Source organism: Salvia splendens, chromosome 5, assembly GCF_004379255.2.
Source record: "Salvia splendens isolate huo1 chromosome 5, SspV2, whole genome shotgun sequence".
NCBI lineage: Eukaryota > Viridiplantae > Streptophyta > Magnoliopsida > Lamiales > Lamiaceae > Salvia > Salvia splendens.
Window position 1 is genome coordinate 41,627,388 of NC_056036.1, and position 127,105 is coordinate 41,754,492.

General features: G+C 37.1%; 14 protein-coding genes and 2 long non-coding RNA genes across 21 annotated transcripts in view; 10 read left to right on the forward strand and 6 right to left on the reverse strand.

The window, feature by feature from the left end:
- Positions 1 to 499, reverse strand: part of LOC121803338 — a 1,793-nt gene extending 1,294 nt beyond the window's left edge. The window contains exon 1 of the mRNA XM_042203017.1: positions 1 to 499. This exon is cut by the window's left edge and continues 307 nt beyond it. Coding sequence (XP_042058951.1) covers positions 1 to 272 — 272 coding nt within the window. The 5' untranslated portion in view covers positions 273 to 499.
- A 2,539-nt stretch (positions 500 to 3,038) lies between these two features.
- On the forward strand, positions 3,039 to 5,393 carry LOC121802847. Its single transcript, XM_042202541.1, has 3 exons — positions 3,039 to 3,721; positions 4,231 to 4,471; positions 4,898 to 5,393. Exons 1-3 carry the CDS (start codon positions 3,177 to 3,179, stop codon positions 5,105 to 5,107), a joined length of 996 nt encoding a protein of 331 aa, XP_042058475.1. The 5' UTR covers positions 3,039 to 3,176; the 3' UTR covers positions 5,108 to 5,393.
- An 8,029-nt stretch (positions 5,394 to 13,422) lies between these two features.
- LOC121804310 (golgin subfamily A member 6-like protein 22) lies at positions 13,423 to 14,934 on the forward strand. Its single transcript, XM_042203803.1, has one exon. It carries the CDS (start codon positions 13,423 to 13,425, stop codon positions 14,932 to 14,934), a length of 1,512 nt encoding a protein of 503 aa, XP_042059737.1.
- Positions 14,935 to 24,807: 9,873 nt separating this feature from the next.
- LOC121801886 (glucose-6-phosphate 1-dehydrogenase, chloroplastic-like) lies at positions 24,808 to 28,156 on the forward strand. 2 transcript variants are annotated; one of them, XM_042201339.1, is made up of 10 exons: positions 24,808 to 25,224; positions 25,433 to 25,692; positions 25,825 to 25,919; positions 25,996 to 26,110; positions 26,425 to 26,630; positions 26,727 to 26,876; positions 26,956 to 27,076; positions 27,140 to 27,369; positions 27,437 to 27,637; positions 27,720 to 28,156. In XM_042201339.1, the coding sequence occupies exons 1-10, from the start codon at positions 25,026 to 25,028 to the stop codon at positions 27,967 to 27,969; spliced, it is 1,827 nt and encodes a 608-aa protein (XP_042057273.1). In that variant the 5' UTR covers positions 24,808 to 25,025; the 3' UTR covers positions 27,970 to 28,156. The 2 variants fall into 2 exon arrangements, with proteins under 2 accessions (XP_042057273.1, XP_042057274.1); XM_042201340.1 differs by having other exon boundaries at positions 25,460 to 25,692.
- A 1,857-nt stretch (positions 28,157 to 30,013) lies between these two features.
- LOC121801887 (ACT domain-containing protein ACR4-like) lies at positions 30,014 to 32,539 on the forward strand. Its single transcript, XM_042201342.1, has 7 exons — positions 30,014 to 30,260; positions 30,414 to 30,459; positions 30,566 to 30,680; positions 30,773 to 30,840; positions 31,189 to 31,785; positions 31,869 to 31,973; positions 32,041 to 32,539. Exons 1-7 carry the CDS (start codon positions 30,187 to 30,189, stop codon positions 32,383 to 32,385), a joined length of 1,350 nt encoding a protein of 449 aa, XP_042057276.1. The 5' UTR covers positions 30,014 to 30,186; the 3' UTR covers positions 32,386 to 32,539.
- A 1,364-nt stretch (positions 32,540 to 33,903) lies between these two features.
- On the reverse strand, positions 33,904 to 37,228 carry LOC121801890 (peptidyl-prolyl cis-trans isomerase A1-like). Its single transcript, XM_042201346.1, has 7 exons — positions 37,075 to 37,228; positions 36,763 to 36,969; positions 35,931 to 36,081; positions 35,757 to 35,845; positions 35,158 to 35,212; positions 34,977 to 35,062; positions 33,904 to 34,209 (listed from the first exon to the last, which is right to left on the reverse strand). Exons 1-7 carry the CDS (start codon positions 37,096 to 37,098, stop codon positions 34,057 to 34,059), a joined length of 765 nt encoding a protein of 254 aa, XP_042057280.1. The 5' UTR covers positions 37,099 to 37,228; the 3' UTR covers positions 33,904 to 34,056.
- A 497-nt stretch (positions 37,229 to 37,725) lies between these two features.
- LOC121801889 (4-sulfomuconolactone hydrolase-like) lies at positions 37,726 to 40,173 on the forward strand. Its single transcript, XM_042201345.1, has 10 exons — positions 37,726 to 37,922; positions 38,033 to 38,104; positions 38,280 to 38,359; positions 38,492 to 38,591; positions 38,674 to 38,727; positions 38,806 to 38,883; positions 39,025 to 39,122; positions 39,213 to 39,270; positions 39,661 to 39,782; positions 39,852 to 40,173. Exons 1-10 carry the CDS (start codon positions 37,845 to 37,847, stop codon positions 40,006 to 40,008), a joined length of 897 nt encoding a protein of 298 aa, XP_042057279.1. The 5' UTR covers positions 37,726 to 37,844; the 3' UTR covers positions 40,009 to 40,173.
- Positions 40,174 to 40,276: 103 nt separating this feature from the next.
- LOC121801888 lies at positions 40,277 to 47,643 on the reverse strand. 2 transcript variants are annotated; one of them, XM_042201344.1, is made up of 13 exons: positions 47,282 to 47,643; positions 46,899 to 46,955; positions 46,722 to 46,789; positions 45,298 to 46,122; positions 45,110 to 45,203; positions 44,795 to 44,956; positions 44,617 to 44,718; positions 43,948 to 44,481; positions 41,905 to 43,859; positions 41,686 to 41,806; positions 41,516 to 41,576; positions 40,882 to 41,030; positions 40,277 to 40,770 (listed from the first exon to the last, which is right to left on the reverse strand). In XM_042201344.1, the coding sequence occupies exons 1-13, from the start codon at positions 47,355 to 47,357 to the stop codon at positions 40,445 to 40,447; spliced, it is 4,530 nt and encodes a 1,509-aa protein (XP_042057278.1). In that variant the 5' UTR covers positions 47,358 to 47,643; the 3' UTR covers positions 40,277 to 40,444. The 2 variants fall into 2 exon arrangements, with proteins under 2 accessions (XP_042057278.1, XP_042057277.1); XM_042201343.1 differs by having other exon boundaries at positions 43,948 to 44,718.
- Positions 47,644 to 55,789: 8,146 nt separating this feature from the next.
- LOC121802889 lies at positions 55,790 to 63,044 on the forward strand. Its single transcript, XM_042202577.1, has 2 exons — positions 55,790 to 56,359; positions 62,555 to 63,044. The coding sequence occupies exons 1-2, from the start codon at positions 55,901 to 55,903 to the stop codon at positions 62,963 to 62,965; spliced, it is 870 nt and encodes a 289-aa protein (XP_042058511.1). The 5' UTR covers positions 55,790 to 55,900; the 3' UTR covers positions 62,966 to 63,044.
- A 5,024-nt stretch (positions 63,045 to 68,068) lies between these two features.
- LOC121804312 (BAG family molecular chaperone regulator 5, mitochondrial-like) lies at positions 68,069 to 68,563 on the forward strand. The gene has a single exon (XM_042203804.1). It carries the CDS (start codon positions 68,069 to 68,071, stop codon positions 68,561 to 68,563), a length of 495 nt encoding a protein of 164 aa, XP_042059738.1.
- A 711-nt stretch (positions 68,564 to 69,274) lies between these two features.
- Positions 69,275 to 69,613, reverse strand: LOC121804313 (auxin-induced protein 15A-like). Its single transcript, XM_042203805.1, has one exon. It carries the CDS (start codon positions 69,611 to 69,613, stop codon positions 69,275 to 69,277), a length of 339 nt encoding a protein of 112 aa, XP_042059739.1.
- Positions 69,614 to 75,599: 5,986 nt separating this feature from the next.
- On the forward strand, positions 75,600 to 80,592 carry LOC121803131 (protein MICRORCHIDIA 7-like). Its single transcript, XM_042202833.1, has 17 exons — positions 75,600 to 75,968; positions 77,074 to 77,148; positions 77,229 to 77,263; positions 77,339 to 77,510; positions 77,651 to 77,735; positions 77,818 to 77,893; positions 78,109 to 78,237; positions 78,314 to 78,412; positions 78,493 to 78,594; positions 78,670 to 78,834; positions 78,926 to 79,073; positions 79,155 to 79,266; positions 79,351 to 79,648; positions 79,731 to 79,852; positions 79,932 to 79,995; positions 80,101 to 80,223; positions 80,387 to 80,592. Exons 1-17 carry the CDS (start codon positions 75,647 to 75,649, stop codon positions 80,450 to 80,452), a joined length of 2,193 nt encoding a protein of 730 aa, XP_042058767.1. The 5' UTR covers positions 75,600 to 75,646; the 3' UTR covers positions 80,453 to 80,592.
- A 7,743-nt stretch (positions 80,593 to 88,335) lies between these two features.
- Positions 88,336 to 90,664, reverse strand: LOC121803203 (exocyst complex component EXO70B1-like). The gene has a single exon (XM_042202900.1). The coding sequence runs from the start codon at positions 90,507 to 90,509 to the stop codon at positions 88,554 to 88,556; it is 1,956 nt and encodes a 651-aa protein (XP_042058834.1). The 5' UTR covers positions 90,510 to 90,664; the 3' UTR covers positions 88,336 to 88,553.
- An 8,297-nt stretch (positions 90,665 to 98,961) lies between these two features.
- On the reverse strand, positions 98,962 to 99,469 carry LOC121803479. Its single transcript, XR_006051019.1, has 3 exons — positions 99,450 to 99,469; positions 99,282 to 99,369; positions 98,962 to 99,201 (listed from the first exon to the last, which is right to left on the reverse strand). It is a non-coding gene; the product is annotated as an uncharacterized LOC121803479 (long non-coding RNA).
- A 1,437-nt stretch (positions 99,470 to 100,906) lies between these two features.
- On the forward strand, positions 100,907 to 104,359 carry LOC121801895 (serine/threonine-protein kinase PBS1-like). The gene is made up of 5 exons (XM_042201355.1): positions 100,907 to 101,444; positions 102,061 to 102,263; positions 102,860 to 103,049; positions 103,216 to 103,607; positions 103,697 to 104,359. Exons 1-5 carry the CDS (start codon positions 101,324 to 101,326, stop codon positions 104,141 to 104,143), a joined length of 1,353 nt encoding a protein of 450 aa, XP_042057289.1. The 5' UTR covers positions 100,907 to 101,323; the 3' UTR covers positions 104,144 to 104,359.
- Positions 104,360 to 113,995: 9,636 nt separating this feature from the next.
- LOC121803502 lies at positions 113,996 to 117,903 on the forward strand. Of its 4 annotated transcripts, none has more exons than XR_006051032.1 (6): positions 113,996 to 114,082; positions 114,217 to 114,282; positions 115,326 to 115,399; positions 115,768 to 115,842; positions 115,962 to 116,014; positions 116,499 to 117,903. It is a non-coding gene; the product is annotated as an uncharacterized LOC121803502 (long non-coding RNA). The 4 variants fall into 4 exon arrangements; XR_006051031.1 differs by lacking the exon at positions 113,996 to 114,082 and having other exon boundaries at positions 114,103 to 114,282; positions 116,499 to 117,301; positions 117,719 to 117,903; XR_006051030.1 differs by lacking the exon at positions 113,996 to 114,082 and having other exon boundaries at positions 114,119 to 114,282; positions 116,499 to 116,669; positions 117,087 to 117,903.
- Positions 117,904 to 127,105: the final 9,202 nt, after the last annotated feature.

The following is a 127,105-nucleotide window of genomic DNA, read 5'->3' on the forward strand; positions in this document are numbered from 1 at the left end:
TGGAAGATCTCGGGCGACTTCCCGGGCGGCGCCGCGGAGGCGGGGAAGACGAGGCGCGAGAGCACGACGAAGTAGGCCGAGGCCAGCGCCGGGAAGGCGAGGTCGAGGAGGGGGACGAGACCGCTCGCGGAGAAGATCATGATGAACGCCACCAGCTGGAGCTCAATCACGCGGAGGGACCCCATCACCCCTCCTCCCGAAGATGCCGTCGGCGGCGGCGAAACCTTCGCCGCCGGCGATGCCGGAGATACGCCCACGGACACGCCGGACATTGCTACTGATTAAATTATTAGAATTGTACGATGCGAAATTGATTGAATCAATTAGATGAATTGGTGGAGAAGAGAAACAATTGAAAGGGAGAAGATGATGCCGAGGAAGGAGATGAGATCTTGAGAAAATGAACCGAAATGAGAGATCGTTGGAGAGTTCATATGTTGCCACGTGTCGGCCGACTAATACGTGTCACCAATTTGTCATAGAGAGGTCTAGTCATATTAGTAATTGTCAATTTATTGTTATATTTTCGTCTTCGCGTACGATTTTATCAGCTTTCGAAATTAATCCAATATGTTACTACAACATTGTTTTACCAAAAATAATTCTCTGTGACGAAAAATTATGTGTAAGTCTTCAATTAATAATTTAAAACTGCCATCCACCGAAAATAAATTGAATTTTTCCTAACTAAATACAAGTCACTTACCCATGTTTTTTTTTAGAATTGGTTATTTAACCCGTGTAAAATATTCATACTTCTTAGTATTTACTTAAAATAAACGGATTACTTATATTGATTTACAGGACCTTAAATTTTTGTGGGCCTATCTATTAATGGATTGGGCTTTGTTTGAATCTATATAAGTAGGCTTTGTTTGCAAGCTATGGATTGGACCACGAAAGTTTCAATAATTTTTGTGACTTGGTAAGTGAGACGTTTTTCACTAGAAAAATAGTAGTACGAGTACCATTTAACAAATTAAATGGAAAGAAAAATAATGTACTCCGATCCCTAGTCCCTCGTTATAGAAATAACTTTCTTACTTATTTCTATTTCTATCCGTACCACAAAATTTGTAACATTTTAATTTTATTATTTTATATAGTGGACTCACATTAAATTAATTCATGCTCATATTTTATTATAAAACTAATAGTACTGTATAAAAGTAAAACCTAAATTCTACTGGCTTTATAAACTAATTTTTTATTATATTTTTTAAAACCCGTGTCGTGTCAAAACATGTCAAATTTTGTAGAACAGAGAGAGAAAGTAATTAAAAGTATTAATTTTTGCACCCATAAAATGAAGCAATTACTTTAGGATGTCTAGAAAGGAAATATAAGTTACATAAAAAAGTATTACCCCGTCCCACAATAAGTGTCGCATTTTGTCATTTTGGTATGTCCCACAATAAGAGTCATAGTCTACTTTGACCGTACATGGTAAGTAGACCCCACATTCTACCAACCAATTCTACTCACATTTTATTACTCACTCCGTCCCGGATAATTTATCCCATTTTTCCATTTCGGTCTGTCCCATATAATTTGTCTCATTTCACTTTTTACCATTTTTGGTAGTGGATCTCATATTCCACTAACTCATTCCTACTCACATTTTATTATAAAACTAATATATAAAAGTAGGACTCACATTCCACTAACTTTTTCAACTCACTTTTCATTACATTTCTTAAAAGTCGTGCCCGGTCAAAGTGAGACGAATTATCCGGGACGGAGGGAGTATAAAACTAACTAATATATATAAGTAAAACTCATAATCCACTAACTTATTCAACTCACTTTTTTTATATTTTTTAAAATTCGTGTTGATATTAAATGTGATAATTAATGTGAGACGGAGGTAGTAATAGAGAGTATTTTTATACTATGACATTTAGATCGAATCCTAAGACAAACTGACACTATAAGGAATAAGGACTAAGGAGTATGCGGATTTTCATTTTTACTTTTACACATTATATAGCACCTTTTACTTTTTACTTTTACTTTTACACATTATATAGCAATTACCTTTTGTTTGATTTTGTAATTCTGAAAATTGATATTAATTTTTGAAGGCACAAAGCTCACATTTGGCACAAATGTTAATGTTTATTTTCTGCAAATGGAATTAATTGCAATCTTATCTATAAACAGTGTTTGATTACTAAATTCAATTATAACGCGTTTGATATTTCAATTATAACGTTCAAAATATGAAACATAGTCATCCGTAAATTACTAAATTTAGAAATTAATTCGAAAGTATGACCAAATACTTACACATTTCTCATCCGCAATTAAGACACATGGGTGTTTTTAAAATGACAATAAATATTGCACTAATTGTTAATTACCATATCAATGCAATAAAAAATTTTTCCCCTAAAAATGCACAGAAAGAAAATAAAATAAAATAAAAAAAGGCCTTAGAGAAATTATTTGAGTTTTGTCAACTTATTCTCACAGCTTTAAAATAAGTAGGAAAAAAAATTGAAATTTGAATATAATCATTTATCCGGGAACAAAAATTTAAGGAGAAATTGTATACGATATGGAGATGAATCATATGTAGGTATCATCATTAGTGAGTTAAATGATATTGTGCATTCATAAATGAAATGATATCGTTTGACTAAAAAACACTATCAATATATTTACACTTAACATTTCATTTTATATTTAATATACACCTATGTTAACAGATATCCAATAATTATCTGAATTATTATATGATAAGTGGTCATGACAATTGAACGATACATTTATTCATGTTCGATTTTAAACATATATCCAAAAATTATCACAATTATACATTATACAAATATTCCACAAAAATTCTAGAACTTTTCCTATCATTTTTCAACGAAACTACAAAAAATTTGTAATACGCGGTAGAGTTTTCGGGTTCCCGCCGTAAGCGATACCAACTGGTCAACTATTTCCTCGAAAGCCACACAAACTAATCACATCGGGCCACGTGTCGGAATATACCTCCCTCACACGCTTAAATACCCGCTTCGATTCCCACACGTGTGTCATAATCTATCCGTTAACCCTAATTTCCCTCTCCTACCCCCTCTCTCTCTCTCCCCAACGTCTCTTTTCCAAGGAAAAAAAAGAAAACGTAAAAAAAAGAAAAAAATAAATTAAAAAAAAAACTCGAAAAAATGGGAAAGCTAATCTGCGACTCAACGGCGTCGTCTCCGGTGATCCCATGGCGCGATCCGACCACCACCCCTTCCTCCGAAATCGCCGATCAGGCGTCGGTGCCTCCGCCGGAGATCGCGTGGGAGAGCGTGCCGGGGCTGGAGGACCAGCAGAAGAGGCACCTCACGCGCCTCTACACCAAGGGCGTCCTGTGGAAGCACCCGGAGGACAAGAGCCTCAACATTGTGTTCCGCCTCGTGCACGGCGGAGAGGTCGAGGCCGACGGGAACTGCCTCTTCACGGCGGCGCGTAAGTCCATGGGGATCGATTGCGCGGCGCGTGATCTGCGGCTGAGGACGGTCAAGCGATTCGTCGAGGATCTTGGATCGGTGGACGAGGAGACGAGGAGGTTCATCGAATCCGCGATTAGGAACATGTACGCGCCGGATCTGAAGTCGGGGTGGGGGATCCATGTGGTCCAGGAGGTTAAGATGCTGGCGAAGAAGGAAGATCGGGAGAAATTGGATTCCGCCATTGATGAGCTGGTTCAGCTAGGTATGCAGAGGTATGTATACCGATTTGTTTTCCGATCTGGTCAATTTCTTAGATCTGGTTTTGTATGAAGACGAAATGTGATTCATTACCCTAATTTTTCTCTCCTTAGTCTTGAATTTCATAAATGCGGATTAAATCTGATGCAATTTTTCTGTTTTTCTTTTTCTTTTTCTTTTTTTTATGTATTAAGTTGATTTGACTGTTTGGAAAATGCCTCTTGTGGTTGTTGGAAAGAATACTCAAAATTAGGGAATATAAAATTTAAATACATTTGGATATTTTTGGATTAACGAATTTTGTGTTTGAGCGAGATTCAGAGATTAATTTAATTTTTTCTTAATCTCTACGAGTCTCTCAGATTTATAGATTCATTTTCGATATATTGAAATACATTGGCCATTTCTGGAGATCTCTCAGCAGCTTTAGGAGAAAAAGACTTCTCAAAATCTTAGTATAATGTTGCATATTCATATGGGCATTGTGGTATTCTGATTGATGGTTATATGGAAATGATTGAAGAGAAATGGCTGCTGAGTCAATTTACAAAGAAAGATGTGTAGCTGTGGATGATGGGCTGAGTTGGGCCAAGTACATGTCAATATCAGGATCTGGTGAGGACGAATACCATATCATCAATCTGCAGTACACGGAGGAGGGTCTGTTGACGGTTGATGAGAACAGAGATGGCCATTCCGCGGCTTTTGGTGATGACATAGCCATAGAGTGCCTCGCTACTGAGTTCAAAAGAGAAATCTTTGTGGTAAGAATGCCTTCTTTTTGTTCTGCAGTGTGCACCCCATTGATATGGATACGGTGTAGGGTGATTGATTTGGTGCTCGGTTTTAGTGATTTTTGGACCTACTATCTATATCTATCAAACTCTTACCTTAGCCACATTACAACCTAGATTTGAAGACCTTGTTTGATGAATCTTACTCGATTATGTGAAGATGTTTGATTTTAAATTCATGAATTTGCTAAATGATCGTTGTTTGATGAATCGATGATGAGTTTGAGTTGTGAAAGATGATGCTTGGCCGTATTGCGTGGTGCACAATGTAGGGTGGTTTAATTTTGTGCTTGATTATGTGAAGATGTTTGATTATTTTATAGAGGATCACTGTTTGTTGAATCAATGATGATGGTTTGAGTTGTCTTGGCCTTATTGAGTTATGTATGTATGCAGCTTCAAGCGCACGGATCCGATGCAATGGTGGAAGAAGACAACTGTGTGTTCTTCTTGCCTCACCGGCCGAGAAGTGAGATTTGTGAGGCGCCATTGTTTCTGTTCATGAAAGGGACGGGATGGTGTGGAGCCGGAGCAGATCATTATGAGCCTTTGGTGGCGCATCGGTCAGTGCTGAGCTCGATGGAGAAAGTAGCCTTGGTGCTCTAGAGGGTTTGGTTTAACCATTTTTGTAGGCTATTGTTGGGAAGATAAGATTGGGATCGATTCTTTTCTAATTTTATTCAAGTTTTGGTTGACAAGATTTGTGATTTTTTTTGTTTTTTGGCATGGGAAGTTGTAGTTTTTAGAGCGGCCTTTTGTTTTTGTAGTTTATTGTGAGGGTAGTTTAGAACTGAAACTCCATCTTCTGTTGTAATGTGGGAATGAGCTTTCTCTTCATTCTATTCAACTTGACTTTTTTTCATTTTATATAATATTGTGAAATCAGGTTTTATGTCTGTTTCGCCATCATATTGCAAGTTTGATTTTAGCTTTGAATTATAATTATTGTTCGATTAGTAGTTATTTAAATCACTAACTTCAATCAAATTTTGATGCCTATACCATTTGAAAATGAAATACAGTATTATACTGAGAACCAAATTTTTTGGAGGTGGCTTATTTCTGCATAAATGATGTACTTTGGTAATGTTCAAAATAATATCGTTTCATTAAAATAAAATAAAAAACTAAGAAAAATAAAAAAAGTATAAATATACTTCACTTTTTTTTAATCAATTTTTTCAATTTAAATGACTAATGTTATGAGAACTTAGTTTTGTTTTTAACTGTTTATTGTTTTTAAGAGAAATTTAGGATGTATTGTTCTAATTATCAGACTTTAAGAGCTTAATATTGTATATTGTCATTATCTTATTTATCTTTGTTGTATTAGGATTGCTTGATTTAAGGTAGCTATTATTTTGCTTAAACTCTAATTTCGACGACATATATTAGCTTTTTGTGACGGAATATTATACACGCGGTGTTTATACTTAAAAGTTAGAGATATTTAATGGATAACAATTCAAAATATTATTTAAGATAAACTAAACGTTGAGGACAAATCTTATTACAATTAAATAAGAGGGGCACAATATTTTTTTGGTAAGAATATGGTAATAATTCTTAAAATAAAAGGATGAACTTAATAGACTTAATGATAGTAGATAATTAATCCCAGAGACGGGCATCTCGTAAATTGAATTTTAGGTCCAATGAGACTCTGTTTGGATTAGGATTTGTGTTCATCAATTTTTTTTGCCTATTAATCTACTCCCCCATTATATTAGAGCATCTCCATGTTGGAGATATAAATAGAAGAGGTATATCATTTATTTATCTTCTTAAAAAGTGAAATATATCCTTTTAAAAAGTAAAACAATTCAAAGGAAAAAGGTATATAGAAAGGTAAATGATTTTTTTAAAATAAAATAATACTACAAAATGCTTTAAAAAATATAAAGCGTAATACCTTCTCAAATACCTTCTTCCTTGGAGAATAATTTTTCATGAAAAGAAAGTAAATATGGTAGTTATAAGATTTTACCTCTTCATTGATGGAGGGGTAAAAATACTTCTTCAAAATGGGAAAATGTATAATACCTTCTCAAATACCTCTCCCTTTGAAGAATGATTTTTTTATGCAAAAAAAATAAATATGAAAATTATCTAATTTAACCTCTCCATTTATCTCTCCCCTTAGAGATGGTCTAAGTATTGAGTTTCTAAATGCTTTTTAGATATAATTAGTGTTCATCATTTTTTTTGCCTATTCATCTACTCCCCCATTATATAAGTATCCAGTTTCTTATTGCTTTTAGAATAATAACACACTACGAACAAAAATTTATTAAAGATATTTTTAATATTATTAAAGACGCTAATTTGCGTTTCTAAATATACCATCAATACTTCAAAAAAGTTCTTATTGTTTATGTCTCAACTAAAATTAGAGGACGTAAATAGAAGCATCTTAAAAACAAGTTATTAAGTTAATTTTGTTCTTAATTCAGGAACGTTTTTCTAAATCGTTGTTATTTTTCAAAAAATTTCAACGAAAATAATTGCATCTCAATTTTATGTCCTTAAAAGATATAGTACTATGTTTTTAAAAAAAAATTACTTATGTTTCACTTTTTGTATTCGTGGTATTATGTATATTTATTTTGTATACATTCTTTAACATTAAAGTGTTTTTGAATAAATAAATTTAGGACTCGAATATGTTATTAATCTCTCTATGACACCAATTCACACACACTAATTTAAGAGCATCTCCAATGGCGGCGTCGTCACCGGCACACCTATTTTTCGCGGACGCCGGTGCTGACGCCGAACCATTGCGAGTGGCGTCGGCGAAATCGGCGTGCCCACGCCGATTCTTGGGCTGACGCCGATTCTCACGTCGATCCTCACGGCGCCATTGTAGGCTCCGGATCGGCGTCAGACCGGCGTCAGATTTTTAATTTTTTTTATTTTTCGAAACACTATACATACGCGCTTTGTCTCGTAAATTAATGTACTTTTTAAAATTTTAATAGTATTATTTAATTTTCCTGTATTTGTCTCGTAAATTAAATTCCGTATGTTGCTACGATTGTAAATTAAATTATATAATTGTTATTAGTGATGTGGATAGGCTATGGGAGGACTATTGCATGTCTAGTTGCTTGTTCAGTTGCATGTCCAGATGATGTGGTAGGAGGATTTTAGTGCTGATGATGTGGCAGTGGCAAGGCTATGGGAGGGCTATTGCATGTCCAGAACCACGGGATATACTCTATTTACAAATTATGGGAACCATTCAATATGCAAGCTGTATCCAGCGCAGCTGTACAAAAGATCCAACGCAGCTATACAATTGCGGCCAAAGCCCAGAATAAATTTTTTGTCACACTGCCTTCTGCCTTGTCGTATACTATTATTATTACACGCCATTCGGTGCACCCCATTACTATAGTGGTGTCCAATATTTATTTGTAAACTTCACATTTTTTTAATCTTTTTTGTTATATTACATTTTTATTAATCCTGGTATATTAATTTAAAAGACGGTTCATTGTGTTTTTATCTCATAATTTAGGATAAAAGATATGGAAAATGAGGGAAATTGGCATTTACTATATACATCTTAGTAGGGGAGTAGGAGTTTTTATTTCATATTTTAGGATAAAAGATATGGAAAATGAGAGGAATGATGAACACTAGCAAACCAATATATATATGATAAGTCGTATTCTAGGCCTTGGTTACTAGTTAGTATACGTGCATAATTGGATTATATCTGCAAAATAGTTGCTAAAGTGTGCAGGGAAATGGTTCCAGTCAGTAAGAAGGGTGTCGGATAACTCAGGTGAAAAGAGCGCCAGAAGGGTGCAATACTGATCAGGATGCATGCCAGAAAAGGCTCGAGATGGAGAAGAAGGATTGCTGGGAAGGATCAAACACAAACGAGGGCAAAAGAGTCATTTCACGAAGAGAGTCTACCATAAAAATCAAGGGCAGACCTCCCTATAAAAGGAAGCCACTTGGAGAGAGAAAGGGAGATCTACACACTCCACTCATAGTTAAAATATTTTCTCTCGGTAGATCAGTTTCCTTCAGCATTGTCCTACATCTTCTCGTTTCTCGCCACAACCATGGTCACCTGAAGTTCCATCAGTTCGCCGGAGATTCGTCTTCCATCGTTCCAGCCTGTCTATCTCGTAGTCGTAACAGTTTCATCGCCCGGAGTGGCAAAACAATCTTTATTCGCTTTCTTAGTTAACCCTCACTAGTTTTCTTTCGTTGGATCTGCTGCATTTTCAGTACTTATCATCTTATGAAGTGTTTTGTTTAGATCCAAACGTTTTTATGCAATGAAGTTGTTTTTATGCATCTCTTTCGGTTCGAATCTGTTTAATTCTGCCTAGGTAGCTTAGATCTAGTTGCTGCGTTATTTTCAAAGTATTGAAAGTATGATTTCATTTGGAGTTGTTCGATCTGAGTTGTTAGTTAAGTTTGTTGTTTAGATTTAATTCCCGAAGTGTTTAAGTGTGAGATCCGAGTTACGTTATTCTACCACTTTGCATGTCATCCAGTATGAGTAGTTCTTGATTTCGTTCGTTTGATCTTTGAGATTTAGAGCGCTAATTTGTGGATCTGAGTTGTGAAGCTGTTAATATGAAAAATGTTGTTCATGGAATCTGAGTTTGTTTGATTTCTGCATTCTTATTGAAGAAGATAACATCCACATCCAAGTTTGGGACCACTTTACTTTTTAGTTACTTCTTCCTTTTGTCATTTGCTTTTTATGTTGGTACCCTACAGATCTGACAGAGTGGCCACCTAACTGCCTCTTATTCTCTGATATTCCGTTTAGCCTTTTATAGTAACCATCTACTTTCCACATGTCCCTGAAACACCTTGTCCTCCACTCTCACGTACACAGCCACATGTCGTTCACTTTCACACCACCCAGTCAGTAGAGTACACCCTTTAATTCCTGTCTAGGTAGAATCTCAATCCAAGCGTGGTAGCTAACCAAACCCTTCCAGAATATCACCACAATTACCCAAACGCATCATCTCTGTGGGATTCGACCCTTACCTCTACTATACTAATCAGTAGAAGTGGGTTGAGGAATTTCTTTGATAGCCAGGTTCAGACTTAGCTGGGGTTTCTATCCTGATCAGTAGGATACACCCTTGCTTTACACGACACCTACACCTGTACGCCTGCATGCTCATCAATATATACCAATGAAAAGAATGAGAAAGAGAGAGAGGCTGCTCATGACAAATTATCTATATTCTATTCTACTAAAATATGTGAAAATAATTGTACTAATAAACAGTAGGCATATTATGTATCAACAATTCTCTAAAATAGAAAAACACATCCCAAAAGTTGGTATCGAGAGTGCTCAAATATCAGGTACATATGAATTGGATCCCCTGCTGTGGCTCCAAGCACATCAGGGGCTGCTGTTTCACATAGTCCATTTTTTAATAACAAATTATAATATTAAAATAATATATAAAATATTAATTTTTTTTATTTTAAAAAAATTGCTGTGGAAACAGCAGCCCGTGCTGTGCTTGGAGCCACATGGGATCCAATTCCCAGGTACATATGCCTAATATTCCTAGTAGTACTACCTTAGTACCTAAGCTAACGTCATATTTGCGCCTTTTCTTTTTGGAAAATCCATCAATTTCTTGAAAAGCAAACCTTTACAATTAATTCCTATCAAGTTTCAAACAAGTACTACTAGTATCAAGGAATCAAGTAGAGTAGCTTACCAAAATATAGAGATGTGACCTAATAATAAAGTTGGAAACGGAACTGATAAAAATAAACTTGGAAAATGTAACCAAATATGCCTAAATTAGAGACAAGTTTAAGGTTTCAACTTGCCTAAATTAAGATAGTTGGATATATGGAGTATAGTTTATACCACATGTATTTTTGGTCTCATTATACGTACTTCCATTGTAGTTTCTTGATTGAGATAATTTATACATATACCACATATAAATATAAAAGTATAATCCCATTTATATGCAATGCAATGTCTTAATTGGTACCTACCTTATGTAATTTTGGACTCATCTACCTGTATGGTGGTGCCTTAAGTTATACTTGCCCTAATAGACTTAAATTTGATAAAAAAAAAATCATGAATTTTCAAATAAGTTGCCCTAATAAAAACGATATGTAAAAATATAAATGAGTATTTGAACCTGAATCATGAATCATACGTGTGTGGTTTGTCTAATGCCTAATCTCCTCTTTGATTCCTTCCTCGAAGCTTAATGTAAGAATATTCATTTCCAACTTTTACTAATCTATGCTTACTTTTTTTTCTTTACCACCAATTAAAAGCATTAATCTATTTGACTCAATGGGCATTCAAAGCATTCGTCTATTTAACTCTGTGGGCATAAATGAACTTCGAGGTTTTGTTAGAATATGGAAAAAACTCAATTTGTTGAAGACAATATTATTGCATCGCTTAATCGTGCAAACAAACTGCTGCAATTGGTAAGATACAATGGTTAAGGTGGACTCGAGGCGAAGCACGAAACAGACTCAATATAATGTTGCGATGAATCTACTCGATACTCGGAACTGAGTACTAGTCCTACGACTCGTCTATATCTTGTATGAATGAATGCTTCAAATCTAGGTTCGAATTGATTTTTGAATGAAATGAGTACTAAATGTAAAAATTATGTGTTAAAATGAACATTTTTTGAGGATAATAATCATTTTGCATCACCAAGTGTAAAAATTATGTGTTAAAAATACTTATGTTAATAAAAATATATAATTCCGAGCATCACTAGAAGGCGCCATTTTGCATATCGAATGACACATTTGTAATTTTATTGATATTTCATTATAATTAAATTCGAATTATGACAATAGATCACGCAGGCATCATATATTTCTCTATTTCCATTTAGATAAACTTGAAGATAATTAAAGTAAGAGTCCTATCTCCTAAGTTATGAAGGTGAAGTACATATGATAAATCAAAATGAGTAAAGTTTATTTATGGAAAAGACGTGAAAAGGATGGACCTAGTTAATAAAGTTTTAAATTTTACAATCATCTTTGTTTGGCCAATATTCAAAGCACTTCAATTATTTGGAGTAAAGCCAAACGAAATCAACAGGAAACACACATCTTCAACTCTTTCCATATTTTTTTGCACCACCAATTAAAGTGGGTTATTTCCTCTTTTTTACTTTCTACATATAAAAAATTCTAGTGTTTGTCATTGTTAGAAGTCATCTTCGTTTAGAATTATTTAATAGTACTATAAATTTTATCTTTTCTTCACAATTGTTGTCTTGTAGGACTCTAGCTAGATATACTTGCAAAGAAGATCAAACATGATCTTCTAATGGACGGAAGCAATGGCGGATCCGGCCCGACCTACCCCATCACGGATCCATGAACATTCCATTAAATTTTCGACGACAACTACTACACTACATCTGCTTTTGTTTTATGTCAACGACGCTTACTTTACTGTAATTGATCCCACGAGTTCTATTTACTGGTCAATGCCGATGAGCATCCTCATATCAGCAACTCCTTTCACATAATTTTTTTTCGTTAAGCAAAAGGCTCTATCTAAATAATGGTGAGCAAGCAATCCAAAACTACTTAGCTCAAAAAAACTCAACCCAACTCCAAGTAGCAGATGAGGGCACATATTCCTTCAAAGAAGCACACAAAATATGCAAAAACCCATACAACAAGCAAGACCGGGGAACAAAAGGGCTAAACAACAAACCGAAAGAAAGAAGGTCGCTTCTTTAATAATATTTGATTGCATTCTTGGTCCTAAGCTTGTTATCTGACCATCTTCTAATCCTGGCCAACTCTTTGTATATTTGCCCTGATAGGAAAGGAAACTTTGGACACCGCCCTTTTATCCATGAACCTAGCCTCCAAAATAGTAGCCTTTTTTCATCTCTCAATTTGGATCCATCTTCTAAAAGATAATTTTATTCTTGAGCCACCAAATCGACCATGCTATCAAATATAAGAGGAAGGTTCATAACTTTCTATCAAACTTGAGGACAAGTGCTATGAAAGAACGGGACCGGGTCTTTGAGCAAGCAGAAGAATAAACTCGAACATATTTTCATATGTATTTCATAATATTTTCTTAATTACTTATATCTTTTTGCAGCCTTCCATGACTAGGGTTCGCTCCAATATATGAATCCATTTGTTATTCACAAATTTATATGGTGGATTCTTTCATGATGGCCATATTACTAAATACATCCACCCTTTGAGTTATATCTCAGTGACTAGTGAATGACAACTTATAGTCTAACACACGCACCCAAAATTATTCGAATTATGATCTATTCATTAGAGGGAAAACATGGATATTATCAATTAAACTGTGCTACATCGATCGTCACACTTGCCTCGAATAAAACTTCGTTAGCTTTATAATAATTAAGATAAATTCGAAGATTCGATAGTGTGTTTGTCTTTGTCTACTTGTTGATTTCGTTGTTTTATTGTTACTGTTTTTGTTCTGAACTGCTTTTATACTACTACTCTGTTCGTCATATCCACGGCTTGAGCATTTAATAAGAAAACTAATTGCAAAATCACATGGCAAGGTTTAAAAACCAAAGAACTTAAAAGTCATACAATGCACTGTACATGGATGGTAACAATGTTATGAAGTGCTTTTCAAAAAATTAAAGTAGTCTTTTTACACACCAACTTTTATTAAAATAATTCATGCAAAAGAAGCATGTGTTGTGTCTAGATTTTGAATATATCTCTCTCCCCCACAAAATCCTAGTATATAAATACCCCTTTCCTTTCTTCACATCTTTCAAACAAGTGGAATAAGCTAGGGATTCAAATTTCTCTCTCCACAAACCTAAAATCCACTCGTTCTTCCTCTCATAATCAAAATGGATCCTTGTTCAATCAAGCACCAAAAAACCCAAGCCATGAGAACCTACAAGAAGATGGCTATGATTGTTTACAATCTTGTTCTCTACACACTCACATCTATCATCACTTGCTTCTTCTTCTCCTCTCCCTTTTGGTTCCCTTCCATCTCCGGCCACTTTGTCTTTTCCTCTCTCTCGGACAAAGTTTCACTTTGTTTCAATGCCAAATGCTTCTTCGTCGTGGGAAATCTCATCGTCTTGATCCTCGTTGGGGAGTCCAAGCTAAAGCGATCTTCTACTCCACCAGATATCTATGATGAATATGTTGCGAGGAGTCGAAGCACCAGCATCCATAAGGAGAAACGTGTAGTTGTTGGTGAAAGTGGGATGGTGAAACCTAGGGTTAAAAAAGAGGAGAGGATTAAGTTGGGAATGAGGAGTAGCAAAAGTGCGGTTTGGGGTGAAAGTGGGATGGTAGAAGGTGAAAATAGAATCAAGGTTAAAAGAGATGAGGGGCTTCACGGCGGTGAAAAGATAAAAGTGGGGTCGATGAGGAGTAGCAAAAGTGCGATTTGGGATGAAAGTGGGATGGTGAAAAGTGAAAATATTATCAAGGGTAAAAACGAGGGGTTTCACAACGGTGAAAAGATGAAAGTGGGGTCGATGAGAAGTAGCAAAAGCGTTGTTTGGGGTGAAAGTGGGATGGTGAAAAGTGAAAATATTATCAAGGCAAAAAAGGAAGGGTTTCAAGATGGTGAAATGATAAAAGTGAGGTCCATGAGGAGTAGCAAAAGCGCGATTTGGGGTGAAGGTGGGATGGTGAAAAGTGAAAAAATTGTCGAGGGTGAAAATAAGGAGGGATTTCATAGCGGTGAAAAGATGAAAGTGGGATCGATGAGATGTAGCAAAAGCGCAGTTTGGGGTGAAAATGGGATGGTGAAAAGTGAAAATATTATCGAGGGTGAAAATAAGGAGGGGTTTCATGGCTGTGAAAAGATGAAAGTGGGATCGATGAGAAGTAGCAAAAGCGCGATTTGGGGTGAAAGTGGGATGGTTAAAAGTGAAAATATTGCCGAGGGTGAAAATAAGGAGGGGATTCACGACGGTGAAAAGATTAAAATGGGATCGATGAGGAGTAGCAAAAGCGCGATTTGGGGTGAAAGTGGGATGGTGAAAAGTGAAAATGTTATCAAGGACAAAAAGAAGGAAGGGATTCACGACGGTGGAAAGATGAAAGTGGGATCGATGAGGAGTAGCAAAAGCGCGGTATGGGGTGAAAGTGGGATGGTGAAAACGGAGAAAGCTAAGGGTGAAGAAGAAGAAGAAATGGGAATGGTTTTGTTTGATGGCGAGACTGTTGAGAAGGAAACAGCTAGGGTTAAAAAAGAGGAATTCACCAAGAAAAATGAAGAGAAGAAAATGGGGATGAGGAGTTGCAGAAGTGAAACTGAGATTGTAAGATTGGGAAAAACAGTAGCCAAAGAAGAAGAGGAGGAACAGCTTAAAATGTTGAACAAAAGGGTTGAAGATTTCATTGCAAGAGTTAATAAGCAAAGATTAATTGTTTGAAGCTAATGTAGTTTGATCATACTGGATGTTGATCAAATGCTGCTTTTTCCTTCCTTTTTTTTTTTCGATTTAGAGATAGATTACTATTGTTATGTACAACCTTGAGTCCTTCCCTAGTTTAAAACAATTCCGAGACCCTAGTGATCGGAAACTACTAGCAGGGCTTCCCGGGTATTTTCGATGTTTCCGACTTTTAGCATGGTGCTCAGAAACTGCTCGGTATTTTCTAAAGATATGGTGTGCTCGGCTACGGGTGCTCGGTAAAACCCTTTTTTTTTTGTAATGTGAGTACTTATAGGAAAAAAAATGCATATTCCAAGTATCAATATATAAATAAATATGTATTGTTGAGATATTTACATATGAGTTGTAGACATCGAAAATCTAAATTAAAAAGATAGTATCAATTTAAGTATTTACTCAGTCTAGTAACAGTTAATATTAGGATAAAATCGCCCTAGAATTTAGTTGGTGAGTCACTACCAAATTTAATATCAACTGATTTTGCTTTTTTTCAAAACTGGCTAAAATTACTTTTTCATCTTTAATCACATTAATGACGTATTAATCTCACTACAAAAATAAAGTGGAATCAAACGTGAGAATATATGAACGATATGGCGTCAGTAAAAGGCTATATAATATTGCAAATCTGATTTGGATTCCACTTATTTGCATGACAAAAGAAAGCATGCACTTCATTTCTAATTAATTAAATAATTAATTTTAAAATATAATAATTTAATTAATAAAATATGTATGTTCTACAAAGACATATCTGTATTAATATATGTAATGATAATCAACGACCATTTTATTACTTCATCAAGATTTTCAAAACAATATTTATGAAAATTAGTAAACAATAACACAAAATCTGTCCTTTTTTGAAGAAACATAGGATAGTGGGTTTTAGCTTTACGTTTTTCATGTTGGAGTTAGATTTTTGAATAGTTGAATGGACCAATCATGTGCAAGATATATATATACAATTAAATAATATTTGTTGAAAAAAAAATCTTTGCTTAGCAACGAAGAGATGCACATTGATTTTTCTCCAGAGACATATCACATTCCAAGACCTAATTGAAAGTGAATTCTTTTACCTACTCTTAGAAAGGAAAATATGTAAGTAAGGAAAATAGGTAAGCAAGGAAAAAAAATTAATTAGGGAATGAATATTATGGCAAATCTTGCTAATTTTATGTAACCCTTGGCCTATTTAAAGGAGGCGTACCCATTGTAATTCTATGAACAAGTTGAATGAATAATACTCATATCTTTCAACATGGTACCAGAGCAAAGGCTCAGAACAAAATCATCATAGCCTAATACCTTTCCCGACCAAGAAGGCGGTTATTCCCAACCTGCAACATGTCAGACGATGAAGAGAAACCAAATATGGAGGAGACACGATTAAAGATGAGTAAGAATGTTACTCTAGCCGTTAAACTCAACGGGATGAATTATCCCTTATGGAAACGGCTGATGAGAGTAGCCATCGTGGGAAGACGAGCAAACAGGTATATCACCGGTACACCGCAGCTGCCGGAACCTGGAATGAAGGGGTACACAGAATGGGAGGAAGCCGATATGACAGTGTTCTCATGGATAATTGACAACGTCGAAACAGAAATTGTTGTCGACTTTGCACATCACCAAACCGCGCAAGCTCTATGGGAGAGCCTACAAACTACATTCGAAAGTACTGCAGATCCATATCTGTTGTACGATCTAGAGGAAAAGGCAGGCCGAATCGTGCAAGGGGAACATGGGCTAGAAACATATTGGCGACATCTCCACGGAATCTGGGTCGAAATTGACCGATGCCAACATCAACCTGTGGATTGCTGCGACAAGGGGATTAGCCAACTTCGAACGTATGTAGCAACAAGACGGCTGTTCAAATTCCTAACAGGCTTGAATGCAAGATATGACAGGATCCGAAGGGATATTCTCAAGGAAACTCCGTTGCCCTCAGCCGAGACCGCATACGGTCTGGTAAAACGAGAAGCTACGCGGTTGAAAATCATGCCAGCAGCAGACATCGATCCCCAGACCGGCGCAATCAACGATGGATCATCATCGGGCCAAGTCGGACACGGGTTCACCGTCAGAAACCAGCCATCACCGCGACCAAAACAGCCACCACCACGAACCGCCGCGCAACAGCCCAATCGCCAAGGCGGTTTCAAACCCGACAAATCAAAATTATGGTGCTCTCATTGCGAAAAACAAAGACATACTCGAGATACCTGTTTCCTCCTCGTTGGATTTCCGGAATGGTGGGATGAAACTCAAAAGGCTAAAGCTCGATTATCCATCGAAGTCGAAGATGGAGGCGGATTATTTCCGCAAGGAGCAGGGAATAGGGAGATGACTAACACCCGTGGGAGAGCAGGAGATACCGGTCCTCAACCGGGTGGAGGCGGCAAGCCCGGCGAGGCAGCCTTCGCGGAGAAGAAAGGAGGCGGGTCATATGGAGGTAACGGATTGGGGTTGAGAAACCCCGATCCCCAATTTGTTTTTTAGAATAAACCCCAAAGCATGAGTAATTTAATTTCTGGTCCTTATAGTTCAGAATATATGCAATATGACCCGGGAAAATTACAGTTAGGACCCCAGAAAGACTATATTCCACGTTTGACCCCAAAACTGTCTGGAAATTCCGTCTTAAGCCCAAATCGTTTTGCACCCTTGGAAAATATACCTATTGCATGCATTGCCCAAAGTAAAATTGACCCTAAGGAGAGTGAGTGGATTTTTGATTGTGGGGCAACTGATACTATGACCTACGATATGAAAGATTTTTCTGAATTTAATGGGGCAACTAAAAGCTAAATTCAAACTGCCGATGGAGAGTTGACCGCTGTGGGTGGGAGTGGAACCATTGAAATATCCCCAACCCTAAAGCTTACAAATTGTCTCTATGTGCCCAAATTATCTCATAAACTTATGTCTATCAGCCACGTAACGAAAGAATTAAACTGTACGTTACGAATGCATCCAAATTTATGTGTATTACAGGATATCAGGACGAGGAGGATAATTGGGCGTGGCACTGAGCGTCAAGGTCTTTATTACATGGATGAGATTACTCAACAAGGTGGCACCGCGATGCTTGCTCACGGATCTGCAAATCGGGAAGCTTGGTTGTGGCACCGCAGATTGGGGCATCCATCCTCGGGTTATTTAAAAATGCTTTTTCCAAAGTTTTCCCATTTTAAGGATATTACTTGTGAATCTTGTGTTTTGGCAAAAAACCACAGACAACCCTTTAGATCAAGTGATACTCGCGTTAAGACTATTTTTTCTCTAGTGCATGCCGATGTTTGGGGTCCAGCTCCTATTGTTTTTTTTTTTTGTTTTTTTTCAGGCTCAATCTTATGAACCAAACAGGTCCAGCTCCTATTGTTGGTGATCATGGTTTTAAATATTTTCTCATTTTTGTGGATGACTGCACTAGATTGACTTGGGTATATTTTTTGAAGCATAAATCTGACGTTTTTGAAAAAAATTTACCCGTTTCTTTACAATGATCCAGACACAATTCCAAACCACGATCAAAATTCTTAGATCCGATAATGGTAGGGAATTTGTTAACAAAGACATGACCGATTTTTTTAAAGAAAAGGGGTTAGTTCATCAAACTACTTGTCCTTACACTCCTGAACAAAATGGTGTAGCTGAACGAAAGAATAGGATAATCCTAGAGGTCACGAGAGCCCTGTTTTTTTACTCAAATGTTCCTAAATTTTTATGGCCCGAAGCTGTTGCCACTGCTGTCTACCTGATTAATCGTTTGCCTACAAAAATTTTGGGTATGAAAACTCCTTTGCAGACTCTCGCATCCCTTACTGATATTCCCCCACCTCTCACACTTCCGCTCAAAATCTTTGGTTGTTCCGTTTATGTGCATGTACCGAAACACGAAAGAGGAAAATTTTCTGCATGTGCAATAAAATGTGTTTATTTGGGGTATGGGATAAATCAGAAGGGTTATCGATGCTATCACCCGGGGTCTAGGAAGGTTATAACAACCATGAATTGTAATTTTCTAGAAAGTGAATACTTTTATCACACCCAACCTCGGGGTCAGGGGGAGAGTGCTGTTCAGGGGGAGTGTGATAAAATTGGACCCCTCAGTTCGCCGATGCCACATCCAAGTATCTCGATCGTGGAACCAACAGAACAAGCTAGTGTCACTGCCGAGTCAGTCACATCTGCTGTAGAGCCTCCTCAACCGCCCACGCCTGAATCGAGTCCTCCTCCAGTGATATCTGAGGTAATTCCTGAAACTAGCTCAGATAATACAGTTATTACCCCTGACACTTTTGGTGTAGACGAGAATGAGAATGCAGCAATTGATGGTGATACCGGCCGCTATATACTCCCCAACAGAACTACTCGTGGGGTCCCGGCTAAGAGATACATTCCTGAGAGGATTAGTAGAAGCCGATATTCTATGGCGAATCTGGCTAAAGCAAATCTAACAGAGATGGCTAGGGCGTTTGAACCAGCACTTTACGAAGAAGAAGAAATCCCATATACGGACGAGGAGGCTATGGAAATTGCTCACTGGCGAGAAGCAATGCTAGTAGAAATGCGGGCCCTGATGAAGAACAATACATGGGAAGTATGTCTTAAACCTGATGGAGTTCGAACTGTGGGATGCAGATGGGTCTTCACTATCAAACGGAGGCCAGATGGGTCGATTGAAATGTATAAGACGAGACTTGTGGCCAAAGGATACACTCAGACTTATGGAATTGATTATGCTGAAACATTCTCACCGGTAGCAAAGATGGGTACTATTCGAGTGCTCTTCTCAATAGCGGCAGTCAGGGAATGGCCACTACATCAGTTCGACGTGACAAACGCATTCTTACATGGGGAACTGAAGAAGCCCATTTATATGGAGCCACCACCTGGATTTGTTGGAGATTTCGAAGGAGGGAAGATTTGCAAACTAAAACGAACACTATATGGGCTAAAGCAGTCACCTACAGCTTGGTTTGGGAGATTCTCTGAGGCAATGAAGAAGTATGGGTATGAACAAAACAACTCTGATCATACATTATTCTTGAAGAAAAGAGAAGGAAAGATCACATGCCTCATCATCTATGTAGATGACATGATTCTCACGGGAGATGATGAAGAGGAAATAAGCAAGCTAAGGAAGAATTTGTTTGCAGAGTTTGAAATGAAGGACTTGGGATTACTAAAGTACTTTTTGGGTATAGAAGTGCTAAGGTCAAAGAAGGGGATCTTCATCAGTCAGAGGAAATATGTACTTGACTTGTTAACCGAGACAGGACTACTGGACTGTAAGCCAGCAGATACTCCTATGGTTCAGAATCATGGTCTGCGGATAGTTGAAGGAGCTGAAGCCACTCACCGCACGAGATATCAACGTTTAGTTGGGAAATTGATATACCTATCCCACACTAGACCCGACATAGCTTATGCAGTTGGAGTAGTTAGTCAGTTTATGCATGCACCTCAAGTAGCTCACTGGGAAGCAGCATTGAGGATTGTCCGATATCTGAAAGGGACAGCGAACCATGGGATTCTATTCGAGAATCATGGACATTTAGAGATTCATGGGTTCACGGATGCTGATTGGGCAGGGAACCCAAATGACAGAAAATCAACTGCTGGATATTTTACCTTTGTGGGAGGAAATCTTGTCACGTGGAGAAGCAAAAAACTGAAAGTGGTAGCCTTGTCAAGTGCAGAAGCTGAATTTCGAGGGGTTAAGAGTGGGTTGACTGAGATTCTGTGGCTGAGGAAATTGATGACCGAGTTGAACTTAAACTCACAGAAGTCATGTAAGTTGTTCTGTGATAATAAGTCGGCAATCAGTATATCTGAAAATCCAGTTCAGCATGATCGGACAAAACATGTCGAGGTGGATCGACATTTCATCAAGGACAATATAGAGGCCAAGACGGTAGAACTTCCTTTTGTGAGATCTGAAGATCAGTTGGCGGATATACTCACGAAAGAGGTCGATGCAAGAAGCTTCCATGAGGTATTGGTCAAGTTAAGTATCGGTAATCCCATTACTTAACTTGAGGGGGAGTGTTAGAAAGGAAAATATGTAAGTAAGGAAAATAGGTAAGCAAGGAAAAAAAATTAATTATGGAATGAATATTATGGCAAATCTTGCCAATTTTATGTAACCCTTGGCCTATTTAAAGGAGGCGTACCCATTGTAATTCTATGAACAAGTTGAATGAATAATACTCATATCTTTCAACACCTACTTTGTAGTTATTTCACATTTAACTTTATGAAAGATAATTTATACATGCTTAAATGAATAAATCATTTGAGTTGCTCGTTGTGACAATGCTTCGATCTTAGACATAATTACGATAAATTGACTCAATCTTCTTCGCTTGTAAATTATCAAATAGTTACACACTGACTAACGCATCATATGATGTATTTACATTCCGGAAAACTGTCAATAACGTAGTTTAGGAGATTGGTTTAACCGTGTGCATTAGCTCATGTCATTATATATGTTTTGCTTATGTTTTTCTTTCTTTCTTTTTATAGGCATGAATATAAATTTAAAGGTCGCGTTATATTTTCTTGTGTAGCTGAGTTTGTCTATTGATTTTATTATGTAGTGTTTTTGGATAAAGCGTTTGATTTTGTTATTTTTATTAATGTTCTATGATGAGTTGCTTATGTGTTATTGTTAGTCAAATTTGAGCTCTAATTATTTCTTTTGTGCATAAAATGAATAAAATCAACAAAGGGCTTCGATATAATAAAATAAACTTTATCTGATAAGCCCCCCCTCAATTGATGAATATGAAATGGGTTAGCAATAGAAGCAACCTTTTCATTCCTTGTAGTGATGATAATATGCCATTCCCCATAATAGAAGTAACTCCAGACATGGAATTTATAAAATCATCCCACTTTGGAACATCTTCATTCCAGACATCATCAAGAACAAGAAAATAAGTTTTTTCCTTGAGAGCTTCTTTAAGCTTTATCAGGATAACTTCCCTACTATCAACTCCATCACCAATATATGAAGTCAATGCCAGTTTCCTTCTCTCAACTCCATCACCTTCAACTCTATCACCAGTATTTGAAGTCAAAAGTTTGACAAACATGAACCCAAATAAGTGATCCGAATCTAGCCTTCACGCTTTCATGATTGAAGATATTCCTAGTCAACGTAGTCTTGCCCATACCCCCCCATTCCGACAAGAGCAGCGATGGAGAAGGTCCGATCTTTGGGGATATGTGTCAGCATGTCAACTAGTTTAGGCACATCATCATCTCTTCCAATAAAGATTGGAAGTATGAGTAGCAGCAGCAGCAGCAGCAGGTGCATTCAGAATTATGGTTTGAAGACCAAGATCTATTGCCCTTTTGTTCATAGACTCAAAAATCCGCATTGATTTTTTTAATTGTATGAGCCATATTATGCGGAGCTGAAATACAATTAAAGGAAGAGAAGCATGATAGTACCCTATCCCCGCGACCCTTCATTTTTCTTCACCTTTTTGTGGAGAAGATGATAGTTGAGTTCGTCCAAGACATTATCAGCATCGAAAGCCAGAGCTTCAAGCTTCCTCAACCAGAATTTGACAGCATCTTGGGTGATGAATTTCTTCTCAGCATCAGTCAAGTAGGCTTGAATCATGCCCAAAGTTGTCTGAAGCTGCTAAGCATCTTCGTTGAGACCTTGGAGTACAAAATATTCTTCCTTCAAAACATTGATCAGGTTTTGGACAACAACTTCTATTGCAGCAGCACCTCCATCCATGGTTTCATACAGAAAGATCTAAAGTGAGAAGTAAAATGCTTTTAAACTTTTTGTCTCCATGATGAATGCTTGTAATTGCAAATAAAAAGATTCATTTTTATGCATTTTTCTTATCCAGAAAAAACAACAGCTCCTTTGAATTCTATGTTTTTTTGTCATCACTTAAAATAATGAAACTACTATAGGAATAGATCAAATTGGCAATGTAGAATCATAAGTCAACTTTACTCTAATTGGCTTAATGTACAATATTATCAAGCAATGCCTTCTAATATAGGAACAATACTCTACTAAAAGAATTGATATGCAATGAATTTTTAATAAAGCTAAGTTAATACAATGTAGTCCTATGTTTTTTCAGGTCCAATTGTGCATCTTTTGTTCTTGAGGTCCAGGTTTTGATCATTCTCAGGGCATTTTTTGGCTATTTATCTTTGTATACCTTTGTTTCGTGTTTTTTCTGTCATTTTTTCTATTTTACAATTTTCTTATTTACTGATTTTTCTTATATTTCTTCTATTTTTCTTTCAAGTTTTTCTAGTTTTCTCTTTATGTTTATCTCTTTTTTTTGTTTTTTTTAAAATTCTTTTGTTATATTTTTTGTTTTTCTTCTATTTGTGTCTATCATTTTTTTGTTTTGTTTTGTGTTCTTTTATGTTCTTTTTACTTTTATTTTGTTGTATTTTTGTTGTACTATTATTATTCATTAAACTCACTAATTAATTTTAAATACTAGTCATTATTTGTAATAATTCATTTGTCCCATAAAAATAAACTTTAGGAGCGTCATGAAATTTAATACAGTATAAAATTTAAAGTAAGAGAAAGATAGAAAGAAAAAGTAATTCAAGTATTATAATTAGCCCTTATAAGAGAGAAAAATTTGTCCAATAATGTATGTTATGCAGTTAAACACAGCAGAAAGAGAACTTACTTATCCTATAGATATCTATGAAAATAATAGAGCAGAATTACAGAGCTGATTTGCCCAACAATAATGTATGTTGTTAGGCATATAAAACACTATACAATCAAATGATCTGCCCAACCCACAACATATGGTCTTTAATTTGAGCCTACAATATATATGGGCTGAAACTTAATGAATATATATGGACGCAGTTGATTTTTTATAAAAATATTTCGTTTTCATAGAAACTAGGGTTTCTCTTAATTTCTTCTCCGCTAAGCCAGTTTCTCCTTACGTTTTGCATCAATATTGATCATCTACTCGAAGAGGTTTTGCAAGAAATATTATTACAGCTCTAAGGACAATATGTACATAGTGGTAGACGATTTGGCCAGATTGCCACATGTTCTTCAACTCGATCGCACGAACTTGCCATCTACCGGTCCTGTCCATTCACGAAGTAAAATATACTACCTCCGTATTTTAAAAATAGCAACTCTTTTCATTTTAGTCCGTCTCTTAAAAATATAAACTTTCAAACTTTCTATTTTAGGAAATCTTTAAACCTCTATACATCAATTTATTTATCACTTATACCGCTACAATAAAGTGGACCCCACAATTCACTAAAATTAATTCCATTACTTTTTCTCTTTATCTCTTACTTTACCAATTTTTCTCTTACTCTCTCTTACTTTACCAATTTTTTTCTTCTTCTCCTCTCTTACTTTACTAATTGTGCATTAAAACCCGTGTCGTTTCAAATATTTCTATTTTTAAAATACGGAGGTAGTATAGCCTACCTGCATCGTTTCATTGGATTGAATATGAACCACCAAAAGCAATAGAATAATATATTACCACAATTTATTTTTGAATAAACACCTTGCGACATCTCAGGAAGATTACTTTTCTATTCCTAATTAAGATGTTGTTGCCCAATCCAAAATATTACTCACTCAATCATCCAATATGCATCTCACTTTGATCCAGTATAAATTTTAAAAATATAAAAGAAATGTAAATTGGAAAAATTAATAAAATATGAGACTTAGTAGTATCTGCAGAGCCATAAGCCCATAATAGATTCTTGGGCCCATACATTCAAGTTTATTTATATAAAAGTAGTGAAATTAAATTGGAAAAAGAATCAAAAACAAAAATAGAATCAGCATCTTCTTGATATTCCAATGGCGAAGCCCAAATAGCATATACTCCGTACAACAGAGATACAGGAGAAAACAAAGCAGCCTTTCGGAGCTGTCAAGAGTTTAACCCTTTCGGCATTTCCTAAGCTTCATTGCCCTTTTCTCCCTTTTCAATTATCACAAAAATCCATTGCTGTTCAACGATTGAAGAAAACACACAACCAAAGCTTATCAAATGACTGCTCTCCCTTCACCAAATCACTGCTGCTCCTCTTCATCATCCGCTTATTCTCTCAATTCCTCTATTGGGTTTCGCCAGATTCAGAGAAACATCCCTTTCTCGCTGATTCCTCAGAACAAATTTGGGTTAAAAAACGTTTCTTTCCGATCCAAATGCACCCCTTCTCTGCCTGATGCCGTTCTCATGCAAGATGGTCAGTTCTTGCTTGAATTCAATCGCAATGCTCTTGTAAAAATTTGATCTTTTCAATTCTTGGATGCTGATTTTTGATGATGCTCTAATTTGGGATATTTAGGTTTCATCTTTATTGAATGTATTGAGTCTTGAAATGGAAAAAAAGGCTGCATTTTGTTATGCTGAATTCTGTGAAATATTGAGATTTAGTACTCACATTTTTACAGTTGTATCTAAAATTTTGAGCTGTTTAGGTGCTTTGGCAACAAAATTGGTTGCCACCGATGAAGCTTCTTCTACTAAGGAATTGAAGGAGGGGTTGTTGACAGTTAATCCTCCGGAAGAAGATGAAAACACCGTTGATTCGGATGTGAAGGGTGATGATTCGACTGTCTGTATTACTATTGTAGGGGCCTCTGGGGACCTTGCCAAGAAGAAGATATTTCCTGCTCTTTTTGCACTTTACTATGAGGATTGTCTTCCTGAGGTGTGCCTGTTATCCATGCCGTTGTGTCGAGTCATACTTTTTTGATGCGTATTCATTGCAAAATCGAAGATTTGAGTATGAAAGTTTTGGCATGTGTTGCTTGATATTGATATGTTTTTTGGTTGATTTCAGCACTTTACTATCTTTGGTTATGCCCGTAGTAAGATGACTGATGCGGAATTGAGAGATATGGTTAGCAGGACGCTCACTTGCAGGATCGACAAGAGGTAATTCCTGCTAGTAATTCGTCCACGTTAGGAGTAGTGCTGGTTAAATGATTCTTATGGTTCATGTTTTTTGTAGGGAAAATTGTGGTGAAAAGATGGATCAGTTCTTGAAGAGGTGTTTCTACCACTCTGGTAACTATGACTCTGAGGAAAATTTTACGCAGCTTGATGGGAAGCTCAAGGAGCATGAGGTAGTACACTCAACATAGCTTTTAGAAATTGGACTCTTCTAATAGAGTTGTGCTTATTATGGTTGTTGTCCAGATTCTGGTTGGTTTTTATGTGTTTAGATGATTCTTCACGCTTCATATTTGTGTGTATTTTATATTACTTAGAGCTATTCCATACACCGAGTCTTTAGTGATAAATGAGGAAATGGTAAACAAGCCCGGTTCATTTTCTTGCTGTTCTATTGTGTGTCCTTGTTGCCTTCTCGGCGTTTCCTATTTGTTCGGGTTGGAGAATACGTCCCTTTTGTTAATATTGTAATGATTTTTTTCTCTAGGCTGGAAGGATTTCAAATCGACTTTTCTACTTATCAATCCCACCAAACATATTCGTAGATGCTGTAAAATGTGCCAGTCGTTCCGCCTCTTCAGCTAATGGATGGACCAGGGTCATTTTCGAGAAACCTTTTGGTCGAGACTCTGATTCCTCCGCTGCATTGACTAGATCTCTCAAACAATATTTAGAGGAGGACCAAATTTTTAGGTAACGTACGTTGCTGCATAGGTTGCATAGTAACTGTACACGAGTGAGTTTCTAGTTTTCGACATGTGCGTTTCTATGTCTCGTTTACACCTGCAGGATAGATCATTATCTCGGAAAGGAGCTAGTGGAGAACCTTTCCGTCCTACGCTTCTCCAACCTTATTTTCGAGCCGTTATGGTCAAGAAAGTATATAAGGAATGTTCAGCTGATATTCTCGGAGGACTTTGGGACCGAAGGAAGAGGAGGGTAAATATGAAACGTCGAACTGGCACCAAACTTCCCTCCGAGCTTTCGCCCACTTAACTGTTTCTTGTGTTTGTTTCAGTTACTTCGATCACTACGGAATCATCAGAGATATAATGCAGAACCATCTCCTCCAAATACTAGCGTTGTTCGCCATGGAGACGCCAGTGAGCTTGGATGCCGAAGATATCAGAAACGAAAAGGTATTTCCGTTCATCCTAAATGTGCGAATGAAGTTGATTCGCAACTAATTTTTGATCGGACAGGTTAAAGTCTTGCGGTCCATGAGGCCTATACACGTAGATGATGTTGTCGTAGGACAATACAAGGGTCACACGAGAGGAGGGCAGTCGTATCCCGGATATACAGATGACAAAACGGTGCCTGAGGATAGCTTAACCCCGACTTTTGCAGCTGCAGCGCTATTCATAGATAATGCTCGATGGGATGGCGTACCTTTCCTAATGAAGGCCGGGAAAGCCTTGCACGATAGGAGGTTAGAAAAGCTCGTATCTTTATCGAGCCAACTTTTTTCGTTGTATCTCACTTTTTTCGCCTCACAGGGCTGAGATACGAGTTCAGTTTAGACACGTTCCCGGCAATTTATACAACCGGAACTCTGGCACTGATGCTGACCGGGCGACAAATGAGCTCGTAATCCGTGTCCAGCCCGATGAAGCCATATATCTGAAGATCAATAACAAGGTTCCGGGGCTGGGAATGCGATTGGACCGAAGTAATCTCAATCTTCTGTATAAAGCAAGGTATATCGAAAACATCTTTGCAACTGTTGAAAAGATTTTCCTTCGAAATTCTTGACTAATGTGTCGTTGTTATGGTCGATAGATACGCCAAGGAGATACCGGATGCGTACGAGAGGCTCGTTCTGGATGCCATCGAAGGCGAACGGAGGCTCTTCATCAGGAGCGACGAGCTAGATGCTGCTTGGTCGCTCTTCACGCCAGTGTTGAAGGAGATCGAGGAGAAGAAGGTGATCCCGGAGTACTATCCGTACGGGAGCCGAGGCCCGGTCGGGGCACATTACCTTGCGGCTAGGCACAACGTTAAATGGGGAGATGTTGGCGTTGATGAATGAAATCTTGATCATTTTTTTCTAGCTTACAAATGAGGAATTCTTGGTTTAGGTATTTTTTTGAGTTCATTATTGACTTCACCTTTTGTTGATTAGAGTTAGCAAAAGATTATGTTGAATAATTATTGCACTCGTAGGTATTTGTAGTCTCAGTAAGTGGATTGATTTTGTTCATATTATATTTTCCTAAGTACACTATTTTGCATTATAATTTCATTTTAATAAAATAAATAGTACTAAATAAATTGGGTTTAAAATTAATAATATGTGATTAAGATTTAAGTTAATTAATTGTTTGAAATAAAAAAAAATACTAATAGCAAAGTTGAAGGAAGTGATAATATAAAATTAAAATTACTTCAACACACAAAATTGAATTTAAATACGAAACAAAATACACAACATTAAAAAAGTACAAACTGAAATATAGTGGTTTTTAATTAAAAATAAAAATGCAACCTACTATATATAAAAAAAATTAACAAAAATGGTAAAAAAAGGAAAATTGAGAACGAAACTAGAATTTGATTAAATTTTATGATTTTCCCAGCGACCAATTGGGAAATCAGAAATATATGTACATGAAGATAAGATTAGATAAGATAATAGTACTATAAAAGAAGAATAAGAAAGAATAAATTAACTATAATTATGTGATATGGTGCCTCAACTTTAATTTCTTTGTCTCTTTTGCAAAATTATTAAATAATTAGCTACATTCCCAATTTATTGTCCGATAATATTATGGATTAACTGTGTTATCTATGCAGAATCCATCACCCAGGATCTTCTTTGGACCATATCACCCAAAAAATTAATTTTATATAGTACAATAATTTACAAGAACAATTGCAAATCATTTTCAAATAAAAAGATTTATCGTTAATAAGGTTTATTTACCAATTGCTTGCCCACACACAATACACTTGAAGTTGGAATCCAAATTAGATTTAGTGTCACATAATCACATAATTGTACATTCAACACCTCAATATAATATTTAAGATGAATAATTAAATTTCTTATTATTGCACTAAAGTACATTGTTTACAAACTTGATAAGAAATCGACAAACAAGATTCTCATTAAAACATTGTAATATAAGTGACACTATTTTCTTTCTACATATACAAAATGATTCACAATTATGCATGTGAAAATGGGCAATCAAAATTAATAGGAAATCAATAAAATGTGTGTGAAACATATCTCTAATTCCTCTATTAGTCAAAGATGGGATTGGATGAATGTACATTTCATCATTAAATTCACACATGATTTGCAGTTTGTTTTGTAGATAATTATGGAGGTATAGATAATATTTTCCTTTATTATACTGGAGAATATATATGTAATATACATTAATTCATTTCAGATTCATTAATATGATCCCATTATGGAGGCACACATATATTGTCTCACAGTCAACTTTACCTACGCAAATTGTGATTATGTGATGCAATTCAAAATTAAAAATATGATCCCATATGGCCAATTAAATTACGTTTTATTAGCTAAACTATTTCACAAGAACGAGATTATAAAGGAAATTTATTTGCTTGATATCACCTTAAGCCCCACACTTTTTCTATTTATGTCCGCAAATGCATGACAGGTCCGTGAACTCGGTGGCGTGAGCCCGCCCTATTGCAAAGGGGAGCGATGGCCGTGTGACTACCCGTTGTTGCAGGTCACTCTTCTCACGTGTATTATGCACTAAAATTCATTCAAAACACCTAAAAATCGCTCAATATGTTAATTTTAGAAAATGAAATTTATTCGCTTTATAGCGGCTTAAGCCCTTCATCGGCTAATTGGAAGGGGGAGCACCGGCCCCCGGCACGGCACACTTCTCGTGTAACGTCCCAAATCGCGTGCCTCAGCCAATCACGTGACGCGCACCGTCATTTTATTTTTATAAAAAATCTCACACACACACACATTTATTAAACATGTGCGTTTATGGAGTACTTGTGTGGATACATATTCAAGAAATGTGTCCCTCCAAAAAAAAATAAGAAAATAGTAAATTAAAGAGTCCCTCCAAAATCTCACTGGCCCATTTCTCAACCAAACGCCCTTCTCAATATTTGAGAGACCCTCTTTCCTTTTTCTCCTCACAATTCAGCAAGATTCAATTTTTCAGTCGTTTTTAGCCTCTGAATTCTGACCCCAGATAATTCTTTTGATTCTTTTCCATAAAAGTTCTTTTTCCGAGAAATGTATTGCTCGTCTTCATCAGTCAGTGTCGATGACGAGTTCGAGAAGCTTGTTTCTAGAATGAATCCACCGAGGTAGCAATTCATTTCTTCTACTCTTCTTCAATCTTTCCCAGAATTTCTGTTATTTTTTCTAAACTCGCAAATATGCATGCTGGAAATTACATTCTGTGTTTTTGTTTTATGAAAATTCGATTCAATCTTTGTCTTGATTTGGGGATTGTGTAGGGTAACTATTGACAACGCATTTGATGAGAAGGCAACGCTGATTAAGGTATCAGAATTATGCTGTTTTGCTTCGAACTTGGAATATTCTGTCACTGTTTGATTGAAAAGGAATTAGATTAATTAGGGTGTGATTTTTGGGGGAAAAATTGTAGGTTGACAGTGCTAATAAGAGGGGAAGTCTGTTGGAGGTGGTGCAAGTTCTTACTGATCTGAATCTGCAAATCAAGAGGGCTTACATTTTCTCGGATGGGGGATGGTTTATGGATGGTGAATTTTGCTGAATTTTTTTGTATTGATTGGGAATATGATGAATTTCTTTGTGCTGAAAGGGGACTTGTTTTTTTGGTGTCGAAATGCAGTTTTTCATGTCACGGATGAGTTCGGGAATAAGGTTTATGATGATAACATTTCGGAGAAAGTTCAGCGGGTATACTCATACAACTCTTTTTGTCTGGAAAAAATCGTTGGTTTTTATAGATTATATGGATTGTTAACTGTTAAGTTTGGGATAATTCATGAATGCTGATGTTTACGTTGTCAAGTCCCCTTGTTGGCTTTCCTGTTGGGTGAATGTGTTTTTTTCTCTCGTTAATTGTGGCGATTAGTATTATATGCAATGCAGTTTATAACAAGAAATTTTGGTGAAGAACTGGAGGATGATTTCACAAGAAAAAGAATGCATCACGAATCATATCTACGTCTAAATGTCATAGGTCCTGATTTCTATTGTATGATTGTCAAGATAAAAAAAAAGCACTCTTTTACTATATTACAGTCGCTGGGACCAGGAGGGTGCAGCTTCCGAGCGTTGGAGAGATCCGTTGGGGTGCAGTCTGCTGGAGAGCATACGATGATTGAGCTTTCTGGTCCTGACAGGCCAGGATTGCTCTCGGAGATCTTTGCCATTCTTGCTGACCATAAGTGCAATGTAGTTGCCGCAGAAGTATGGACCCACAACTCAAGAATGGCCTCCGTGGTTTACATCACTGATGAAGTGAATGGCTTGCCAATAGATGAAACTGATCGGCTCGATAACATCAAGCAGCTTCTTCTCTATGTTTTAAAGGGCACCAGAAAATGGCGAAGCGTCAATACATCTGTCTCCGTTGGTTCCACTCAAACTCAGAGAAGGCTGCATCAAATGTTGTATGCTGACCGTGATTATGACAATCAAGATGTTGGTAGTGTGGCAGATGAACGGATCAAGCCCCTCGTGACTGTCGAAAACTGTGTGGAAAAAGGGTACACGGTGGTGCACATGAGCTGCCCCGATCGGCCTAAGCTCCTCTTTGATACAGTATGCACCATAACCGATATGCAATACGCGATCTTCCATGGAACTGTAAATGGCGAAGGGCCTGAGGCTCAACAGGTAACATTTTACCGTATATTCAGAGCAGTCTAAAACTTTATCTGGTTCTTGTCTGTCTTACTGTCACTCTCTATCGTCGTTAGGAATATTTCATCCGACATAGGGACGGATGCCCCATTAGTTCAGAAGCGGAAAGACAGCGCCTAATTCATTGCCTCGAAGCAGCAATTAAGAGGAGATCATCTGAGGTAAAATTGGAAAAAGACTATTTTTTTACTAAGGGATCCCACATGACTTTGCATATTTGTAATGCAGGGGATAAAATTGGAACTATGCAGTGATGACCGAGCTGGCCTTTTGTCGGATTGCACCCGTATATTCAGGGAAAATGGCCTTTCAGTCACCCGAGCTGAGGTCACAACGAGGGGCACGCAGGCAGTGAACATTTTCTACGTGACTGATGCATCGGGAAGCACTGTCAAAAGTGAGACCATCGAGGCAGTGAGGAAAGAAATCGGGATGACCATACTACGCGTGAAGGAGGACGCCTACTCAACCTCACCGCCTGAGCAGAGTGGCGGATTCTCTCTAGGTAGCATCTTTCTCTCGAGATCCGAAAAATTCCTTTACAGTCTAGGCCTTATAAGATCATGCTCATGAAAAAAAGTTAGCTCTTGGTGTAAATATTAGTTGCAAAATCAGTTTGGTTAGGGGCTGTAAAGCCTATTGTTACTGCATATTTCAGTGTTTTTGGGCTTCATTTGTTTGTAATTACATTAATATTCTCATGGTAATGTTATGTTAGTCCCATTAATTTTGGAGTGAAAATTAATGAATGTAGATTTTGATCCATAAATAAAGAAACAAGAGGCATTTAATTTGGATGAATTTTTGTTGGTGAGGTTGTTTTCCAGCCACAGGTAATGTGATGCAAATAGGCCAACCATGATGAAAATGATGACTTGTAAAATAAAGATGGAATAAAAATAGATACTCCCTATTTATTATTGGCATATATTATGTGTGTATTGTTAAATATGGGGCCTTATTGTTTGTCATGTGGCTGTTGTGTGGGTGGGAAAAATGTTATGATTAGTGTTTGAATTATTTTCTTGGCATTGGGGAATTAATTGTCAAATGTGTCGTCTACTTGTGCTGGTCCCACAGACAAAAATTCAATAATAAAATTATTTAGGTTTACATCTGCTAGTATTAACTTATGGGTACTAGATTTATTAGTATTTCTTTTTAACATTAATGTATACTCCGTTTAACTATGTTAGTTGTGTTTTTTGACCAAGGTCTCATATTTCAGCCACGGAATTTAACGGTAAATTATTAAACTCTAATTCAACAAATGAAATTTAGTACTATAGTATGATATTTTATTCGTTGCCTAAAACGTGGCATTATTTTAGTTGACGTCCAATAGTGTTAGTCATCAAATTATGTCAGTGTTGAAATCTTTGGTTGCAAAATCAGAACAAATCAATAGTTTAATTGTTAAATTACAAAACAATAGGTCGTGTAATTTATAGGCAGATTTCAAAACTTGTAGTATATGAAGCCAAAATCTTATGAAAGTTTAGGAAATTATACGGAATTTCCAATTTCAGATTGAAATCGTGCACGGGCATACAGTGAACTAGTTGTACGGATGAATATAGAAATGATTATGCTAATTGGTTTTTTTGTTAACGTCAATAATCAAAAGCAGAAGACAAATAACAATGATCTTGATTTGACATTAAATCATTGAAAATGTCCCACGTAAATGATTGTCATTACATGACTCTATTATTTGCACTATAAATAAACTAATATCAAGTAATATGATGGCTAATCGTCGTCGGTATGTGATTTCAACTATCAATTAAAAAAAATATCGAACAAGAAAATGATTAAATTGTTTTAATTGTTGATTTGTTTATTGCAAAATCACAGGCCACCATATGATATGAGAATGTCCATAAAATAGACTATTTAAGAATATGATTAATGAATGTTTTTAGCCATTTGTCTGCCTTTATGAGTTACCTATTCATAGGAATTTACCATACCAATATGATCTGAAAGTAACGTTATGGAAGATTATGTTATCTCTACAAACATCGTGTAATACATCTCTTCCATCCAATAGGTCAGGAGTTCAAATCACCGCAATTTATATTTTCAATGTGAGACAATTAATTTCATTTATTATCGAAAAGTTAACATGACGAGTACAATTCCCTCAGCATAGAGAAATAGTTTTTGACAAAGCCTCAACTGTCCTCTTAGGATTAATTATCCCATCACAAAAAAACCTCATTCATTGGCCCTAAATCACCCTTAAGCCACTGGAAGTTCACCGCAATCGCTTATCACAACCCTGAGCCTCGGACAATCGCCTCTATCGGTTTCTTGTGATTCAATAGTCCTAACAACATCCATACCCTCCAGAACTTGTCCAAATACGACGTGCTTCTGGTCCAGCCATGCTGTCTGTAATGAAATTTAAAAACAAAGTGTCAAAAGCACATTTAATGAAAAACTGCATCATGTTTTGTCTAGACTGTACATTTTGACCTCTGCTTTTCTTTTTGTGGCCAAAAGAATTGTTTACAACCATCAGTTTAGTTGAGATTGTGATGAACTGAGCTAGTGTGCCAATTTTTATTACAGAACATACAGATCTACTATGAGATACGAAGTTGTTAAAGGGGAATTTTCTACTCAAAGTGAAAGGAATATAAACAGCTAAGTAGAGCTACCATGTTTAAGAAGAAAGGTGAAAGGGAAAGAATTTAGTCAGAAATATGAGTACACGATTTCTCTCACAAAGCCGCTGAGAGGCTTCTGTTTCAGGTAGGTAGGTTGCATATCATCTAAAAAGTTGATGAAAAGCACTATTGTGCTCGAGGAAGTAGAGAAAGAATTCCCAGCTTCCTCAGCAGAGACATGCTAAATGTTCAACAAATCTCAGACTAAAAAAACTAGAAAACCTTATTAAGTAAAGAGCCATTCCTGTCCACAAAAGACTAAACAAACTATGAAATCTTATTAAGCAACGAGCTATTCCTATCCACAATTATTAGTGTCTTCCATTTAAGACATTTAAGAAAGAATTGGAGAAGTAGCAGGTCCAAGAGCAAGTTGTAGTTTGTCCTTCGGAGAACAATAACTGACCAGATGTATAGTCATCTATGTTTAGTAGTTTGATACTATGTTAAGGTTTAATGAAAGTAAGTCGGAACCAGAATGCAGCATACCTTGACAGTACAAATGAAGAATTGGCTGCCATTGGTATTGGGGCCAGCATTTGCCATGCTAAGAACTCCAGGTCCAGAATGAACCACTGCAGAAATAGAAGAGGCTTATTAATCAACATAAAAAATGGGGAAAAAAATAAAATTCAGTAAACTGGTTGTTAGAAGGAAAGTTTAAACTCACGGTTAAAGTTCTCATCTTTAAAGGTACGTCCGTAGATGCTTTTTCCACCAGTGCCCTGAAAACGTAGATATCCAAATAATATAGTCATTATCATTAACAATGCAACACTACAAAACCTTACATCTTATAAATTTCGTTAGCATAAAAGCAGAAACAAAATAAACACTAAAAACATAGCCAAAGCTAGCAGGACATCGAGGAAGAAACCAAGCTAGTTTCGATTAAATTGGGAAAAGCTGGAGGCAGAGGATTAAGAATAGCATTATGTTTGATGAATTCGGGCTGTTATATAATCAGTGAAGTCAAGACATTAGAACCTATCCTACAGGTTAGGACATAAAGTTCCTTATGTATTGCTAGTCTAACAAAGTTCACAGGTTTGGATCCAAAATCTCAACAGGTGCATGCAATGCTTCTGACATTTAATATGAGATAAGTCATGCTCGCTAACTATTACCTTGTTGGCTTATTGCAACCACTTCAAATACAAGATATGTGTTTAAACTTTTCTTTCAATCACAAATATACGGTAAAAGCATTCCAAATCAATAGTTCCAGCATTAGAAAGGGAAAATGTGCCAGAAAAAATAACAGCTTACATTTCCTTTGTCAAAATCTCCTCCTTGAATCATGAAATCCTTGATAACACGGTGGAATGCCGAATCCTTGTAACCAAATCCCTTCTCACCTATTCAATCAAATATTCGAACATAAAGCAACAATCAATTTAGTTAGATAATAAAATGTCCTAAACTGTGAGTCACTATAGGTACCTGTGCATAGAGCACGGAAATTTTCTGCAGTTTGTGGCACGTCATCACCGTACAAGCCAATTACAATTCTTCCCACAGACTTTCCTACTGGGTTTCCAATGCTTATATCGAGGAAAACTTTGTTGGTCACTTTTGCTTGCAATGCAGCTTCCTGAATGAAGAATGAAAACAGCTATGATGTAAACTTCAGATGTATAAGACAATAGATGTTATCAGCATAAAGGATAGGAAGTTTTTGCATATTGCTTGCAAAAAATGTAGCACATATCTTTTGAAAATTGACTGAAACATAACATAATTTCTCCCTGGTAGGATTATGTGTATTGTTCCTCATCATTGTTCAACTCAAATCTCTGAAGTAGATTGGAACTTTTCTGGAGATATCCCCAATAGCCAAATTTAAACTTCTAGCTGATTGATTGATAATATAAAATACTTAGAAACATAATGGATACAAAGAAACAGCCTACACATGAAAGATATAGTTGATCTATTAACTTATAAAAGCCAAATGCAATTACACTAGATACATTCCGGATTCCTCAAAATGCGATTGGTGGCTAACTTCAACATTATTAAGAACAGACACTGTGCAACTATCTCGAAAAATGCAAACCTCACAATCAGAGTATTCACACAGATAACAAACATAGCACATCCCAAAAGTTCACAAAGGATATCACAATTTCTAGTGTGCTCTAACTTTCGGGAAAAACAGAAGTTACAACTCAACAAATACAATCCATAACTACAAAAGGCTAGAGCACATGAATCTATAAGCTTATATAGAATATCAAGCCAAATCCGTAAAATCATCGAGAAACAGGCAAACCTCAGCCACAGCTCGGACTCTGAAAGGCATGGAGGCGCTTCTGCTCCTAATGGCACAACGCGGCAACGTCAGACCGGAGAGAGAGCTGGATGATGACAGCGAAGAAAATGCACAATTCGGAGGCTTGACAGAGGCGAAGGAGCAAACGGAGCTCGAAATTTTGACTGGCGACACGCTTCGTGGAGTTGAAACCGAGCTGATGTTCGACTTAAAGCAAAACGAGGATACAATTTCAACGCATAGAAAGGAGAAACGTGCGAGCATCGTGAATTTAGAAATGGAGAAATTAGGGTTTTGAGGATGTAGACATACCAGAGATGCACATGACGCCGCCATTGTCGGTTCTTCTCTCTGCTGAAGTGACTGTGTTTGCGTAGAGAGAGAGAGGGGAGAGAGGAGGATAAGGATTAGGAGGGTTTTGCAATGGCTAGCTGTAGTCGAATTGAGAAATTTCGGAATAAGGGTTTAAAAAGCACATAAATAAGCTAAAATATCAGAAATCCCTTATTATGAAAAATACGCATGCCTCGATCCCAAATTATGAAAGGTCAGCAAATTGAATCCCTACCTACGAAAGATCAGCCAATTTAAACCCTTATTTCGAAATTTGTAGTTGAATTTGAGAGGTAAAGAGTGACGGAGATTTCAAATTACAACAAGGGTGTTGTATCTTTTGATATTGACAGGTTAGTCCTTTCAGAATATCCACTCTCAAATTCCACACCCTTGGAATATTTTACTCTTGCCTAGCTCATAAATATCTGTCAAATTTATGAGTTACAAATAAATTTAAAAAATATTAACGAAAATAATTGAATAATGTATAAATGCCATTCATATTTTTTTTGTAGGTGAGGATTATATCATTTTGATATGAAATGAATTTTATAAATAAATAAAAAATTTGAAAAAAAATATTAGTATTGAATAAAAAATGTTAGTATCTCATCCAATGAAGAAAAAATAGAAAAAAAATATGGCAGCTCTCACTCACAGCTGAATCCTGTTCCACTCATTTTGGGTTTGGCTGCTTCAGAAGAAATCGAGTCTCTGTCGTTTCTACTTCACGCCGCCGATCCCAAATGGCCGCCGCCACCGCTTCCTCCGATCATCCTAAAATCATCGATTCTCATTTGCACGTCTGGGCCTCGCCCCAACAGGTGCGTATCTCCCTCATTCTCAATTCCTAACTCAATCCAAATATCAAAATTTCTACTTTTCCTTCTTTCATTTTTTTCAATTTCCCTCTTTTTTTGTGTTTGATGTTTAGGCTGCAGAAAAGTATCCATATTTTCCGGGTCAGGAGCCTACATTGCCGGGTCATGTTGAATTTCTGCTTGAGGTATGTGCTTAGCTTCGAATTTTGCTGTAATCGATTGTTATTTAACCTAATTTGGCATAACAAGTTGAGCCCCAATTGGAGCTCAAACCGAATTTCTAGTGAGATTGGTTTTTTCAAGAACAGTCTGAAAAGATAGTCACAATCTTGAATTTTTAACTGAACATGTTGAAATCAGTGCATGGGGCAAGCTGGAGTGGATGGTGCGCTTATAGTGCAGCCCATTAATCATAAGTTTGATCACTCATATGTCACGAGGTTAGTTTCTCCTGTGATGCTCTCGGAATTCGGTTTTGAAGTAGCATTTTACGAGTACTGTTAGTTTGAAGCTGAGATCTTTTTATGTTGTTCAATAGCTTTCTTTACATGGGGTTAGTTGCTCTTGGGCAGTGTCTTGAAAAAATATCCATCAAAATTCTTCGGTTGCTGTCTTGCGAATCCGGCTGAAGATGGAACCGGTGTCAAACAGCTGGAAGAGCTCATTTCTGAGGCTAGAAAATCTTCGAGTGTCAATTTATCATACACTTTTTGGTTCTGTAAAATCATATTCACATTCAAGTATGTCGTTCCAGGATGGCTATCGCGCTGTGCGATTTAACCCATACTTGTGGCCATCTGGTCAGTTGGTATAGTTCTCGTCCGAGCCCTCTTGCTGTATGTTTTTTTGGCAAACTGCCGGAGTTACTATTTCTGTGTCCTTGCAGATGACAAATGAAGTTGGGAAGGCGATGTTTGCCAAAGCTGGAGAGCTCGGTGCTCCTGTTGGTTTCATGTGTATGAAGGTTTCCAATTTGTATAGATTTACGATCATTGATGTTTTTCTAATTCGTGATATCACGAATTCAATCCGTTTCTTGTTGATTCATAGCGTATTACATTTGAAGTTTCTGTTTAACACTAAAACATGGAAATCTTGTCTTCAGGGTCTTGATCTGCATTTATCGGAAATTGAAGAACTGTGCACCAAGTTTCCTTCTACAGTTGTTCTACTTGACCATTTGGGTTTCTGCAAACCTCCAAAGTAAGCTGCAAGTTGTTTAGTACTATGATGATCTTTCATTCGACACAACAAATGTAACATTTATACTCTTCTATATGCTTATTCCTTCAGAAATTATGAAGAAGAACAAGTATTTTCGAAGCTGCTAAACTTATCTAGATTTCCACAGGTAATATGAATCACTCCAATAATGTAATTGATGTATGAAACACAGTTTCTTCATTTATTTTAGCTCTCGTTCCCTATGACCAACTGCTCTTCTTCCTCTTCTCCGCGTCTAGCTTCAGAGTTTTCACGTTGTTTTTGAAAAATGGGAGAAGGTTAGCAATAGGTTTAAGGTTGTTGCTTTATTTAGTTTTGTGAGTCCGTAGGGAGGGGAAATACGAAATATACATGCTAGGGAAACGAGTAGTATAGTAGCGGGTTTGGTTCTTCACTTCTTCTACCTTCATTACTTCTATTTTACTTTCATGGACTAAACAATTTTTGACTTGTTGTACTCAATCATGTGTTGTAAATCATCGATCACCTAAAATAAAGTTCCCCGTCATGTAAACAGGTGTACGTGAAACTCAGCGCTCTCTTCAGAGTGTCAAGATGTCCATACCCGTATGAAGATTTGTCCGATATTGTAACAAAAGTGGTGTCCAGCTATGGTGCTAACCGCATCATGTGGGGAAGGTAACATACATCCTCTTGTAGATTCGATAGCAGCAGAATGGACAAGTAACATGTTCGAAATTGATACAGTGACTTCCCTTACGTTGTTCCTGAATGTGGTTACAAAGAAGCAAAAGCAGTGTGGCAACTGCTCCAACGAGCGCAGTTGTCATCTTCAGAGACGGAATGGATCATGGTTCGAACTGCTAATCAGATACTCTTCAACAACCCGTCATCGTCATCTTAGATATCGAGCTGAACGCTCCTGAAGCATTTGCTATCATATTGATAGTAGCCCCCTTCTCTCTGACTGACCGCAACCGTAGTAGCTTCATGGTTTGATAATGTAAAATTGTAATAACCAAACTTATCTATTTTCCAAATTGAGGTAATGAAGCTCCATATTCTAAAATTCATGATTTTTTCAATTGATATATGTAAAGTAGTTGTATAATGAACCAAACTTTAAATAAATGTTATTAAGACCCTAAATGCACATATACAGCATAGTAAAATAAGGTTTCGAAGACTGCATTAAATTATTGCCATTTCTATGAAAAATGACTATTCCAATTGACCCCCAAAATAAAATAAAGAATTAACCTCTACAAAAACTGTACAAAACTCTAGTCATGTACAATAATTGTGAACAAGATCAGTACAACACATTTTTCTTCTTCTATTTAATCTTCAACGTGCTGAATTTCGCCCATCATGATCCGATTGCTAGTGACCTTGAAACCAAGAAGTGCAGGATCAATCTGTCTGCCTTTCTTGCCCTTCTTTTTGTTCCGAGCCCCAGAAGCTCCATCTAGCGCCTCTGAAGCTGCTGCTGAAGCATGAGTTTCTTGCGGTGTTGGCTTCTTAGCGCTGCTTTTAAGCATATCACTGAATGATGTTTCCAATACATCGGCATCATTACAGGATGATGTTCTTCGGAACTGTACATCTCTTCTGCTAGCCGCTTCTACATTTCCTACAGCTATAACACCCACCTCCCTTCTCACTCCTGCAACCATGTGGTGAATTAGACTACATTATTGTGATTTAACAATCACACAAAGTTAACATCCTCCTCAATGTTTACTCAAAATTCTACAAAATTTATACCACATCTTACCATCAGGAGTTACTGTACTTGAAACACTTTTCCCTCTGACTGAGTCAACATTCAGCTCTGACAGCGCTTCCTGAGAAGATGCAGCTCGTGCTGCAGGCGGACGTCTCAGCAAGACATTCTCTGGTCCTTTAGAACTGGACGATCTCAACCTATTCACAACCACACTAGTGAGAAGTGAATCCAAAAACAAGTTGTCTGCAGCAAGGCCAGGCAAGCATAAAAGATAGGCATACTTCGAAGGCATATGAATATTAAGGCCAAATGAAGTGCAAATATCTGTAAAGATAAAAGCCAGATAGAGTTGATATGATTTCAACCCAACTATAAATGCAACATACATAAACATCTAAAACAAATGCTTATGATTTCAGGCCAACCAAGCAATTTTAAACCCAACTCTTTATCATCACATCACACCGCTTCTATAGAATCTTCATGAACCTATCCATTCAGCTTTACTTAAAGCTAATCCAACATGCCTCCACACATCAAAAAATCTTTTGGCCCACATATAGTAGCTAAATATGAGTGTAAGAATTTATAAAGTTCACTGCTAGTATACTTCTATAGAGCACCAATGCAAATTAAGCTTTATGAGTGTAGCACAAAAGGTGAGCAGCCAATTCTTTCTTACCTATCCTTAGCAGCGTCCTCAGGAACAGAATCATCTGATCCAATTTTGATATTCTGAAAACCTGACCATTTCATCCACATCAATTTTTTGTCAACTAAAGGATACGGAGGACACAAAAAGCATATAAAGAAAATTAAGGGTAAGAAAACTAAGAAAGCTTTTAACAATACCAGCAGAGCCAAGTGACTTATTCCTGCTTAGGACATTGACTGGCATTTCCCTTTCCCCTCTGTCATTAGAAGTTAAGCCAGCCTGCTCAATTAAGCCTTCTTGAGCATCAGAAATTATGCCCTGAACATTGCCTTCATTAGTGAGCGTTTTTGTTCTTTCTACAGTGGTAAGTGCAAATATAGCTGCCATGATGTTTTACTAAAATTTTCATTGCTTACCTCATCAACAGCAGCAGCAATCATTCCTCCACCTTTTGATCGATAAGGCAATCCATCAATTTCCAGGATACTGCTTATTCCCTCAGATGGTCGATTCTGTGGTGGCAAACCTGAATCAGAATTAAAGGACCCAACAGTGAATGAGTTGTTGAAACCAGATTCCTGGTCTGAAAGAGCACCGAATGACTGGTTTGACATGCTCCTATGGCGATGACCTGAAGGTGGCCTTCTCTCATTTGGTACTCCATTAATCATATCAGCGTGGTCACTTGAAGCGTGACCAGTTTTCTGCTGTAGTAGTTCCATAAGCAATCGCTTAGAACTGTCTTCGTTTGATCCAGCTGACATCCACAAACTAGGGTCTTCAGTATTTCTTTTGGCATCTATCTCTCTCCTCTGCCTTTCATTATGAAGGTGTTGTTGAACTCTAGACTCCATCCAATCATTTGGTAAATGACCATTACTATCAGACCAATGGCCCTCTGTTGTATCCATTCGTGAATCATGAAATTGATTGGAATGTAAAGGGTGGTTTATATGCTGAGAAAACATGCCAGACGAGAATCCTCCGCCTTGACCACTAGATTGAATCCGTGCAATCTGCTCCTGCATTTCTAGGCCACGAGCCAATGAATTCACAACATCGCGATTTACCCCAGCAGGACCGACAGGCAATGACATTGAACGCTCAAAAGGTAACATGCCAGGCTCATAAAGACCATGTTGGAGTCTGTCATGTACAGAAAGGTTGCGTTCAAGAAGGTTGAGATGCTCCTCCGGAGGTGGAATTTGTTGGGAATAAAAGTCCAATGGACCAAATCCAGCAGTGATAGCTCTATTCGAAGCAGAGGGATTTCTGTGAAAATTACCAACATCATCAAGCGACCACCCAGTTTTGATTGGCCTTTCTTCCATTTCCAATCGCTGCCTTAGCCCCAAAGGCAACTGCCTCCCATGCAGCTGATCTTGCTGAATGATCTGTTGATCCAGGGGGTGAATTTGCCCATGCCTTCCACGTGACAAAAGATCCACTAAATCATTTTGATGCCCTTGATGAGGCACTTGACCAAATTTTGCTTGAATTAGCTGCTCAAGGGATGGATCAGAATGCCTAGAAGGAAATTGGGAGCGTTGTTGCCTATCATTCAGAATTTGCTGCTTCAATAAAGCCTGTTCAAGAGCAGCACGAGACTGCCCACGACCTGACTCACGCATTTGACTCTGTAGCAACTGCTCAAGAAGAGCCTGTCTTGCCTGAGACTGCTGTTGCTCTTTCAACAACATTTGCTGCTGATGGAACTGCTCTTGTTGCTGCAGCTGCTGCTGTTGTTGAAGTTGGATCTGCCTCTGCTGCTGCCGCTGAAGGGCTAATAGATGTTCCATATCTTGCCCCATTTGATTACCAAGCTGTTTGTGGTGCATCAACTTAGTAGATGGGGCCCCTTCTAGCATTGCATCACTCATGCGCGTATTAAGTGAAGGCACCACACCATGCTGCTGGAGATGCTGTTGCTGAAGTTGCTGCTGCAATAGCTTCTCTGCTATATCAAATTGGCTAAATTCTTGGTCCATTCTGGAAGATAGGCGACCATCCATGACATCTTGATACGAATGTGAGCTGCTGCCAAAAGCATCATTCCATGCCTCAGGGGCGTGAGCCTGAGTAGCCATGGCACTGAAAGGGGAAAGTCTACCACCAGGTCCTGCATTTACAAGTTTCTCCTGTACGCCTCCACTGAATGGAGGTGCCTGTTCACTCCTTGTGTGTGTACTGGCAAGCTCAGACCATCTAAAAGGATTCATTTTATTGTCATTCTGATTTGACAAACCAGACTCTGTCATTTCATGAGGGAGATGCAACTGGTTCCCACTATTTGTGGCAGATTCCCCATAAACTCTCGACATCTTTCCTATAGCACCGCCACCACTACCAGGTCTTCCAGGAAACACGATTTCTGTTTCAAAATAAAGTTAAAAGAATTAGAACTATATTCCATTGTGATGGTAAAGAAAAAATAATAAAAACAGTAACAATGAACCAACCTTCATCTTGGACACCAAAATCATTGAAATCTTTTCCCTGAGAGTGCATGTGTTGTGGCAGATGACGATGACTGTCAGGTAAATTTGACTGACCTTGATGTGAAGGGATATTATCAAACTCATGTAACTGCCATCTGGATCCATCCACTACAGTGGAAGAAACAGATTCAGGAACTGGAGCACCAGCTTGTAAGCATGTTTCAGACGCACCCTCCATTACAACTGACTTTTCTAAATTGGAACTCAATTCATTTCCACTACCATACTCATGTCCAAATTTCAATTGAGGCATAACATCTCCCAATTCAAGGAAGGGTGAGTCATCAGGTGCATCTTCCAAACGAACAGGTAAGTCGGCCCCAAAAAACCCTTGCTCAAACCATGAAATGATGTCCACCCCAAGAAAAGGTCCTTGTATCTCCCCTTGAGGATCCTGATAATACAGACTCAATTCCTCTGGAGGGATTCCTCTATCCAGCTGATATTCATTGGCTCTGCTCCCAGTCTTGGGCAGCTCATCAGACCAGAACTGTTCTGATGTTTGAACAGATAAAAGAGAGTTTGATTCACGGAGTTTATTGTTTACATCAAATGGTGAGACAGATTGGATACTTTCAAACAAAGGGTAATGATTGACAGCAGGACCTGCAACCTTTAGCTGCAACTCACCATATTGAGCACCATTTAGAGCTTGCAAACGGCCAATATCCAGTTCTTTCCCGTTAATATTCTCTAAAACTTCATATTGTTCTTCATAATTAACAGTTTTCTCTGTAGTAAAGTTAAAAAATATTTGAGTAAAAATATAGACTTCTATATAATATTCAAAATGCAGTCTAGTTCTCACCATTTAACAGGCCTCCTTTTGATGAAGTATCGTAGAATATGCTATCAACACTAGCTTCATGAATATCAGCTGATGATTTATCGAAGTTATCTGGTATATCTTCAGTGACACCAGCAGAGAAGGAAACCTGTCTTCCGTTGGAGAATTCAACGTCTGCCACTTCTATAAGAAACATAAAGAAATATTATTAACATAACCAAAAGGGATAGAAAAGTCAAGGCAAGAAATATTAGTGATATAACCAAAAGAAATAGAGAAGTGGAGGCAAAAATGGGTATATTAAAAGGACAAGTGCATCAGTTATGCATAAAACACCTGAAAAGCTATCACCAGATCTGCCCGTCTTAAGTGCACTGTACAAGGCTCCACTGCTAGTTATTTTACCCTTCCATATGTCACTCAGTACAGCCTGTTACAGAAAGCATAGTTCGTCAAATTTCTGCAAGGCATCCTGTCTAAAAGTATCAATAATTTAGTAGAAAACTTATGAATAGATATACAACCTCTTGCTCAGCCTCTGGAGCAACAAAAGCTAAAGGTTCTGCAGCCTCTAATTGAGTTATTGTGGGTACTTCCTCAAAAGTTTCTGGCACAGGGGCAAGGGATGACTCCAGCTTTTGCTTACGATATATGTCAAGTAGTTTGCCTCTGGGGTAAACAAAATTTCCATTTTTATCACACTGAGCAGCACCAATTGGAGAAGATGATGAAGGTCTTCCAATGGAAGCAGAAGATCTACCACGCCCTACAGTAAAGCCCACATTTGAGCCATCAACTCTTCCCCTTTCAGGTCCAAATCCAGGAGCAGTGCGTTGACCAGATCCAGCAGGATTCCCCTCCATCCTATGCCGAGGCCTCCACTTATCACGAGAATCAGTTTCACGCTCAGGACCAGAACGACTATTTGAAACAAATGATTGGCTTTCATTATGGGACTCTTCCTTCTCCACATCTGTCCTTTTATCCCCCCGAGAATCCTTTTCTTTGTCATCAGGGCCCCACCTTAAAGACCATTTGCTATCACGCCTTGTTTCATGGCCAGCACTGCGAATATTAGCATCATGCCACCTGTCAGTTGCTGGCAAAGATCTGTTCTCAGTAGGTTCTCTGGCCGGAGCATTGTCAACCCGTCTGTCCATCTTCCTGCGATCCTTTCGCCCAAACGTTCCAGTTTCCCTTTCTTCTTCACGCCAGCGGCGAGCACTGTCAGGTTCAGGAGCAATCTTTCTCCAATCTTTTTTTTCCTCAGGAACATCTGAGCGCCAAACCTCCTTTTGGTTCAAATCAGCAGAGGTGCCAAGAGACAGAGAACTTGGGCCACGGGCTTCCTGATGAGAAGAAAAATAATATGTGATTATCTGAACATTAAAGAAAAACTAGAAATGTAGCAAGGAAACCAGTAGTTTTAGTTCCTCAAGATCAAAAACCAATACCTTAATATTAAAAATTCTAGTGAAGTGGTACAACATTTGAAGCGGTCAGTTAAGCAGGCTTTGCAAAGCTATAATATACGTTCAAAATTAAACTTTTTTTTGACAGAAGACTAGAACAAAAATACGTGTATAACTAGACAGAAGGCTTGCAAAAGGCATCAAAACAGAAACAAAAAATTGAAAATATTTACATTTATATACATGTACAAAATTGCCAAGCCAATAACATTGATACAGTGCACACTGCACAAATGCCTTCATCAATCTAGAGATTGCATATTAGTATGTGATATCTTCAAGTCTCCAGCTTAAAAAACAAAGATGTTCATCTAAAATGTGTCTATTGATTCAATCACGAATCAAGGTTGAGAACTAGGAGAAATTATGAACTATCCGAACTAATCCTCTAATTCAGTTCATCAATGAGTTAATTTAAGAAATCAAGTGACAAATTCTATCAGGCAGGCATGGGGACTGAAGATTATTAGATTTACCATTTTTGGCTCATTTGGCTTAGCATACAGCCACTGTGGGGACAGAGGAATCTCAGAAGCTGCTTGATCTGCAGAAAATACACACAGATGTAAGGCAATAGGATGTAAGGATAAAGAAGGTACAGAAGATACACAAGGTGCCAGGTAGAATAAATTGGCAAGCAAAACAATTATTACCCTTTGACTCATCCAGTGATCCCATCAACCCCTTGTCCTCATCATTTCCAGTGGAAGCTTCAGTACCAAAAATATTACCAGAATATATCAGTTACAGATTTTTAAAAATAAAGCGAAAAAAAACAACCAAAGCACAAGTAAATAGACTAGAATTCACTCAATCCCAACAGAACCAATCAATCTTAAGAACTCACTCGATAAGTTGATACTAAATCAGAAGTGAAGAATCTGATTTGAAACCCTAGGATATAGGTCGATAGCTACATTGCAAAAACAGATCCAAAACAAAGTACGGATTCGCACATGATATAGTCAAATCCAAATAAAGAGAGCAAATCGATACAATCACTAATCGATAAGAATTCAAAAAAACCAAAGATTACCTTTCGGAATCCAAGATTGATCGGCCGGCTTCGAACCGATGAGATCCTCCGGGAGATCCAGCTTACTTTCCGCCATCGCAACAAATTGATATTCCAGAGAATTCCAGGTAACAATCAAAGACAACGAACGGAGAATCACACACAAAACAAACAAATAGTGAGAGCGAGATTAAGAGAGAAGTGAATCAGCGAGTGGCGATACAGAAATATCAGAGTGAGAAAGATTCCAGATGCAAATTGGGGGATGTATGCATATGTGATATGTATAGGTAGAGCGAGAATTAGGGTTTGTGAGAGCAATTGGAAAATGCAGAGAGAGAAAATGTGATTGAAGAGGAAAAACAGAGAGGGTGAGGGTTTGGGTGGTCAGAACAGCCAAATCAAATAATCGAGAATTATTATTTTTTTAATTTTCGAATAAATCTGAGATTTGCAAAACGACCCCTTTGAGTTTTTCTTCCATTGAAATTAAATTTCAAAAATTGCTTCTTCGATCAAAATAAAATAAAATAAAATTGGTATCTGAAGGAAAAAAATTATGAATATTGCTAAAAATGATAATAGATTGATTTTTATAGAATGACCAAAGTAAACAAATGAGGCTTTTATTTATAGACAGAGAGGAGAAGATTTTCTTTTTCGAAAAAGTTCTAAAGGTATCATTTTCCGTTACAAATTAGTGGTTGTTTGCAAACTCGGATTAAATAGCTTTTATGGATTCATTCCATTTTATTTTTTCAGCAAACAATCGATTAACATTTGTATTCAATTTGCTCGATTAGTAAAATAGACGGAGAATACAAGGTAAGGTGATTCGAATTTTATGATGTTAGTGACATACCTATCCCTTTATACATAAGTATTGAGTCGTATTCTTTTTTAGATCGTCCCATACTCCCATTATAGTCCAGTCATTTCTCTTTATGGGAAAATCCGATATAGTAGTTAATTTCGCTTGCTTTATTCATTCTCTTATTCTATTTTCTCATATTTTAGTCAATTTTTATATTTTATTCTCTCATTATTTGTCTACTTTATTTTTTCTCGTATTTTATTTTCAGTTCACTTAACTCACTATATATTTAAATTTTAATCTCCATACTCAAAATAAAACAACTCAACACTATTAGTAGAATCTTTTGACAATAAAAAAAATTTTAAGTGGCAAAGTTGAATACTGCAAGACTCTCCCAGGCGATAAGGCTTGAGTTTAATTCATCACTAAAGTATATCCCTTTATCTCGTGTAGTTGGTAGTCGCTTGCTTTCGGTGTATTATTTTTTTATCTTGTGACATTCTAGTGGTCCCACCTATGTATAATATAATGCTTTAAATAATACTCTATCATACTACGTGCTTGTCTAGCACACGGTATGTAATAAAGGATTATAAATCGATAAAACGATGATGTCTTTTATCATATTGATATTATTAACATCATGTTTAGTAAGATATGTTAAAACTAAATGTATGTAATAGTACAAGTTATAATTCAGAGATATTAATTAGACCAAAACTTTGGTAAGTAGGTGCTTACCTCGTGTTTTTCTTCCTCAACAAGTTGAATTACCCATATATTCTTTTAATAAATGTATATGCAAGTAGGATCGAAGAATGAAATCAATTTTATAGATATAGCACATTATTATTCGTATAATTTACAAGTTTAATTATTATATATTTATGGTGTTAATGGTTTTATTTAAATATTGACACAACATAAATTACTTAGGGTGGCACACACACATAAAGACTAACTCTATTAATTAATTATAAGACCTGAGATATGTGTAGGGATGAACATTATCATTTCGAATATGATTGGTCTATATCTTAGCTGATCCCGAAATTCAAATTTTGATATAATATTCTTAGAGATGGTAATCGAGAGAGGCTGAACTCGTATTGATCGACATTGGGAACACAGAGAATAGGGAGTAGAAAGGTTCGTATATTTCTTGATGCATTACAATGATTTACATCCTCAATTATATAGGAATAATTGGTCACTATCTATGGAAATTGTATCAACCTATTCTAGGAAATAATATTCTTTGATATCAATCAATTATTCCCACGATCTTCTCCTCCCATTGATTCCGTTGATTGATTCCTTGCCATACTTTGACACTCCCCCTCAAGTTGAGCAACGGTATCTCCGATACTCAACTTGTCCAGAATTTCCTTGAAGTTTTTTGGATGCACTGCTTTGGTGAGGATATCTGCAAGTTGCTCTTCTGACCGAACGAATGGGAACTCTATGATTCCTCCTTCGAGTTTTTCTTTGATGAAGTGGCGATCAACTTCCACATGTTTGGTTCGGTCGTGTTGTACTGGATTTTCCGAAATGCTGATTGCGGCCTTGTTGTCACAGAACAATTTACTCTTCCGTGTGGATGGAAAGCCAATTTCTGTCAACAATCTCCTTAACCACATGATTTCCATTAGCCCACTTTTGATTCCTCGAAATTCTGCCTCTGCACTTGATAGAGCAACCACCTTCTGTTTCTTGCTTCTCCAGGTGACTAAGTTCCCTCCTATGAATGTGAAGTATCCCCCGGTGGATTTTCTGTCAATTGGATTGCTAGCCCAGTCGGCATCAGTATATCCATCGATTTCCAGATCATCTCTTTTAGCTAGGAACACTCCATAGCCAATAGTTCCTTTTAGGTATCTCACGATCCTCAATGCAGCCTCCATATGGTCGACTTGAGGTTGGTGCATAAACTGGCTAATAATGCCGACCGCATAGGTTATGTCGGGTCTAGTGTGTGAGAGGTAGATGAGTCTCCCCACTAGCCGTTGGTATCTCTCTCGGTCTGCAAGCTCAGCTCCCTCTTCCATCTTCAATCCATGATTGGGGATCATCGGAGTTTCTGCAGGCTTGCAGTCTAGTAACCCAGTTTCTGCAAGAAGATCTAGTACATACTTTTTCTGCCTTAGAAATATTCCGTGTCTGGATCTCAACACTTCAATTCCAAGGAAGTACTTTAGTGCTCCTAGGTCTTTCATCTCAAATTCTTTAGCCAGATTTTCCCTCAAGTTTTGGATTTCTTCAGTATCATCTCCCGTGATGATCATGTCATCCACATAGATGATTAGACATGTCACTTTTCCATCCCTTCTCTTGGTGAAGAGTGTATGATCTGAATGGCTTTGCTTAAAACCGTGTTTGAACATTGCTTGACAGAATCTCCCAAACCAGATTCTTGGGGATTGCTTTAATCCATACAGTGTCTTCCTGAGGCGACACACTTGTCCTGCTCCAAACTCTCCTGAGTATCCCGGGGGGACTTCCATGTACACTTCCTTGTCCTTCTCTAATTCACCATGTAGGAATGCATTGGTTACATCAAATTGGTGTAGAGGCCAATCTTTGCAAGCTGCCACGGAAAGTAGGGCTCGAACAGTGTCTAATTTGGCAACTGGGGAGAATGTTTCCTCATAATCTACTCCATACACCTGTGTATATCCCTTGGCCACAAGTCTTGCTTTATATCTCTCGATTGAACCATCAGCACGCCGTTTTATAGTGAATATCCATCGGCATCCAACCGGTTTTTTTCCTGTCGGCAGTGTACACTTCTCCCATGTCTCGTTTTTGATGAGAGCATCTATCTCCTTCTTCATGGCTTCCCTCCAATGCTTGTGTTTTGAAGCCTCCTCAAATGACTGTGGTATCTCATCTTCTTCATATAGGGCGGCTTCGAATGCACGGGCCATTTCAGTAAGCTGGCCTTGAGCAATGTTCGCCACTGCATATCTGGCCTTCCTCCCTTTCCAGTCAGGAGAGTACCTCCGTGGAGGGATTCCTCTTGTACTTCTGGGGGGTAATTCATAAGGTTGGCCTGTGTCTCCATCTTCATTGTTCCTGTTCACATTAGTATTCTCCAGCCGTACATTATCAATAACTGAATTGTTTACCTCAGGATTCGAAGACGGGGTTGAAGTTGGAAGAATGTCACCTAACTCCACTTCCTGTTCTGCGGGATTCAACTGCCCAGCGGTACCACTACTGTCCTCTGTTGGACCGACGTCTGTGACAGGACTTGGCTTAGGTTGATCCTCTCCCCCTGACTGGTCTCTCTCCTGGCTAGGTATAGGTGTAGGAAGCCAATTTAGTAGATCACTAGTAGGACTATTATCCTGCTGAATCTCCCCCTGACTACTAGATTGGTTGTAAAAGTATTCCCCTTCTACAAAGTCACAATTCATGGTTGTGTGCATGCGATTTGTGGTCGGATCATAGCACCTATAGCCTTTCTGGTTTTTTCCATATCCTAAGAAGACACATTTGAGGGCGCACGGTGAAAACTTAGTACGTTCATGTTTAGGGATATGGACGAAGACCGTGCAGCCAAAAACTCTAGGTTCAAGAGAAAGTGACGATGGTAACTCGAAATGTTTGGAGAAAATGTCTAAGGGAGTTTTGAATTGGAGGATTCCAGTAGGTAGGCGGTTCATGAGGTAAACTGCGGTGGCCACGGCTTCGGGCCAAAAGGCTTTGGGTATTTTAGATTCGATTAAGAGGGCTCTGGTGACTTCTAGGATATATCTGTTTTTTCTCTCTGCTACCCCCGTTCTGTTCTGGAGAGTAGGCACACGATGTTTGATGGACTAGACCATTTTCTCGAAAAAAGTCTTGCATTTTTCCATTCACAAATTCTCCCCCATTATCCGACCTAAAGATTTGGATTTTTTGGTTGTACTGGGTTTGGATAAGTGTATAGAAATCTGTGAACTTTTCGAAAACTTCAGACTTATTTTTCAAAAAATACACCCAAGTCATACGGGAGTAATCATCCACAAATAGCACGAAATAACGAAATCCCTGACCACCAGTAACGGGCGCAGGACCCCACACATCAGAGTGAATCAAAGCAAATGGTTTTTTCATTCTAGTGTTATTCAACTTAAAGGAGTGTCTATGGCTTTTGGCCAATAGACAAGTTTCACAATGAAAAGACTGCATAGAAGTGACTAACTTAGGATAAAGTAAACGAAGATATCCTATAGATGGATGTCCTAACCGTCGATGCCAAAGCCAAGCCTGCCTGTCTGTCAGTCCGTGAGTCAGCATCGCAGTACTCTGTTGGGCTATCTCATCCACATAGTACAGTCCGTATCGTTCAGTGCCACGCCCAACTATCGAACCCGTCTTGATATCCTGTAACATACAAAATTTCGGTTGCATTAGTAACTTGCAGTTCAATTCCTGAGTCACATGACTGATGGATAAAAGCTTGTGTGATAATGACGGAACATAAAGACAGTTAGACAGGCGTAACGTAGGGGAAATATTAATTGTTCCCGCTCCCCGGACTTGCGCTAGGTCTCCACTGGCGGTCTGGACATAGGATTTTTGGGATTTTGAAATGGATAGAAAATCTGAGGCATCAAATGACATTGTGTCGGTAGCTCCGCAATCAAATATCCATTGGGTGTCTTTGGTATGTGACTGGGAGGTAGAGGAGCATGCTAAGGTTTCAAATGAGTTTCTACACGGAATAGATGGCTGAATTTTGGGTTGTTTCTGTAACTGGGGTGCAATTTGCAAAGTTTTGGCTGTGTTGGGGTTATTTTGCAAAATTCTGGGTGAATTCTGAAATTCATGGGAGTTTGGGGGTGGATTTTTGAATTTATGACTTTCTGGGGGTGGATTCTGGGATTTATTTAGGAGTGGGGGTGGTTTATGGAATATAGGATTCTTGGGTGGACAAAAGTTGGATTCTCTCATGGTGTTCGAGACCCTAGCCGCCTGGTACACCTTCGCGTCGCCGGCCTTCCTCCTCGCGGCGCCTTGGTCGGCGGTGGGTGTTCGATCCTCGCCGCTCGCCCAAATCTCGCGCCTCCTCCGTTTCTTTCTTCTTCCTCGCTGCACAACCTTCGCCGCCAATGGAGCTTCAGCCTGCGACGGGTGTTGCTGCCGTCTGGTTCTACTGCTTCCGCCGCTGGTGTCTATGCTGATTGATGGTGACTCCGGCTGCTGCTGACTGAACCGATCGGATTTAGGTTCGCCGCCGCCGCTGGTCTTCTTCGGGGTAGGGAACAGAATTGGCGTCGGTGGCCATGTCGCTCTCCAGCGACTGCACGGTGACGAGGGGGCGGGCGGCGACAGCTGACATTTCGTCGAGCTTTGAGGTCTAGGGTTTTGGCGGCTTGATTCCTTACTTTCTTCACCATTTGGGTGTGACGAAGGCTGGTCTTCAGCGACTGCTGTGTCGTTGCTGATCATACACACGGCACGCTGCACTTTGGCAAGATCGCCACCAGGTACGACGCTGGGAGGTTGGTTGGAATTTTGGTTTTGATTAGTGTAGGCTTTGTACAAATCAATTAGATTTGAGATTGTCTCGAGCAATAGCTCGGGGGAGTGCATTTGGCTGTTCTCCATTTGAGGTTTTTTGTTGATTTCCTGCTCTGATACCATCTTAGAGATGGTAATCGAGAGAGGCTGAACTCGTATTGATCGACATTGGGAACACAGAGAATAGGGAGTAGAAAGGTTCGTATATTTCTTGATGCATTACAATGATTTACATCCTCAATTATATAGGAATAATTGGTCACTATCTATGGAAATTGTATCAACCTATTCTAGGAAATAATATTCTTTGATATCAATCAATTATTCCCACGATCTTCTCCTCCCATTGATTCCGTTGATTGATTCCTTGCCATACTTTGACAAATATAAACTTGTGGGTGTATCTAAAATATTTGGGAAAAAAATCCGACAATCTGAATATATTAGGCTATTAACATTTACAACTAGTAATTGAATAAAAAAATAATATTATAATAACTGAAAAAGTAAACATTATTCGAATTTTCAATTTTTTTATTTTTAATGAAGTCGTATACTAGTATATACGCATATTTTATGGGATTTTTTTTATCGAATGTAGTATATATATCTCAATCAAAATGTTACGTTTATTTGATCTCTATATACGCATATGCCTATATCCCACTAGCGAGTGCTATTTCAATTCAAAGATATTTCGGAATTCTTCTTCTCTATATATATATTTCTTTCATTATAAACATATTTCCCCTAAAAACATCATAAACTGTAATTTATTAGATTGACAATTATTGTAAACATATGTACGTACCTAAAATTATACTAGTAATTATATACTCCATGTAGTACTAATAATTAATTTTCGAATCTACCTCATTCTCTCATAAATTTCGATATTATATCAAAATTCGCTTCAATGATTGCGTCGTGATATTTGTATTATTTGTTAGGATGAGAAGCTATCAAACATTTACGTTTTATTAATGAATTTGGAAAATTGATAGTACAACACACGACTAATACTAAATTGCTGATTACCACTAATATCACTCTTAAATTATACTCCCTCCGTCCCATGCTACTCGCACTTTTCATTTTAGGCCGTAAATTTGGGATTGATTTTTTTTGTGTAATTAAAAAAGAATTTTAGGTGTAATGAGACATCACTTAATAAAAGAGCTCTTAACTTAAACTAACATATTAATTAAATGCATTAATTCTAACTTAAATTATAAATAGTGTAAGGACTTTGTGACGAGCCGAAAAGCAAACGTGCGAATAACACGGGACGGAGGGAGTACTATTTTGTTCAAGAATGTTAAAGTTCTACACGAACACGACAATTGGATTCTAGCAAAGCGATAATATAACTTTATTAGATGCTAATCAAGAGAAATAAGATAGGCTGGTAGCCTAAAAAATACTTCAACTTTTGGTTGATTTAGTTTTTACCATGAACTTTAATAAAAGTTGATTTAGGTTTTACCATGGACTTTAAATTTCAACACGGTGACAAAATACATAAACTTCGACGAACTAAAGCTTATGTATTTCAAAGTTTGTGATTTTTTTTACAGAATTATAAGTTCGTTCTATAAACTATGTCGTTTAAGGCTATCGACGCAGACATCTGGTGGGCCACGTAGGATTACATTTTGATAAAATTGAATTATTTACTACTTCGGGTTAAAGTGATGTATTTTTTTTCACATTTAAAATTTTTGGTAAAAACACTGAATCGACTAAAAAGTGCTATTAGTCCAAATAAGATTGATAAAATAGAATGCATATTTATGTATTTTTTTTACTATGTTTTTGTATATTTGGAATGCTACATAATCTCTTGTTATAGGGATAATCATAAGAAATAAAAGGAAAGTATACATTATTCTAACTAAGCATATCAATAATATTAATTCTTGATTAATATTTGCTATCAATATCCATTCAATTCGTTTGTTATTCAAATTTTCATAATTAGAAATATACGGAGTAGTTTTTTTCATAAGTACTAATACAAATAACATAAATTTTGAAATTATTTAAAACCTAAAAATTATTAGGAGAAGAAGACTCCACTAGGATCCAGTAAATTCCACTGGGTCTGATATTGACCAAAATACCCCGTGATGAACTTTCCAGAATATTCGATATCTGCGTTTTTTCCTTCCTTTCCTATCCCAATTCCCATATATATGATCATCATTTCACACAAAATTATCATCAAAAAAACAATCACAATCCATCAAAATTTTCATCTCAATTACATTTCTATATCAAAATCACTAATATTCCCTCTTTTGAATCTCGAAATGTATAGTCCGTTCTTCACAAATCACCGGAGGTACCAGCAGCCCTACCCGACTTACCATCCATTTCACCCCGTGTACCACGTCGATCCGGCTCCGGAGGATCTCCGGCCGACGGAGAGGTCCGCAGCGCCGAAAGTAGTTCGGATTCCGGTTCAATTTGGTGGATCCGAGCGATTAGACCGGACGGAGTCGGGTGTGAAGATTCAGAAGGTTTTGAGGGGGTTTTTGGCGAGGAAGAGCCTGTGGAAGGTGAAGGACATTAAAATCGAGGTGGATGAGATCGAGGAGAGGCTGAGGAGCCGCGAAACCGTCGAGTTGATGAAGACGGACGCGAAGGAGCGGTTACGGATGAGCGAGAGCCTGATGTCTCTGCTGCTGAAGCTGGATTCGATCCGCGGCGTGGATCTCGGGGTTAGGGGATGCAGGAAGGCTGTGATTCGTAAAGCGATCGGTTTGCAGGAGTGATGGAGTACGTACTAAACAAGCCCAATCTCAGTAAAGCCCATCAGCCTAGAGCCCAAGAAAGAGTATCAGTTCGGCATGACTAAAGAGTTCAGTTCGGCACAACCAAAGAGTTCGGCCCCAGCCTACAGCTCGGTAAAAGCCAACCAATCAAACTCTGCTCTCAGGTCGGCATCAAGCTCTACTCTCAGATCGGCAAAAGCTACTCGGCAATAATTCAGCAGTTCGGTCTCAGTATTCGACCGAACTGGGAGATAGCGGACTCATGCATGACCTCCACGACATCCACGACATAATTACTGATGATGTAAGCCACTGCCTAGTTAGTGGCCACGCAGGATCTCATGACCTCCACGACATCCACGACATAATTACTGATGATGTAAGCCACTGCCTAGTTAGTGGCCATGCAGGATCTCATGACCTCCATGACCTCCACGACTTAGGGTGGTGATGCAAGCCACAATCTCAGTTCAATATATAAATAGAACTTAGATCTGACAGAGGAGGGCGCTCACTCTTTCGTTCTCTAGAGACAGAATAGATTATATAGCAAGTGTGTATTGTAAGCTGTAATCCCAGATCAAGCAATACAACTCCGCCCTCTTTTCTTCCCGTGGACGTAGATTTACTTTAGTAAATCGAACCACGTAAAATCATTGTGTCGTGATCTTTATTCTCTACTAGCATTTACAAACATCAGAAATTCGCGGCTTCATCACTGGCGCCGTCTGTGGGAAACAGAGAACCAAATCTGTGATAAAGCGAATTTTTGACCCTTTTTCCACCACAAAAAAAAAAAATGCATGCCAGATCACATAACTCCCGTGCCTCCGTCCGTGATGACCATGAGGAAGCTAATCCAGCAGCCCATAGGCCTGGAAAGCAGCCTCGTGAGAAGTCTGTCTCCAGTTCTCACGGTGAAGGAACAAGCCGCTCAAAAGGTCCACACACCGAGTCTTCCCAGCAGCCTGATTTGAATGAGGCTGTCAAGCTGTTCTTGGCTGAGAAGCAGGAGGAGTTCTTAGCTTTCCTGCAAAAGAGCCAACAGCCGAAGATGAAAACGGTAGATTCCCCTTCCTCATCCAGACATGAAAGTCACTACCGCAGTAGTGCCGTGTCTTCCAGGAAGAAGAATCCTCAACCCCGACATGTTCCTGTTCCTCCTCGGTACCGGAATCACAGGAGAACTCCTTCTCCTCCGTACCGAAGAGATGTCGGGTTCGCCATGTACGGAGCATTAAAGACTCCGTTCTCGGACGATATCATCCGAACTCCTTTGCCGCGGAACTACCGGACACCGTCAATGACTTATGACGGGCTAGTGGATCCTCATGACTTCTTGGGATGCTATCAATATAATATGGCGAACCAGGGTCTCAATGAGGTCCATATGTGCAAGCTGTTCCCCGAGCTGCTCATCGGGAACGCCAGAAGGTGGTTCGACAGCCTTCCTCAAGACAGCATTCGATCCTACCGAGATCTAATGGATGCTTTCCATAGGAGGTTCTTTCAGAAAGCGGAAGCCCGAATTACCTCGGCTCAGCTGCTTTCTATACGTCAAGGTCGCGACGAAAAGATCAGCGACTTCCTGACGAGATTCCATTTTGGAATGCCGAAATGACAAGTAGATCATTGAGATTATCTACTTGTAGGCATTCCAAAATGGAATCCTGCCCGGAGCTCTCTACAGAAAGCTCGTGGAGTGCGGCCCGCAAACAGCTCAAGAAATGTGGGACATTGCGGACCAGTTTTCCCGTGCGGATGAGGCAGACCGTCGAAAACGGTCTTTAGACAGCTCATCCCAAGAAGAGAAAAAGAAGCCCGATCAAAGCGGCCAGGTGCTTCCTCGCCGAACTCCTTTTGAAAGAATTCAAAGGGCTCCGGTGCAAGACAGATTGGGACCCCGTCTCAATCCCGAGAAGCCGCCCGCTCAGTTCGTACCACTGAACAAGTCAAGAGCGGAAATTTTCGAACTACATTCCGATATGTTCGAAAAACCAAGGCGGATGACGAAATCGGCCGCGCGCCGACCTTAGGATCAATATTGCTCCTTCCATCAAGCCCACGGTCATGATACCGAGGAATGCCGAAATTTGGCTGCAGGTATTGATGTTCTTGTGAAAACAGGAACGTTAAAAAAATACCAAAGCAAGCAGCCGAAAAAGAACAAAAAGCAGAGAGGTGCGAACTGCAATCCTCAGGATCCGAAAAGGCATGAAGATCCCGAAGACGACGACGAGCCGCAATATGATGGAGTAATCCAGACTATTGATGCTCTCCCTGCCGGGAAGACTAAGTCGTCCCTAAAAGCAGAACGCAGAGGTTCCAATCAAGAGGAGCCGAGCAGAAAAAGGCTTTTGACGAGCTCAAAAGTTATTTAGCCGAGCTTCCAATTCTCTCTGCTCCAACAGATGCCGAAGTGATTTTCTTATACTTAGCGGCATCCGATCAAACCATTAGTGCGGTGCTTGTACGAGAAGAAGGCCTAAAGCAGTTTCCCATCTACTTTACAAGCCGAGCATTAAGAGGTCCAGAAACAAGGTATCAACCTCTGGAAAAAATTGCTCTGGCATTAGTAAATGCAGCAAGGAGACTGCGGCCATACTTCTATGCTCACAAGGTATGCGTCTTAACCGATCTGCCTCTTCGGCAAGTTTTGACCAAGCCAGAAGCATCAGGCAGAATCGCCAAATGGGCCATAGAGCTGGGAGAACACTCAATCGAGTACCTACCTCGGAAAGCCATCAAGGGACAAGCCTTGGCAGATTTTCTTGCAGAGGCCAAGTTCGATCAAGCAATCCCTGTCATTGCCGAACAGAAAAATTCTGCCAATGCCGAACTAGCACAGCCCTTGGAATCCGAAGAAGAGCCGCCGGACTGCTGGAGCGGATTCGTAGATGGAGCTTCGAATAAAACGGGAAGTGGAGCTGGTATTCTGCTTATCGCTCCCGATGGACACGAGGTAACCTATTCACTTCGGTTCTCATTCCCAACCACTAATAACGAAGCCGAATACGAAGCCCTCCTTGCCGGACTCCAGCTAGCGCAAAGTCTATGTATCAAGTCTCTCAAAATCCATTGTGATTCACAAATCATAGTGAATCACATGTTGGGTACAAGTGAAGCCCGTGATGAGAGGATGAGGAAATATTTAGACAAAGCGCAAAGCATTAGCCGAAGTTTCTCTTATTTTCGGATAGTCCGCATTCCCAGAGCAGGAAACAGCCGAGCAGATACTTTAAGTAAGTTAGCCGCATGTCCAAGCTCAAAGGTGGAGGAATTGATGCATCGAAGCATTGACGAAGCTGAGGTACATTCAGTAACCAGCTCGCCGAACTGGATGACGCCGATCTTACAGTATCTAGATCAAGGACAATTGCCCGAGGATAAGAGAGAAGCTCGGAAGATCACGTGCCGAGCACTTCGGTACGAACTTCATGAAGGAGTCCTCTTTAGAAAGTCTTACCTCCAGCCGTTATTGCGGTGCGTAGGACCAGAAGAGACGGACTACATCCTCAGAGAAGTTCATGAAGGATCGTGCGGTAGCCACATCGGAGCTAGAGCTTTAGCTAAAAAAGTTCTAAGATGGGGATATTATTGGCCAACCTTGGTACAAGAAGCAGTGCAGCTCGTCAAGACATGCCCGAAGTGCCAAATCCATGCAAATATCCCAAGGATGCCGCAGACCGATCTATCCACTATGCAAAGCCCTTGGCCTTTTATGCAATGGGGTATAGACATAGTAGGACCACTACCACAAGCTCCTCGGCAAATGAAATTCCTTATCGTTGCCGTGGACTACTTTACGAAGTGGGTGGAAGCTGAACCATTAGCTACGATAACGAGCTCGAAGGCATTGGATTTCGTCTGGAAGAACATAGTGTGCCGATTCGGCATACCCCACATCCTCATCTCGGATAACGGGACTCAGTTCACCGACAAGACGTTCAAGAATTGGTGCCAAGAGCTGAATATTCAACAACGGTTCACTTCGGTCTCTCATCCACAAGCAAACGGACAAACGGAGGTAACAAATCGTATCCTGGTGAAAGGGTTAAAAGCTCGGTTAGAACAAGCCAAAGGACAATGGGTAGAAAATCTCCCTCAAGTCCTATGGTCCTACCGAACTACGCCCACAACCTCGAACGGTGAAACTCCGTACAGTCTTGTGTACGGCACTGAAGCCGTGATTCCGGTGGAGATCGGCGTACCCAGTCCCCGAACTCTAAATTTCTCCTCAGAAATGAATGACGACGGACTGAGAGCCGAGCTAGATCTTGCCGAAGAAAGAAGAGAATTGGCATGCATAAAAGCAGCCAAGTACAAGGAGCAAGTAGCCCGGTATTACAACCAAAGGGTGAAGAAGCTGCAATTTCAAGTGGGAGATCTCGTCTTGAGAAACAACGAAGTAAGCCGAGCAGAAAAGCTGGGCAAGCTCGAACCCACATGGGAAGGTCCGTATCGGGTGTCAGAAGTCCTCGGCAAAGGGTCTTACAAATTGGCTCACATGTCAGGAGAACAGGTACCCCGAACATGGCACATTTCCAACCTCAAAAAGTTCCATTTGTAAGAGACAGTCCGGTCAGTCAGTCTTGAGTCCTGTTCGGTCAATGTGCTTTCTTTGGTTTGCTTGGTCTTTGTTTGTCTATGTGCGTTTTGTCTATGTGCGTTGTGTCTGTCTATGTGCGTGTCGTCTCTTACAAATGTTACTGAGGTATCTTGTTCTTCAAAGGCTGATCCCCTTTTTAGAACATATATAAGCTAACGATTGTGAGTCAAAGCTTCTACAGAAGATACAAGACCACAATTCAGCTTAAACAAGCAGTTCGTCTGAAACGAGCTGCAACAAGCCAACGATTGTGAGTCAAAGCTTCTACAGAAGATACAAGACCACAATTCAGCTTAAACAAGCAGTTCGTCTGAAACGAGCTGCAACAAGCCAACGATTGTGAGTCAAAGCTTCTACAGAAGATACAAGACCACAATTCAGCTTAAACAAGCAGTTCGTCTGAAACGAGCTGCAATAAGCCAACGATTGTGAAGTCCAAGCTTCTAAAGAGGATACAAGACCACAATTCAGCTTAAGAATCAAGCACTTCGTCTGAAACGAACTGCAACGAAAGTCCAACTCTCGCGATAAAACTTGCCTGAATTAGGACAAGGGAAAGTCCGATCCACGCGATAAAACTCGCCGAATTAGGACAAGGGAAAGTCCGATCCCCAAATTAGGACAACGGAAAGTCCGATCCGAGCGATAAAACTCGCCAAATTAGGACACAAGACTAGTCCGGTCAAAGATGTTTATTTCATCAGACCAAAGACGAGTCCGGTCAAAGATGTTTATTTCATCAGACCAAAGACGAGTCCGGTCAAAGAAGAGTTCACTTCATAAGACCGAGGACAAACATCAACTTACCCCGTACCTTTATCCAGAATACCGAAGTAATTCACTTCGCTTTCCGGGAGGGGTAGTGATGGAGTACGTACTAAACAAGCCACAATCTCAGTAAAGCCCATCAGCCCAAGAAAGAGTATCAGTTCGGCATGACTAAAGAGTTCAGTTCGGCACAACCAAAGAGTTCGGCCCCAGCCTACAGCTCAGTAAAAGCCAACCAATCAAACTCTGCTCTCAGGTCGGCATCAAGCTCTACTCTTAGATCGGCAAAAGCTACTCGGCAATAATTCAGCAGTTCGGTCTCAGTATTCGACCGAACTGGGAGATAGCGGACTCATGCATGACCTCCACGACATCCACGACATAATTACTGATGATGTAAGCCACTGCCTAGTTAGTGGCCACGCAGGATCTCATGACCTCCACGACATCCACGACATAATTACTGATGATGTAAGCCACTGCCTAGTTAGTGGCCATGCAGGATCTCATGACCTCCATGACCTCCACGACTTAGGGTGGTGATGCAAGCCACAATCTCTGTTCAATATATAAATAGAACTTAGATCTGACAGAAGAGGACTCTCACTCTTTCGTTCTCTAGAGACAGAATAGATTATATAGCAAGTGTGTATTGTAAGCTGTAATCCCAGATCAAGCAATACAACTCTGCCCTCTTTTCTTCCCGTGGACGTAGATTTACTTCAGTAAATCGAACCACGTAAAATCATTGTGTCGTGATCTTTATTCTCTACCAGCATTTACAAACATCAGAAATTCGCGGCTTCATCAAGGAGCGGATTGACGCGATCGTCGCCAGCGAAATTGAGGCCGGGGAGTGTGGTTGTGACTGTGACGTGGCGGAGAATTGTGCGGATTTGAAGGATTCGCGTGAGATTGAGTGCGATTCAGGCGGAATTGAGGCCGGGGATTTGGGGGAATCGTGTGGGATGGAGAGGGGTAGGGAGGATTGTGAGGTGAAGGGGAGTGGGGGAAGAGAGAGAGAGTTGTTGGAGAAGATGGTGAAGGAGAATGAGAAGATGGTGAGGATGATGAGGGAGTTGTTTGAGAGGAATGAGGCGCAGACGAGGATGCTGAACGCGCTGACGCAGCGCGTGGGGATGTTGGAGAGGGTGATCGTGTGTGATAGGATGAGGAGGAAGAAGAAGAAGAAGGCCGCACCATTGCCCTGTACAGACAAATAGTTTGTTTACTTATTGATGGAAATTCGTATTGTAATCGAGTTGAGTTAAATTGAATGTTGACAACGTGTTTTGTTCACAAGTGCGTAGAGTCGATATGATTTTGCTCATTTTGCAGCTCAAAAATTTTGTAAATTGTCCAACAAGCTAGGTCGAGAGAGTTATGCGAGGGAGGGAGGGAGGGGTGATGCGGGTAACGTGACGTTTTGCATTTCGCCCGCCTCGGGCCTACTACAGAGGCTCATTAACTGCCTAAGAGCATAAATAACCCCGTCCCAAGTTTTGGCCCAAAGTCTCCTCCACGTCATCATTCCTCTACAGTTGCTGCCCGGCCTGAGAAGCCTCTAACCCTGCAGGCCGCAACTAATAATAACACTATTCACAACTCCAACCTATTTTAAACATAAAAAAAACGCCGGAAATTTATAACACGGAAAATTTAATTTCGCCGAATACTGCAAAATTACAACATATAAATTTTAAAACTGAAAATAAAATACATAAAAACATAACGTCAATGCTGGAAAACGTTGGTGCGAGTCCAAATTTCTTCGATTAGATCAGCTTGGAGGCGAGTGTGTTGTTCCTCTTGGTGCATCGCAGCTGAACGGGCCATGATATTGCGGATGTCGGGAGGAAGGCCCTGCACGGGCGGCTCGGTGACAACGTAGTCACTCCCGGTGCTGGCGAGCGGATCGTCGCTCCACGATGTGACGTTATCTTGCTCGTCCTCAACGATCATGTTATGCATTATGATACATGCATACATGATGTCGGCAATGTGTGACCGCTGCCAACCATGGGCCGCTCCCTTCACGATAGCCCACCGCGCTTGGAGGACTCCGAATGCACGCTCGACATCTTTCCGCGCCGCCTCTTGCCTTCGGGCAAACATTGCCCTCCGATCGGTTGTCGGAGCTGTGATAGTCTTCACGAACACGCGCCATCTAGGGTAGATCCCGTCTGCCAGATAGTACCCCATACTATACCGACGTTGGTTGGCCGTGAACTCTATGTTCGGTGCTCGCCCGACACACAAGTCGTTGAACAATGGAGACTCGTTCAACACATTGAGGTCGTTGTTGGACCCCGCAACACCAAAGTAGGCATGCCAGATCCACAATCGTTGGTCGGCAACGGCCTCCAAGACAATCGTCGGATGTGTGTCTTTGTGCCCGCTAGTGTATTGTCCTCTCCAAGCCGTTGGACAATTCTTCCACTGCCAGTGCATACAGTTGATGCTTCCAAGCATCCCCGGGAAATAATCCGTGAAAAGCCGCAACGCAGCTGCTTCACGGTCTCGGTGAATATACATCCGGGAACGTGGTACCCGGGTTTGTTCTTCGTTCCAAGCTTGGAAGTGTTCAACTTCGTTGTTCATTTCTTCTTGGATTGCCGGCAGCGCCTCGCCTAACACCCGTGTCAATTGATCTTCGAATATTCTTTGACGAGGAGGCATTTTTTGGAATTATAAGAAGAGATTTGAAGTTGAATGTGGAGTTGAATGTGTATGAAAATGAAGTAGTATTTATAAAAAAAATTCGAATTTTAAAAAAATTCGGTTGCGGCCCAGCCCGAGAAGCTTGTAACGCTGGGCCGAGACTCGCAGATGCGGCCCGGCTCTCGAATAACGCCGTCCCAGGCCGGGCCGCGGGACGGGCACCAGGCCGCGATCGCGGCACGGGGACCGCCCAGTCCATGCCGCCTTCTCCTCCAACGCGCGGGACGGGCAGGGACTCGCGAGATGCGGCCCGGCCCCAAGCGTTATTCATGGCTCTAAGAGCATCTCCAATGCTTTCGCCCAGCCATAGTCCAGCCACAAACTCCTCATCCCACATCATCAGCACTAAAAATCCTCCTGCCACATTAAGGACAAGCAAATAGTCCAGCAATAGCCTAGCCACATCACCCCAAATTATATAAAACAAATAATTGACAATCACACAAAATACGGAATAAAATGTACGACACAGATACGAGAAAATTAAATAATATTATTTAAAATAAAAAAGTACAATAAAAAAATACATTAATTTAAAAAAATACTTTATTAAAAAAAAACACGACATCCGCCTCACTCCTCGTCTCCGTCGCCCCCCTCGCCACCGCCACCGTCGCCGCCACCTCCGTATCCGTCGGAACCCCCGGTCTTCAAATTGTCACGCATGCTCACGAGCATTGCGTGAAGAAAACTCTTCTCCTCGGTGTCCGTCGCCGTCCGCCATTCGGCTAACGTCTTGGCCATCTGAGCGCGCGTTTGTTGACGCACGAATAATTTGAGATCCTCCGACGACTGGCCAATGGGGGATGCCAACTGTACCTCCTGGGACCCCCCGACGCCCCCCTCACCTCCCGTTGCGCCCGCCTTTGACCAACCGGGCGAGTTCGGCGAGCGAACGATGGAGGGGACGGGAGCTCCTGAGCATCCTCGGGGAGGTCGTGAGAACCGCCGCTGCTGCCGCTGTAATCACCGGTATAGTTCAGTCGTTGCTTCTTCAGCCAGCCAGCGTCGACACCTGCCCGGAACTTCTCGGAGTCCATCAGCACCTCGTAGCAGTTCCAGTAGGTGAACTCCTTATATAATCCGGGCTGGGGGAAGGCTTTCTCCGCTATCCTCCTGTAGTCATCCTCTGTTTGGCCACTGCTCTGCATGGGGAGGGCGTTGGCGTACAAGCCCGAAAATCGCGAGACCCCAGCCCTGATTCGGTCCCACCCCTTCCGGCACTTCTCCCCGGTGCGCGGCCTCCCCTCCGGGCAAAATCTCATGTAGGCAGCAGCAATTTTGGCCCACATGTTGACGATCATCTGATTGTTCGAAGCCAGAGGATCATCACAGACACTCACCCACGCCTTGGAAAGCGCGACGTTCTCTGCGTCCGTCCACTTCCTCCGCACCGAGGGGTCGTCCTCAACCGGCTGCGACGACTGGCCGACCCTCTTGTCCTTCCCTTTGCCCTTCTTCTTTGCGGGGCCCCGACGCCGCCCTACTCCCCCTTTTGAACGGGAGTTTCCGGAACACCGAGAAGATCAAACCCCAATTCCTCTAAGGAGAAAGTCTCATATTGCGTGAACTGCGCCTCCATTGGGGTCGATGTGTGCGAAGAATCAGTCGAAAAATCAAAACTGGGGCGATAGACGTTCCCCCGGCGGCGTCCCCTGCGTCGCCGGTACCCCCGCCGCGTCCCCTGCGTCGCCGGTACCCCCGCCGGCGTCCCCTGCATCCCAGGTGTCCACCCCGGCATAGCCGGTAAACCCCCTGGCATACTCCCCCCGGTGCCATCCCCGGGCATCATCTGCTGTCACGGGTACATGTTGTAACCCGGGCATCGGACCCCATCCACCTCCCACGGGTACCGGGGGAGTTTGAGACCCGCTCGTCACTGGAGTACCTTCGTTGTTGTTCTCCATTTCACGTTATTGATCTTGTACAGAAATTAAGATAGAGAGAGTACTCGTTAAAACAAGTGGTGTGAATGAAAATGACGTGCAAATCGGGTATATATAGTGTTTCGAAAATAAAAAAAAATAAAATTCGCTCGCCGACCGCTCGCTGGTCCACCGCCTGCAATGGTGGCGAGCGGACCGGCGAGCGCTAGCCGATTTTTTCGCCGAAATGGCGCTCGCCGGTTCCAATGGTTCAGCGAGCGGACCGGTGAGCGTCGGAAATCGGCTAGCCGGCCCGCTCGCCGCCATTGGAGATGCTCTAATAGATATGTTGTGTGGAGCATTTTTTGTTACATATATTTAATTATTATTTTTAAAAAAATAGGAAAAATATTTTGAACTTTAAAAATGTTCACACTATTCAAATATATTCGTTAACTAATGAGTTTCTACTTACTTTTTGCTTTTTTTAATCATTCTATATTCACTTATAAATGTTAAACTGAACCTATACATATTCCAAAAAATCTCTTTAATCAAATTTTACTTTTGGGATATATTTTTTAATTCGATATAGATTTTAAGAAATACGAAAAAAATATAATAAATTAGTCTCATTCCCAATATTAGTATTAAAATAAGAATATGGTTATAATAATTTAATGTAGTGTTTGGTTATTTACCAAAAATGATAGAAAAAAATAAATGAGATTTTAGACTGTGGATATTTCAAAATAACTAATGGGACATTATCACAAAATTATACGATAAAACAATATTTTAGGAAATGTTTTATTGAATGCATATGGAGTGTTTTTTTAACAATTATCGTATTATTCTTCATTATATACTTTCTCAGTTCCCATTATAAGTCAAAATTCTTGGCGGCACGAGATTCAAGAAATATTAAGAAAGGTGGATAGAAAAAAATTAGTGGAATATGAGTTATATATATATATATATATATATTATATTTAAATGAAATGTGAGTGAATGATTTAGCATAATGTGTGACACTATTACCATTTATGATAAAAATGAATCGAGAATCTTATTAATGGACGGACTAAAATGGATAAATGAGCCTCCTATTTGCCCTCGGAGGGAGTATTCTTTAGTGTCCGTTACTATTTTGAATTTAGGATTAATCGCTTATACACTGTGATTAAATTTCTACATAGCCCATATTGTTGAAAAGTATATTTCTCCAAATTCCGACTCATAAGATTCAAATTCAGAATTAAAGATTGTTGATATTTTGTTTGGATCTAATGTTGGGCCAATATAAAAATAAATTAATAAGGAATCTTATACTCTAACTAATGATACTCAAAATTTGGGGCTAAATAAAAATAAATTATTAATTTGTGCATCTTACAATAATAATAATTCCCCATTTATTTTAAGTTATAGTGATTTGACCTAATTGAACCTTACTTTAGAAGTTAGAATAATTAGAAATTCTCCTATATGTGAAGTCCATAATAGCAGAATCCTCCACTAGAATCCAGAAGAATTCCGCTTCTCTTTGAATTGACCATAATACCCTGAGACGAACTTTCCAGAAATATCACCCCTTTCCCTCCTTTCCCATATATACTAATACGATCTTCATTCACCCAAAGCTATTAATCACCAAACAATCAAAATCATCAAAAATTTTCAGCTCGATAAGATTTCTGCTTCAAAATCTCTAATATTTCTCGCGTTTGAATCTCGGAAATGTATAGTCCGTTCTTCACAAACAGCCGGAGATACCAGCAGCCCTACCCGACTTACCATCCATTTCACCCCGTTTACCACGCCGATCCGATTACGGAGGAGATACGGCCGGCGGAGACGGTCGCCGCGCCGAAAGTAGTTCGGATTCCGGTCCGGTTTGCAGGATCCGAGCGATTAGACCGGACGGAGTCAGCCGTGAAGATTCAGAAGGTTTTCAGGGGGTTTCTAGCGAGGAAGAGCCTGCGGAAGGTGAAGGACATCAAAATCGAGGTGGATAAGATCGAGGAGAGGCTGAAGCGCCGCGAAACCGTTGAATTGCTGAAGACGGACGCGAAGGAGCGGCTACGGATGAGCGAGAGCCTGATGTCCCTGCTGCTGAAGCTGGATTCGATCCGCGGCGTGGATCTCGGGGTGAGGGCGTGCCGGAAGGCCGTGATTCGTAAAGCCATCGGTTTGCAGGAGCGGATTGACGCGATCGTCGCCGGCGAAATTTAGGCCGGGGAGTGTGACCGTGACGTGGCGGATAAAATTTGACTCTGGTTGTATATATATTAAAAATTTCATGATCCAGATATTTTAATCCGAGATGCAGATGCATCGTGTCAATTATAAATCAATTTTCTTAATTAAAATAAGAGTGCTATATTTTTGCAATTCATCTACAAAATTAAAAGTACTAATACAAAATTTGGGGTATAGAATATGATTGGGCCATTGCTTCCAAGCGGCCCAGTGGGCTTTTTCCAAATCATTAATATCAACACAGATATAAGATATGTTAAATGGAGTAGCAATTTTGTAGTGTTACATTGATAAAATATATGCATGAAAATATATCTTTTCAAGAATATATTTGGTTCAAAACAAGTTGTGAAGTAGAAACAGAAAAATAAATGAAATATACTTGGTAATATATTTGAAAAAACAATGGTTGAACGAAATTAATTTTTGAATGTCAGACGTGGAGAGATGCAAGTAGGGAGGCAAAAGATGTGTATTTCATTTCATTCGTTAGTTACCTATTGAAGAAGATTAGTTAGCTATTCTACTTTCTAATTAACTTACTTCTCTTAATTGGCTTGCTGCTAACTAATTCCACTAAATGTGCTTAATCAAATCTAACTTCCTTAATGATACGAGCATTATAATTAGGAATTTTGCATAAACTGCGCCCTTTGTTTCTAACAATATATATATGGTATATGATCACAAGTCACCACAATAATGAATCTCCTTCAAAACATCTACAAAGTGATCAACTTTGCATGGAAACATGAGGAGGCTCTCGTGACGATATCCATACTCAGATTCAGCTTCTTCGAATAGACTCTTGAAGAGGTGATGGTTCAAATGCTTGGTTTTGATCATGAACCTCTTCTTCTCCCGCCCGATGTAGATCGGGACATACCCCGCAGGCGCCACCTTGTTTTCCTCAAGATCAATGAGAGGCAAAGATTTGATCTTGATCATCAACACCAGGGAACAACCCTTTTTAAAAGATTTGCACATCTTCCACATGTTGAACAAACTCTTAACCAAATCCATGACTTTTCTTTGCATATAAACAAGTAGTGCAAGCTTCAAATACTTTAATTTAGTAAATATATATTAACACTGATGATAAGTGTGAAGAAATGCAGAAGAAAGGCTAGTATAATTCTCTGGTTGAAATTGTGATCATTAATTAATTCATATTCCAATAATGCCTATATATATCTATGATACTGAAATTCAATATTAACTTTATATTTGAAGAAATGAATATAAAAATACGTCACAAGGAGAATAGCTAGCTATCTTCACTTTACCGGCCTACTATTCATTAGGGAGTAGTGTACTAAATTATCCATTAAAAAAAACCGATAACTAACAATGTATCAATCACTTATCCTTGGAAGTGTGGTGTGGGTTACACGAATACTAGGATTCGAATTAAGTTGAATATTTTTTTGTTAAATTAATATGCTTTCTATAATTATAAAGAAGTTCAAACTAATTTAGGTATTTCATTGTTAAATTGATGTGAGTACTTTCTAAAATTATTAATGAGGATGATTAATTTTAAAAGTGATTAAGTGTTAATTAAGGTGAATTATTGTGGATAATTACGCGTGGCGCTTATGAAATGGGAGAGTAGCTCTAAATAAATATAGGCTCTGAATATACCATCATAATATATGCTATAGTCTAAAATAATTGTAGAAAAGTCTAAAAAAGGTAGTGGACAAGTCCTATACACATCACAAGGACCAAAATAGTTAAAATACTATTCCAAATTTCTTCTCCACCTTAATACTACTACTACTTCCCATTACTAGCAACACGAGCACCCGCATAACTGTCTCAATGCGATCTCGTCTCGCTTACTAGCACCCGCATCGCTGTCTCGATGTTGGCCGAGACGAGACCGCATTGAGACAGCGATGCGGGTGCTCCGAACTACTAGTAATAATTTTTTATTTTTATTTTGTTTTTTTGTTGAGTAAGACTGTTAAGTATATTTGGGTAAGATATTTGACGTGTTTATTGGTTGGTATAGTTGATTTTATAGGTTAGCATAACTCAAACTAAAAAATGTCAATGTAGTATTATAATTTAAAAATTGGGTGAAGTTGAGTTTACTAATTTGATCACAACCAGTGTTTGACTAATTCGTGGATTTATGTAATGAGAAATGAAACTGCAATAGCAACTCAAAACGGCAGTATGAGGTGAGTGTTATTTTGGTAACATACAAAAAATGCACATGAACTAGTCTATAAGAGATGGCAAATTAAATTGCATAAAAAACTAATGTGAGGATTTAGTTAGGCGCGTGTTTTACGTTAATATAATGGAGTAGTATTAAAGCAAGAAATAGCTGAAATTTTGATCTTCTGTCCCTCCCATATTAGGAGGAGTTACAGTGAATATTTTATTAATTCATGGTTAAATGATGGTGGGATTATTTTATTAAATTGAGAGTATGGATGAGGAATGGAGTACGAAAGGTGATGTAGGAGATCCGCTCCGATATATTTTTGCAATTCACCTTGTTTTCCTCAAGATCAATGAGAGGTAAAGATTTGCTCTTGATCATCAACACCAGAGATTTGCACCTCTTCCATCTTCATCTTCTTCCTCTTTTCTCCATCTTCTTCCTCTTTCTCCTTCTTCTTCCTCTCCCCCTCCCTCTTCTTCCTCTTCCAACAATTCAAAAATCCGTGAATAGTAGCGTCCCGGCCCACAACAAACCGGAAGCTCCATCGCCGCCAGGCCGGGCCGCGGGACAATCACCGGGCCGCAAATGCAGCCCCGGGACCGGCCTGGGCCGTGCCGTATCCTCCTCCATCGCGTGGGACGGGCCGGGACTCTCGATTTGCGGCCCGGCCCTCCGCGTTAAAGATGCTCTAAAAGTCAATGTAGGGAGATGAACTAGCTATCTTCACTTTACCGGCTTATCTAAATTATCCAATAAAGAAAAGAAGAACGATAATTAACAATGTGCCTCAATCACTTATACTCCTAAGTTTTCTTCTCCACATTAATACTACTAATAGTACTTCCTATATTTGAAGAGAAGCCAGATGCTATAGTGTAAACTAATTGTAGAAAAGTCTAAAAAAATTGTAGTGGACAAGTCATATATACACATCATAAGAACCAAAATAGTTAATATTACTCCAAGCTTTCTTTTCCTCTACTTCCTATTACAAGCAACACCTATATTACAAACCTTATAAAACCAATATTCTTATTTTGATGGAGCAATTATCTTATCCTAGCCCCCCTCCACAGTAAAATATTATTACAAACTAAGCTCTTTAACTTTCTGTTTGTTTATTAATAAAAAAAACTAAAACCTATTAGTAACTTTTTTTTGTATATTAAATTCTATTATTTTTAGTTAACAGATTCTTCTGCCGTTTACAACCAACAATTAGATCGGTTATAATCGACTAAGAACCCCTAACTCGGTTATAATCGACTAAGAACCCCTAACAAAACTGCACACACAGTAGTTAGGCCATCCACGTGTCTGTCTACTACGTTTCATCTCTTAACTATTTATAGGTCTCACTGCACTTTTTACTCCATCTCTTAATTAAGAGACAACACCTGTAATCCTCCATCTCTTAACCATCTCATCCCTTAACTATTCATTCAATTTGATTTTTTATTTTTATTTCCAACAAATTCTATTAATATTTTATTGAAATATTAAATTAATACTAATAATTCATAAAATCATTAAAAAACTACGAAAATTACAACATCCGAAAATACAAAAAAATACATAATTGAAATCATAATATTACAATTTATTGAAATCCGCATAATCATGGAAGGTGATGTGGTGATCGTCTAACGGTTGGATAATTTGTGGGAATGATTTGATATTTATAGAAGTGATTGGGTGCTTAAAAAAATAGAAAAAAATAAAATATTGGAAAAAACGTCTATAAACGGCTAGTATTTTTGGGGGGATTTTTTCCAAATTTTTCGGAATTTATTTTAAAAAATAATATTTTTTTCACCGGATATAAACGACGCCCATTCGCGGGCCGACGAGTAGGCCTCACGGCCGCACAGGAGCTCGCCACGTGGCCAACGCGCGTGGCGATCCAACTCGCCATCAGGCTCTCGGCGGAGGGATACGGGACGAGACGGAGTGGCCGCATCACTGGCTCGATGCCGAGACGAGACCGAGCTGGCAACGAGCTAGCGCTGCGGATGCCCTTATTAATATGTTCATAATTAGGGGCTTCTTGTTATTTTATTAGTGAATTCAAAATTTATTAATTTTATAATTATATTCCCTTTTTTTCAAGATTAATATGAATATTTCGATATGTACATGATTATAAAGTGATTATAAACTTTGAACTACATATACAAAGATTCACAATAAGTAACTAGATCCATAATAACAAACATAATATGTGAGACCGTAAGTAGCTTTTATCATCACAAAGTTTTTAAATGTAAAATAATATATTTCCCTCTTTCACTACGATTCTAAGTTTTTAGGTGTTACAATTAAAGTTAATTACTTGACTACAACAAGTTGCATCCCCATTTTTAATATAAATTTTATATACCTCTATTTCATATATAAATTACCTAACTCCATCTATAAATTAAAAAAAAAACGGTTTAATTTAAAACTGAATACATTTTTTGTATTTTTTTGGTATTTAAATTATTACAATTTTCATGTGTTGTGACAGAATAGAGTAATTGTGTAATCGAGACAAACAGAACTGTAAAGAGACACAAATTTACGTGGTTCACCAACATTGTGTTGGCTACGTCTACGGGCATGAAAGGAGAACAGATTGTATTCATATTGTTCTCGGATTACAGAGTTATGTTGCCTACTTCTATTTAAATAGGCACACGAGACGGGCTAGGCCCAATATAACAATTACGAACCAAAACAGAAACATAGCATAGCTAGTGGCAAACTATACGGTAAACAATACAAATTCAAGACATAATAACCTCATGAATATTTATTTTTCTATTTCAATTAATATTACTTTTAATTAAGTCAAATGTTAAATAACTAAAAATCATATTGTAGGTGAAATTTGGGCTGAATTTGGAGCGGGCAGCATAGTAGCTTTTGTGGCTGGAATTTAAGAAGCTGACAAAATGAGTTTGTGTCTGAATTCCTACTCCAATACTGCGGATGCTATTCACAATATGCATACAATATTTGAAGCTTATAAATAACTAACTTTAGAGTCAATGTTAAATATATTTATTCTTCTACTATGACTCAAACCTTTTAAAATACTCTGTATTTCCTTTGTGTGAATGGTAATATATAGATATATATGACTTGATTAACCCTCAATTAAATAGATGGAATCCTCCAATGTCACAGACAAATTATTTTATTTAGATTAATTTCATATTTTATTCAAGCATAAGAAACTTATAATAGATTCAGTTTCCAATAATCACACATCAAATTACCCATAGCAAAAACGCTTGCACACTAATTATTAATTAACCAATAATTAGCGATTTAATGCTGTGTTAATTCTTGATTTTACCACTCAAAATTTATTAATGCACCACATGTAAAATTCACAAAATTTGAAAACCAATTTCCACTACAACAAAAAGAATGGCTAAGGACATTTTTAATGCTATTACTGACGTTAATTTATGTTTTTAATTATACCATCAACGCTTCATAAAATGTACTTTTTGTTGATATCCCAACTCAAATGAGAGGAGATACAAATAGAAGCGAAACGTTAAGATAATTTATCCTAACTTAGGGCACTTTCTTTTGCGTACTGAATTGTGATTATTTTAAAAATTTTCCAAATGCTATATCTCAATTTTTATGTTCTTAAAAAGTAATTTTTTTTAATGTCCTTCCATATAATAATTTTACATTCTTCCAAAATAAATATGAAACCATTTCCCTTTCATACTTATCTTCTCACTTTTCTACCATGAATAACATGATTCCTTCCATATCTACATGATTATAAAGTGATTATATTTTTTGAACTACTCAACAAGATTAAGTAAAAATGTATATATACAAAGATTCATAATATCATATGGTAGTATAATATTTTATTTAAACCAAAGAATCTTATAATGCATTCAGTTTCTAGTACTAATACTTTTTGATTAATTTTTTACCGATCCCATAACTTTCAAAAAATAGTAAATCTAACCAAATTTTTATACATTTCACAACTATCCCATACAACTAAAATTCCAATTAAATTTGTCATTTAAATAATATTTTTTGACTGACTTCTGAACTAATTCACCATTACTCATCAATTACTAAATGAGTAGTAAATATACAATGACAAAAATACAAAATAACCAAAAAATTTATCATAGATTTTTATTCATATGAGGCACTTGCAAAAGGTACCATAGTTAATCTTTAATTCAATCCTTTTGAAAATTACGAGATTAATTAGAATTCAATCAGAACTTATTGTTTAAATAACAAATTTCCCTAATTTCAAATATAATATATTAATTCTTGATTTGAGATTACTAATACTCAAAATGTACTAATGCACCACATTGGATGTAAAATTTACAAAACCAATTATTTTCCATAATTATTCCCTCACATTCCCCTTCATAACAACCTTCTCACTTTTCTCATGATTAACATGAATCTTTCCATATCTAAATAATATTATAAAGTGATTAAATATTTTGAACTACTCCATAATAATATTAACTTTCACAAATAACAATATTGTAATTTCTCACATCCCTTCCAAGATTAATACAAATCTTTCCATATCTATTCACAGCCACATAGTAGTACATAATATTTGAAGCATACTCTATAATCAATATTTGAATATATTTACTTGAAACAATTTTGAAAAATTTGTATCTATCTCTTGCTGTTGTGGCAATTGATATATAAATTTATTTAGGTAAAATGATTCCTAATAGATTTAGTTTCCAAATCAAATCCACCAAGCCCTATAAAAGCAACCCCAAACCCCAACAACAAGCCCACTTTCTCCACTTTCCCTCTCAAAAACCGTTACTTTCGCTCCAAATTCTCCTCTCTCTCTCTCTAATTCTACAATGAAGCAAGAAGCCATCTGTCTGAGCGACAGCAGCGATTACAGTTCCGGCGCCGACGAATTCAGGCAGCGGCGGATGGAGGCGGTTTTGCCGCCCGGGTTTCTCGAACCGATCAGACCGCTCGGTTTCACCAGTTCAAGGAGGTTTGATGGAATGGTGAAGCAAGAGAATGTGTCTAATTCGAAGGAGGTGGTTGCGATTGCGGCTGCTCCGATTACTACGGTGGCTCCGATTACCGCGGTTGCTCCGGTGGCGAGTTGTAGGCAGTTTTGGAAAGCCGGCGACTACGAGGGCTGCGGCAATGGGGCTAATCTTTATGATGGTATGTTAACTTTTTTTTTAATTATTGTCATGTTTTGTTTTGTAGATTTGATTTTTGACAAGTTTGTTAGTTTCTTTAAATCTTTCATAAAAATCTAAATTGTGTGAAAAAACCACAATGGGGATGATTTTTAGGGGATGCTTTCAATCAATGGATTCATGTGGGGCCGGGGACCGTTGGCCGTCAACCCCACATTCATTGGAAAATTCCATTTAATTCGACAGGGGTTTATTTTACAACGGTCGAAAAACTCTAGTAAATTTGGAATATTTGATGAAATCCTAATGAGTTGTTGTTGACCAACGTTCATCATTAGAAAATCCATTAAAATCGACATTGAGGTTCATTTACAACGGTCGAAAATGAGTTGTTGTCGACTCCTCATTCATCATTGGAAAATTCTATGAAATTCGACATTGAGGTTCGTTCTACAACGGTCGAAGTATTAAAATTTGAAAATTTCATTAAATCCAAATGAGTTGTCAACCCCACATTCTATCTTAGAAAATTTCATGAAATTCGACGTTGGGGTTCGTTCTACAATGGTCAAAATTTCTAGGATTAAAATTTGAAATTTTCATTAATTCCAAATGAGTTGTTGTTGACCTCACATTCATCATTAAAAATAACATTAAATTCGAAATTGGAGTTCATTCTACAACGGTCGAAAACTATGAAATTTAGAAAATTTCATTAAATTCAGCCTTTACCATTGCCCCATGTGAACTCTTTGGAGTTGATTCTTCATCCGCCATCCATTAGATTATTAGCAGGACGAAAACTTTGGGGTATTTGTAAATTTTCTCATTTTGCCATTTTGGGATATCCACAAAAAATAGTTACTTACTTTTTCTCCTTCTCTTTTACTTTATTCATTTCTTATTAAAACTCGCGTCATCCATAAATGAGATTATTTTTAGTAGACGAAGGTAGTATTTGATTAAATTAACAAGTGCTTCTTTAAATCTTAAGTGGCTATTTCAAATCTATCTAGTGTTAATTTCATATCCTTTGTTTCTTCTAATTAATTGGCTTTAGATAGATTAGTGAATGGTAAATTAGAGTTACTTCCCTCTTTCTGATGATTTTGCTATTAATTTTGCAGAAGAAATGGATCATGTGAGGGTTCATCCAAAATTCTTGCATTCAAATGCAACCAGCCATAAATGGGCTTTAGGAGGTAAAAAAAAACATTTTCATAACTGGATTATATTTTAGCAAGTAGTACTAATAATTTAATGATTGATTGTTTTCTTCCAGCTTTTGCAGAGCTTCTTGACAATGCCTTAGATGAGGTAATTTGCATTATCTCAAATCTTAAAACTATTCCATTTAGGGTTTCAAGTGCTTGACCTATTTGTGTGTGACAGAGTTGCAATGGAGCCACCTATTGCGACATTAACATAGCAGAGAACATGAAGGACATGACAAAAATGGTGGTGGTGCAAGACAACGGCGGCGGCATGACTCCTAACAAGATGCGGCAATGCATGTCCCTTGGCTATTCCGCCAAGACCAAAATCTCCGGCACAATCGGCCAATGTAAGTACTCTCGACATATACATTTTATAATTATTATGTTTTGAGCATATAATATAAGGTCCTTTTTATTCACAAAAATAGGAAATACTGTGTTCATCTTGTGCTTAGACAACATCGTGTCTTCATATTGTCTTAAACAGATGGTAATGGTTTCAAGACTAGTACAATGAGGCTCGGGGCTGATGTCATTGTCTTCTCGCGCTGTCAAGGGAAGTACGGTGAAAGGTATGTATATACATAGTTACTTCTTCTTCTTTGTCGTCTTCTTCTTTTTTACGTTGTGGGACTTCTTGCTTTTCCGTTGCAGCTCTACGCAGACCATTGGCTTGCTATCCTACTCATTCTTGCGTGGCACCGGAAAAGAAGACATTGTTGTTCCCATGGTATTGCATTTTTTTCCTTTTTTTGTTTCCTTTTATTTTTGATAGGTTTTCAAGTTCCTATACTACTAAATGCCAATTTAATTGAAATGCGGAAATATAAATACCTAAAATGAAATAATGTTGAAGAGATTAGTTCACTTTATTAGCTTGATTGATTCAAAACATTACATATGTTTGTATTTTGAGATCTGAATTTTGTTTTTTTGTCTCTAAAGATTGATTACGAAAAGAAGGGAGAAGTATGGAGTCAATATGTGAAATCTTCACCCGATTGTTGGGACAGAAACCTTGAAACTATTATTGAGTGGTCTCCATATCAATCTGAGGGGAATCTTCTTCAACAGGTATCTATATTATATACTAGTAGTAGATAATTTCTTCAAATTTCCTAATTTTTTGGCTAATTACTCTCGTGTCTAGTTTGATTTCTTGAGCGAGCAAGGAACGCGCATTGTGATCTATAATCTGTGGGACGACGACTTAGGCTCACGCGAGCTCGATTTTGACACAGATCCACATGTAAAAAACTAGCCTTTTCCTCCCTCCCTTTCCCCCTTTTTGTGATATGTCATGTTTAGGATTTGAACTGTCTTTTTCAGGACATTCAACTCCGAGGAGACGAGAGAAACGAGAAGAAGATCAAGATGGCGGACACGTACTCGAGCTCTAGCCACTTCCTCACTTACCGCCACTCTCTCAGAGTAAGTCCTTTGATTAATTAGGATGAAATCAAAATCTAGGGTTAGGGTTTGATCATGATGGTGATCTTCTTGCAGAGCTACGCCTCGATACTGTACCGTAGATTGCCACCTGGCTTCCACATGATCTTGCGAGGAAAGGAGGTTGATCATCATGATATCATCTCTGATCTGATGCTGACCGAGTCCCACGTCTACAAGCCAGCCCCTCGCCCCGACATGCCTGCTTCGAGAGATCCCAATGTAATGAATGCTGCTCCTTCATCACTTGACTAGCTACCTTCGTTTACTTACAAGAACATACTAGTGAAATTGATCTTGTTTTCTTGAGTAGATGTCGGCTACGGTGACTCTTGGATTTGTGAAAGATGCACATCACCATATTGATATTCAAGGCTTCAATGTGTATCATAAAAACAGACTCATTAAGCCCTTTTGGAGGGTGTGGAATGCAGCTGGTAGTGATGGGAGGGGAGTTATAGGTATGATGAACACAGTATTTTTGTCATATGTTTATGAAAGATTGAATCTTGATTACTTGTTTGTTGATGATGTGATTGAAGGTGTTTTGGAGGCGAATTTCATCGAACCAGCGCACGATAAGCAAGGATTCGAGCGAACGGTTGCACTCTCAAGGCTTGAAAACAGACTAGTCCACTTTCAGAAGACTTTTTGGTTTGATTTTGTGTTATTTTTGTTTCAACCAATTTAGATGATTTAAAAGAAGATGAAAAAAAGACTAATTTGAATGACTTTTAGGTCTACAAAGTGTCAACTCATTGGCTATGCCCCGAGGCGTAGTTCCAAGAAAAGCGTTTCTCCTGATAAGACCGGCTCTTCTGAAGCCGAGCCAAGTTCAGCAAAGAGGGCTAGTAATGGCGATGGTGAGATGCAGCCTAACCAGAAAAGAGCTAGGGAAGATGGACCATCTGTCAATGGAGTTTCGGATCGAAAGGCACAATGTGGTAGTAGTACTACTACTGCTGCTGCTACTACTACTACTACTACCACTACTATTCCGCGCCAACAGCCTCAATCAACACAACATGATGTTAAGGTAGGAATGTAGGATCATGTTTGGATGGTTTTTAAGGTTGTACATATGTTTTTGCTTTGTTAATTCATCCTTTTTGAAATAGATCAAGCCCATTCCTCGAGTTCAGTCATGCTCGTTGAGTTCAAGCGGAGACGAAGCAGCCTTTTCCACAAGTTCAAACATGGTCTTTGGGTTGAAGCAAGAGAATCAAGGCTTGAGAGAGAGGTATAAATGTATAAATAATTAAGATATCATCTTATATATAGTTGTATTAATTGGGAATGTAATAATCTTTGTCTTCTAGTTTGGATATTATGGTGCAAGAGTTGCAAAATGAGAGAGAGAAGTGCAAGTCACTCCAAAATGAGGTGAGCCCTTTGTTTACTTAGTTTGGTTACCATTGAAATTTGATGGTTATGTAGGCAAATGAATGTTAATGAATTTTTGTGTTTGATTTGTTTATAATGATTCAGCTTCAAAATACAAAAAGGATGATTGCTACAATGGATCAAGAACAGGAAATGTTAGTTACTACTTTCGCGGATGAAAGGAGCCGACGAGAAGAGGAGGAGGAGAATTTGAGAAGTAGATTAAAGGTCCGTCTTCTAATTCACAAAATGGAAATGTTATTCTCTCTACTTAACTCACAAAATAACACTGCAACGTAAATGAAATGTCCCACTTTAAGCGGAATGGATGGATAGATATATTTGAGATTTATGGACTAATTAATTTTAATGTTGTTTTGGTTTAATGCAGGATGCTTCTGATACTATTCAATCGTTGCTTAATAAAGTGAAGAAACTGGAGGAAGGAAGATGCTGATTAGTCTTTAAATTGTTAAAACATTCACCCTCATATAATTAGTTGTTAATAGCTAGGATTAATTTTTTTTTGTTATGAAGAGATTAGTCCCCTTTCCGCAAATGGTAATTGTATGAGGAATGCCAATTTTTTTATTTGTAATTTAGTATGTTCTGCAAAATTTGCTTCAATTTAATGGAACTAGTTTTTATAATGATCAACAACGGAAATTTTAATTTCAGCCCATTCTTTAAATTGGATCTGTTGAGAATCTGAATAATTTCTATTTAGCTTTGTGTTTCTGTATAATTTCTTACTCTCTCTCTCTCTCTCTATCTCACTCTATTTGCGCTTCCCTCCCTATAATTGACATTAATTTCTTCATTAACTCTTATATCTCTCTCTCTCTCATTCACATCTATAATTCATATATGTATTTGTCTACATTTGATTATATTTATACAAAGATATGCAGCAGATTTAAATTCGAAACCAGCGCAACCTTTTTTTATATATAGTGAATGCAAACTACCGTCTCAAACTCTCATAATATTTCATTATATATTGCATGTTTCTAATTATTTTAAAGTGATAGTATGTGCATAAAAAATTAATCCACAAATAATATTACTACAAATTGTTAGTACTTAATAATTTTATTTGTATATCCTGGTTTTGTGCAGTGAATTCCTGTGTTTTTCAAATTAGAACAAATTCAATTATCTTAGTTCTGGTTTCGTTTTTATTGTCACGCCTACCCACTTTTGGACTTGCATGCATGCATACTCAATAAAATAACAAAAGAAATTACAGAAATACTAAAAATAAAAATCGAATGAATCAGTGAAAATGTAAGAAGATGGAGTAGTAATTAAGCTTCATATCATGTATACAAAGGACACTCCACACATAATTGCTACAACCAATCGGATTTTAGCCTTGGCACTACAAATTACAAAATGATAATAGTAAAATCAATTCCCCAACACAAGAAAATTAATTCCATTTTTTCAGTTAACCATCACTACCCAAACATCAAAGCCAGAGCGTTCCTTAAGCAGCGGCCTCAATCTCCCGGCCCATGGGGTGGTGGTCGAGCTCGTAGACGGTGGGGCTGACGCCCATCCCGCAGAAGAGGCGCTTGACGGCGTGACACATGCAGCACGTGCTCATGCTAAATATCCCCTCTTTGAAGACAACGTATATTCATATTGGACAAAATAATTAGCTATTGTTTATGATATGGGCAGTCCTCTTTTTTTTATTTTAATTTGGCTAAATTATTTTTACAGCTAGTATTCATTCGACGCATGTTTTCTATGATATTACAAATTAAAATGAAACTATAGTATGTAGTAGTATATAATTATATTGAAAATTAGGTGCACCGTAATGTTTAACAAATAAACTAACATATCGATTGAGAAGAGTCTGGTTGTATATTGAATTATTTTTATTAGGACTTTGCATTAATTTGCTAGTGATGACATAAATAGTGTGTTCTTTAATAATTTATTATGCAGCTACTTAAAAAAATACTTATGCAACTTAAATTTGGAGCAATATAAGTATGACGTAATAAATCGCCGCCTTCTCAATTAATTGCTATTAATAAAACAGAGTAACGTACTGACATATTTTGTTAAAGCAATAATTTTTTCCATATCAAACCTTTAACGTTCAGGCAGATATTACAAAAATTAAATTAGATCTATGAGTTGGTAGTAGTATTATTTTAGTGGGGAATTGTTTAAAAATCCATGAAATTTGGATAAATTTTGATTAATTCCGACATTTTAAATCCGTCAGTAAAACCATGAAGTAATTTGTTTCTCAATTATTTCATGCCGAAATAACATAACTCTGATCATATGTGTAACATATGAGTGATATTTTTCAACCAAACAATGTCATTTTCTTTATGAATAGACGACATCATTAAACTCGTCACCGCCTACTTCCGCGCATGATTACTCAGGTTCCAAACAATTTAACCGAAATAATTGAGAACAAAGTCAATCTTCATAATTTTTTCGATTGATGTTCAAAGTTGCAAAACTGACCTAAATTTGACTAAGCTGCATGTTTTTTTTTCGACGTTATGCCCTTTAATAGACCGTGCCTTACTCAAATATGGGACCTAGTAACACATTTTTTAGGTAAATAGAAATTAAAACATACTCATACTATATAAAATAAAAATAGAATCATGTCTTGTGTACTCAATCAGTCAATATTCTTATCTAACGAATATAAGCCTTTTCATTCAAAATCAAAATCAAAATCCAGTAGTACTTGTGAACAAAATTCCAAGAACTTATTTATTGTGTATATTTAAAGTTCAACAACTGTAGTGACATCATATAATGAAAAAATAAAGTTATGCGACCCTCTACATTATTGGGGTGGATATTTGATCAATATTGGGGTTCATATATTAATTGCGGATAACGAAAAAAAACCCTACAAATGGGCAATATTATTTCAATACAATTCAGTGTTGATGCAATACATGGAAACAGCACTGTTTCTCATGACTTATGTCCACCGTGTAATAATATTTCGGTCCATAAAGAATTTAATGTACCACATTGGTCCATGTAATGACTAGTCGTCAATTAATTATATAAAATCACATTCCCATTAAAATGATCAATTAAACAGATATTTCAATCAATTTTCTATCGTACATAATTAGACTAACAAAACGTCAACTAGTCGAAATGACAAGTGAAAAACAATTAGTTAGATATGATCTTAAATTCGGTAAAATATTTCTGATTTTTGAATTTTGGAATATTGTTTCTTCTATAGGGAAGTTGTAGAATGTTTAGTGTATGTTGGAAACTTGGAATGAATTAACCTTCAATTATATCTACGTACCAAATCTGCAAATGACTATGTTGACTCCGTCCCATAAGAGTATGTCATTTTTAATTTTAAAAATGTTTTCATCTCTAATAAGGTGCATGGGATCTATTCTTCAACTAACATTATTTTAAATATTTTACTAATTGTGCATTAAAATTCGTGCTCAATTAAAAGTGCATACATTTGTCAGACAAATGGAGTGGTAATACTCCTCTTCATATGTCCATTGTCCTATCATAAGTGAGTCACTTTTAATTTTTTGAGTGTTCCACCATACGTCCATAAGTGAAGTCATTTGTCTTTTTCTTTTAAATAATATTAGTTGTCTAATAGAAGATGCCACGTTTTTTTAGTTTGTCACACTTTTCTTTTTAGTTTGTCTAAAAGATTTCACGTTTTTTTGGAAAAAAACTCTCTCTCACATCAATATAAATATACTATTTTCTCTCTACATTTAACGCACAAAACAACATCTATTAATATCTCGTGTCAATCCTCAAGTATGCCATCTATTATGGGACAGAGGGAGTAGTACATTTCATATCTCGTACTTTATTCTCTAAAGCATTTATTTTCTTTTCACTCTTCTACTTTTTCTCTCTCTTATTTTACTCTGAGCCTAAATCTTTAAATATCAAATTTTCTTAAATGTCGTACCTAAAAAAGTGCATTATCATTCACTCCATCCGTTCTGTAGTACTGCAGTAATTTTTTCATTTTGGTATGTTCCATTATAATGTAGTCATTTTTTTTAAGCAAAAATCAACACATTTTTTCTCTCTTATTAATATTAGTACTTTATTTTCTCTTCATCTTTCTACATTTTCCATCTCTTACTTTCTTCTTTATTTATTTATGAAACTTAATACCATTTTTCTTAAATAGGTGAAAAAAAGAAACGAGTCCAATGGAACGTATATAACGGAATGGAGGGAGGAGCAGCTAATATGAATTAATTAAATTCATACCAAGAAAACAAATTACACATAGCCCAACTTTTAAATAAATGATTCTAATAAACATATCGATTTACATTTTCTTTCAAAATTCTTAAATAGAGGAAGGCATTGGAAATGATGCATGTTCGTGGACCTGCATGACGTCATCATATTGAATTAGTAAGCAGTGACGCACGTGGGCGTAGTGCTGGCTTAATAAAAAGGGGTCCAGAAAATAATATGAAAAGTTTAGAGGGGCAGAAAAAAAGATATACGGATGTGTAGCTTTGCAGTTTGGTCCCCCAAAGCAGGGACAAAATTGGCAATTCCAAGGCGCTTGCACTGAGTCTGCGGCGGAGACACTACGGAAGCGGTGGAATCCGACATGAAACTATGTTTCCATAACTTTGTTGTCTCCCCAACTCCAGTACACTTACGGAATCTAAAAAAAAAAAAAAAAAAAAAAAAAAAAAACTTTGTTGTCTCCCCAACTTTTTCGCTTTTTTGCCCTTTTTACCTCTTTTGAGAGAGCGATGCTATGCATGCATCTATTTGGGGGGTTGACTGAAATTCTGAAAATGCTTTGGACTCAATACAGAATATTTTCATTCTCTATTATTGGTTTATCCTTTATGTATATTTAATTACTCTTGCAATATTTTTAGGCAAACACAACGTAAGTACTTCGTATCAGTGCACTATATTTCAGCCACCAATTAATAGCAATTTCATTTTTCAATTGTCACATCACATGTCTTCGAATCCTAACAGTACTATATTTATTGAAATTTTGGTAATTATAAATTCAAAATAAAGTGATTTAAATTTTCCTATTTGAATACCTACATTACATAAGTGAAATAACTAAATTATTAAATAAAAACAAACCCTAAATTCCCAATTTTTTTTCTTGAGGAGTTTGATCAGTAATTCTTGGTGTTGGCATTCAGAGTTGGACATCGTTGCCGTGTCCTTTTAAACCATCTCGACATAATTCTAGATCAACTTCGCAGTGCAGATCTAGTTCAAGAAGGGATCGAGTTCGCCTTCTGCAAATAGTGCGAGTGCAGTAATACCTTGTTTCAGGTTCCCTAAGAGCATCCACAATGGGCGGACGATGCGCGTCCTCCGCCCCTTCACCCGTCGCATCGTCCGCCACTGTGGGCGACGCGAACGATGCGACGGACGATAGAACGCGTTTTCGTTTATTTTTTTAATTTTTTTCTATTTAAACACCCCAATTCCCATACCATTTCACATCTTCCAATTTCTCATCTCCCAAATTTTCTCTCTCGTCTCTCTCATCCTCACTTTCCCAATTTTCTCAATACAAAAACGAATCCCGACAACGACGATTGGAGTATCGGAAGGCATTACTCGGTCCTTGACTCGGACCTTGTTCGATTGCGTTAATGAGGCCGCGGCGGAATGCTTGGCAGAAATGGAGTGCGAGCGTGCAGCGGCGGAGTAGACGGCGGCGGCGCAGATCCCTCGGTCGATTCGACGATGGACGTATGTCCCCCGCGAGCACGACGTAGCTTAACAACGTCTGGTCGCAGACTATTTTGCCGAGCAACCACGGTGGGGCACGACGGTTCTTCACTGCCGTTTTAGAATGCGGCGAGATCTTTTTCTCCGAATTGTCCGGACATTGGAGGGACGTGATGTATACTTCCAGTATCAGGAAGACAACCCGGACTTACGCCGTTGCAGAAGTGCACGGTTGCGAACCGACAGTTGGCCTACGGCACCACGACGGATATGTTCGACGAGTACCTTCACGTCGAGGAGACAACTGGTCGCGATTGGCTGAAGAATTTTTGTAGGGGAGTTGTGGAGGCTTTTGGCGACACATATTTGCGAAGGCCGATTGATGATTGCCATAGCCTGATGAGGATGCACGAGACGGTGCATGGCTTCCCTGGAATGCTAGGGAGCATTGATTGTATGCACTGGGCGTGGAAGAATTGCCCGACGGCATGGAGAGGCCAATTTACTAGTGGATACAAGCGCAGCCACCCGACGATGATCCTCAAAGCCATCGCTGACCACCGGCTTTGGATCTGGCACGCATACTTCGGTGTAGTCGGATCGAACAACGACATCAACGTCCTCAACTCGTCCACCCACTTCACCGATCAATGCAGGGGTCGTGGCCCGGCCGTCGATTTCACTGCCAACGGACGCCAATATCATATGGGGTACTACTTGGTCGATGGCATATACCCAAGGTGGCATGTTTTTGTGAAGACGATCAGCTGCCCAATGGGTGACAGGAGAGTGTTGTTTGCGGCAAAGTAGGAGGCTGCGCGGAAGGATGTGGAGCGGGCTTTTGGTGTGTTCCAATCGCGGTGGGCAATAGTGAAAGGTCCGACCCATTTTTGGTTCAAGGAAGTCATCGCTGATGTCATATATGCGTGCATCATCTTGCATAACATGATGGTCGAACAAGAAGCTGGACATGTCACCGATTGGGCCGATGATGAAGGTGGATCTAGCTCTAGCACGGCGACCGCGCTTGTCGCTCGAGGATTATCGATGGACTTCGATGAGGTTCCAGCTAGACAGACCTCAATGCGCAGCCAACAAGACCATGCAGCGCTGATGAAAGACATGATTGAAGAAGTTTGGAAGCGCCCCGACCATTGAGAATTTGTAGTGTTTTTATTTCGTACTGTAATTTGAACTTTAAATGAAATGAAGTTGTTTTTTTTTTCAATTTTCGTAGTGTTTAAAAATATTCAAAAAATAAATAAAAATGCCTAGGGTGGGGATTAGGGCGGGCTATAGTCTGCCCCCTATTGTAGGTAGAAGGGGTGGGGGATAAAATACTGATGTGGCGGTGTATAGGGCGAGGCTTAGGGCGTCTTATAGTCCGTCCTATTGTGGATGCCCTAATGCAACACGTGTGAATGCCCTGCTATGGATGGCCGGTCAGAAGATCCACCAAACGAAAATTGTGGAGTCAAACATAGTGAAAAAGATTGTCGAAAGGAAGGGGCAGTAAGGGTCGAAGCTGAATCAGAGTTGGGTCAAAGCTGTCACACCAAAGGATCGACAATTGCTTAAAAGGCCTAATTTGGCTTTTTTGTGATCCTAAAAATACATTCTCATATATTCGAATATCTGTCTGATACAAGACAATTTTTTATACATTTTGAAAGGCCTAGATGGGCTTGTTTAAGTTTGTAAAACGCAATGAACGGTAAGTCCCATTATATTTGCTTATCATTATGCCGATGTGTTCCAAACACATTTCAATTTAATTACTGGGTTAGCTATTAAGATAACAATTAATCCTTTACTTACATGGTTTTCAAAAGAGGAAAAACTTGATGTTTTATGTTTCAAAAATTAAAAAGTGAACTTGGTGCTCACCACGACTTCACCAAGTGTGGTGTGGTGTGCAGTATGGGCAACCACATCACATTTTTAGTACTTAATTGGTGAAATCATATGGATATTAATTTGGAACCCTAAAGGCTACAAGCAACTCATCATTCATGTTTATAAACATTAACTAGAATAATACTAGTATACCTAAAATGGGTTGAATGGTTCTAATAAAAAACCCTTAACTATTTACTACTCACTCCTCACTACTTAGTTTTTAGTAATTCATTTCATATGAGTAGTATTTATTTAAATTGTGATATTTTAAAAATTAAAAAAATTATTAAAACGTTGCACGTCTGGCTTGATGACTTACATATGTAGCATTGGTCATCACTAAAATGACCTTATATATTTTGGACAAAGAAATGAAGCCGTATTATACTAAAAATTCGTAAGATGAGAAAACGAGAAACAAGATGGAAGACAATACAACAAACAAAAATAAATTTAAATTAGCATAATACGATGTGCTATGTTGTTCACAATACGACGTTTTTATTGGGCGCTTAGCATAACATAACTCCTGAGAGTTTTTATATGCTAGGCGTCCAAAATGAGCGATCGGTGGGCGACTTCAAGAGTATCAGATTTTTAATTCCTTCCCAAGGTTTATTTTTCAATAGTCGCTCACACAGGCGCCTAAATTGGGCGCTTAGCATAACATAATTCCTCAATCTGATTCATTTAAAATTAAAACAAATCAATAATTCAATATTTGAGAAGCATATTTTTAATATACAAGATTAAAACGTAGCCAATTTTATGAATTCACAAGCAAATAACTAATCTTACCTAAAACTACCCAACCATCTCGATTCATGAATAGTCCCACATAGATCAACACAAGTGAAGAAAACCCTAAAAACAAAGAAAAAATATGATACAAACCCTAGCTATCAAAAATGGCGAATCCAAACCTATTTCCTCCTCATCATCGAAATACTATTCCCCTCAAAAAGCTTCTCGATCATCGTCTCCACGTCCTCCGGCTGATACTTGATGTACTTATCCGCCTGCCTCGTGTTATCCATATACTGCCGGAACCTCCCCACGAATGCCCGGTAAGCCGGGATCAGCACGGCCGCGATCGATATCCTCAGCTCCGACTGCAGCTGCTCGTCGCTCACAATCCACGCCGTCTGCGACCGGTATATCTCCTCGAACGTGGCCGTGAACACCTTGAACCTCTCCTTTATCAGCTGCTTGTTCGGCTTCCCGTTCACCAGCAGCCCCTCTTGACTCAGAGTCTGCAGCACTCTGTTCCACGTCTCCCGTTGGTAGTTCTTGTGGTACTGCCTCACCACCGTCGACCGCCGCCGGCACCATTGATCGCCCATGACATCGAGGATCTCGCTCGCGCCTTTCACCTTTTGTAATATGTATCTGCCGTTGTTCATCAGGAAGATGTGGCGGAGCGCCGGATCACGGTAGAGTTTCGATTTCTTATCGAGATTTCCGTCGAGGAGATCCATCACTGTGACTACCTGGATCGAGAACGGCGTCGTTCCGGCCATGGTTTCGAAGTTGTGAGGGCTTAAGCTCTCCTTTTCCAGATCTAGACTGATGGATTCGGAGATGTTCTTCGCTAATTTCGTGTGTTTCTCGAAGATTTTCTCTAGTGTGTCCTTGTAATCGCAGGTGTATTTGAGGTAATTCATTACGTACCGAGTGAGGGGGTGGATTGCGCCGCCGGGGACCGGGACTCGACCGGCGTCGCCTTTGATTGAATTTTCCAGATCGCAGAAATTGCTGACGGCGGATTCTCCGATGCGGTCGATTGCGTCGGAGACTTCGTCGACGAGATCTCCCCAGCAGGAGTCGCCGGAGATGGTAGGGAGGAGGAATTGGAGCGCCTCGTACATATCGAGGTATTTGAAGAGCTTCTCGGCGGATCTCTTCGCCATGGCCGTCGCCTCTGCGAAATCGAGGAGCTGGATGACGACGCCGCGGATGATGTTGCTGAGGGAGCTCCGGCAGATCGACGGGTAGTGAGCGAAGACGGATTCGCCGAGGCGTTTTTCGCCGGGGAAGATTAGATCTGAACAGGATCTGACGACGTTGATCCACCGCGAGATCTCCGCCTCCAGCGTCTCCCACGCCGCCTTGGCGACGTCGTCCATGTTCCACATGATCTCGTAGTCGAGGCGCGCCATCTGCTTCCGGATCGCGTTCCGCCGCGAGATGTAGTACACCTGGCAGCACTCCGTCTCGTAGCCCGCCGAGATCATCGTCGACGCGATCTCGTGCATCTTCGCCACCGCCTCCGCCGAATACGACGGATACTCCTCCGCCGGAGCAGAATCCTCCCTCTCGCAATAATCCCCCTGACTCTTCAAGCTGCAGACCGACAATCTGAGCGAATTATCAGCGTCATCGCTCCTCGAATTGCTCGATTCCTCCAACAAGGAGCGGAATTCCTCCTCCAGAAACACCATCGCGCGCTGCAGCGCCGCGCTCGTCTGATTCATTGACGGATTCACGCTCGAATCCGACGGAAATTCGCTCAACGCGTTCGTCAATTTCGAGATCCGCCTAACCGAATGGATGAACATCATATCATCCTCGGTCATTTTGCCGAATCTGGCTCCTGCATCGCCGGAATTGTACTTCTTCACTCTCGATTCGATGATTTTCGTGAAGGTCTCGATGAAATCGGGTATCTCCGGCGTGTGCGACGATTTATCTTCGATTGCAGCGATTGAATCGATGAAATGATCGACATCCTGCGCGATTTCATGGCTGTGATGCGCGGAATGATCGTCGCACGCATCGTCGTTGGATAAATCCACCGAATTCTGAGGCTTTGGACTGGTCGTAAATAGGGGAATTTTGTTCAAGCTGTTGTGTTTATGGAGATGTGCTTCTTCTTCCATTGAATTTTTTTTGGGAGTTCTTTTTGTGTTAATAGTAACTGATTTCCGTTATTTTTCGCTTTTGTTTAGTGTGATTAATGAGAAGAAAAGCGGAGGGAAAAGATGGTGTAGGGAGATGCATGATTTTTGGAGAAGGATACAAATACGTTACACAACTGAATATTGTTTTTTTTAAATTTGATGTTTTATTTGTCAAAAATGAAATACTATTGTTTTGTGATTTAGGGTGATTGGTGGTGCTCACCACGATTTCACTAAGTGTGGGCAACCACATCTTCTCATTTTTATTGTTGACACAATGACAATTGTGAAATGAAAACATATGGATATTGATTTTCAACTCTACAAACAACTCATCTCTCATCATTCATGTTTCAAACATTAATTGGAATTGTACTTACATATTCAAACGGATTGGCTGCTTCTAAACAAATTAATAAATATAATGGAGAAAGATCAAATAAAATATTGTTTGCTAAGATTAAGTATGGGTAGCAAATCGTGCGAGTTGAGTTATTATCAAATCAAACTGATAACACCCTTACTCAGTAAGGCCTAAGCGAAACCGATTTCTTAAGGAAACTCAATAACTGTGATTATTTTAGGTTATTTATTTTTAATTGCAAGCGTGACTCTTGACCTAGCACTCCCGCAACACACCCCACAACCAGAACATCAGGTCAAGTTTTAAAGAAGTCTCTTGTTCAAAGAGATTCTAATAATAATTCTTCTTCTTTTTATGATTAAAACGAACATAAATTTAAAAATAATAATTTATCTTGTTTAAAGAGATTCTAATAATAATTCTATATTCACATTTAATTAGAATCCCCAACCTATTAAAAGCAGAAGTATATTATCAACTATGGTGGTGTTTGGTTTCTTGGATAAAATAACTCCCTCCGTCCCATAAAAGATACATCACACATGTGGGACGGTACAAGATTTTAGGAGGTTTTGTTTTCTGTGTTAAATGGAAAGAGAAAATATAATTTTTATATTCACGTGAGAGAGAATTTTTTCCAAAAAAGGAAATGTAACATCTTTTGTGGGACAAACTAAAAAGAAAAGTGTGACATCTTTTGTAGGACGGAGGGAGTACCAAGATATATTTTAAGATTGAGCTATGAGATTATTTTTAAGAAACCGATTTCTTAAAAAAACTCAATAACCATGATTATTTTAGGTTATTTACTTTTCATTGCAAGCGTGACTTTTGACCTAGCACTTCCGCAATAAACCCCACAACCCGTACATCAGGTCAAGTTTTAAAGAAGTGTCTATCTTTATCTTGTTTAAAGAGATTCTAATAATAATTCTTTCTTTTTTATGGTTAAACGAACATAAAGTAATAATAATTTATCTTGTTTAAAGAGATTCTAATAATTATTCTAAATTCACATTTAATTAGAATCCCCAACCTATTAAAAGCAGAAGTATATTATCTTAAATTGTCATGAAAGAAGTCCCTATTGGATCGCCTGAAACGAGCCCAAAATAAGATTCGCAAAACAGCTAGGGGCCTTTGTATTATTTCATTCACATATCTATACCCAACTCATAATCAAAATAAATGTAAATATTACATAGCCCAAAAAAGCCCAGTTATAATTGGGCTTAGTCAGTAGTGGAGTAAGACAATATATCAATACGAACAACTTATAAATATAGGCCCAAATACTAACCAAAATATCAAATTATCGACCCATTCAATTGTGCATGGTTAGATTCACAACATTTGCAATTATACATCCTAATAAACAGTATTAAAAGATAGTAAACTTTTGGTTTGTCCCACCAATTTTAAAATTTGAAAAACAAATCACATAAAATGAAATTTTCTTGATTATCTCATCCTGCCCTTTTCAGGCAAATTATGCGTTGCCATGACAATCTATTTAAAACACGTGGACAAAACATGTCGTTTGCCCAACACCATTTTATTCACATGTTTTAACTTTTAAATCGACTGTTACATCATCGAGTAATTTATCAAAAAAAAGGAAAGAATGAGATGATTGCGAAAGTTTCATCTTATATACTATTTATTTTTCAGATTTTAAAAGTAGAAGACATATGAGAGAAACATAAAATATTCATCATATATATTTCATGATTTATTTTAACAATATACCCTCTACATAATAACCATTATATACCTGAACCACGAAAAAATAACAAGAATATAGCATAACTGAAATTATTTTGTCACGAAAAAACTTACATATCATCACACATCAACGTAAATTTTACAAAATTATAATATTGAAAAAAATTTATAACCGCTCAAATGATAAAAACGAATAAAATAATAGGAGTACTTGGTTAGCCAAATTTTGAACATATATTATTATTTGAAATGTTTTATTCCATCCACGTGAATGAACAAAAACACACAAGTTTTAAATAAGATAAAAAAGCAGAGTACATCTTTCATTTACTAAATTTTGGTAAAACTTACAAAGTAGAGTACTTTCTTGTGTCTTTTTAAGCCATAAAGGCTATATGGTGTAAGCCTACAAGGATAGAGACACTAAATTGATGATTCAATTATATCACACGGTGAACAATATCTACCTCTTCATAACTTCAAATACATCAACTTTTTCATTCTCAATCTTTTGTCAATTTACAAAAATCGACGAGGCCTTCGGTGCAACGACGGATTTAGGTGGAGTCTGCATCGATCGATCCTATCATTGTCCATTCGGGTTGAGGTTTACTTTCGTTCTTCGTTTGTTAATTTATTATCATTTGTCAGTGACAACTGACACACCGCTCCTGTTTTTTTACGTCGACGACAACCTTTTTACCGTGTCAGACTCCACGAGTTCTGTTTTCTGAATCTGAACGTGGTTACGTGGACCACTTTGATCTTTGTGATTGGGGAGGGACAAGGGCCACTTGTATAAATACAAAATTGATCAATAATTCAATATGCATAAATTCCTACCTCATTTGGGGTACCGTACGGTTAGGTACCATTGCCCTAACTAATATGCCTAACATTATTAAACACAAATATATATATGTATGGCACCATTTGCAAATTGCAAGTGCACTCTTTTTCTTCTTTGTCCCAAGTTCTTCCCCACTTTCCTAGGCTATCTTTGCTTTGCAAATTTGGGAAATTTGTGGGTTTTCTTTGGGGAGATAATAAATATTTGAGGATAAGGCACTTTTTTTAAAAAAAATTACGCCCTAGATAGTAGATTGAGTTTTGATTAATTCGAATATCAATTTTATAGTTATTGGAGTATCAATTTTATTAAGTACAATATTTCATTTTTATCAATTACCATATCCTAATTTCTCAGACTTGTCAATTCTATCACAATCTTTTCAACATGTATCAATATTTTATCATCAAAATTTCACACCAACCGTTGAATCCTCACATGATATGTCAGAATAACCTATTATTTTCTCCCAAAAATATGTCATATACAAGGATGCTACATTTTCCATTTCTGAAAAAAATTATTTAAGAAATAGATGGAGACATAATTGGTAACTAGAAAAAATTATTGAGTTGCTAAAGGTTGTGGATAAAATCAATCCAAAAAGGCAAAAAGAATATCATTCAAATTTTAAGAGATATAATTCTTAGTTCATTTCATAATTATAAAATAAATCAAATTTAGTTTTCCATAATTAATTATTAATCCGCTCTTATGGAGTACTATGATTGCAACCTAAAATATTTAGAGAAAGAAAAGATAGGTCATTATATTAATAGGTTCAAATGCGAAATTGAAAAAAAGGGGACATATAGTGATATTTTACATTTTCTAGAACTATATAAAATGTGAAAACCTCAATTTTCACAAACTAAAATTGAAATTCACTCTATAATTTAAATAAGTAAGTACATCATTATGTGACAACAACTAAAACGGTTGTTTCTACCGACGACTCAAATAAATAATGGGTGTTTCATCTACTCCCTAACATGATACATGTGATGAAAAGTGTTTCTTGCAACATGGATGGTTGGAGGCAAAGTAAACTTCAAATTTATTTTATATCGATTAAATATTACTCACATTTATAATTAAATAAAATAAAGGTTTCTTACGAAGAATATACTTTTAATATATTTGTTGCCTTTTCTAGTTTCTTCCTCCAAAGAAAATATTCCAGCTCCACCATTCCAACAAAAGGTACCTCTTTCAATGAAGAATAATAGTAAATAAAGTCAACTTTCCAAGACATAATTATATCCAATATTCTTGCCGAAATTCGGAATTATTGTGATCGTGTTAGTAGTGATTAAAACGCAAAATACTAATTAAACTATAGCTACATAAATCGTAAGTATATAATGCCCATAAATTTTAAATCAAATCACATCAATTTTATTTATATTGATTTTCTTACTATTGTATTCTTACTACGTAATGATTTATTTGAAATATTTGCAAATAAATATCATTCGTTATTTTATTTTTGCATTTGGGATATTTTCAATTATATTCATATAGTGATTGAAAAAATGAGTATATATAGATACCAAAGTGGACTCAAAACAATATGTAAAATGACATGTACTATCAACAATATAGTACTACATTTACAATAGAGTGTACAAACATACATTCCTTTATATGCACACTCGTACATTTACAAATTTAGAAAAAATACATGCATACATAACTACATATATGTACCAATATCCCTTGCAAAAAAAATGCAACATTCTTGAATAATTCAAACATTCAATAATTTAAAAAAAGAATACAATGTGCAAAATAACTAATCAAGCATAAAAAAAGAATACAATGTGCAAAATAACTAATCAAGCATACTTTAATAAACACGAAAATAGAAAATATTCAATTAATACTAATCATAAAGTACAAAGATTGAATAGTAACAACCTATATATGCATGTTTAGACTAAATTTTGTACAATTTTGAATTTTCCTGTCAACCTGGACTTAGGATTTAGGAAGATAATTAATATAAACGCAAAGTGGTTAATTAATTGTGAATTATTCAAATTTCATTAAATAAATGATAGAAGCACGTTGCATGGATTAGATTGTCCAAACTCATTGGATAATCTATATGTCAACATGTTAGAAAATAAATACTAAAACGTAAGAGCCTTACATGCTGGCCAAAACAATATGGTGAAAGTAAACGCTTAGTTATATAATTATACTATTTCAAAAACCAGGCGAAATTATTATATAATTAACAAAATATTGTTTTATTCAATATTTATACATAATTAGAAGGAAATTATAGTGCCTAGTTTTTTTTACATAAATTCATTATATATGCAATTTACTTACATTTTGTCGATTACATAAATTCTCAAGTAAAAAATGAGAAGCAACATAATAATTGTTCAAAAATAAATATAATAATAAAAACAATAGTGATATTTGAATATATACAAAAGCAAACACTCACAAGAAAAGAAGATAAAAACATTATTATTAAATTATTTATATAATGATAATTTAATTGACTTAATTAGGTGAAACATTATTAACGCATTATTTCGATGGGGTAATCAATTAATGAACTGCACGAGTTGTGTAATGCATTGGTACAATTATTATATATTTTTAGTTTCTTACATGCATTACACGATCGAATAGTGGCTCTATTTAATCACTGATTATAGAGTATAGTAATAATCAAATTCATCCAAAACTTTATCATTAGCCCTTAATTATAACATTGATTGAACAATAATACAACATTTATTGGAATAGTGTATACAATTTTGTAATTAAAATGTATGTTTGAATTTCTTTATTTTGGTGTGTGATGGTTCTATTATTTTTTGATCTATTTTTGGTTTCTCATCTTAAATTGCAGAAAGAGAGGAGACAGTGATTTGTTGGAATAATAATTAAAACTAAATGTCACTTATAAAAATGATTATAAAGTGCTTCTAATTGATCAACATGGTAATATGTTTAAAGCCACTGGTAAAAATGACATAAACTTTAAAAATAAAATTAATTTACATGAAAGTTGTAAAATAGACAAATTTATAAAATATGAGAATGTGGCATGAACTTTTATGGAATTTCATATTTTTAAAGTTTATATCATTTTTATAAAAAAATTTAAATTTAAATTGAATAGGCTAATGAAAGGCTATTGATCAATCGAATCACAAATTTGGCAGAACTTTAATATTTTTGACGAATTCAAACCCAGTTGCAAGAATGATGAACTTAGGCATTAGTGGGAAATTCACTACAAAATCTACCTTCATAATTTTTTCGAAAGTTACCAAATTTAACTAAAGTTTGTGGTTTTAGTCTTTAGAGGATAATAGTCCGATCATCCTTTCTAATTAATTGGTAGTACTATAGTTCGTCATATTATTTTTTTATTGGAGTATAAACCTATTTTCGTAAAATTTATACAAATTGATTTTTCATCATATATAAAAATCTGACCTATCTTATAGTAAAAGAAGTTTGTTCGTGAAAATTGATAATATATACTTTAGCGTTCTTTATTTATCTATACATTTTCTTAAATAATACTTCAGCGTTCAAATTTAATAAAATTGATGGTATTATTCTATTGCAAATGAACCTCTTACCGTGTCTTCTATTTAGCATGAACTTATTACTTGTTGCAAAAACCATTAACTTTATTGTAGTTAATTTCCAATGAGTACAGTTTTAATTGGGAGAAAAATAGAATTCATGTGAAATAAGGACTAAAATTGATAATTTTTTAAATCTAATTTTAAGTTAATGCAACATACCAGATTTTGACTAATTTTTTATATTATTTTGACTAATAATATCCCTTAAAAGTAATGTTATACTAATTAATTGCTTAGAATTTCATTATAATATATTTATAGGAATGTGTGCTACCATAATTAATGGCTTTAAATAGATAAAAAATTGTGACTGATAACAGAACCATAAGATATAATAGCAACTGTAATAACCAGTTATGACAAGATTATTTTAACACACATATGATTATATAAATATTACTCCACTTCTTAAAAATAAAAATCTCAATTATACTATCGGTTGAATTCGGATACGAAATCGTATATTTTTCCAAATTTCCTCAATATCGATAAATGTAAATTAGGAATAATTACATAAATTCGGTAAATTCGGAAATTAAATGGATTCTCATCACCTAATTTATGCAATTTTTTTTGTTAAGAATCTACTCGTTATAAGAATTAATTAATTATAACAAACAATATTTATTCAAAAATAAATATAGGAGTAATTATTTGAGAAAAACGCGTTTCTAGGCGACTTGGCCTTTAAAATAACGCAAATGTACCCATTTTGTTATCAATTCCATTTATGGGAAAAACGCCGATGAAGTTGGCGTGTTTATAAGTAAAAACGCCAGTGATATTGGCGTGTCTATACGCAAACACGCCAACATAGTTGGCGTTTTACAATGGCACCGTATCTTGCTCGTATTTTTAACCAAAATACTTAAATTTGAACACGACAATCTTGATGGCGTCTTAACGATATAAAACGCCAAGGTCATTGGCGTGTTTAACGTAAAAAACGCCAACCTGATCGGTGTTTTTTGATTGAACCATATTTCTCAGATCTCCCCCAAAATCGCAGACCCTAATCACATTTCCTCCCTCCCCAAAACGCGAAAAACCTTCCCAAAGCTGAAAAACGCGAAAACGCTTGCCTTGGTCGGGTCCACCCGGTGGTGGATTGAAGCGTGTAGATTTCTATTTTGGCTCATTTCTTCCAAATATTAGTACTCGCAATCGGTTAGTATAGCTAATTTTTAACTCATTCTTCCAAATGAAAAGAAGAACCCAATGTGGGGCATCACAGATTTTGCTTGGTACATGTTAGAAAAAATGTTTTGCAGAATCACAAAGGCATCATGGTAAAAAGACTTGTTTGGAAAATTGGTATTGCTACAAAGAAACGCAAGTTTAAGATCAGACGTCGTTTACTTCGAACCATCAACAACGAGGCTGTGCAATACCTTGATGCCGTGGAGTTAGAAAAATGGAGTTTGGCGTATGACAAACACAAAAGATGGGGTGAGATGACCACTAATATGGTGGAATCTTACAACAATGTGTTGAGAGGCGCAAGACAACTCCCAATTAAAGCTTGCATTGATCTGATATTTTGGAGGACAATAGAATGGTTTAATGAGCGGTCAATTGCATCAACCCAGTGTGCCACACCACTTACCCCGTGGGCCCATGAAAAGGTGTGCAAAAATGATGTAAAAGGTCAATTACATAATATGAATAATTTACCGCGAATCTATGAGAAGATGCCTTTTCGTGGAAGCCCTGTTCAGAATGGACGCCGGGTTTGGTTAAATAAACCACAGTTATCTGCCGAAACCAATCCATATATTCTTCTATTGCAACAGGCTCATCACTGTACTCCAGATCAGTCCACACCAAAAAGTGCCTGTTGTCCCACTCCTGTATATAATTGGCGTGCCAATCAACCCAATTTCGACCAGCTTTTCCACGACGATCCTGTTTCGCAAAATCAGTACCGTGGAACCGGGGGAGTTGCGGGATATACGGTTGGACAATCCCAAATTGGCGCAACACTCGGTGTGGCAGGTGTGGCTCAGCCAGATTCCAGCAAATAAGCGTTGTTATCGACATCCATACAGGACGACCGGCATCACAACTTTCCGGCAACTGCCGTTGGAGATAAGGCATCCAAATAAACTACATGTAACACAAATTTATTCAAATTAATTTCAATAAAAAACAACAAACAAAAAATAATTTATAAGTATATGAAGTACCTGGTTGGCATGCATCATGGAAAACTGATCTCGGAAATTTTCAATACAATGTCCGGGTGCTTTTACATATGACGCCGGACCATTCCATCTACAAAATGTAAATTATGAGCGAATAACACGAAGATTGATGAACATAAAGCTTAAAAAATGAATTAGTGAACAACTTACGCGCTTGCACATGGTAGATAATCTGTATGCACGGGATCTAGCATCCTCGGTCTAATATTTGGGATTCTCTCCCAAGCCCACGTCTTCCAATGTTACAGTCGCTTCACCGACTGGGAAGTGAAACGTGTGAGTCTCTGGCCTCCAACGTTCAATCAAAGCGGTGATCAGATGGTGGTCAATTTCCTTTGGCTGACCACACCTCAATAAACCGCCGAACCCCATCTGGTCCACTAGTGCCAAAACACGGTGATGTATGGGAACATTCCAAATTATTCCTTCATATCGTCGGCAGCGTACGTATTCGGATGGAACTCCTGCTCATATGTTATTAGAGACGTGTTGTCTCTGAAGATACAGTACAGAAGGATCCGCAGGACCACACGCAAGCCGACGAGCAGAAGTCGAAGATGATGCCATAATTTACCTACACAACATTCAATAATTACATACAATTTAATCCAATTTCACAAAATGGAACACCAAAATCAAATAATTCACAATACACAAATTCACCTACACAACATTTCACATCCAAAATCATAACACAATTCATCTACACAAAATTGACCATTTCAATTACTAATTTGTCCAACCTAACAATTTCAATTTGTCCAATTTCAATTTGACAAACCTAACAATATAAACAAATTTAACAATTCAAACTAATCAACATACATCAACCAAAACCCACATAAACCAAAACAATTTGCCCAATTTTTTAGCTATAACAACCCTAGGGTTTAGGTTTATAATCAATTTTATACACAAATTCACTTAAACCCAAACAATCCAACATAATAATCAACAATAATGTCATTCAAACAATCCAAAATGCATAATATTTCAACTCAATTCACAACTCATTACAATATTTCAACTAATATTGTAAAAGATAAGCATACTAACCGAAGAAAATATATGAATCTGGGGAAGAATAGCACCGATTGATGAATGGAGGGCGAAATCACGGAGAGGAGGGCGAATTCGCGGAGATTGGCGCTGCTTGGAGAAAAATCGCAAAGTGTGGTGTGCTGTGATGTTTTCGCGATTTGGGGGTGGAGGCTGCTATATCAGCCTGTTAAAACACGCCACTCAAATTGGCATTTTTTGGTTAAACACGCCGATGTTATTGGCGTCTTTCCTTTTAAACACGCCGATGTAATTGGCGTGTTTTATATACTACACGCCAACACCAATGGCGTGTTTTAACGTAATGATCATTGGAAAGAATACGCCCAAAATACGGCACAAGTATAAAACGCCAACTATGTTGGCGTGTTTGCGTATAGACACGCCAATATAACTGGCGTTTTTACTTATAAACACGCCAATTTCATCGGCGTTTTTCCCATAAATGGAATTGTTAACAAAATGGGTACATTTGCGTTATTTTAAAGGCCCAAGTCGCCTATAAACGCGATTTTCTCTAATTATTTAGTCAAAGGGGTGGTGGAGTGCTTCTGCCGTAGTGTGTGTGTGTGAAAAGAAGCCGAAGACAAAGCCGGCTAAATTTGTCAATTAGATTCTACAATCTGTCAAAACTGAATTACTGCAAAATCCCATAAATTTGTTCTCGCCTCTTTTTCCTTAATTTTATCTTGTTTTTTAACTTTAAAATCTTGAGTCTTCTCATCTTGTTGCGCCTCTTTTGTTAATCTTTGCTCCCTTTTTGTGCTGTAGAAAAAGGATCACATAAAGATTGGATTTTTATTGAATTCGGACCACACCCAATTCATTTTTTGGGGGTATTTGTGATGGGATTGGATTGATTGAAGAGAAGTTAATCCATTGTTGGTGTAAATCTGGTTTGCTTGAAAACAAGGGTTGAAGGAAGATTTGATCTTTGTGTTTGTGTGTGTGTGTGAGAGAGAGAGATGGGGTGTTTTCCTTGTTTTGATTCAAGAGATGATGAGAAGCCCAGTCTCAATAAAGAGAGAGATGATCACAAGGAAGTTCAAATTGCTGTCCCTTCCAATATATCAAAATTATCTTCTGGTTAGTGTGTTAATTCTTGATTTTTTTTTGTGTAATTTTGTGGTTTGATGAGGTTTGATCTGATCTCAGTTGTTTGAGTTGACAAACAGTTGATTTCTTTTTTTACCTATGATTTCATATGATTTGTAGTGATTGGTTATCCAATTTGTTTCTTTGTAGACCCCATAGCTCTATGATAGGAGTAAGTAGAAATAGTAGCAACTTATTGAATTAGATCTCAATGGGCACTGTGATTTTTGTTTTATCTCTATCTTGATCTGATATAAATCTAGAGAACTTATTGTGTGGCTGTTGCATATGATATGATATCCAGTTCTTGATCAGTCAGCATGTTAGAAGAGATTAGGCCTCTGTTTTCTTATAAATCTTTGAGTTGGCATTGTTCATTTTACTCTGGGGAATTCAATGTGGTGTGCTTGTTTCTGGCCCTCAATTTATCGTCTAATGGAGGAATGGCGGTTCTGATTATGTTGCTTGCGATGATTTGGCATTGTTCGTTTCATTCTGAAGAATTTGATGAATGCTTAATCTTGAATTTTTGCTAGTGGTGTGCTTGTTTCTGGTCCTGAATTGTTTCTTCTAATGGGTGAATGGTGGCTCTGACTGTGCTTCACAGGGGGGGATAGGCTGAAGACGAGGAGCAATGTTGGCCCGAGGAGGGAGGCATCAGGACTGAAGGACTTGCCAGATTCTCAGATTGCTGCGCAAACGTTTACTTTTCGTGAACTAGCTGCTGCGACAAATAACTTCAGGCCAGAGTGTTTCCTAGGAGAGGGAGGATTCGGACGTGTATACAAAGGGAGACTTCATAACGGCCAGGTAAAACTCGTCATCATCTCTGCAAATCGACCTTTGTTAAACTATCTCATCTTCTCATGACTTGTGAGTGCTAGATCACATTAGGTTTACATTTGAATTATTGCACCAAATAGTCATACAGTTGGAGGCGTTGTTTGATCTCCTAGCTGAGTCACGGTTTCGTTAGTTGAACTTCTGTTACCTTATTTATTTAGCATTTAGGAAATTGCTCAGCCAGCTAACATTTGCTCGAATTCAAGTAAAGATCAGAGGTAAACATTGCTAGGATATTGTTTCATTGTTTGTATGCAGTCTTTGTGTTTCACGGACTAGTAAGCCTTGTGTTGCTAGACTGCTGAAACTATACTTCTAAAGAGTGTGGTAGATTTGAACGAACATTGCCAATCTCATATCCACAGTTGGTGCATTTGTCAGATTTTTGTGCGTAAAATTTGTTGTTGGCGACTTAGGTGTGGTTGGGACTTGAGAGTATTCGTGAACTACATTATATCATATTCTCAACTATTTCGACCAGTTAATTTGCCATCCTAGAAAAGGTATATCTCTTCTCTTCGTTTATGACGTTTCCATTTTCATTGCGTGACGTGCTTTGGTAGGTTGTTGCTGTTAAGCAGTTGGACAGAAATGGGCTTCAGGGTAATCGAGAATTTCTTGTTGAGGTTCTAATGCTCAGCCTTCTCCACAATCCTCACTTGGTGAATCTATTGGGCTATTGTGCTGATGGGGATCAGAGGCTTCTCGTCTATGAATTTATGCCGTTGGGTTCACTAGAAGACCATCTCCATGGTAAGGCTTGCTCGGCTATTCTTGTCGGATTTCGTTTTGCAATAGTTTTCAGAATCTAGTGCCTATTGCTCGTTGTGCTTTCTATGCTGGCATATAAACGTTTATTGTCTGCGCCTTTTAAAGGCGTTATCATTACTCTCTCAGAAAGTCGAGAATAATTATGCAGATCTTCCGCCCGACAAAGAGCCCCTTGACTGGAGCACGAGAATGAAGATAGCAGCCGGCGCAGCCAAAGGACTGGAGCATCTCCACGACAAGGCGAACCCTCCTGTTATTTATCGAGATTTCAAGTCGTCCAACATATTACTCGGCGAAGGGTTTGTTCCAAAGCTCTCCGACTTTGGACTGGCGAAGCTCGGCCCCACAGGAGACAAGTCGCACGTATCCACCAGGGTGATGGGGACCTACGGTTACTGTGCCCCGGAATATGCTATGACGGGGCAATTGACTGTGAAGTCGGACGTTTACAGCTTCGGAGTCGTCTTTTTAGAAATCATCACGGGGCGTAAAGCCATCGACAGCACCAGACCTCAGGGCGAACAGAACCTCGTTGCTTGGGTAAACCAATCCGCTACTCTTTTTATACATCGAGCCCCGTAGTTTCCCGTTCCATAGTGAATTAGTTCATTTTCGGGTAATGCGTGCAGGTGCGCCCTTTTTTCAACGACCGTAAGAGGTACGTGAAGTTGGCAGATCCGAGGCTGCAAGGGAAATTCCCGATCCGCGGGCTTTATCAAGCCCTGGCCGTGGCGTCCATGTGCACCCAGGAACAGGCTGCTGCTCGTCCCTTGATCGGTGACGTGGTGACTGCCCTTTCTTACCTGGCAAATCACTCGTACGATCCTAGTCATAGCAACAAAGACGAACGAGGCGGGAAGCTGCTTAGGAACGAGGAGGGTGCTGGGTCCGGAAGGAAGTGGGACGTGGAGGGAGGGTCCGAGAGGGACGATTCTCCGAGGGAGACGGCGAAAATGTTGAACCGGGACCTCGAGAGGGAACGAGCCGTTGCAGAGGCGAAAATGTGGGGCGAGAACTGGAGAGAAAAGAGGCGCCAAAGCGCTCAAGGTGGTAGTTTCGACGCGAACAACGGCTAGTTCTTCGTCTTCGGCTTCGTCGTCGCCTTCTTGGCCGATGTGTTGGACACCTTCATAGTGGTTTAGAGATCTTCTCCATTGATACACCATCTATGAAAAGAGTGTAAATTTTCGATAATTCATGTCTCATGCCACTATTTTTGCTTCTCTCTTCGGACTTTGGATTTTGGATTTTGCAAAAAAGATAATAATTAAAAATTTAGTGTTTGTGGATAAGTTTGTGTAATGTTTTCAAGTTTTAAGATCTCTAAATTTAGGTGATGTTTAGAGGTTAATGGTAGTAGTAATATGATATCAATGTTGTTCCCCTTTCTATTTTATGGTCTTAACATATAGTAGTATTTATTTTTGTAGTATCTCAACTTGGCAAATTTGTTTAATTTAGAAATTTTAACCGATCTCATCTCGCAACGAAAAACAATGTTTTACAAGTGAATTTTCTTAAAAAGTAGTAGAATCATCTTTTCTCAATAAGCATAAACATTCAAGAAAATAATTAAATGGAAATGAACCCCCAATTAAAATGGCTAGTGTTCGTTGGGCCGGGGTATGCTTGGGCCGTTTTAGGAATTTTTATTTATTTATGGATCAAAATCAGGTAAAACATTTGCAAATAGAATGCCTTTCTATAAATTTAGACAAATAACTTTTCTCTTCTGCGTAAATTTGAAACTTTTGGTACAATTATGTGACCAAATACATATAAATTATTATTTCAATATGAATTAAATAGTCCTATAAGTTTTGATTTGTAACCACTTAGTTAATTAGTCCATCATGGGCAAAAGGTACTGAATAATGTTGGCAAACATTTGAATATACATTGCATTATTTTAATTAAAATACATTAGAAATATTGATCATAATTAGAATTTAATCAAGACGATGTATTGCAACGTTCGTAATGTTTGGTTTCAAGATATATTCCTATACAAGTTACTTGAATTTTAATCAAACTAGTATCACACCCGTGCTATGCACGATCAAATATGAAAGTACTTATTTGAAATAAAAATTATATTATGATATATAGCTAAAATTGTAAATGTATTTAATGATAAAAACATATATAATATCACATTTGATAAAAAAAATTTAATTTTAATTTTATTAAAACAAAGTTGTGATATAGTACAAAATTACAGTTTAATCTAAGTTGTGTAAAAAATTGATACTATGAGAATAATATACTCATATAATGAAATTATTGATAAATGTGCATAAATATAGAACAAAAATTTATATTAAAGCTTTATCACGATTTAAATTTAAATAATAAAACTAAAATTATATTACCCTAAACCATAGGAAAAAAAACTTAAACCCAAACCATAACCCAACCCAAAAGCTAATACATTAGCTTTGTTGGTGTTCGTGTCATGTCAAAAATTTCCAGCCCTATATTTACCATAAGGACCTTAGGACTCAATTTAGTTTGACATGTTATGAAGCTTTTCGACTCCATCTTGGTTCGTCATTAATCTGCAATAAGAATAGAGAGAAGACAAATCAAATGTTAAACAACTGAAATCTAAAATATTCTTCCAGACAAGTAGAATATTGCATTGATAGTGTTTATTCTAGAAAAATATAGGACTTACCACATAGATATCGTCCGTTAACAACAGATTATGAAGCTTTTTGACTCCACCTTGGTCCGCCATTGATCTGCAATAAGAATAGAGAAAAGACAAATCAAATGTTGAACAACTGAACTACTATAAAATATTCTACCAGGCAAGTAGAATATTGTCTTAATAGTGCTTATTCTAGAAAATTGGACTATCAACTTGGGATGTACAATTCCAAAGTAGTATTTATAGTTAAAAAAGTAGTACTAAGATTATACTTCATAATCTTTTCACATTCTTCTTCCTAAATCTTTCATTTTTCACACCCTAATTATTTCCATCTCTAATGCAGTATTGGTTTCAATATAACCTAAGAATTAATGCATATAGTTAATTAGAATTAAATAGTGCTAATTATTTTATGACATCTAACGTATAATATTTACTCTAAATTTGTTATTGGATACATAATGCTTATTACTACATATGATAATTAGTATAATGCATTAAACATTATTAATACAATTCTAAGAGTTACAAATATAATTACATTTACATGCCTTTCATAAAATAATTATTCAAAATCGCCAAAAACACGCCTTTTATATTAGTATAGATTTCACTTTTTAGGGGTTATTTTGTTTACTTAACAAAACTATTGCTTAGTAACCAGACAATAAATATTGTTCGAGCATCAATTTACTTCATTTTTAATGCATCATCACTACAAAACTTAATGAAAACGAATCACTGTTACAGATTACCAATATTTGCTACTATTTGATAATGTAATAAATTAGCCACACAACTCCTTTTTTCCTTTTTGTGATAATTAGGAGTTTCAATCAAATTTTCTGAAATCAGAAGAAATGTGTTGCTTCATATGAATCATTTAGGTACACAATGATGTTAGAGCAGTACAACTGAAGTACGTTAATGTTGGGACTTTTTTTGTTTTCCTTTTTTTTGAAAAAAATATATAAATTGAATAACAATGACGATTGCGTTCCTAGAAAGTTTATATATATATATATATATATATAGAGTTGTGATCAATGTCGAACCAATTTTAAAGACCGAACTAGAGACCAAATCTGGGCCATTAGATCTAGTTGTTTTGATGAGCTGTGCTGCTGTGTAAATTTTTCGGTCTTCATTACAAGCCCATTTTACTTCATTGTGTAGGTTTATTACTTCATTCCGTACGTAATACCTTGAAACTACAACATGTTTTTACTTTCTTCCAGTAGATTTTGAAATGATTCAACATATGTTTCATTTGAATTCACTGACCTCAGTTTTTACTTTATTTACATTAAAAAATGCAATTTATTCAAGTGCGTTTATTACTTCATTCAGAAACGTTATTACTTCATTGGATAAGGTTTTTACTTCATTCCAGTAGGACTTCAAATGCTTCTACACATACTTCATTCCAATAATTTATTACACCATTCCATGTGTTTATTACACCATATCAGCGTTGTGGCGGTGGTGATAGATATTGTAGAGAGAAAGAACGGCACGCAACGGCGAAACCGCATCTACGTACTGGAATGAAGTAAAAACCTACTGGAATGAAGTTAAATCTTCGTAACATGTTAGTATGACTTATTTACCTTCGGATGAATTAAAATAGGCTCGTGATGAAGGCGAAAATAATTGATAAATTTGTGTCTCTCATCCATAAAAAAATTAGATCTAAAAACCCTAATTTGGTATGGTTCGGTGGTTCGGTCTTTAAGAGTGGTTTTGTGAATAATGAGACTCTATATAGATATATATATTGATAAAACAATAGTAGTATTAATATAAATTAATCATTTTAGATGTAAACCTTGATTGAAAATTTTATTCTTCCTCTTCATCCTCATCATCGTCATCGTCAGCATCCTCTTCATCAGTTGCAATCTCTTTAAAAATTGGAATCATTTCACCACTAGGATCACGACTTGAAGGTTTTACAAATTACATATCATTAGAAATTTCATGAACTTGCACTTCATCTTCTTGGAAAGTTGTGTCTTCATTTGCCTCTTTTGAGATGGCATAACTGGCATCAAATTTCTTTGCTCGAACTTTCAACACTGCTCGCCAGTTTACCTTGTCTTTTTACGTTGTGTTTATGAACAATCTTTATTTAAGCTACTGAATATGCACATTATGTCGTCTAAGTACCAAAACCTTAAAGTTTGGAGTCTAACTCATCGAATCGGTTCATTTTCTGGCCCAGTCAAAACATACTATCTTCGTCCTAGATTAACCATTGATCTCTCTTACAATTATGTTCAAGGAAAACCATCTTTCTCCGCCGATTTCTTCGGAGAGTTTGTCATCGGAAAACTCAGGTAAACTTATCTGCAGCTTCAGTGCTACATTCATTTGATAATCACAATGCCGGCTCTTTCTTGTTTCCCCTTCTACACTAAAAATGGTTGTAAATACAAGATAATGTAGTTGGTTGTATTTATTTAATTATTATTTTACTAATTTTACATTTTGTATAAATAAAATAAAATATAAACATATTTCGAGAAATGCAGCCCAAGTCTTCGCCCTAGGATTAGATGATCTAATGATCAATAATTAACCAAAAACACGGAAGGTCATAATTAAGCAGTTTTAGGTCATATTATAAGATTTGAGTTTAATGTCATGTTAAGATCATTTTAGGTCATACTTGGTTAATATGACCTAAAAATACACTAATAATGACCTAAAAATGTTTTACGCATGATATTATTCTGCGTTTCTGTATTTAAATCTAGTTTTCATATATCAAAACCCTGGTTTTGATCTATGAAAACTAGATTTAAATATAGAAACGCAGAACAAGATCATATATAGGGCATTTTTAGGTCATAGTTAGTTTATTGTTAAGTCATGCTTTGTAAGCATGACCTAAAATGATCTTAACATGACATAAACTCAAATCTTATAATATGACCTAAAACTACTTAATTATGACATTTCGTGTTTTGGGCTAATTATTGACCATTAGATCATCTAATCCTAGGGCCAAGATTTGGACTGCATTTCTGGATTTAAGTGCATTCTTATTTTGATCATCTCCATATATATATATATGGTTTTAATCATAAGAGAACTATTCTTAAATGTAGAACCAAGGCCAAATGGAGGCAGTTGGATCTTTTAATCCAGTGGTGTTGATTTGCCATTAATATTAATTAAATATTAATGAATATAACTAACTAAGTAACCATATTAATGAATATAACTACCTAAGTAACCATAAAATATGTATGAATTTTGATCTTGGCCGTCCTTTTTTCCTCATCCAATGGATGAAATATAGTTCTAGGTTATACACTTTATGATTGTTTTATATATAAGACAACCCTATATATATATAGGGTAGTGTTAATCTCCTTTTCTCCCCTTAGATTTAAGTTCCTTCTCCATTTAGAGCGTTAGATTAGATGGATGGACGATCCGGATTAGAAGCATAGATATAATCCCGTAGGTTCATTATTTGGTGGATTTTGTGCATTATGGGGTTGAATTAGTAAATTTATATACTTAAAAACTCCCCAAAACGGTATGTGCGAGATTTAAGCGGGATATACCCACGACCTTCCATCTACTCCAGCAATCCATTCGCTCCAAACGTATTAACTCTAAATCTCTCTACCGCTGCGTCTCCCCAATTTCCATCCCATTTCAAAACCCTAGCCGCCTAATCAAGGTTCCGCCTATCTCAACGGAATTTCAAGCGCCGTCTGATTGACTGTCCAACAACCCTTCCCTTTTGGTGCAAGTGTCTTCTGTGGTCGACGAGGAGGTGGGGTTTCTCAAAATTTAATTTACTGGTTTACTGTCTGACTTCCATCAAACGTTTTCCCCGATTTTCGCTCCTTACACACCTCCCACACCACGATTCACCCATTTTTCCACATAAAGTTGTGGTGAGCGAATTTGTAGATGAAATCTTATAGGGTTATGTTTATTTGGTGTCTTTCCCAGATTTAAAATGTCTAAAAGAGGACGTCCTTCGACTTCACAACAATCGCAGACGAAGGGTGAGCAATCAATTTTATTTGTGGGTCGAATACCTGGAAAAGTGGACGGATTCTATGCTTGATATTTTGGGTTTATAACAAATTTGATTCCCGCAATATTTAATCGAGTCTGTACATTATTTACCTAATTTTGTGCATTAATTAACCTTATGTAGCCATTATGTGTCTGCTATTGGACATTAGTCTATGAGTGAATGCAATGTTAGTGTGTTAATAACTACTGTTTGATGATTGAGGTCTTGTTCTTGCAATCTGAGTCCATTATTTTTGTTGTATTGTTGTATTATTTGGTTGGTGTGGTACATTACTGTAGTATGAGTGAAGGCTGAATGTTTATTTTCTAAATGTACATTACTGGGTTAATGTTATGCATTATTAGGTTGATGTTGTGCATTATTTAACTATTTCTATGCATTATATACTTGTTTCATGCATCAGGTGTCTGCTGTTGTACATGTGTTAAAGAGTGAATGCAATATTTTTATGTTCATAACTAGTCTGAATCTGTACATTATGTAGCTATTTCTATGCATTATTTATCATGTTTTATGTATCATTTAACTGCTGTTGTACATGAGTCTAAGAGTGAATGAAATATTTTTATATGTTCATTACTTGAGTGAATCTGTTCATTATTTGGCTTTTTGAATGCATTATTTATCCTGTTTTATGCATCATGTTACTGTTGTTGTACATGGGTCAAAGACTGAATGGAATATTTGTATGTTCATTACTTGACCGGATCTGTACATTATTTAGTTATTTTAGTGCATTATTTATCATGGTTTATGCTTTATGTGACCGTTGTTGGACATGGGATAATGGGTGATTACAATATTCATGGTGCATTTGTTGATTTATTCTGAACATTATTTGATTATTAAAATGAATTATGTATCAGTTTTTAGGCATTATTTTGATGCTTCTGTACAAGAGTGTATAAGTGAATGCAATATAACTGTCCACATTATTTTATTCAGTTTGTACATTATGTAATTAATTGTATGTTATTATTTTGTATGTTGTACATCATCAAAGCAGCTAAGATTGGACATCGACGAGGCGGTCGATGATATACTGCCAGTAGGAATTGCACAGAAATTTCGGGAGCGATTTATCAGAGGCCGGGACTAGTACAGCTCCGGAAGAGACAGAGGATTGGAAACAAAGGGGTAGGAACGTCGACCATCTGTATTGTCGACGAACCCCTACCGAGTTTCTGAATTGTATAAAGAGTTTAACTCCACGGCAGAAGGAAGCCGTCGCGGAACTTGTACATGAGTGTAAGAGTGAATGCAATATTTGTACATTATGTAGCTATTTATATGCATTATTTATCATGTTTTATGCATCTTTAGATTGTTGTTGTACATGAGTCTAAGAATGAATGCAATATTTGTATGTTCATTACTTGAGTGATTCTGTACATTATTTGGTTATTTGAATGCATTATTTATCTTGTTTTATGCATCACGTGGTTGTTGTTGTACATACTAGACTCTAGCCCCTGGGCTTGTTAAACCCTTAGGGAAAACAAGAAACGTGCGCCAAACATCGAAACACGGCACAACTTAAATGAAACGGGGCAGGATAAATGTTTATTATATATTACAAATAATGCATTACAGAAACTAAAACTGCGCATTACACTGCATAATATGTACATTATGTATATCTGTTTTAAAAAATGCCTACGCGCTATGCATGTGCAACCCTAGACGAATTACTCCAGCTCGTGTATTTGGACAACGTTTTTTAGACTTAGAACATACTACACCCTAGTCTCTAGGCTTGTCAAACCCTTAGGGAAAACAAGAAACGTTCGCCAAACAACGACACACGGCACAACTTAAATGAAACGGGTCAGGATAAATATTCATTACATATCACAAATAATGCATTATAGAATCTAAACTACGCATTATACTATACAAAATATACATTATATGCAACCACAGACGAATTAATGCAGCTCGTGTATTTGGACAACGTTTTTTAGCCTTAGAACATACTACACCCTAGCCCCTAGGCTTGTTAAACCCTTAGGGAAAATAAGAAAAGTGCGGCAAACATCGAAATACGCCACAACTTAAATTAAACGCGTCAGTATAAATGTTCATTACATATCACAAATAATGCATTACCGAAACTAAACTACGCATTATACTATACAATATGTACATTATGTGCACATTATGTGAATCGACGACCGAGTTCACGTTCACCAGCACTTCAAAGTCCCCAAGTTGAACCATTCAACTCAACAACGCAACCTCTTCTACCGCCGCGAATGCAAAATCTAATGATTGGAACTTCTGACCAACAACGGGCTTTAATTCCGCAGAACATTCAGGCACAACGCTAACTGTTTATAACCACAAAACAATACACATGTTAAGCTTAATAAGCATTATATGACATATACTGTACATTACCGATCACATATAGTGCATTATACAATTATACTTATACATTACATGTACACTTTAATCCAACTAACAAGCCAATATGAAACCACAGACTATAGGGATGACTCTAACTCGAGGTCCTACGTACAGGTTGTGTTTCTCACACTATACTACACTCCTAGCCCCCAGAATTGGGCAACCCTACGGGAATGAATGAACCCTAGAACCCACAGATTCGAACACTGCCAAACATGTTTAAACCATACTACAACCTATCCCCAAGGATGTCTAAAACCTTGGGGAATGATTAAAATAAAACACAAACATGTAAACTGTTACATGTAAACTTGTAAACATGTACATATACAACCAAACATGCATTATATAGTCAATAACATCCATTATGTATGTATACGTTGCGCATTATTTGTGGCGGTTTAAACTATTAACCAAGCAATGCCGAAAAATACATACTAAAGGAATGCCTCCTACTATACTAAACCCCTATCCCCCAGGATTGTACAACCCTAGGGGAATGAATGGACCCTAACCCCCACATTACCATAAACTGCTAATCATGTTTCCATAAAAACGTAGGGAGGCACGCCAACACGAAAAACGAATTTCCTGCTATACAACGTTTGGGATTTGCGACTGATGTGAAAATAATTTACAACCTCCGAACAATAGACATCACCGGAGACCGCTGGATTACCTTCTTCCATAATTAATCGAAAGACGTCGACGGTTGATTCAAAGCCGTCAAAAAATAGTTTGTTGGAAACGAAATTTGTACGAGTTCGATTGTAGACACGCTGTGAAATTGATCTTCTCGAAGGGCGACAGAAATCGTGCAGTGATGGAGAAGGGAGAGAAAGAAATCTCTATAATTTTGTTGAAAAAACCGCAGAGATGCTGAAGGGAGGAAATCATGGAATTTCCATAACAACCCACTTAATTGTATCTCTATTATGCCCTTTACGTTTTTAAAATGATTAAATTTAATAATTTCAGCAAATCATTTAGACCATAGGATTTGATTAAATCTACGACAAAGATCTAGAAGGAAATAGGAGAAATTATGAGAAAATGATTTGAACACAACCATATATATATATATAGGATTGTATTCAAATCCTTTTTCCATATTTTCTACTATTTCATTCTTGATCTCAGCCCCACGATTTTGTCATCCGACGGTTAGATTGATGCCACGTGTCATTTAATAATGCAGATTTTCAGTTAAATAATGCACACCGACTAATAATGCACCATTATAGTGTAATAATGCAGATTTTCAGTTGAATAATGCACACCGACTAATAATGCATCATTATAGTATAATAATGCAGATCATCTGGACCGTTGATGAATGAGATCTAACGGTCCAGATTAAGAAGGAACTTAAATCTAAGGGGAGAAAATGAGTTTAACACTACTATATATATATATATATATATATATATATATATAGGGTTTTGATCCATGCAAAATCATTCTTAATACAAAAATGCAGAACCAAGCATACAAAAGTCATTTTTAGGTCACTGTAAGCTTATTTTTACGACATTATAGTAAGGATGACATGAAATAATCTTAACATGACCTCAAACCCAAAGTTTATAATATGACCTAAAACTGCTTTACAATGACCCTCCGTGTTTTTGTTTAATTATTGACCATTGGATTGTCAAATCTCATGGACAGGATTTGGTATGGATTTTGTATTGAGATCAAGTTTTGTATTGATCATTTTCATATATATATATATATATATGTGATTACATAAACTAAAAAGTGGCGTGATATTCATTAGTGCAATTCTTCAAATTATTTCTCTCAAATTATTTTATCTTCAAATTATTTCTCTCAAATTTCCAAAATGGCGCAAATCTCACCGCCACTTTTTGGAGCAAATTAGTATTTTTCACCGCCACTTTTTTGGAGCAAATTATTTGAATTATTTATGTCAAAATATCATTTACCGCCTCTCTCTTTAAAAAAACCCTAAATCGTCTTTCTCTAATTCTTCATCCCAATCTGTTGGCGTTTAGGCATTTGGAGAAGATCGTCGGAGAAGAAGCGGAAGACGCGGAGGCTGCAAAGCACAATCGTCGCAGGTCTCTCTCTCACTTTCACTCTTATGATCGTTGTTCCTTGAATTCGTGAGTGCTTGATGAAGATCGATTTGGTATAATTAAATTGGAAGAAAAATCAGCGGTAATTGAACTACCTACGGAATTCTATTGTAGCTTGCAAACTTGAGAAAAATGTATATGCAGTTGTAGTTGATGCTCGAGGCAGATTGAGCACATGCTTCAATCGATTGTAGCTGTGGAGAATTGTGCCTGTTGGAGTCCAATCTGTATATCAATCGATTTGGTATAAAGGAATTAAAAGAAAAATCAGTGTTACTCGAACTAGTTAGTGAATTCTATTGTAATTGCGATAGTTAGTGGATTTAGGCATTCTATTGTAATCTGATAGTCACCTGCATTATGACCAGTTTTAATCTGCATGATATGTTGTATTCTAACATCTATGGTTAATGATGAATCCAATCAAATAAGCCATTAAATGCCTTCATCTTTATGTCTGCTTTTTGGTGGGATCAGTTACAGTATGTTAACATTGGTCAGTTTGCATCTTCATGTGCTGAGAACATCACCACTATTTCAGCATGTCCTGTGTCGAGGAACTTTGTGTTTTGAAGACTTGTTAGTTGCTGGTGTTTCCTTCTACAAAGACTAATAATACTAGCTATATAATGGCTGCAAATAAGTAGAAATATGTTAATTTCTTTTAAATAATTAAGTGAGAAATATGATCAAGCTGACAATCTGTTGTATTCAATCTTATTTTTAGTAAACGCAGCAAGTAGTTTTAGTTTTATTGTCTCTGGTTTGCTTATGTCTCTGAAATTGGTATTGTGGCCGGTTTGCTCAATAGACAGTTTCCAGTGTGTATAACTTCATCTGTTTATTTTGTGTTCTATGTTTAGATGTGCAAACTGAATAATTTGTCCCTATAATATGTTCAAATCTTACTCTAAATTGTGTTTGTACATGATTGAACCAGGTCTTAATTGTTTGTTGTTCACCTTGAGTAATGCATTCCATTATCCTCTCTCATTCTCAATCTGATTCTTCATTTGTGATTTCAGCATTCGGTTTGCCTTGTTTGAAGGTTGAAAGCGAGGGAGATATTTGTGCTCTTCCACTTTGTCCATTCGCAAAGGTAAATTTGTCTGTTTGAAATGGTGTCTGTTTGCCTATTTTAGATTAATCACAAAGTAGTGCTTTCTATTGTTCGTCATTCATATATAGAAAGAGTTCACCTTGAGTAATGTTTTCTATTGTTTGAAATGGTGTCTGTTTGTCTGTTTGAATTTGTTGTTCACCTTGAGTAATGCTTTCTATTGTTCGTCATTCATATGTAGAAACAGTTGGGATAGTTATTGTCTAATCTAAAACAGAAGTAGTATTAGTTTCAGCTTTCTGTAACGTGGTTGTAATGTGGTTGTTGGTTTTGAATTTTTGTTTTTTCTTAAAGTTTAGCATCTGTTGCTACTATTGTATTTCTAATGTTGAAATTTATGTGTATAGCCTGAAAACCTGCTCCTTGATTCCCAAGGAAAGTTGAAGGTTTCTGATTTTGGACTGGGTGCATTACCTCAAAAGGTAAGCACTATAACCATTTAAAATTAGATGATTCTTTAGTATTGTACTGCTAATTGTGTTAATATTGGGGCAATAAATGTGATTCACTGTTTTCTCCTATTTTCTGGAACCATGGCCAGGGAGTTGATCTTCTTCATACAACCTGGGGACTCCAAATTACGTTGCACCCGAGGTATGATTTTCATATGATGCTAAACTCTGTTGGATAGATATCTTGAAGCAACACATAGTCTGAGTATTTTGTGATGCACTTTTAATAACATACTGGTTAGTTGGATTCCTTATTTTTTGGAATAACATATTTTGGAAAAGTTGCCTGTACCATTTTATTGCTATCTTTTCCTATGCTTGTATTGCAGATCGATCATTAGAGTGCTAGAGTTTAATCTGTCCCTTTCTTCTTGTTATACCACCAACTCTACTTTTTCTCTGTACAATCATCACATGGACTAGTCTGAAAAAACTATCAGTGAGTTTGTGTTGTGTGAGAGAGAAGGAGAAAGGGAACAAAGATTAATACGGATCTGCACTGTTAACCTGCCACATTTTCAGTATCATTTGGAACCATTTCTGAATATATTTATGTCTAAAGAAACCTTCTGAACTACAGAACAGCAAGGGCTATTTAAGTCTTAAAGAAACCTTTTGAACTGCAGAACAGCTCGATTGGCTTCAAGCCTTTGTGACTGAGGCAAATATACAACAAATGTGTAGTTATTGTGGACCAGTGTTGTCAAAATGGCGCTCGGGTCGCCCGGGTCGAGACCGTCACCGCCCCAACATGGGTGGGTTGATCGAGGTACGGGGTCGCCTGGGTCGAGATACAGGTAATTCCTAAACCTTTATTCTCTGAATCTTTTCCTTTTTAATGCTGATTTGTTTTTACTAAAATAAACATAAGTATAAAAGTAAAACTTACCTAAAAGTCTGCTGATTTTCTCAAATCTTTCACACTTTTGTTCTGATTTTCTCTAATCTTAGCACACGTTTTTTCTCCTCTGTTCCTCAGATCTCTCACACTTTTATTCTGATTTTCCAAAATCTCAGCACACGTTTTTTCTACGTTCTCCTTTGTTTCTCTCAATTATCTATATATATGCATGAACCACATCAAGCTTTTCAAACCCTAAATTCATACTCTTCATTCCTAAACAAATATACAGAGCCACCCTTCATCTATTCCTTCCTTTGTTTAATCAAGGTATTGTTCTAACTTTCATCTTCTTTTTGAATTTTGTGTGCAGATTTTAATTCTAATTCGGCCTCTACAAGCAGCTTGTACCACTTTATCTACCTATAGGCTATATGTATTGAAACTTTATTTGATATATTGTAAACATTAGAGTAATATATTTATTTGATTTAATATTAAAAGGCAAAAAAATTAGGCTAGAATAGTGGGTCTCTCGACCTAGTCGACTCGCCTACTCGTGACCCGAATTTTCACATCATCGATCCGGTGCGACCCTCGACCCTAACTACACTGTTGTGGACTTAGTTGATATGGAAATAGTGTATCACCTTGCCTTCTATTTCTTGAATATGATTGTGCAGCATCTTCTAACTTTATCTAGATGAAAATATTATGAAGTTGCTTTAAAAAGACTTGACAATAAGCTGTAGGTAATGTATATTGGTGACAAAGTTCATACCAAAACTATACAATAGGTAGGGATTTTTAATCTGGTGAACTGCCACCCTGATGTCTCATATCAATTTGCATCTCTATGTTGCTACTCTCTATGCTCCTATGGAAGTAAACAATGTAAGTTTAAGAGTAAATTAGGTATATGTCTTAGAAGCATGGGTTTATAGATCTTGAAAATTTATTAAGATGGCCATATAACATGGGTTTAGTCTATAATTCTGAATTCAGATTTCCGTTTGCCTTGCTTGAAGATTGAAAGCAACATATGCGAGAGGAAGCAGCCAAGAGGGAGCAACAAATGGAAGATCGAATGATGTGCCTTTTTAATGAAAAAATGTGTAGTTTAGTGTAATTTTGTAAGACAATGTTATCTTTATATATTTTTGTTATACAATCTTATCTTTTTAATGTTATTTAAGCTTTGTTTATTGTTTTATTATTAATAATTTTTTAAATAATTAAAATTGTAGAATATATATATTTTAAAAAAATTAAGAATAACCAATTTTCCGAGCATATGGCCGTACTCGCGAAGGGAATACCGAGCACCTAAAGTACTTGCGAAGTGCTCGGGAAACACCTCTTTTTTTGTAGTGTGAGTTTTCGGTGGATCATGATAACTTAAAAGAAAAGAAATTAGGCAAAACTTGTTATTTCATAAATTTGGATAAAGAATAACAAGGCCTATTAGATCCGCTCGACTCAATTAAGCAAAATATCTAAAATATCCAAGAAATAAAACTAGTGAGGCACCAAGTCTCCAAAACAGTCCGTCCGGTGGCCTGCGCGAGCGCTGAGGTCTCGCCTTACGAACCTGTGTCACCTCTTGCTCAGTCGCTGCTTCATCGGCTGGTTCCTCTTCCTCTCCTGTGCTATCGGGTGCCGGGGCTTGCTTACCCTTCGGAACACGCACTACCGCCAGACTTGGCTGGTAGCTGTACAATTCAGGTGTAGATGTAAGTTCTAACTCCGAGTCGCGAAGTGTATCATTCATCTCAAAGTTGGAGCTACTTTCTTTGTTGGAGTGGTTGAAAATGATCATTCTCCTGCACTTGTGGTAAACCACGGTGCGTATCTCACCTTCGATTGACATGCATCCCAGTATGACATAATAATTGTTCCTTAATTCAAAAGCACAGCCACACCTATTGATTGGGTCGTCGTGGACCCTAAGCCACGAAGTTAACATATTTTCGTCCATCTCCATCCTGTAGAGCTGAATCGACCGAGACTTGTTTTCCGATATGTGTAGCCTGCATTTGTACAGATGCCCCTCGATCTCTTGCAACCTGGACTCAACGTCACTCTCCGATATCTTCGGGTGGTAATACTCTTTGGCCGAACCCAAACTTTCCAAATGATTATCCTTAATATCATACCGTATCACTCCATGCGATGCCTCCCAATAAACCGACCTACCGAAGTAGACGCCCTTGCTACAATTCACGACCTTTTGATGTGCTAACAATCCCGTGCTCCATTCGTCCGTCTCCGAGCTATAAATGTTAGCCCGATACCTGTATTCATCTCCCATACGTTTCGAGGTGCACACAATACACACCACTTTATAGTGGTGTGATACTGTTGGATCGAATGCCAAGGCTGGTTTCAAATTATTAGACTGTTGCTCAACATCGCACTCAGAGATAGTAAGCAATTTGGATCGCCGTGTTGCCGGATTGTACAAGTAGAATTCTTTCTTTAGGAAATCCGAGCTGACAAGTATAAGTCCACGACACGAATTTATGACTACACGATAAGGCCTATTGTACCTCCATTCCTCAGTCGGAGTAGATATTTAATGCCGTATAATCTCTCTGCTCCCATTTAGAATGAGGTCGAACTCGATATAATTCATTGATGGAAACCCCAAGTAAAGGATGTAAGAATCCCTTATTGGGCGAATGTAGGAATCGTAGTATTAGCAGAAATCTGCAGACGATAGAACTGTTGGAATATATAAGATATATGTTGGAGGAGTATTTTAGTTTGAAGGAAATATTTGAGGAGACAATGGATGGAATATTTGGGAAGTGATTTAGGAGATATTGGTGTGGGGAAAACTAAAACACTCTTTATATCTCAACTTCTCAACTTTTTCAACTTGTTCAAAATGTTACAACTCACCCCTATTTATAGGCATCCTAACACATTCTAGAATTCTCTACTTAATTCTTTTTAGCAAACCTACTCGACATTAAATAATATTTTCTCTAGATCTAGAAAAGCAATTTCATTAATTTTATGGATCAAAATCAGGAAAAAAGGAATGCCTTTATAAATTTCGACAAATAACTATTTTCTTCTGCATAAATTTGAAACATTTTGTACAATTATGTTACCAAAATACATACTATAAATGATTATTTCAATATGAATTAACTATAATTTTTTATTTGTGACCACTTAATAATGTTGGCAAACATGTGAATGTAAAATGCATTATTTTAATTAAAATACATTAAAACATATTAATCATAATTAGAACTTAATCAAGACGATGTAATGCAAGTATGCAACGTTCCTCAGTAATGTTTGGTTTCAAGATATTCCTACACAATATTACTTCAATTTTAATCAAATTTCACTTCTGAGGTTTACATAACAAAACTATTGCTTAGTAACCAGACAAGAAATATGGTTCGAGTATCAAATTACTTCATTTTTAATGCATCATCACGACTAAACTTTATGAAAACGAATTATTGTTACAGATTACCAATATTTGCTACTTGGTAATGTAATAAATTAGCCACTCAACTCTTTTGTTTCCTTTTTGTGATAATTAGGAGTTTCAATCAAATTTTCTGAAATCAGAAGAAATGTGTTGCTTCATATGAATCATTTAGGTACACAATGATGTTAGAGCAGTACAACTGAAGTACGTTAATGTTGGGACTTTTTTTGTTTGAAATATAATTAAATTGAATAACATTGCTTTTGGTGTTAATGAGTTTTGATGATTGCGTTGTTAGAAAGTTTATATGAAATTCAAGTTTATTTTCTTTCCATTCATTTCATAACATTAGGAAATGAACGCAAAAGCAATCATGAATATAATAGGATAAAGACATGACTGGTTTATCCGGTTTGAAACTAATTAAACCAGTTTGAAACCATACGTTAGGATGATATCAACACATGAATATCACTTTATAATTATCAGATAAAATTTACAATAAAAAAAAATAATGTACAGCCAAAAATAGCGATCGAACCATATATAATCCTGATCAGGATAATAATAATAATAATAATAATAATAATAATAATAATAATAATAATAATAATAATAATACTCAATTGGATTGTAACAATCGTGAACTGATTCATTGTTTTTAGGCTCAATATCTTAGCTGGCATGAAATTTCATTTCATAAAACCAGTATTTATTTTATTTAATTAGATAACCAAATTAAAAAGTTAGCAAACTCATCATTCTATGAATCGAATGATATTAAATATAGAAATATAATAATAACATATATACGATTTAATGATGTATTTTATCAAAATTACTAGTAATCTAAACTATCTCTACTACATCATGTTTACAAATAAAATAATCATGAATGCGTTGCCTCAATCAAAAAAATAAAATAAAATAAGAGGTACCTTTGGTCAACAAAGCATCATTACGACTTTAGAAATTATTAATTGTTTTTCTTCCTTCTAGAATTTCCTTATTTTAATGGTTTAATTGATCTTTTTTATTGTTATTTTGGCTTCCTAATTTAGTTATATTTTCTTTAGCATATTCAACTTTTGCTGATGATTACTGAATATTTGCATATGAAATTGGTTTTCTATTTAAAAAAACATTACTTGTAAAATAGTAAGTTGATGCTTCTTTTATGCGTTCGAATTTTGAGACTTAAATTCATAGTAATTAATTGTTAGACTTCTAACAAAATTTCTAAATATGCCACTCCTACCACCAACTAAATATTAATGCTATAATTTATTCTTTGTGAGGTTATAATTATTGAGGAAAGTTGAAACACAAGTAATGATAACACAATGGAAAGAGCATTATGCTTAAATAATTGACATTCTTTGCGCATCATTTTCTCTTTTCCTAGTGCAATTTTCACTCAATAATATCTTCAATTAAAATGAGAACCTACAATGCTTTGGTTGCCCTAGTTAATCATGCCAAAATCTATGATTGTCTTAGCTGGTGAAGGGTATTTTTGTGAGTATAAAATGCTACAATTTAGTCGTACGTTACTTTGACTTATTAAATATATATTACATCTATCTAATAATAGATGTCACAATTTCCTTTTTAGTTTGTCCCACAAAAGATGTCACATTTCCTTTTTTGGAAAAAGTTCTTTCTCACATCACTTATAAAATTATATTTTTTCTCACCACTTAACACACAAAATAAAATCTCGTGTCATCTCTCAAGTGTGACATCTACTAATCTTTTTACAACCCTATATCATGCCATATTGGGTATGAGGCAGTGCGAGTTGTCCCACACGATACACGTACGAGTCCACGTCTGATTTACGCTCCGAATTCAGATACGGGGCGTTGATCGGACCTCAAATCAGTAATGTTTCTTAGAATTAAATGTGATTTTTATTATACATTACAATTAATTTTTCAGATGAGGGCGATTGAAAAGACAAATAATTAGATGATGGGGGTTGACATATCTTTCTTTTCTCTATCTCCTTAAAATGCTCTTCATGTTTATGTTTCTCTCTTCAACAACCCATACGCAAACTCCATTGACCCCTCCAAACCAACAATCAGCGGTGGGTTCGAATCTCACTGCTGTCGTGTAGTTGATTCCATCTCTCAGGTACAAGTGTGAGGCCTTGGGAGATGGGCTTCTGGCAGCCAGTGGGTTAAGGCCTCCCCCTTAACGGACTACTGCGTACCCTGATTAAACCCCCTCACATGATGTCGGGCCAGAGTGTGGGGGCCGCCAAGGCGACCGAATAATTTTTTTTTAGCTGCAATCTTAGGAAATGGAAACCCTCCGCCGCAATTTCTCTTTCTTTCTCTCTCCATCCACAATTTGCTCTTTGCTTGTGGGATTCTCACTCTAATGTTTCCACAAAAATATTATGAGCATTTTCCTAAATTTATACTTATAATGCTTTTTGCCTCTCTCCCTCCAAACATCTAAATTAACTTTATTCATATAATATCTCAAAGAAAGAAAAAAAGAATCGGGAAATAGGAATATGGAGAGTGTCCCTTTTCCCTACGAAACCAATAACCCTTGCTAATATTCAATGTTTGAGAATCCAATTCAACTACTACATGACAACCTGTCCCACGTTGTTATATTTCAACCTCATTAATTATTTTCCCTAAAAAATATCATAATATTCTTGCTGATATTTGGTCTTTCTTTTGTTAGTGAGTTTTGTTCGTTGGACATGTTTACTCGCTTTTTATGGTCCCGAGTCTTTTTTATGTATAAAAAAAAATTTTAAAGTTAGATTAGTACTAAAATATAACCGAAAACTTATGGTCCATTTCAAAGTTCAAAATTATTCATAACTTTACAATATTGAAAATATAATGATGATCGATATTAGACATCGGTCTTAAGACTTTATCCTCCTTGCTCAATTTCTAAATTTTGCTATTGGTGCATATTAGAGTCGTGATTTAATTTTTTGTTTGTGTTCTTCTCTTGTTTTTTTGAGGCTTTATTAACTTTAATTGTTAGCTTTTGTTTGGTAGATTTCCACTGTTTATAGTCTGATTTATTATGTCTGGGTAGACAACGCTCGATATATGTGGTCCATATTTTATGACTGGGCACGCAATACTCATTATTTGGTTTTGGCTTGCATTGAGATTTCTATTCTCTAGTGGAGGAAGATTGACGGATAATGACAATTTGTTGCACACTTGTTTTTCCTCTTGTTATTGTTTTAATTTTAGATAGATTAATTGTTGCCTTGTCGATAAGTTGTTTTCGTAAGAGTTTGGTATCATAGTATAAAAAAACTTTACAATAATGCACTAGTGACATGGGATCCAATTAATGTTATCCCACCATAATTCAAGTAGTAATTTTTTTTTGTCTAGTAAATGAAGAATTTTTGGCCACTTTTGTTAGTTTGTGTCTCAACTACTACCACAGTTTAAGAATATAAAGACAGATTAGATAGTGGTAATCCCTTAAACTAGTAATGAAATTTTGTTTGAAATTATTTAAACATGCATGTTGCTTATCAAGTAAGTTGCCAAGGATAAACAGATGAGCATCAAGAGTTCTTATCTCTCGTGACATCATTGATTCTCTTGTTTCAACTACATGGGCATTTTTTTTTCCTTAAAAAAGAGAGAGAATTTGATCATGCCTTTTCACTAACTTTAATGTGGGACTTTTTATTTTAAAAAATAGTAATAATCGTGCTTTCTTTCACTCAATCCACGACATTATTATTCTCTTATTTGTTTAGTATGTGCGTGTAGTAGACAACTCTCATTGGCTGCTAATTTGATGTTTATTAATATTATATGTTTAAAAAAATTATTTTTATTCAATATTATGTGATTAATCTGCATCTTGTGAACACCCATGAGAAAGTCAAGTATTCTTTTTGTAACTAGTTCAAATGATTAGTTTTGTACTTTTTGTATAAAAGGAATTCACAATATTAGCTTGGCCTTCTGATTATCATTGACTTTTATGAATATTGTATATAATTTAATGAAGAGCTTTTAATTTTTACTCAATTATCTAAGTAATACAATAAATTATTCATACTCGAGAAATATACTACATGAGATCAATCTTAATTCCATTATCACTGAACCACCACTATTACTAAGAGGTATTGAGAACTAAAAGGGGTTTAAGAAAAGATTAAAAATAATTTTGGCTTATCATCATATCAAAATGCTAATTAACATGATTAAAGGAAATGTCTAATACTATATAATTGTTTTATATCCTATTCGCACACCTCCAACTTGTAATCTAATGTTAACCCATTAAACTCATGGACAATTTGTTAAATCACAATGTGCTCAACGATATTTAAAATGAATGTTTGAGGGGTTTGACGCCTAAAATTAGTTCGGACTTTCATCATAATTCTATAAAATAACAATAATAATAATAATAATAATAATATGTTTAATTATTACTCCTATTTTAAGAATGAAAATGACTTACCATTGCAAGGGCATGTAAGTCATTTCATATTGTCGTCTGTTTGTAAATAATACTAGTGTGATGGAAAATAGTGAGACAAGAAGATTTGTGAAATCTTGAGATGGGCCATCGCCTGATTTGTCTCTTATTCTGCGGTCCAACGTGGGTGCCGTCGTTGTGGATGCACTTGGGATATTGGCGGGGACGAAAACCGGCCCGCTCCAATTAAAGACCGGTGGTCCCAATCGTATTCAAAATTTTTGATTTGAAGGTAGAATAACTAATTATATAATCTCACTAAACTCATATACTAATAAAAATTAAAATATTAATGTTTTCTAAAAGCAAAGAAACAAAAAAAAAATTGAAAATGCACTAACAAGAATTAAAACCCTAATCTACACGCACACAGAGTTCTACCACTACATCACCAAGTTTTCTTCGTCTTAAAAGGGTCCGGTGCATTATTGAGCTTTTTTTAGGGTACAGACGTACCCCTCGCGTCCATGTGGATCCACCACTCATTCCAATTCTACATTAATTCCACAAAATCTAGAACCGGAACCGATCCAACAAGAATGGTTTTCTATAATATATAAGCGATTTCACTATAACCACCTCTCACTAGTGTTTTGTTGACCTTAAATCCAAATCCAAATCCAAATGTTTTTTTTTTCTAAATACAATGATTTATAAATACTGTTGGAGTTTATTGTGCACTCAATAATTGCAAAGGGAGAAGGGAACAAAGTTCCCCAAAAAAATGCCCTTTCTTTTCCACCATTTGAATAAAAGATAAGATAATAAATGGGGAGACCGTTTGTGAAGAATCTTAAACGCATTGTCATTTTCAAGAGGACCCAACTTGGAAAAGCATATTATTGCCTTTGCCCTTATTCTTTGTAAGAAAAATCAAAATGTTACTTATATACTAAAATTATTTTTATTATTTAGAAAAATGTTATATTTTGGTAAATCATGACGTGCACACTAAATATTTGTCGACGAATCACTTATTGTATTTACAGCTATTTTTCTTATCTTGGATTGTCACTTACTAGAATCATGAACCAATTATTTGATCCTAAAGTGGGATTGCTTACAACTATTTCTTTGTTAAAGAAAAACTTTTATCATATTCCAAGAGATCACATATACATGCCAACCTAAAAATTCATAGCAAATATATGGTCTTTTCCCCCTAACTAGAGTTATTCAAAAAATTTAGTACCTTCGTTCCATATAAAATGACCATTTTTGAGCGAGACTAGATTTTAGATGGAATTATTTAGTGTATTAAGTTAGTAGAAAAAGATATAACTATTTTATAAAAAATCAGGTTTATCTACAACATTTTTCTGTGTTTAATTGCCCTGCAAGATAATGTGATGAGCTAGTAGTACTAGTAAGTACTTATTACACGCGTAAAAGGTAATAATAGCTATATTTTGAGGATTGTCATATTGTAGTTCCTATATTTTAACAATTATTATATTGTACTTTCTATATTTTAATTAATGCATGAGTAGTTATAAAATTATTTTGGTAGGCTAGTATGATAGTCCTACTACTACATTTAATTTTTGAAGATGAAATATGATAAGCATGCTACAACATAGTAGGACATAGATAAATTAATGTTTAGTTTGATATAAATCAGAAACAGTGTATGTGACGATATGAATATGTACGAATAAAAATGAAAAATTAAACACACATATATATGTATTTCTTTTATCAAATGAAAATTTTAAATCTTGAAACAGATTTTATTAAAGTAAAAACAACACTAAAGTAAGCTCGATTTCTATCAAAAATCATTTTAATAAAAAAAAATCTGAACTCAGAAAAAATTACTCCTGCATTGGTTCCGTGATTCCATCACCAACTTATGTAATTATTTCACATCTAAATTCTTGTAACAACTATTTATACGACCAACAAATGTCACGAAGAATAGTTATGAGTCCAAATGGACTATTTCATAAGTATGTTTGTGTAAGTATCTTACGTAAGTTACTGTTGCTGCTCCCCAAATTGATTCCAATTTTTGTTGATTTAAGAAAAACAAATACTTTATTACAAATCTAGAAATTTTTGTAATTTGGTAAACAGGGTAATTTGGTAATTTGGTTTGCGCCACAACAAAATAAGCAGGGTGCACTGACCTCACCCTTACGGAGCTGCAACCATTCTAATCCCCAATATACCCCCACCACCGTTTTCATTTACCACCTCCGGCCACCAAAATTTGTCTCATTTTTTTTTGTTTTTTACAAGTTAATGTAGTAAAAGATGTTTTTTTTGCCACGAAGGACTAGTTTGGCCACGTTACTAAAATAAAATCGAGATAACTTAGGTTTAGCCCCTAACATTGCTTTGCTCGAACTAGACGCACAACTAGATTCTAGCCCTAGTGCCGCTTTAGTTCTGCCCGTCATAGGGCGTGATTCGCCATCGTCGCTCACTTTTCACCA

Coding starts and splice junctions, on each gene's coding strand:
- LOC121802847 (XM_042202541.1), top strand. CDS start 3,177: ATGGGAAAGCTAATCTGCGACTCAACGGCGTCGTCTCCGGTGATCCCA. Junction 3,722..4,230: donor GTTCAGCTAGGTATGCAGAG/GTATGTATACCG, acceptor AAATGATTGAAG/AGAAATGGCTGCTGAGTCAA. Junction 4,472..4,897: donor TCAAAAGAGAAATCTTTGTG/GTAAGAATGCCT, acceptor GTATGTATGCAG/CTTCAAGCGCACGGATCCGA.
- LOC121804310 (XM_042203803.1), top strand. CDS start 13,423: ATGAGAACCTACAAGAAGATGGCTATGATTGTTTACAATCTTGTTCTC.
- LOC121801886 (XM_042201339.1), top strand. CDS start 25,026: ATGACTGCTCTCCCTTCACCAAATCACTGCTGCTCCTCTTCATCATCC. Junction 25,920..25,995: donor ACTTGCAGGATCGACAAGAG/GTAATTCCTGCT, acceptor TGTTTTTTGTAG/GGAAAATTGTGGTGAAAAGA. Junction 26,877..26,955: donor GGGACCGAAGGAAGAGGAGG/GTAAATATGAAA, acceptor TGTTTGTTTCAG/TTACTTCGATCACTACGGAA.
- LOC121801887 (XM_042201342.1), top strand. CDS start 30,187: ATGTATTGCTCGTCTTCATCAGTCAGTGTCGATGACGAGTTCGAGAAG. Junction 30,261..30,413: donor TCTAGAATGAATCCACCGAG/GTAGCAATTCAT, acceptor GGGATTGTGTAG/GGTAACTATTGACAACGCAT. Junction 30,460..30,565: donor AGAAGGCAACGCTGATTAAG/GTATCAGAATTA, acceptor GAAAAATTGTAG/GTTGACAGTGCTAATAAGAG.
- LOC121801890 (XM_042201346.1), bottom strand. CDS start 37,098: ATGGCGGCGTCATGTGCATCTCTG. Junction 36,082..36,762: donor GAGTCCGAGCTGTGGCTGAG/GTTTGCCTGTTT, acceptor TTCTTCATTCAG/GAAGCTGCATTGCAAGCAAA. Junction 35,063..35,157: donor TAAAGATGAGAACTTTAACC/GTGAGTTTAAAC, acceptor CTATTTCTGCAG/TGGTTCATTCTGGACCTGGA.
- LOC121801889 (XM_042201345.1), top strand. CDS start 37,845: ATGGCCGCCGCCACCGCTTCCTCCGATCATCCTAAAATCATCGATTCT. Junction 38,105..38,279: donor ATGTTGAATTTCTGCTTGAG/GTATGTGCTTAG, acceptor TGTTGAAATCAG/TGCATGGGGCAAGCTGGAGT. Junction 38,592..38,673: donor TGGAAGAGCTCATTTCTGAG/GCTAGAAAATCT, acceptor ATGTCGTTCCAG/GATGGCTATCGCGCTGTGCG.
- LOC121801888 (XM_042201343.1), bottom strand. CDS start 47,357: ATGGCGGAAAGTAAGCTGGATCTCCCGGAGGATCTCATCGGTTCGAAG. Junction 46,123..46,721: donor AGCCAAATGAGCCAAAAATG/GTAAATCTAATA, acceptor TCTTCTCATCAG/GAAGCCCGTGGCCCAAGTTC. Junction 43,860..43,947: donor TTTTGGTGTCCAAGATGAAG/GTTGGTTCATTG, acceptor ATTTTGAAACAG/AAATCGTGTTTCCTGGAAGA.
- LOC121802889 (XM_042202577.1), top strand. CDS start 55,901: ATGTATAGTCCGTTCTTCACAAATCACCGGAGGTACCAGCAGCCCTAC. Junction 56,360..62,554: donor GTAAAGCGATCGGTTTGCAG/GAGTGATGGAGT, acceptor GGCTTCATCAAG/GAGCGGATTGACGCGATCGT.
- LOC121804312 (XM_042203804.1), top strand. CDS start 68,069: ATGTATAGTCCGTTCTTCACAAACAGCCGGAGATACCAGCAGCCCTAC.
- LOC121804313 (XM_042203805.1), bottom strand. CDS start 69,613: ATGGATTTGGTTAAGAGTTTGTTCAACATGTGGAAGATGTGCAAATCT.
- LOC121803131 (XM_042202833.1), top strand. CDS start 75,647: ATGAAGCAAGAAGCCATCTGTCTGAGCGACAGCAGCGATTACAGTTCC. Junction 78,238..78,313: donor AGGGGAATCTTCTTCAACAG/GTATCTATATTA, acceptor TCTCGTGTCTAG/TTTGATTTCTTGAGCGAGCA. Junction 78,835..78,925: donor CTGCTTCGAGAGATCCCAAT/GTAATGAATGCT, acceptor TTTCTTGAGTAG/ATGTCGGCTACGGTGACTCT.
- LOC121803203 (XM_042202900.1), bottom strand. CDS start 90,509: ATGGAAGAAGAAGCACATCTCCATAAACACAACAGCTTGAACAAAATT.
- LOC121801895 (XM_042201355.1), top strand. CDS start 101,324: ATGGGGTGTTTTCCTTGTTTTGATTCAAGAGATGATGAGAAGCCCAGT. Junction 101,445..102,060: donor TATATCAAAATTATCTTCTG/GTTAGTGTGTTA, acceptor TGTGCTTCACAG/GGGGGGATAGGCTGAAGACG. Junction 103,050..103,215: donor ACTAGAAGACCATCTCCATG/GTAAGGCTTGCT, acceptor ATAATTATGCAG/ATCTTCCGCCCGACAAAGAG.